Source organism: Bufo bufo, chromosome 1, assembly GCF_905171765.1.
Source record: "Bufo bufo chromosome 1, aBufBuf1.1, whole genome shotgun sequence".
NCBI classification, from domain to species: Eukaryota; Metazoa; Chordata; class Amphibia; order Anura; family Bufonidae; genus Bufo; species Bufo bufo.
In genome coordinates, this window is record NC_053389.1 from 115,623,784 (window position 1) to 115,767,962 (window position 144,179).

Genomic DNA, 144,179 nt, shown 5'->3' on the forward strand with positions numbered 1-144,179 from the left:
CCATATAAGGCAAGCTTAAGCCCGGCGCTGCACCTGTTTATATTAAACAATACCCCCTTTCCCTAGAAAAAGAAAAGGGGATTGAGTCTATGTTGATGGAATTCCTAGAGGCAGGGGTTATTGAGGAAATTATTTCCCCATATAATACACCTATCAACCTAGTGAGAAAGGCTTATAATACCTTTAGGTTTGTCCAGGATCTTAGAGCGGTAAATGCACAGATCATACCCATAGCCCCTGTGGTTCCAGACGTACCATCTCTCCTATCGGCTATTTCTGCCCATGCAGAGTTTTTCTCTGTTATAGATTTAAAGAACGCATTTTTTTCTGTCCCAGTTGACAAGGAGACACGGCCACTCTTTGCCTTCACATTAAAATTTCGCCAATATATTTGGTGTAGAATGCCTCAGGGTTATGTAGACTCCCCAGTAGTCTACTCCATTGTCCTCCAAGTTACACTGCGCCCTTGGACTGCCCCTCATGATTCTGTCCTTCTACAATATGTGGACGATCTCCTCATATGTAGTTCTACTCGGGAGGCCTGCCAGGCAGACTGTGTTAGTTTATTACTGTGGTTATGTGAATGTCACAAAGTTTCTGGGAAGAAATTACAATGGTGTATGGAAAGTGTTGAGTATTTGGGCTTTGTTCTCAGTAAAGGTGAGAGGAAAATCAGCCATGCCAGAATTACCGCCGTACTGGGTCTGCCCCGCCCACAAACCAAGAAAGACATGTTTCACCTTTCTTGGCATGATTGGTTACTGCCGCCAATGGATTGTTGATTGTTCCTACTATGATAATATTCTGAGACAAGCCACTAATACTGATATGCCTGACTTCATTAAATGGTCTGATGACATGTTACAAGCTTTTAGTCATTTGAAATGTGCAATGGTTTAAAGTCCTGGTTTGGGCCTACCCGACTATGGCGTGATGTTTCACTTATTTGCCAGGGAAAATTGTAAAACCATGGCTGGAGCCCTGTTGCAAGATCATGGAGGCAAATTCCGCCCTGTTGCTTTTTTCTAAAAAGTGGTTCCCGTACAGGTTCAGGGCATGCCTGCGTGTCTCAGGAGTTTGGCAGCCTGTGCTATGGTCTCTGAGATGGCCACGCCTATCACCCTAGGTCAGTGGTCGGCAAGCCGCGGCTCGCGAGCCACATGCGGCTCTTTTGATCCTTCACTGCGGCTCTTTGGTTCGGGCTGGCGGCCGCGCAGCCATATCGCGCCGCTCAAGCTGCTTGTAAATTGTCCGTCATGCGCCTGCTGCCCCATCTCTCTGCTCCTTCCACTTTATGAAGCAGGCAGGCGGGGCAGGAGGCGCATGACGGAGGGAGAGATGTCACGCTGCGCACAGCAGCAGAAGGGCGGGCAGCGCGGCTCTAGTTCGGCTGCCCACTGTGAGGAGGGGTGGAGTGGTGAAGAGGCCGCTGCTCAGGAGGAACGAAATGTCCTGCAGCAGAAAGGTAGGAGCTGCCCCCGGTGTGTGCACTGCACCGGCCCTGCGCAAGTGTCCCTGCCCCCTTCCTTCCCCCCACTAATACATTACTTACTGGAAGGCACTTATGGGGGATATCTGTGGATGGCTCACTTATGGGGGATATCTGTGGAGGGCACTTATGGGGGATATCTGTGGAGGGCACTTATGGGGGATATCTGTTGAGGGCATTTATGGGGGATATTTGTGGAGGGCACTTATGGGGGATATCTGTGGATGACACATATATAGCATCTTATGCTATATATGTGTCATCCCCAGATATCCCCCATAAGTGCGTCATCCCCAGATATCCCCCATAAGTGCGTCATCCCCAGATATCCCCCATAAGTGCGTCATCCACAGATATCGCCCATAAGTGCGTCATCCACAGATATCCCCCATAAGTGCGGCATCCACAGATATCCCCCATAAGTGCGTCATCCACAGATATCCCCCATAAGTGCGTCATCCACAGATATCCCCCATAAGTGCGTCATCCACAGATATCCCCCATAAGTGCGTCATCCACAGATATCCCCCATAAGTGCGTCATCCACAGATATCCCCCATAAGTGCGTCATCCACAGATATCCCCCATAAGTGCGTCATCCACAGATATCCCCCATAAGTGCGTCATCCACAGATATCCCCCATAAGTGCGTCATCCACAGATATCCCCCATAAGTGCGTCATCCACATTACATCCACATCTGCAGACAAGTTTAAGAAAAGTAAAAAATGATAAAGATAAAATGAAATAATAATCAAGATCCAAATAAAAGAAAGTACATATAAAAGTATTCAAAAACACACTCTGGGCTCATGCCCACGAATGTAAGGGCGCCGTGCCTGTGCTGCGGACCGCAAATAGCGGTCCGCAATGCACGGACACAGACCATGGGGCAGCTGCATGAGGATCGTGGACCCATTCACTTGAATGGGGTTCGTGATCCGCATCCGACTGCCCGCACCGCAAAAAAGTAGCACATGCTGAAGTGAATGGGTCCATGATGCGGGCTGCACACGGCCCGTATCATGGACCTATTCACTTCAATGGGTCCAGGATCCGGGATATGAGTGCTACAGTGTGCTTCCGTGGTGCTTCTGGCTGTGCCTCCGCACCGCAAAAAAGTAGTGCATGCGCCCGGATCCTGGACCCATTGAAGTGAATGGGTCCTTGATGCGGACTGCACACGGCCGTGTGCAGCACGCATCATGGACCCATTCACTTCAGCATGCGCTACTTTTTTGCGGGCACACGGTCGTGTGCATGAGCCTAATAGTCCTCACTGGTACTGTTGATGCAATATTTTAGGTTTTAAAAATGTGGCTCTCAAAAGAAATTCCAATCGTGGTTTTGGCGATATTTGGCTCAGTTGACAAAAAAGGTTGCCCACCACTGCCCTAGGTCATCCCACCACTCTGCATACCTCACACAATGTTCAGGTCCTATTGAAGAACATACATACACAACATATGTCAGCAGAAAGACTGAGTGGATATGAAGTTTTGTTGCTATCTAATCCTCAACTTCATATCAAATACTCAGCACCCACATTTGGTCCAATGACTATACTGAATGCCCTACTTGGCTACAAGGGAGAGCAGGATGATTTGCCTCCTCCCCATGCATGTACTGAACTTATACATGAACATACCTCACCTAGGCCTGACTTACAGTCCACACCCATTGAAGGAGCACCTGATATTTTTGTGGATGGATCATGTTCCCGCCCTGACAACACTTATCATGTAGGATACGCTGTGGTTCAACTCCCTGATGTTATTCTAGAATCGAATCCTATACCTTTTCAGTCAGCCCAAGCAGCTGAACTGATTGCCCTCACTAGACCTTGTTGTCTTTTTGAGGGGACAGATGTAAATGTATACACCGATTCCAAATATGCCTTTGGGGTTGTACATGATCATGGGGTAATCTGGCAGAGGAGAGGCTTCATAGCTGCAGATGGGAGGCAAATCTCACATTCCACCCTAGTACATGATCTCCTGGCTGCCATCCAATTACCAAGCAAAGTTTCTATTATCCATTGTAAGGCACATACTGGTCTAAAGGGAATGCCCTAGCTGATCAGGCAGCAAAAGAGGCTGCTATTAGAATGGCAGCAACAGTTCAAATGCCCTCCCTAGTTCCAGACATTACCCTTACTGACACTCTATTGCTAAGCCTCCAGGATTTGGCTACCAGTAGTGACAAAATATAATGGCAGTCGGTTGGTGCAGTACAAGACCCTGATACGGGTCTTGTCTGCAAAGAGGGGAAACCATGTATTCCAGTTACAAGCGCCCCGATTTTAATTGCACAATATCATGGTCTTGGCCATAGGGAAGCACAGGCAACCACTGACCTCATTCGGAGAGATTTTTTTATACCAAGTCTTAGATCAAAGGTACAATCTTATGTTTCACGGTGTATTATATGTCTCAGAAACAACCCAAATAATTCAAAGAAGGTCCAACACCAGCATCTGAATTACCCGACTTCGCCATTCACTCACTTACAAATTGAATTCACCCATATCCCAAATACAGGGAGAAAGCAGGAGTATGCCCTTGTAATTGTGGATATGTTCTCTAGATGGCCGGAGGTTTTTCCTACTACCAATGAAACCACACAAATTGTGGTAAAAATTTTGTTACAAGAGATCATCCCCAGATGGGGGTGTCCTGTTCAAATTGACTCAGATAATGGCCCAGCTTTTGCGTCCACGGTATGTAAGGAGCTTTCCAAAGCCCTTAGGATTGACTGGAAGTTCCACCTCCCTTATCACCCACAGAGTTCCGGGGTAGTAGAAAGCATGAATAGAACAATTAAAGTAAAAATAAGGAAAATTACTGGAGGCACGTTCACTAATTGGAAAAAGTTCTTGCCTATAGCCCTAGAAGAAATTAGGATGCAGCCTAATAAGAATACTGGTTACTCACCATTTGAGGTCCCAATGGGAAGACTCTTCCCCACCCCTTGGGGTCCAAAGGCCCCCGTGATAGAAAAAGGGGATCTAGAAGTAGTACAGGCAGAATATGTGAGGAAACTTGTAGAAACTTTAGATCAAATTGAACGAGATGTTGCTCGTGCCTCTCCTTTCTCTCCACAGAAACCTACGCATCCTTTCCAAACAGGAAACGTGGTGATAGTCCAGCGCCTGGCAAAAGGCGAAAACAGACTGAGTTCCAGTTTGGACCACCCACCCGAGTGGTAGCAGTCACCAGAACAGCGATTCTCCCAGAAGAGGCTCCAATCTGGATTCACGCTAGCAGAGTGAAAAGGGTCCCTGAGGCTTCTTCTCCGGTGACGGACAAAGACAAAGAGGGTGAAGCAGGTGTGAAATCCCTGAACAAAGAGGGGAGCTCAGAAGAAGTTTCCCTGAAAAGTGCCTTGCCACAGGCTGAAGATGATGACCCCACAATATTCTGGGAGATTTGTTTGTCTGCTGATAATTATTAATCTTTGTGTTTTCTTGACAGTCTGGCTTTATACTACATGTATTTATCCCCCGGAGGAGATGAGTTTCTTCTGCGGTGTACCAAATAATCAGCCAGTATATAAAAGAGCTCAGGAGCAAGATCCCTTTGCTCCCGTCCCCTTTTATTCTGAACAGAATAGTATAGTCAGGATGGCAAATGCCCTAAATATTAGTTCATTGTGCCTTAAAGACTTACAGAGCCCACGGGATCTTATACAAACATGTGTTATTGCTGTGCCTACACCCGATGAATCCCTCCTTGAAGTCTGGTCGAGGGCTAACAATACACAATCTTTTATTCCCTTGTATGACTTCTGTGAGTGTCAGAAATTAGGAAATAGCAGGGATAATATTAGAATAATTACTATTAATGTGACTACAGCAGAGACTTGTTTTACCTTTTCCCAGGATATGACTTTATATTGTGATAGTAGAGACATAAAAAGTGGATAACCTAAGAATAGTGTATAAGATTATATTGACGACACCTGTAAAAAGTATAGTAGGCTTGCTAGCTCCCTGAATAATTCCATGAGTTGTAATAAGACCATTGTGACTCCCAGTTTTATCTATAATATAATGCTTCCTAAGGGATGGTTTCTGTCTTGTGGTAACAGCACTTACAATTACATTCCTGCTAATGTTATTGGAGGTCCCTGCGCGTTATCCAGGCTGACTTTGGCCCTTCCCAGTCAAACCCCTATCAGGAGAGCTTACAGATCTGTTACCAAGACTTTATCAGAAAACTGTGACTCTACTTTACCCCTTCTCAGTCGTACAGAATATACAAGTTTGGGCGCCTCTACTGTATATTAGGAGTGCCTGGACTGGCTATATATAATACTCGTACTATAAATTCTATTGCATGTGACTTGGCTAAATCTCTGAATCATACCTCTATCGCCTTATCAGACATGCTTTTAGATATACAAGGCGTAAGAGGAGCAGTGCTAGAAACTAGATTTGCTGTGGATTATCTGTTACCAAAACATAATATAGGATGTCAAGATTTTAAAGGAATGTGTTGCTTTAATTTATCTGACCATTCCAGATCAATCCAGTCCCATATTCAAGCGTTACATGAAATTGCCAATAATATCAAGAAGGATGTTGATTCATCCTCTTGGTGGGACTGGTTATTGAGCTGGCTGCCGGATTTGAGTTGGTTAAGAACATTATTTATCAGTATTATAATTATAATTGCTTCCTTGATTATCATATGTCGTTGTATCCAATGTATCCCTTCCCTCATACAGATTTTTTGTGTAATGTGTCCAAAACCCACAGATCCTGGACAATCATATGCTACTTACCTCTCTATGAGAGAAAGAAGATAAGTCATAATTATGACTTAAGAGTTGATTGAAGGGTTAAATAGAATAAGCTATATGATCTGTATGAATGACAGGATGTTGGGTGACATCATACTAGAGGGTTAATGTATTTTGTTCCTTTAAGTAAACTCCCTAGTGCCAAGACTTTGGATTACTTGTTTATCAATCACATTGTTCGGTATCATGGAATTCCTGAGAATATTGTCTCTGACAGGGGTGTCCAATTTGTTTCCAGATTCTGGAAAGCCTTTTGCCAGAGATACGAAATTTCATTGTCATTTTTGTCGGCCTTTCCTCTCGAGACCAATGGGCAGATGGAACGCTTGAATCAGGTTGTCGAACAGTTCTTTAGGTGCTATATCTCTGACAACCAGCGTCTGTGGGTGAAGTACCTTCCATTGGCGGAGTTTGCCATTAACAACCGGGTGAACTCATCCACGGGGGTATCTCCGCGTTACTGCAATTTAGGGTTTCATTCTCATTTTGGTTCTTGTTCTTCCATGGCTTCGCCTAACCCTGAGGCGGATGTAGTTACTTCAGAACTGTGCACAGTTTGGGCCCAGGTTCAGTCGAACCTGGAGAGAGCCCAGGAGGTTCAGAAAAAGCAAGCTAACAGGAAATGCACTAAGGGAGCTAATTTTGAGGTCGGTGAGAAGGTGTGGCTATCCACCAAAAATCTGTCTTTAAAATGGGTGTCTAGGAAATTTGCTCCACGCTTTATAGGACCATATAAAATACTTGACATTGTTAACCCGGTATCTTTTAAGCTGAAACTACCAGACACGTTTCGAATTCATGATGTGTTCCATAAATCTTTGCTCAAAAAGTAAGTTTCACCTGTTGTTCCTCCACAGGAATCTCCATCTCCGGTGGAGGTTAACGGTCAAGATGAGTTTGTTGTTTGTAGGATCATTGATGTCAGGAACGTCCGAAACTCACTGCAATACCTGGTTCATTGGAAGGGTTTTGGACCTGAAGAAAGGTCCTGGGTACCTGCTCATAGAATACACGCTGATAGGTTGATTAAGAGGTTCCATCTCGAAAACCCAGGGAAGCCGTCTCCACTGTCCTTGGGTCCTATGGCCCCTTGTAAAGGGAGCAGGCAACGCGATCTCTCTGTGCTGCGCCGCTGGCATCCTGCCTCTCTCCCTGAGCGGCGTGGCGTCCCCGTCTCCCAGGTAACAGGGGGTGGTGCTGTCACGAGGGTGTCGAGGACCACGCCTGACTCCGTTATACCCGGGGTCAGGAAGTCGCAGCGGTTGGCTGCACGCTCTATTTAAGATAGGGCTGTTTTCCTTATGGTAGCTTTCTGGGTTTGCTTTGCAAACCCTTTTGGCTCACTCAGGGATCCGTAGCTCCTTCTCCTCAGCTGTTCCTTGTCCAGCACTCCCAGACCTCCTTATATTTCTCTCTCACACTTCTCTGGTTGCCAGAGATAGAGCTTCCTGCCTGGACATCTATTCTGACCTTCTGGAGCTGTGTTGCTGCGTTCGCTGGTAGTTGGTCCAGTACGCTACCCTCCAGATCCCTGTTGGACCTTTTTGGTTTATTGTGGTCGCCCACCTGGGTGTATGTGTTTGTATGTTTTGTCTGTCCTCTCCCTGGTGTTTCCCTCTTAGTGATAGTGGTGTGGACTAGCGATCCCACCGGCCTGTTCACTATCCAGGGCTCATATTAGGGAAAGCCAGGGTTTAGGCACGCGATCGCCGCACGGGTGAGGAACCCGTCTAGGGACGTCAGGGCAGTCAGGTGCCAGCCGCAAGGTGAGTTAGGGGTCACCACCTTTCCCTCTCCCTTGGGCAGGGCTTTCCCTGTTTTCCTCCCTGTGCGTGTCGTCGGTCATTACATTATCTCTGGCCATTATTTTGTGTAGGTAAAAAAAATAAAAAATAAAAAAATAAATTTTTTTACCTACTTAGAATCCAGTATGGATCAAATTGCTGCTCTGTCCAAACAATTTCATGGCCTGTCTTTGGAGGTGGTAGGATTGAAGGCGTCGGTCCTCCAGCAACAGCAGCAATTACAACTGACTGCAAGCCCAGCGGTTGCTACTGGTAACCAGGTTGTTGCGGAACCCAAGGTCCCTCTCCCTGACAGATTTTCTGGGGGAAGGGACAAGTTTTTGACATTCCGTGAGGCCTGTAAGTTATATTTTAAACTGCGCCCTTACTCCTCTGGTAATGAAGATCAGCGGGTGGGGGTTGTTATTTCCCTGCTGCAGGGGGATCCGCAGTCCTGGGCGTTCTCTTTACCTACTGATTCCCAGGCTCTTCGGTCAGTGGATGAGTTTTTTGGGGCCTTGGGTCTCATATATGATGACCCTGACCGAGTCGCCCTGGCTGAATCAAGATTACGGAGACTCTTACAAGGAGAGCGGCCGGTAGAGGAGTATTGCTCTGAATTCCGTAGGTGGGCTACGGATACCCAATGGAACGACCCGGCTCTCAGGAGTCAGTTCTGCTCTGGGTTATCCGAAAGGGTTAAGGATGCGCTTGCATTATATGAGACCCCCTTTTCCCTTGATGCGGTTATGTCCCTTTCTATCCGAATAGATAGACGCCTTAGGGTCAGGTTGAAAAAACCGGAGCAATTGGTAACCCCTCCCAAGCAGCAGTTAGTCTGTACGGACTTAGACGAGCCTATGCAGCTAGGAGGAACTACTCGTCAGGTCCGTCCTCCTGAGGCTCGCCGTAGGCGTGGGGTTTGTTTTTTTTGTGGGGAGAGGGGTCATTTCATTAATGTCTGTCCTTCTTTCCTCAGAAACAAAAGACCGTCGGAAAAACTACTAACCCCAGGCTGTGTGGAGGATGTCAGCCGGGGGGTATACGTTTCCTCCATACGTACATCGCAATTTGTGTTGCCAGCGGTTATTATTTTTGGTGATAAGACGGAGACTATTTCTTTCTTTCTAGACAGTGGAGCAGGGGTAAATTTGATAGATGCCCATTTTGCCCGCACTTTGGGTTTGTCTCTCTGTACTTTACAGAGACCCATTCCCATATTCGCTATTGATTCTGCTCCCCTGTCTCAGAGAAACCTCACGCACATGGTTCATAATTTACACCTTCGGGTAGGGGACCACCATAACGAGATGCTTTCAGGTTATGTTCTGGAGGGGCTTCCCACTCCGGTAGTGCTGGGTCTTCCCTGGTTGGTAGCGCACAATCCAGTGGTGGATTGGCAGGCCAGGGAGATATTGGAGTGGAGTGAGCAGTGCAGAGAAAATTGCTTAAATAGCAATTGCTTAGTCGCCTCCATAACTACCCTACCTACATTTATTTCGGACTTTGAGGATGTTTTTTCTGAAAAGGGTTGTCAGAAGTTACCACCTCATCGTCCTTATGATTGCCCGGTTAACCTTATTCCCGGCGCAAAATTACCCAAGACCAGGTTATATAATCTTTCGGGTCCAGAGAGACAAGCCATGAAAGATTATATCTCCGAGAGCTTGGCTAAGGGACACATCAGACCCTCTTCTTCACCCGTGGCTGCAGGGTTTTTCTTCGTTAAAAAGAAAGATGGGGGCCTGCGTCCTTGCTTAGATTTTCGCGAATTAAATCAGATAACCATCCGAGACCCATACCCTCTTCCTCTCATTCCTGACCTGTTTAATCAGATTGCGGGTGCTAGGTGGTTCTCCAAACTTGATCTTAGGGGTGCCTACAATCTGATTCGTATTAAGGAGGGGGATGAGTGGAAGACAGCGTTTAACACCCCTGAGGGGCATTATGAAAATCTAGTTATGCCTTTCGGTCTGACCAATGCTCCTGCCGTCTTTCAACATTTCGTTAATGACATTTTTAGTCATCTAATCGGCAGGTTTGTGGTAATATACCTAGATGATATTTTAATTTATTCGTCCGATCTGAAAACACATGAGGTGCATGTCAGACAAGTACTGCAGGTCCTACGGACGAATGAATTATATGCTAAAATTGAAAAATGTGTCTTCGCCGTTCAGGAGATACAATTCCTGGGTTATTTTTTATCTGCGTCAGGTTTCCGTATGGATCCTAGGAAGGTCCAGGCAATTTTAGATTGGGATCTTCCTGAGAACCTCAAAGCACTACAACGGTTCTTGGGCTTCGCGAATTTCTATAGGAAATTCATTAAAAATTATTCACTTATTGTAAAACCGCTTACTGACATGACTAGGAAGGGGACTGATTTTTCTAAATGGTCTGACGCCGCTAAAGTTGCTTTTTCCTCTCTAAAAGAGAGGTTTACCTCAGCACCTGTACTGGTCCAACCTGATGTCTCTCAGCCTTTTATTGTTGAAGTCGATGCGTCAGAGGTGGGAGTGGGGGCGGTGCTGTCTCAGGGTCCGTCTCCTGGCAAATGGCGTCCTTGTGCTTTCTTTTCTAAAAAACTATCTGCAGCAGAAAAGAACTACGATATTGGCAATAGGGAACTATTAGCTATTAAACTTGCGTTTGAGGAGTGGTGTCATTTCTTAGAGGGGGCAGTCCACCCCGTCACTGTAATTACGGACCACAAAAATCTTCTGTACCTCGAATCAGCTAAGCGTCTCACCCCTAGACAGGCTAGGTGGTCGCTATTTTTTACCAGGTTTAACTTTGTGATTACCTATCGTCCTGGGGCAAAGAACACCAAGGCTGATGCACTATCTCGTTGTTTCCCTGGAGGGGGTAATGTGAGTGATCCGGTACCCATTCTTCAAAGAGGAGTGGTTGTTTCTGCGGTACACTCTGTTTTGGAGGGGAAGGTGTTAGAGGCCCAGGGGGACGCCCCGGTCTCTTGCCCCTCAGAGAAATTGTTTGTACCGTTGAACTTACGTTTCGAATTATTAAAGGAACATCATAATTCGGCACTTGCTGGGCACCCGGGTAGTAAAGCAACCTTGGAACTATTGTCTCGTCGTTTTTGGTGGCCAAGGTTGCGTCAGGATGTATTGGATTTTGTGTCTTCTTGTTCTACCTGTGCGCGCGCAAAAGTTTCACATACACGTCCTGCAGGGTCTCTATTACCACTCGTCATTCCCAATAGACCGTGGACACATCTGTCAATGGATTTTATCACTGACTTACCTTTGTCTGCGGGTAAAACAGTTATTTTGGTAGTAGTGGACAGGTTTAGCAAAATGGTACACTTCATTGCGTTACCCGCACTACCTAATGCTAAGACTCTTGCTCAGGTATTCGTCAGTGAAATCGTGAAGCTTCACGGGGTCCCCTCCGATGTTGTTTCGGATCGGGGTACCCAGTTTATTTCTAAATTTTGGAAAGCTTTTTGTTCTCGTTTGGGGGTACACTTGTCCTTTTCCTCTGCTTTCCATCCTCAGTCGAATGGACAGACTGAGCGTACCAACCAAAACCTTGAGACATATCTAAGATGTTTTGTGTCTGAAAACCAAGAGTTGTGGTCATCATATTTACCGTTAGCTGAGTTTGCCATAAATAATCGTCGTCAGGAATCCACTGGCAAGTCACCATTTCTTGGTGCATATGGTTTTCATCCCCAATTCTGTACTTTCAAAGAGGGGGGGTCTTCTGGGGTTCCCGAAGAGGAACGGTTTTCGTCATCTCTTTCATCGGTATGGCAGAAGGTGCAAGCTAACTTGAAAAATATGGGAGGTAAATACAAATGCATGGCTGATAAGAGACGGTCGCCAGGTCCGGACCTAGGAGTGAATGACTATGTGTGGTTGTCTACTAGGAATATTAAATTGAAGGTTCCCTCTTGGAAACTGGGTCCTAGGTTTATTGGCCCTTACAAAATTGTAGCCATCATCAACCCCGTGGCTTTTCGCCTGGAGTTACCTCAGACTTTTAAAATTCATAATGTTTTTCATAAGTCGTTACTCAAAAAATATGTTCCACCTCTAGAACCATCACCGCTGCCACCCCCTCCTGTTGTCGTGGATGGTAACCTAGAATTTCAGATATCCAAAATTGTTAATTCTCGTCGGGTCCGCCGCTCTCTTCAATATCTGGTGCATTGGAGAGGTTACGGTCCCGAGGAAAGAATGTGGGTTCCTGCGTCTGAGGTAAACGCCGACAGGTTAGTTCGAGTTTTTCATGCCTCTCATCCTGGGAGACCTGGTCCTGAGTGTCCGGAGGCCCCTCGTAGAGAGGGGGGTACTGTCACGAGGGTGTCGAGGACCACGCCTGACTCCGTTATACCCGGGGTCAGGAAGTCGCAGCGGTTGGCTGCACGCTCTATTTAAGATAGGGCTGTTTTCCTTATGGTAGCTTTCTGGGTTTGCTTTGCAAACCCTTTTGGCTCACTCAGGGATCCGTAGCTCCTTCTCCTCAGCTGTTCCTTGTCCAGCACTCCCAGACCTCCTTATATTTCTCTCTCACACTTCTCTGGTTGCCAGAGATAGAGCTTCCTGCCTGGACATCTATTCTGACCTTCTGGAGCTGTGTTGCTGCGTTCGCTGGTAGTTGGTCCAGTACGCTACCCTCCAGATCCCTGTTGGACCTTTTTGGTTTATTGTGGTCGCCCACCTGGGTGTATGTGTTTGTATGTTTTGTCTGTCCTCTCCCTGGTGTTTCCCTCTTAGTGATAGTGGTGTGGACTAGCGATCCCACCGGCCTGTTCACTATCCAGGGCTCATATTAGGGAAAGCCAGGGTTTAGGCACGCGATCGCCGCACGGGTGAGGAACCCGTCTAGGGACGTCAGGGCAGTCAGGTGCCAGCCGCAAGGTGAGTTAGGGGTCACCACCTTTCCCTCTCCCTTGGGCAGGGCTTTCCCTGTTTTCCTCCCTGTGCGTGTCGTCGGTCATTACAGGTGCGGACCCAACCACGCTCCTGCTGTCTGTGCGGTCAGCGTCCTCCGTTCCCCTGGCAACAGTATCAGGCTCAGCACCGAGCTGGCCACTCGGTGCTCGGCTTCTGTGTCTGAGCAGGTCATGTGACGCTGGCCACGTCACATGACCTTGGCCTTTCACTATTTAGGCTACTTTCACACTTGCGTTTGGAGCGGATCCGTCAGGTGTCTGTACAGACGGATCCGCTCCTATAATGCAAACGCTTGCATCCGTTCAGAACGCATCCGTTTGCAGAACTGTTTTTTTCAGATCTGATTTTTCACTTTGTGAAAACTCAGATCCGACAGTATATTCTAACACAGAGGCGTTCCCATGGTGATGGGGACGCTTCAAGTTAGAATATACTAAAAGAACTGTGTACATGACTGCCCCCTGCTGCCTGGCAGGTGCTGCCAGGCAGCAGGGGGCAGACCCCCCCTCCCTCCCCTGTATTTAACTCATTGGTGGCCAGTGCGGCCCCCCTCCCCCCTGTTTTTAACTCATTGGTGGCCAGTGCGGCCGACCCCCCTCCCTCCCCCCTGTTTTTAACTCATTGGTGGCCAGTGCGGCCGCCCCCCCTCCCCCCCTGTTTTTAACTCATTGGTGGCCAAGGTCTGTGCTATAAGCAATGCGCCGCACATTCACTTACCAGTAGGAGGAGCGCCGGGCCGGTCACAGACAACGCAGGTAAGTATAATGCTTCAAAAATTGCTAAGTAACCATGGCAGCCAGGAATGCAGTAGCGTCCTGGTTGCCATGGTTACCGATCGGAGTCCCAGCGATTAAACTGGGACTCCGATCGGAACTCTCCGCTGCCACCAATGATGGGGGGTCGGTCATTTTAATTAGGGGAGGGGGGGCCGGCCGCACTGGCCACCAATGAGTTAAAAACAGGGGGGGGAGGGAGGGGGGGGGCGGCCGCACTGGCCACCAATGAGTTAAAAACAGGGGGGGAGGGAGGGGGGGCGGCCGCACTGGCCACCAATGAGTTAAAAACAGGAGGGGGAGGGAGGGGGGGCCGGCCGCACTGGCCACCAATGAGTTAAAAACAGGGGGGGGGAGGGAGGGGGGGTCTGCCCCCTGCTGGCAGGCAGCAGGGGCAGTCATGTACACAGTTCTTTTAGTATATTCTAACTTGAAGCGTCCCCATCACCATGGGAACGCCTCTGTGTTAGAATATACTGTCGGATCTGAGTTTCACGATCTTACTCAAATCCGATGGTATATTCTAACATAGAGGCGTTCCCATGGTTATGGGGACGCTTCAAGTTAAAATATACCATCGGATTGGAGAAAACTCTGATCTGATGGTATATTAATAGGGACTCCTGACTTTACATTGAAAGTCAATGGGGGACGGATCCATTTGAAATTGCACCATATTGTGTCAACGTCAAACGGATACGTCCCCATTGGATCCGCATCCACTCAGAATGCATTGGGGCAGTACGGATCCGTTCGGGGCCGCTTGTGAGAGCCTTCAAACGGAACTCACAAGCGGAACTCCGAACGCAAGTGTGAAAGTAGCCTTATACAGGCAGCCTGCTGGCCACAGGTTACCTGCGATTTTGATCAAGTGCCTAACTGCTACTACTCAGTGCTTCTGCTTCTCTGGATTTTGACCCTTGGCTTTTGTTCCTGACCCGACCTCGCCTGCCCTTGTGTACTGACGTGACATCCTGGTTTGACCATAGGCATGTTTGTTTACCGTCCTTGTTACCCCTATTCGCCTACGTTAGTGTTTATCTCTGGCATTTCAGTATTGCTCCAGACACTTTATGTGACTTCGGATCCATCTGCAGGGTTCCCTCCTACTGCCTCTGCCTGGTTATATTCTGTCTCTGTCCGCTCTGCCTCTCTGCACTTATAGAGGTCAGGGGACGTCACCCAGTTACGCCCCGTCACCTAGGACGGGTAGTGTAAGTAGGCAGGGACAGAGGCGTGGGCGGCAGCTAGTGGGTGCACTTCCTCTTCCCCACTCCCTAGTTCGTGACAGTCACTTTCTGTGGTATCCACTAAGATGTTACCCCAGTTTCTTTCTGATTTTTCTGACGTATTTTCTGAGGGTGGAGATCAGGAGTTACCCCCTCACCGAGAGTATGATTGTCTGGTCAACCTTATTCCCGGAGCTAAATTGCCAAAGTCTCGGTTGTATAATGTTTCCAACCCGAAAGAGTAGCTATGCGAGAGTATATTACCGAGAGTTTGGCAAACGGACATATTAGACCATCTAAGTCACCGGTGGCTGCTGGCTTCTTTTTTGTAAAAAAAAAAGATGGGACCCTTAGACCGTGTTTAGACCTCCGGGAGCTAAATCGTATTACTGTCCGTGATCCTTATCCCCGTCCCTTGATCCCAGATTTATTCGATCAGATTGTCGGAGCCAAGGTGTTTTCCAAGTTGGATTTAAGAGGGACTTATAATCTGATAAGAATTATGGAAGGGGACGAATGGAAGATGGCCTTTTAATACTCCTGAGGGCCACTTCGAGAACTTGGTCTTTCAGCACTTTATCAATGACATTTTTCATCATTTTGTGGGGAGGTTTGTTGTTATTTTCCTCGATGACATACTAATTTACTCGCCCGATATGGAAACTCATCAGGATCATTTAAGACAAGTATTACTGATCCTCCGGGAGAATAAGTTATATGCTAAGTTAGAAAAATGTGTGTTTGCTGTTCAGGAGCTGCAGTTCCTGGGTTACCTGCTTTCTTCCTCAGGTTTTCGTATGGTCTGTGCAGTATTGGACTGGGATAAACCTGAGAATCATAAAGCGCTGATGCGGTTTTTGGGGTTTTACTCATTACTACAGAAAATGTATCCTGAATTATTCTACTGTTGTCAAGCCTTTGACCGATATGACCAAGAAAGGTGTGGATTTCTCAGTCTGGTCTGAAGAGGCATTAAATGCTTTTTCTGCAATAAAGAAATGTTTCGCTTCTGCTCCCATTCTGGTCCAACCTGATGTGTCTCAGCCTTTCATTGTGGAGGTTGACGCGTCAGAAGTGGGAGTCGGAGCAGTTTTGTCGCATGGTCCTTCTCCTGGCAAATGGCGTCCTTGTGCTTTTTTTCAAAAAAACTCTCTTCTGCCAGAAGAAATTATGAGTTGCTGGCATTAAATTGGCCTTTGAAGAATGGCGTCATTGGTTAGAAAGAGCTATTCATCCCATTACGGTAATTACTGATCATAAGAATCTGTCTTACCTGCAATCAGCGAAGCATCTGAACCCAAGGCAGGCCAGATGGTCATTGTTTTTTACCAGATTTAATTTTGCGGTCAATTATCATCCTGAGGTCAAAAACGTCAAGGCGGATGCTTTGTCGCGTAGCTTTACTGGGGGGGGGGGGGGGGGGGGGGATTCGGTGGATCCTGCTCCGATTTTGGCTGATGGGGTGGTTGTTTCCGCCCTGTATCCTGAACTTGAGGCAGAGGTGTTGGAAGCTCAAGGTGAGGCACCTAATTCCTGTCCTCCAGGGAGTTTGTTCCTTCTGGGCTTCGGCATAAGGTGTTCAAAGAACATCATGATACTGTCCTTGCGGGACACCCTGGGAGCAGATCCATTGTGGATCTTATTTCCCGGAGATTCTGGTGGCCAGGTTTACATAAAGGTGTGGAAGGTTATGTGGCAACCTGTGAGACCTGTGCACGTGCCAAGGTGACTCATACACGGCCTTCAGGATCTTTTCTTCCTTTGTCCATCCCATCCTGTCCCATATAAACTTATGGCTGACAAGAGACGTATTACTGGTCCGGACCTGTGTGTGGGTGATTTGGTGTGGTTATCCACTAAAAACATTAAGTGGATAATGTCTTGGTAGATGGTAATCTGCATTTTAAGATCTCCAGAAAAATTTACTCGCGTATTCTTCGTGGTTCCCTTCAGTACCTCGTACATTGCAAGGGTTACGGTCTAGAAGAAAGAATGTGGGTTCTGGCGACCGATGTCAGTGCTAGTCGCCTTCTGAAGACTTTTCACAGGGCACACCCGGATAAGGTCTGTCCTGGGTGCCCGGAGGTCACCCATAGAAGGGGGTTACTGTAACTGCCTGCCCTGTGAGAGATCGGATAGACTTGCAGCACATGAGTCTGACAGGTCTTTCTGTGTTTCCCTTCTGTTGTTGTGGGCAGGATCCCACCCTCTCCACAAGTTATGCTCATTAGCTGTTTAAGAGTCTCTATTTAAGTCCGCCTGTTACTGCTGACTTTGCAGTTGATATTTTCCTTCTGGAGTTCTATACAGGTTGTTTGTGGATCCTCTACTTCCCGCTTGTGGATCCTCTACTTCAGTACCTTCACGGTGGATGGTACTGGCTGTCTCATTCCCCACTGCCTAAGTTAGGGTTTGCTTCAGTGTCAGCAGGGCTTAGGTTCCAGCGTATGAGTTTGTTCACCATCAGGACTTGCTCATACTGTCAGCAGTCAGGGAGAGGCTCAGGGATTGTTAGGAGGTTACCATGCCCTCCTCCCTAGCTTTGGGGCCTAGTCTGTTTACCTGTGGCTGTTTGTTTACTTGGTGTTCCTCTTATCCCCACTTGCTGTGACATTTTCAACCACCCCTACTGTCATTATTTCCCTTGCTTTGTGCAGATATGGACACTGTTAATGCACTGGTGGATCGCATGCAGGGATTATCTTTGGAGGTAGCTGACCTCCGTAATTCAGTTGCACAGTTTCAGAATTCTCAGGCATCTGGTTCCGTTAGTGGGAACCAGGGCAGCTTTGAACCTAATGTCGCCCTCCCAAATTTTTCATTAGGCCTATTTCACATTTCCCTTTATCTTTGTGCTGCCTTCATTTTCCATGTTGATTTGAATGTGCCTGTTCACACATCAGTATTTTTTTACTGTCCATAAAGACATGCATTACTTTGGTCCGTGATGCTGACCAAACATGTCCATTGAAGTCTATGGGTCTGTGAAAAACAAGGATGGCATCTGTGTTGCGTCCGTTTTTCACTGACCACTGCTAGGAGACGCTCTGGAAATTTCTATACAGCTGTGCAGTGTCCGTTGATTACAGGTGACACACGGAAGGTTAAAAACAGACACACAGACCAAACACAGATGCTTCACGGACATCTTCACAGATGAAACGCAAACTGATTTTTCACGGACGTGAAACGGACACGGAAATGTGAACGAGGTCTTACACTGTGTGTCGTGTCCCTTGCAGTGGCAGCACAGTGTAATTAGAAGTACTCTCTTAATTCAGGTGAATGGAGCGAGTACTTACGCTTGCTTCTAAGACAACGGGCAGTGTAATGAAGATGAATTTCCGAGCTCTGCCTCCTATTCAAACAGCTGAGCGGCGGGGGTGCTGGGTTTTGGGCCCCTGCTAATCAGATATTGTTGACAAATCCTGAGGATAGGACATCAATATAACACCCCTGCACAACACCTTTAATATGGTAAAAATTGTATCTCAGAGAGATAGCAAGATATGTAATAAGCAAAGGATCACCATGGTGAATCACTAATAATCATGTTCCTGGCCATAAAGAGAAACCAAACAAAAGCAATGCATAATGCTCAACAAAACCTCCTTCAGATTACCTATTGCAAGTGGGTAAGGCTACTGACCTTAATTCTAGCCTAATTGGATTTCACAGAGGGAGACTTTTAATGTAGTAAGCTCAAGGTCAATGTGCAGAAAAACAGCTACCAATTTTGTAATACAGTGATAGGATCTATCTGAATTTATAAGGAGAATAATTTCCGTTCCATGTCACACGATGGAACGATGGAATACTACTGTCACTGAATTTATTCTTGTGGGATTCCCCACACTCTATGGATATGGACCATTGCTCTTCGCATGTCTACTTCTCGTTTACATTCTTACCGGTAATGTAATTATATTGATTTGTCAGAACTTTTGAATATAAATAATTAATTTTATATATATATATATATATATATATATATATATATATAAACTTTGATATTATGGTATATGTGATGTATAGAATCCATCTTGTCTGGTTTTAACAGGGCATAGAGAGTTCAGTCTTCTTTGGACTGGCACTCAATAGCCAAGAGATTAAGGATTTGTTTTTGTGAGAAGAGGTTTAGACAGATACTCAGATGAGAAAAATAGAGCAAATCTAAAATTATCATATGTTGTAAGGTTTACATTAATAAACATGTAAAGTGATTTTGATTTTTCTATCATCAGTTTAATTGGTGTGTTTTTTAAAAAAATATAACTAGAAGGGTGTTAATTACATTTTATATACACTGCTCAAAAAAATAAAGGGAACACTTAATCAACACTATGTAACTCCAAGTCAATCACACTTCTGTGAAATCAAACTGTCCACTTAGGAAGCAACACTGAGTGACAATCAATTTCACATGCTGTTGTGCAAATGGGATAGACAACAGGTGGAAATTATAGGCAATTAGCAAGACACCCCCAATAAAGAAGTAGTTCTGCAGGTGGTGACCACAGATCACTTCTCAGTTCCTATGCTTCCTGGCTGATGTTTTGGTCACTTTTGAATGCTGGCGGTGCTTTCACTCTAGTGGTAGAATGAGACGGAGTCTACAACCCACACAAGTGGCTCAGGTAGTGCAGCTTATCCAGGATGGCACATCAATGCGAGCTGTGGCAAGAAGGTTTGCTGTGTCTGTCAGCGTAGTGTCCAGAGCATGGAGGCGCTACCAGGAGACAGGCCAGTACATCAGGAGACGTGGAGGAGGTCGTAGGAGGGCAACAACCCAGCAGCAGGACCGCTACCTCCACCTTTGTGCAAGGAGGAACAGGAGGAGCACTGCCAGAGCCCTGCAAAATGACCTCCAGCAGGCCACAAATGTGCATGTGTCTGCTCAAACGGTCAGAAACAGACTCCATGAGGGTGATATGAGGGCCCGACGTCCACAGGTGGGGGTTGTCCTTACAGCCCAACACCGTGCAGGACGTTTGGCATTTGCCAGAGAATACCAAGATTGGCAAATTCGCCATTGGCGCCCTGTGCTCTTCACAGATGAAAGCAGGTTCACACTGAGCACATGTGACAGACGTGACAGAGTCTTGAGACGCCGTGGAGAACGTTCTGCTGCCTGCAACATCCTCCAGCATGACCGGTTTGGCATTGGGTCAGTAATGGTGTGGGGTGGCATTTCTTTGGAGGGCTGCACAGCCCTCCATGTGCTCGCCAGAGGTAGCCTGACTGTCATTAGGTACCGAGATGAGATCCTCAGACCCCTTGTGAGACCATATGCTGGTGCGGTTGGACCTGGGTTCCTCCTAATGCAAGACAATGCTAGACCTCATGTGGCTGGAGTGTGCCAGCAGTTGCTGCAAGACAAAGGCATTGATGCTATAGACTGGCCCGCCCGTTCGCCAGACCTGAATCCAATTGAACACATCTGGGACATCATGTCTCGCTCTATCCACCAACGTCACGTTGCACCACAGACTGTCCAGGAGTTGGCAGATGCTTTAGTCCAGGTCTGGGAGGAGATCCCTCAGGAGACCGTCCGCCACCTCATCAGGAGCATGCACAGGCGTTGTAGGGAGGTCATACAGGCACGTGGAGGCCACACACACTACTGAGCCTCATTTTGACTTGTTTTAAGGACATTACATCAAAGTTGGATCAGCCTGTAGTGTGTTTTTCCACTTTAATTTTGAGTGTGACTCCAAATCCAGACCTCCATGGGTTGAAAAATGTGATTTCCATGTAATGACCGACGTCACGCACAGAGAGGAAAACAGGGAAAGTCCTGCCCAAGGGAGAGGGAAAGGTGGTGACCCCTAACTCACCTTGCGGCTGGCACCTGACTGCCCTGACGTCCCTAGACGGGTTCCTCACCCGTGCTGCGATCACGTGCCTAAACCCTGGCTTTCCCTAATATGAGCCCTAGATAGTGAACGGGCCGGTGGGATCGCTAGTCCGCACCACTATCACTAAGAGGGAAACACCAGGGAGAGGACAGACAAATACAGACAAACACATACACCCAGGTGGGCGACCACAGCATTCCACAAAGGTCCAACAGGGATCCGGAGGGTAGCGTTCTGGACCAACTACCAGAGAACGCAGCAACACAGCTCCAGAAGGTCAGAATAGATGTCCAGGCAGGAAGCTCTATCTCTGGCAACCAGAGAAGTGTGAGAGAGGAATATAAGGAGGTCTGGGAGTGCTGGACAAGGAACAGCTGAGGGGAAGGAGCTACGGATCCCTGAGTGAGCCAAAAGGGTTTGCAAAGCAAACCCAGAAAGCTACCATAAGGAAAACAGCCCTATCTTAAATAGAGCGTGCAGCCAACCGCTGCGACTTCCTGACCCCGGGTATAACGGAGTCAGGCGTGGTTCTCGATACCCTCGTGACAGTACCCCCCTCTCTACGAGGGGCCTCCGGACACTCAGGACCAGGTCTCTCAGGATGAGAGGCATGAAAAACCCGAACTAACCTGTCGGCGTTTACCTCAGACGCAGGAACCCACATTCTTTCCTCGGGACCGTAACCTCTCCAATGCACCAGATATTGAAGAGAGCGGCGGACCCGACGAGAATTAACAATTTTGGATATCTGAAATTCTAGATTACCATCCACGACAACAGGAGGGGGTGTGTCATGCCCCACTCTGACGATGTGCGGAGGTCAGCCAGGATTGCAGCACAAGTCTAGTATTTGTTTTGATGCTGTGCTGGATCCGCCTCGCATCAGGTGCACTGGGTGGAGTCATTAGTTTAAATAGTCTCCAGCTAAGGTGCTCTGAGCGGATTATACTCTTCATTGTGGTCTTGGAAGCTAGAAAGGAAGGTTGGCTGTTTGTTCCTGCTCTCAGCAGATAAGTGTCTTTGGTTGTTTATGTCATCTATCCCATCCAGGTTCTGTGCGAGCTGGCAGCTCCTTTCTCCCCACTTCACCATCTCAGGGAGTTCAGGGTTCTGTTAGCATAGGCTGGTGGACACAGCAAATCTACCATCAAGATTTGATCTGTGGGCTGAGCATTGTAGGGAAAGAGGTCAGGGATTAATTAGGAGGTGACCCTTCCCCCGTCTCTCGTCCAGAGCCTGGTTGGTGTGTTATCTGTTTAACTGTGCACGTCCGCCGTGACATTATAATCCGCCATACTGTGACCGCCATTTCTCAGTGTTTATGGGATGGCGTCAATTGAAGCACTGGTTGACCGCATGCAGGGTTTGTCCCTGGAGGTTGCGGATCTACGTAGTACGGTCACACAGTGTCAGAGGGTGTTGGCTTCAGGTACAGGTCAAATTGTTGGGGAGCCTAAAGTCGCTCTTCCGGAGAAATTTGCAGGGGGTACTGATGATTTTTTCCATTTCAAGGAATCATGTAAATTGTACTTTCGTTTGTGCCCATTTTCATCAGGTAATGAGGATCAGAGGGTGGGTATCGTCATGTCTTTGCTGAAAGGGGACGCGCAATCCTGGGCTTTTTCCCTGCCGCCCGGTTCTCTGGCTCTCCGGTCGCTGGAGGAATTTTTTAAAGCCCTGGGATTGATTTACGATGACCCAGATCGAGTTTCAATGGCAGAGTCAAAATTACGTAACTTACTACAGGGTAAACATACTGCTGAGGTTTACTGCACAGAGTTTAGGAGGTGGGCTACTGAGTCGGGGTGGAACGACCCCGCGTTACGTAGCCAGTTTTGTCAGGGGTTATCTGAAAGGTTGAAGGATGCTCTGGCTTTTCATGAATACCCAGATACTTTGGAAAATGCAATGTCTTTGGCGATACGTTTGGATAGACGTATCAGAGAGAGGGGTAAGGGTCCCTCTGTGCAGGGGATTCCTCCCGCGTGTAGTTTTGTTCCACCAGCTGCCCAGGGAGATATTGCTTGTTATTCTGGCCTAGGAGAGGAACCCATGCAGTTAGGTCAGATATCTTTCCATTCGGATAGTAGAGACTTTCGTAAAGCACACAATTTATGTTTCTTTTGTGGAAAGAGGGGTCATTTTGTTTTTTCTTGTCCGTATGTTGAACCACAGGGGAGAGTGATAAAGAAAAAAGAAAAAGAAAAAAAAACCTCCCTCACACTTGGTGGTATGAATGGTGTGGTGGAGCAGACTGGTGTGCAAGTTCCCTGCAGTTCCCGTTTTCTCCTTTCAGCTATGGTGGCGCTAGAGTCTCGAAATGTGTTTGTTGATGTTTTTCTTGATTGTGGTGCTGGGGTAAATTTAATTGACTTTCTGTTTCTTCAGGGTTTGGGACTAAGTATTTGCACGTTAGAGAACGAGATTCGTGTTTTTGCCATTGATTCTTCCCCTCTTTCTCAAGGGAGCCTTACTCACGTTGTTCATGATATTCATTTAAGGGTGGGTGATTCACATACTGAGATTATTTCCTGTTTCGTCATGAAGGATTTGCCAGCTCCAATAGTTTTGGGGTTGCCATGGTTGTCTAGACATAACCCAACTATAGACTGGCAGGCGAGACAAATCATTGGTTGGAGCAAGTTTTGTTCGGATAATTGTCTTGTCACATCTATTTCTGAAGTGTCCGTTACGGCCTTGCCTCAGTATCTCTCAGATTTTTCGGACGTGTTTGCGGAGGGTGGGGCTCAGGAATTGCCCCCTCATCGTGACTATGATTGTCCTGTGAATCTCATTCCGGGGGCTAAGTTGCCTAAGTCTCGGCTCTACAACCTCTCTCAACCCGAGAGAGAGGTCATGCGAAAGTATGTCGCCGAGAGTTTGGCAAAGGGTCATATTAGACCATCTAAGTCTCCAGTGGCTGTAGGTTTGTTCTTCGTGAAGAAGAAAGATGGATCACTGAGACCGTGTTTGGATTTCCGGGAGCTGAATCGTATTACAGTCCGGGATCCGTATCCCCTGCCTTTGATCTCTGATCTTTTTGATCAGATTGTTGGAGCCAAGGTGTTCTCCAAGTTGGATTTGAGAGGAGCATACAATCTGATCAGGATCAAGGAGGGGGATGAGTGGAAAACGGCCTTCAATACGCACGAGGGTCATTTTGAGAACCTGGTAATGCCTTTTGGGTTGACGAATGCGCCAGCGGTATTTCAGCGATTCGTCAATGATATTTTTCATCATTTGGTGGGGAGGTTCGTAGTAGTCTACCTTGATGACATTTTAATTTATTCTCCTGTTCTGAAGACCCATCAGGATCATGTGAGACAGGTTTTGACGATCCTGCGGGAGAATAAGTTATACGCCAAATTGGAGAAATGTTTGTTTGCGGTGCAAGAGCTTCCATTTTTGGGATACATGCTTTCTGATTGTGGTTTTCGTATGGACCCCGAAAAGGTCCGGGCGGTTCTGGAGTGGGACCGACCGGAGAATCAGAAAGCTTTGATGCGATTTTTGGGGTTTACGAATTATTGGACATCCTGGTGGTAAGTCCACCTGTGATCTGGTGTCCCGGAGGTTCTGGTGGCCAGGTTTGCGTAAGAGTATTGAGAATTACGTGGCAGCTTGTGAAACCTGCGCTCGGTCTAAGGTTGCTCATACTCGACCGCCTGGTTCACTTCTTCCATTGTCTATTCCATCTCGTCCTTGGACACATTTGTCCATGGACTTTATTACGGACCTACCGAGTTCCTCCGGGAGAACAGTGATTTTGGTGGTAGTCGATCGTTTCAGTAAAATGGCTCACTTTATACCACTAACAAGTCTGCCTAACGCTAAGACTCTTGCGCAGATTTTTGTGGATAATATCGTTAAATTGCACGGTATTCCTTCGGATATTGTCTCTGATAGGGACACGCAGTTTGTCTCCAGGTTTTGGAGGGCGTTCTGCTCTCGACTTGGCATTCTACTTTCTTTCTCGTCGGCTTTTCATCCACAGTCGAATGGTCAGACGGAGCGTACTAATCAAAACCTGGAGACCTACTTGAGGTGCTTTGTGGCTGATAATCAGGAGGACTGGTCCTCATTCTTGCCCTTAGCAGAATTTGCGTTGAATAACCGTAGGCAGGAGTCCACGGGTAAGTCGCCATTTTTTGGCGCATACGGTTTCCATCCTCAGTTTGGTACCTTTTCTGGGTCTGGTTCCTCCGGGATGCCAGAGGTGGAGAGATTCTCTTCTGCCTTATCCTCTATCTGGCGGGGGATTCAAGTGAATTTGGAGAGGATGGGTGAGAGGTATAAACGAATGGCTGACAGGAGACGTGTGACTGGTCCGGACCTGTGTGTGGGTGATTTGGTGTGGTTGTCCACTAGGAATATCAAGTTGAGAATGCCATCTTGGAAACTGGGTCCAAGATTTGTTGGTCCATATAAGATTTCTGCTGTGATCAATCCTGTGGCATTTCGACTTGATCTGCCGCAGACTTGGAGGATCCACGATGTCTTCCACAAGTCTTTACTAAAAAAATATGGGATTAATTAGGAGGTGACCCTTCCCCCGTCTCTCGTCCAGAGCCTGGTTGGTGTGTTATCTGTTTAACTGTGCACGTCCGCCGTGACAGGCTGGCAGCGGTGATGGTTCTAGAGGTGGAACATATTTTTTGAGTAACGACTTATGAAAGACATTATGAATTTTAAAAGTCTGAGGTAACTCCAGGCGAAAAGCCACGGGGTTGATGATGGCTACAATTTTGTAAGGGCCAATAAACCTAGGACCCAGTTTCCAAGAGGGAACCTTCAATTTAATATTCCTAGTAGACAACCACACATAGTCATTCACTCCTAGGTCCGGACCTGGCGACCGTCTCTTATCAGCCATGCATTTGTATTTACCTCCCATATTTTTCAAGTTAGCTTGCACCTTCTGCCATACCGATGAAAGAGATGACGAAAACCGTTCCTCTTCGGGAACCCCAGAAGACCCCCCCTCTTTGAAAGTACAGAATTGGGGATGAAAACCATATGCACCAAGAAATGGTGACTTGCCAGTGGATTCCTGACGACGATTATTTATGGCAAACTCAGCTAACGGTAAATATGATGACCACAACTCTTGGTTTTCAGACACAAAACATCTTAGATATGTCTCAAGGTTTTGGTTGGTACGCTCAGTCTGTCCATTCAACTGAGGATGGAAAGCTGAGGAAAAGGACAAGTGTACCCCCAAACGGGAACAAAAAGCTTTCCAAAATTTAGAAATAAACTGGGTACCCCGATCCGAAACCACATCGGAGGGGACCCCGTGAAGCTTCACGATTTCACTGACGAATACCTGAGCAAGAGTCTTAGCATTAGGTAGTGCGGGTAACGCAATGAAGTGTACCATTTTGCTAAACCTGTCCACTACTACCAAAATAACTGTTTTACCCGCAGACAAAGGTAAGTCAGTGATAAAATCCATTGACAGATGTGTCCACGGTCTATTGGGAATGACGAGTGGTAATAGAGACCCTGCAGGACGTGTATGTGAAACTTTTGCGCGCGCACAGGTAGAACAGGAAGACACAAAATCCAATACATCCTGACGCAACCTTGGCCACCAAAAACGACGAGACAATAGCTCCAAGGTTGCTTTACTACCCGGGTGCCCAGCAAGTGCCGAATTATGATGTTCCTTTAATAATTCGAAACGTAAGTTCAACGGTACAAACAATTTCTCTGAGGGGCAAGAGACCGGGGCGTCCCCCTGGGCCTCTAACACCTTCCCCTCCAAAACAGAGTGTACCGCAGAAACAACCACTCCTCTTTGAAGAATGGGCACCGGATCACTCACATTACCCCCTCCAGGGAAACAACGAGATAGTGCATCAGCCTTGGTGTTCTTTGCCCCAGGACGATAGGTAATCACAAAGTTAAACCTGGTAAAAAATAGCGACCACCTAGCTTGTCTAGGGGTGAGACGCTTAGCTGATTCGAGGTACAGAAGATTTTTGTGGTCCGTAATCACAGTGACGGGGTGGACTGCCCCCTCTAAGAAGTGACGCCACTCCTCAAACGCAAGTTTAATAGCTAATAGTTCCCTATTGCCAATATCGTAGTTCTTTTCTGCTGCAGATAGTTTTTTAGAAAAGAAAGCACAAGGATGCCATTTGCCAGGAGACGGACCCTGAGACAGCACCGCCCCCACTCCCACCTCTGACGCATCGACCTCAACAATAAAAGGCTGAGAGACATCAGGTTGGACTAGTACAGGTGCTGAGGTAAACCTCTCTTTTAGAGAGGAAAAAGCAACTTTAGCGGCGTCAGACCATTTAGAAAAATCAGTCCCCTTCCTAGTCATGTCAGTAAGCGGTTTTACAATAAGTGAATAATTTTTAATGAATTTCCTATAGAAATTTGCGAAGCCCAAGAACCGTTGTAGTGCTTTGAGGTTCTCAGGAAGATCCCAATCTAAAATTGCCTGGACCTTCCTAGGATCCATACGGAAACCTGAAGCAGATAAAAAATAACCCAGGAATTGTATCTCCTGAACGGCGAAGACACATTTTTCAATTTTAGCATATAATTCATTCGTCCGTAGGACCTGCAGTACCTGTCTGACATGCACCTCATGTGTTTTCAGATCAGACGAATAAATTAAAATATCATCTAGGTATATTACCACAAACCTGCCGATTAGATGACTAAAAATGTCATTAACGAAATGTTGAAAGACGGCAGGAGCATTGGTCAGACCGAAAGGCATAACTAGATTTTCATAATGCCCCTCAGGGGTGTTAAACGCTGTCTTCCACTCATCCCCCTCCTTAATACGAATCAGATTGTAGGCCCCCCTAAGATCAAGTTTGGAGAACCACCTAGCACCCGCAATCTGATTAAACAGGTCAGGAATGAGATGAAGAGGGTATGGGTCTCGGATGGTTATCCGATTTAATTCGCGAAAATCTAGGCAAGGACGCAGGCCCCCATCTTTCTTTTTAACGAAGAAAAACCCTGCAGCCACGGGTGAAGAAGAGGGTCTGATGTGTCCCTTAGCCAAGCTCTCGGAGATATAATCTTTCATGGCATGTCTCTCTGGACCCGAAGATTATATAACCTGGTTTTGGGTAATTTTGCGCCGGGAATAAGGTTAACCGGGCAATCATAAGGACGATGAGGTGGTAACTTCTGACAACTCTTTTCAGAAAAAACATCCTCAAAATCCCAAATAAATGTAGGTAGGGTAGTTATGGAGGCGACTAAGCAATTGCTATTTAAGCAATTTTCTCTGCACTGCTCACTCCACTCCAATATCTCCCTGGCCTGCCAATCCACTACTGGATTGTGCGCTACCAACCAGGGAAGACCCAGCACTACCGGAGTGGGAAGCCCCTCCAGAACATAACCTGAAAGCATCTCGTTATGGTGGTCCCCTACCCGAAGGTGTAAATTATGAACCATGTGGGTGAGGTTTCTCTGAGACAGGGGAGCAGCATCAATAGCGAATATGGGAATGGGTCTCTGTAAAGTACAGAGAGACAAACCCAAAGTGCGGGCAAAATGGGCATCTATCAAATTTACCCCTGCTCCACTGTCTAGAAAGAAAGAAATAGTCTCCGTCTTATCACCAAAAATAATAACCGCTGGCAACACAAATTGCGATGTACGTATGGAGGAAACGTATACCCCCCGGCTGACATCCTACACACAGCCTGGGGTTAGTAGTTTTTCCGACTGTCTTTTGTTTCGGAGGAAAGAAGGACAGACATTAATGAAATGACCCCTCTCCCCACAAAAAAAACAAACCCCACGCCTACGGCGAGCCTCAGGAGGACGGACCTGACGAGTAGTTCCTCCTAGCTGCAAAGGCTCGTCTAAGTCCGTACAGACTAACTGCTGCTTGGGAGGGGTTACCAATTGCTCCGGTTTTTTCAACCTGTCCCTAAGGCGTCTCTCTATACGGATAGAAAGGGACATAACCGCATCAAGGGAAAAGGGGGTCTCATATAATGCAAGCGCATCCTTAACCCTTTCGGATAACCCAGAGCAGAACTGACTCCTGAGAGCCGGGTCGTTCTATTGGGTATCCGTAGCCCACCTATGGAATTCAGAGCAATACTCCTCTACCGGCCGCTCTCCTTGTAAGAGTCTCCGTAATCTTGATTCAGCCAGTGCGACTCGGTCAGGGTCGTCATATATGAGACCCAAGGCCCCGAAAAACTCATCCACTGACCGAAGAGCCTGGGAATCAGTAGGTAAAGAGAACGCCCAGGACTGCGGATCCCCCTGCAGCAGGGAAATAACAACCCCCACCCGCTGATCTTCATTACCAGAGGAGTAAGGGCGCAGTTTAAAATATAACTTACAGGCCTCACGGAATGTCAAAAACTTGTCCCTTCCCCCAGAAAATCTGTCAGGGAGAGGGACCTTGGGTTCCGCAACAACCTGGTTACCAGTAGCAACCGCTGGGCTTGCAGTCAGTTGCAATCGCTGCTGTTGCTGGAGGACCGACGCCTTCAATCCTACCACCTCCAAAGACAGGCCATGAAATTGTTTGGACAGAGCAGCAATTTGATCCATACTGGATTCTAAGTAGGTAAAAAAAAAAAAAGATTTTATAATTTTTTTTTTTTTTTTTACCTACACAAAATAAGGGCCAGAGATAATGTAATGACCGACGTCACGCACAGGGAGGAAAACAGGGAAAGCCCTGCCCAAGGGAGAGGGAAAGGTGGTGACCCCTAACTCACCTTGCGGCTGGCACCTGACTGCTCTGACGTCCCTAGACGGGTTCCTCACCCGTGCGGCGATCACGTGCCTAAACCCTGGCTTTCCCTAATATGAGCCCTAGATAGTGAACGGGCCGGTGGGATCACTAGTCCGCACCACTATCACTAAGAGGGAAACACCAGGGAGAGGACAGACAAATACAGACAAACACATACACCCAGGTGGGCGACCACAGCATTCCACAAAGGTCCAACAGGGATCCGGAGGGTAGCGTTCTGGACCAACTACCAGAGAACGCAGCAACACAGCTCCAGAAGGTCAGAATAGATGTCCAGGCAGGAAGTTCTATCTCTGGCAACCAGAGAAGTGTGAGAGAGGAATATAAGGAGGTCTGGGAGTGCTGGACAAGGAACAGCTGAGGGGAAGGAGCTACGGATCCCTGAGTGAGCCAAAAGGGTTTGCAAAGCAAACCCAGAAAGCTACCATAAGGAAAGCAGCCCTATCTTAAATAGAGCGTGCAGCCAACCGCTGCGTAGTTCTCGATACCCTCGTGACATTCCATTTTTTAATTTTTGTGTGATTTTGTTGTCAGCACATTCAACTATGTAAAGAACAAAGTATTTTAGAAGAATATTTAATTAATTCAGATCTAGGATGTGTTATTTTTGTGTTCCCTTTATTTTTTTGAGCAGTGTATATATACAGTCGTGGCCAAAAGTTTTGAGAATGACAAAAATATTAGTTTTCACAAAGTTTGCTGCTAAACTGCTTTTAGATCTTTGTTTCAGTTGTTTCTGTGATGTAGTGAAATATAATTACACGCACTTCATACGTTTCAAAGGCTTTTATCGACATTTACATGACATTTATGCAAAGAGTCAGTATTTGCAGTGTTGGCCCTTCTTTTTCAGGACCTCTGCAATTCGACTGGGCATGCTCTCAATCAACTTCTGGGCCAATTCCTGACTGATAGCAACCCATTCTTTCATAATCACTTCTTGGAGTTTGTCAGAATTAGTGGGTTTTTGTTTGTCCACCCGCCTCTTGAGGATTGACCACAAGTTCTCAATGGGATTAAGATCTGGGGAGTTTCCAGGCCATGGACCCAAAATGTCAACGTTTTGGTCCCCGAGCCACTTAGTTATCACTTTTGCCTTATGGCACGGTGATCCATCGTGCTGGAAAATGCATTGTTCTTCACCAAACTGTTGTTGGATTGTTGGAAGAAGTTGCTGTTGGAGGGTGTTTTGGTACCATTCTTTATTCATGGCTGTGTTTTTGGGCAAAATTGTGAGTGAACCCACTTCCTTGGATGAGAAGCAACCCCACACATGAATGGTCTCAGGATGCTTTACTGTTGGCATGACACAGGACTGATGGTAGTGCTCACCTTTTCTTCTCCGGACAAGCCTTTTTCCAGATGCCCCAAGCAATCGGAAAGAGGCTTCATCGGAGAATATGACTTTGCCCCAGTCCTCAGCAGTCCATTCACCATACTTTCTGGAGAAGATCAATCTGTCCCTGATGTTTTTTTGGAGAGAAGTGGCTTCTTTGCTGCCCTTCTTGACACCAGGCCATCTTCCAAAAGTCTTCGCCTCACTGTGCGTGCAAGCTCTGCACTGGTGGCACTCCGATCCCGCAGCTGAATCCTCTTTAGGAGACGATCCTGGCGCTTGCTGGACTTTCTTGGACGCCCTGAAGCCTTCTTAACAAGAATTGAACCTCTTTCCTTGAAGTTCTTGATGATCCTATAAATTGTTGATTGAGGTGCAATCTTAGTAGCCACAATATCCTTGCCTGTGAAGCCATTTTTATGCAACGCAATGATGGCTACACACGTTTCTTTGCAGGTCACCATGGTTAACAATGGAAGAACAATGATTTCAAGCATTACCCTCCTTTTAACATGTCAAGTCTGCCATTTTAACCCAATCAGCCTGACATAATGATCTCCAGCCTTGTGCTCGTCAACATTCTCACCTGAGTTAACAAGACGATTACTGAAATGATCTCAGCAGGTCCTTTAATGACAGCAATGAAATGCAGTGGAAAGGTTTTTTTGGGATTAAGTTAATTTTCATGGCAAAGAAGGACTATGCAATTCATCTGATCACTCTTCATAACATTCTGAAGTATATGCAAATTGCTATTATAAAAACTTAAGCAGCAACTTTTCCAATTTCCAATATTTATGTAATTCTCAAAACTTTTGGCCACGACTGTATATATATATATATATATATATATATTATCCAAAGAACGAGGCAGCACTCCAGGTACATAGAAAAAAGTGGATCCTTTATTCCCCTCTGTGCACAGAGGGGAATAAAGGATCCACTTTTTTCTATTTACCTGGAGTGCTGCCTCGTTCTTTGGATACTATACTCGTCGGTGGCCGTTTGAGCCTGCGGCTGGGAGGATTTGCACCCGTGGTCTCTGGACTTGTGCTGCTGTGACTTTTTTTTTTTTTATATATATATATATATATATATATATATATGGTATATTCATAGGATCTATTATAAGAATTAGGTGAATTTCTTCTAGAATCTCAATGTATACGTAAAAGAATGACTTCAGTCTCAGGAAACCTTTTCTTGGGATTGTAGACACAGGTGATAATAAGCAAACACTGTGTCTTCACCAAGACAATAGCTCAAAGTGTTATAGTATGTATCTTAATTAAATAGGATAATGCCATTTACAGAGTATGACTAAGGTATGTGTGACTAGACTGGAAGTCAACAGAAGTGTACATATAATTGTTTGGTAAGAAACAACATTCTATTGTATCCCTTTGGACCAGTCAATGTCCTGACTGGTAAATTAGTTGAGGAGTAAAAATACAAATTAATTCCAAAATTTACTCATAGACCTCCAGTGCCATTTAATGGTAGAGTAAAGTAAGATATGAATTGTGAAATAGGTGGGAGGGGGTCACAAATTATTGATTAACCTGACCAAGCCCCTTTCTAAGGGGGATAAAAAGGCAGCATAAGCTGATAGAGGATATCATCACTTCATAAGATCATCCCTTGATCACTCAATCAATCCATCCAAGGAACAACCACCACAGCAAGGAGACTAAGAGAAGAGGGAATAGGACCTGACCATACTACATTTCTTCCAGGCCGATTCTTGGTATAGTATAAAATTTCCTTCTGGATATTAGGAAATTAATTAATTATATATATATACACTGCGTGCAGAATTATTAGGCAAATGAGTATTTTGACCACATCATCCTCTTTATGCATGTTGTCTTACTCCAAGCTGTATAGGCTCGAAAGCCTACTACCAATTAAGCATATTAGGTGATGAGCATCTCTGTAATGAGAAGGGGTGTGGTCTAATGACATCAACACCCTATATTAGGTGTGCATAATTATTAGGCAACTTTCTTTCCTTTGGCAAAATGGGTCAAAAGAAGGACTTGACAGGCTCAGAAAAGTCAAAAATAGTGAGATATCTTGCAGAGGGATGCAGCACTCTTAAAATTGCAAAGCTTCTGAAGCGTGATCATCGAACAATCAAGCGTTTCATTCAAAATAGTCAACAGGGTCGCAAGAAGCGTGTGGAAAAACCAAGGCGCAAAATAACTGCCCATGAACTGAGAAAAGTCAAGCGTGCAGCTGCCAAGATGCCACTTGCCACCAGTTTGGCCATATTTCAGAGCTGCAACATCACTGGAGTGCCCAAAAGCACAAGGTGTGCAATACTCAGAGACATGGCCAAGGTAAGAAAGGCTGAAAGACGACCACCACTGAACAAGACACACAAGCTGAAACGTCAAGACTGGGCCAAGAAATATCTCAAGACTGATTTTTCTAAGGTTTTATGGACTGATGAAATGAGAGTGAGTCTTGATGGGCCAGATGGATGGGCCCGTGGCTGGATTGGTAAAGGGCAGAGAGCTCCAGTCCGACTCAGACGCCAGCAAGGTGGAGGTGGAGTACTGGTTTGGGCTGGTATCATCAAATATGAGCTTGTGGGGCCTTTTCGGGTTGAGGATGGAGTCAAGCTCAACTCCCAGTCCTACTGCCAGTTTCTGGAAGACACCTTCTTCAAGCAGTGGTACAAGAAGAAGTCTGCATCCTTCAAGAAAAACATGATTTTCATGCAGGACAATGCTCCATCACACGCGTCCAAGTACTCCACAGCGTGGCTGGCAAGAAAGGGTATAAAAGAAGAAAATCTAATGACATGGCCTCCTTGTTCACCTGATCTGAACCCCATTGAGAACCTGTGGTCCATCATCAAATGTGAGATTTACAAGGAGGGAAAACAGTACACCTCTCTGAACAGTGTCTGGGAGGCTGTGGTTGCTGCTGCACGCAATGTTCATGGTGAACAGATCAAAACACTGACAGAATCCATGGATGGCAGGCTTTTGAGTGTCCTTGCAAAGAAAGGTGGCTATATTGGTCACTGATTTGTTTTTGTTTTGTTTTTGAATGTCAGAAATGTATATTTGTGAATGTTGGTTTCACTGGTAAAAATAAATAATTGAAATGGGTATATATTTGTTTTTTGTTAAGTTGCCTAATAATTATGCACAGTAATAGTCACCTGCACACACAGATATCCCCCTAAAATAGCTAAAACTAAAAACAAACTAAAAACTACTTCCAAAAATATTCAGCTTTGATATTAATGAGTTTTTTGGGTTCATTGAGAACATGGTTGTTGTTCAATAATAAAATTAATCCTCAAAAATACAACTTGTCTAATAATTCTGCACTCCCTGTATATACAGTACAGACCAAAAGTTTGGACACACCTCATTCAAAGAGTTTTCTTTATTTTCATGACTATGAAGGCATCAAAACTATGAATTAACACATGTGGAATTATATACATAACAAACAAGTGTGAAACAACTGAAAATATGTCATATTCTAGGTTCTTCAAAGTAGCCACCTTTTGCTTTGATTACTGCTTTGCACACTCTTGGCATTCTCTTGATGAGCTTCAAGAGGTAGTCCCCTGAAATGGTCTTCCAACAGTCTTGAAGGAGTTCCCAGAGATGCTTAGCACTTGTTGGCCCTTTTGCCTTCACTCTGCGGTCCAGCTCACCACAAACCATCTCGATTGGGTTCAGGTCCGGTGACTGTGGAGGCCAGGTCATCTGGCACAGCACCCCATCACTCTCCTTCATGGTCAAATAGCCCTTACTTTGAAAGTTTTCCCAATTTTTCGGCTGACTGACCGACCTATATATATATACACATCAATCATATCCTGTGTGTAGGATCTAGATTCATTTGGGAACATTGTACCTGCAGCCTCAATGGTGCCATTTTGATCTAGGGAGATAAATAGACACATTTTACGTATATATCTTTGTATAATCTCCAAAGAGAACTGATTTTAGTTCTAGTCATATATGATTGAATCTATATATATATATATATATATATATATATATACATATATATATATAGTATAATAATCACAGGTCGGCACTGCTGTTTGAAGTCGCGGTGCACGAGTCTATGGGATGGCGTTCCAATGTAGAATTTGCAGAAAAGACCGGCACTCGCTGTAGATAAATCTTGTATTTATTCAGTCACATATACAGGCAATAAGTTATTGCCTGTATATGTGACTGAATAAATACAAGATTTATCTACAGCGAGTGCCGGTCTTTTCTGCAAATTATATATATATATATATATATATATATATATACTGAAGAAAAATGGCGGCACCAGCAAAATTAAAACAAGTGAGGGTGCACGTTCACAAGGAAAGAGACTTCTTACCCTAATAATAGATCAGAAAATGAACGGCACTCCTATAGATGATAAAAAATGTCTCCCGTGCGGTGCAACGTTTCGGCTCAGCACTAGAGCCTTTTTCAAGCAAAGAACAAATACATATGGTGGATATACACTCACCTAAAGAATTATTAGGAACACCATACTAATACGGTGTTGGACCCCCTTTTGCCTTCAGAACTGCCTTAATTCTACGTGGCATTGATTCAACAAGGTGCTGATAGCATTCTTTAGAAATGTTGGCCCATATTGATAGGATAGCATCTTGCAGTTGATGGAGATTTGAGGGATGCACATCCAGGGCACGAAGCTCCCGTTCCACCACATCCCAAAGATGCTCTATTGGGTTGAGATCTTGTGACTGTGGGGGTCATTTTAGTACAGTGAACTCATTGTCATGTTCAAGAAACCAATTTGAAATGATTCGAGCTTTGTGACATGGTGCATTATCCTGCTGGAAGTAGCCATCAGAGGATGGATACATGTTCTCATTCTTTTTACGCCAAATTCGGACTCTACCATTTGAATGTCTCAACAGAAATCGAGACTCATCAGACCAGGCAACATTTTTCCAGTCTTCAACAGTCCAATTTTGGTGAGCTCTTGCAAATTGTAGCCTCTTTTTCCTATTTGTAGTGGAGATGAGTGGTACCCAGTGGGGCCTTCTGCTGTTGTAGCCCATCCGCCTCAAGGTTGTGCATGTTGTGGCTTCACAAATGCTTTGCTGCATACCTCGGTTGTAACGAGTGGTTATTTCAGTCAACGTTGCTTGAATCAGTCGGCCCATTCTCCTCTGACCTCTAGCATCCACAAGGCATTTTTGCCCACAGGACTGCCGCATACCGGATGTTTTTCCTTTTTCACACCATTCTTTGTAAACCCTAGAAATGGTTGTGCGTGAAAATCCCAGTAACTGAGCAGATTGTGAAATACTCAGACCGGCCCGCCTGGCACCAACAACCATCCCACGCTCAAAATTGCTTAAATCACCTTTCTTTCTCATTCTGACATTCATTTTGGAGTTCAGGAGATTGTCTTGACCAGGACCACCCCCCTAAATGCATTAAAGCAACTGCCATGTGATTGGTTGACTAGATAATTGCATTAATGAGAAATAGAACAGGTGTTCCTAATAATTCTTTAGGTGAGTGTATATAGGCAATACGACACAATTTCAGGTCATGTGATCCAATTAAACAAGTGGGTGTTGATGTGATAAGCATACAAAATAAAACAGTGCAAAAGTTACAATACAAATTGCAAGATCAAAGAACTCGGTCATATACAATAATCGTGACATCTATTTCGACATAATATTCATATAATAAACCTATGAGTTCATGATGATCAACATCATCTATCAATACTGACCAAGTTACATGTAAAACCAAAACAAGTGTAAGGGGAGGGATCAAAGGGCAAGTGATGCCGACATACCCATCGGGTGAGGCACATTATAAATCCACCATTACGGCGTTGTGTATCTTCTAAAGCGCCTGCTCAGAGGAGTGCCAATCAGGGGTTACACAGGCATCCGAATGCGTTATGCGTCAGAGAACAACTCCCGGCGCATGCGCATTGCCACTCCGCCGTGTCATTCCTAGTCATGGTGAGTGCGATGTTCAGCGCATGCACAGTTTTCTCCAAGTATGCACGCGCCATCTTGATTGTTGGCAAAATGCCCAAGCTCAACATGTTAATATTACTGTCATCAGAAAACCAGCTCCATAGTCGAGTATGAGACCGCAAGGTAGCAGGGACCGTCCCCATCACAGGGCAGTAATCCCGCCATTTAGGGCCGCAACCCACGGACCACCACAGATCCCGTGGCTGTCGATGGGGGGCTCACTAAAAATTATGCGGACCTCTATATACCCGAGAGGGATCTCCTCCGGCCGGTGAACACATACACATACACCTAAAGAATTATTAGGAACACCTGTTCTATTTCTCATTAATGCAATTATCTAGTCAACCTATCACATGGCAGTTGCTTCAATGCATTTAGGGGGGTGGTCCTGGTCAAGACAATCTCCTGAACTCCAAACTGAATGTCAGAATGGGAAAGAAAGGTGATTTAAAGAGGACCTTTCACCTGTAAAAACTATGTTAACTGAGTATGCTACCATATAGAGCGGCGCCCGGGGATCTCACTGCACTTACTATTATCCCCGGGCGCCGCTCCGTTCTCCCGTTATAGGCTCCGGTACCTTTGCTTCTTAAGTTATAGTAGGCGGGTCTTCTCTTGTCCTGTGGGCGTCTCCTTCTCCTAGGCTGCAGCGCTGGCCAATCGCAGCGCACAGCTCACAGCCTGGGAGGTTTTTTTCTCCCAGGCTGTGAGCTGTGCGCTGCGATTGGCCAGCGCTGGAAAAATGTTGCCTGGTCTGATGAGTCTCGATTTCTGTTGAGACATTCAAATGGTAGAGTCCAAATTTGGCGTAAACAGAATGAGAACATGTATCCATCCTCTGATGGCTACTTCCAGCAGGATAATGCACCATGTCACAAAGCTCGAATCATTTCAAATTTCAAACATTTCTAAAGAATGCTATCAGCACCTTGTTGAATCAATGCCACGTAGAATTAGGGCAATTCTGAAGGCAAAAGGGGGTCCAACACCGTATTAGTATGGTGTTCCTAATAATTCTTTAGATGAGTGTATATATAACTACACGCAGGGCAGTAAAAAGTATGCAAATCGAACCACCAGGACCTTTTGACTATTCGCCCTGTGGCACTCCACAGAAAAGATAATATATATTTTGCAAAGCACAACATTAATTGTGCCGAATTCCCAACGGGCATGTCCGCAGCTACTCGACCCAATTGTCCATCCCATCATTCTTCATGTCGTGTAAGTGATATAAAAAAAAAAAGAAAAAGATTTTTAGAAACAATGTTCCAAAGTTGTTACAGTTCTCTAAATCCACACCACTGGGGACACATTTCACACCCCAGGTCAGAGAAGGCAAACAACCCTTTACATAACACCCCCAAGGTTGTATTCCACATTCATTCCATTGGGCTTCAGACTGCCCAATCTATGTATCCATAGTAACTCCCTACGTTTTAACAACTTAGATCTATCACCACCACGTCTAGGTAGTGGTATATGATCCAAGATCCAACACTTCAAATCATTCTCCTTATGACCTGCCTCTGTGAAATGTTTAGACACAGGCAGGTCTAAACGTTTTTTTTTCTGATGCTGTATCGGTGATTGTTGAGATGCGTTTTCAACTCTGTGGAGGTCTCACCCACGTACAATAAATTGCATGGGCAGGACAACACATATATGAGAAAACTAGAGTCACACGTTAAGTGAAACATAATGTCATAGGATATGCCTGTACCGGGGTGTATAAAATTCTTCCCTTTACGTATATACCTACAGTTAACACAGCCAAGGCAGGGAAAACAACCCAGCCCAGGCTGTGTCAACGTAGTCTGCCTCCCAACCCTCTTTGAACCAATGTCCGCCCTGACCAACTGGTCACGTAGGTTCCTGGACCGTCGGTATGAGAACAATGGGGGATGTTTAAACTCGGGAATATCACTGCATGTACTCAATATACCCCAATGCTTCCTGATAATCCTATTGATGGAGGGACTCAATTCATTGTACACAGAAACAAACGGAATTCTATCTGTTTTCTGTGTCCTGCTGCGATTGGACAAAATGTCATTCCTATCAAGGCTGCTTACCCTATCCCTAAGTTGAGCCAATAACTGACGGGGATAACCCCTATCACGAAATCTGCCTGTCATGGAGTCTAGGGCAACTTCAAGTTTACTTTGCTCCGTCACTATACGCTTCACCCTTAGAAATTGTCAAAAGGGAAGCGACTGAATCATCTTCCTGGGGTGGGAACTGTTGTAACACAAAAACGTATTGGTGTCTGTTGGCTTCGTATAAAGTTCCGTGTGTAGTGTACCTTCACGGTATATGACCCTGGTGTCTAGAAACTGGATCTCCGTACTAGAATACACAAGTGTGGGGGCGTGGGCTGGTCGGGCATGTGAGCGGACGTGCTTGAGGGGAGCTCCTGACCTGCCCTCTGCAATCCTAAGCGCCGCTGCTCTGAATTTCACTGGGGGCACCGGAGTGTGTGCAGATCCTATACAGAGCATCATGACCCGCACAGGCAAGAAGGAGAGGGAGCTAAGAGGGCTGGCACATCCACGCCGGTCAAACAAGATGGCGCCGCATCGGAGGTGCGGGCCGCAGACCTGGCGGCCCTAGGGTTGCCACCTTTTCTTCAAGCCAAACCCGAACACTTTAGCACCTCGCGGCAATTTTTTGGTATGTATATTTTTTTGTAAGTATACACTATGCACATATTTTGTAATGAAATAATATTGTAGGTAATCACAAGATATCACAGTACATATGGAGTTAATCACAACTTTCCAAATTTTGTACTTAAAAAATACAATATTTGTGTTTTGACGGACTCTTTAAATAGGAAATGTTATTACCTATACAAAAAGGAAATATATTGTATGTAATGAGTAATGAGTAAAAAGTAAACTTTTTCTCCTTATAAGGCAAGAATTTGGCTACATACAACTGTATCTTTTAGAGTTTTATAAAATAGAAACAGAAGGCAATCAAACAAATTAGTAACAGATTTGTTTTATTTCTGAACCTTGAAATGCAACAATAAATTATACATTTTAAATAAAAGAGTAACCCAGGTTATATACGGAAAAAAAATAGTTTAAAAGTTTTAAATAGTTTTAAAACTTTTTAAAATTTTAAGAAACAAAGTGTACCTGGTATATAACAATCCTCATTACAAAAATACTACATCCAGTAGTAATAAATTCCAAATAAACAAATGACAACCCATCCCGGGTTGATAGATAAAACCTTGGTTTTCAAAATCTTAACCAAATAACACATTGCCTTAAAAAATATACATTTTTTTAGTTTAAGTAAAAAATAAAGTGCCCATTAAACAATTCAAACAATAGACATGTAACAGATTAATGCAGCAAGAGAAGTCCTGGTTGTCCTCAGTCTTAGTGTTTCCACTCCTGGATCCCTAAGTAAATTGAAAATAAATATAAATAAATGTCTTATTATCCCCCAAAAAAAGGATATGACGAAATTATACATATGCTCTAGTAAAATAAAACTCTACACATCAAAATATAATTAAAATAAAACACTTACACTTTATTTCTTCTTCCATATGTACTTTAAATTGGACTTTGCAGCTTTCAGAAGTTGTTTGTTATTCACAACAAAGTCATACATTTCCATGCAAGACATGTCAAAGTTGAATTTTATGCAGATTTCAGCTTTGACCAAATCAGAGGACATCCGGTTTCGTTCATCACTCCAAAGGTTTTGCATAACACTGAAGACACGCTCCACAAATGCATTGCTTACCGGAATCGCCAAAACACATTCCACTATTTTTTGAAGATTGGGTGCAGAGTATTTCTCAAAGAATTTTACCCATCTTTGGTCAACAGAATGTTCTTCATCAGGATCCAATAAGTGCACAATTTTTTAAAGAATGGTGAACTCACTGAAGAGTTCATCACCATCAACATCTATGTTAAACATCTTCTGAATTTCACATACACTGTTGAATGTAAAAGTCTCTTTAGGTTTTAGACTAATAATGACGATTTTTTAAAAATAGGAATCTGATCCAAAATTAAATTGCTTCTCCAGATATAGTATACTTGAGTTGTAAACTTCAAAAGCATTTTTTTTAATGCCTCCTGTGAACTTGGTGGAAGATTCTTCAGTGCCTGGTTTACTCTGAAGCCAAAAAAATTCTCTGCTATCCGCGACTTGAGATTGTTAAGAACTTCATCAAGAATATGAAAGATTTCAGTCGACTGCATAGTATCACTCTCCAGTTTTAAAATGGCAGGTTGAAATAAATTCATAAAATTGTGAACAAAAAAAAGGAAACATTCATGGATTGTGAGTTCCGATTCTGGATTAAGACCATGTTCCTGAGACTTGATAAAATCCCAAATGAGACGTGGACAGTTCTCTTCTCCCTTTTTAATAAAGTACATTTTCACAGCTGGCCAATTCTTCAACAACCGATCCAAAGCCGTAAATAACGATAGCCCTCGTGTTGGTACATGGCGTAAAAGTTTTTGATATCCCATATCAAGAAATTCAAAGCATGACTTTAGTTCTTTGACATGCTTAGCACTGCAGGAGAACTCATTGTAAAACTTAATTATGAAGGCTTCCACATCTGGCGTCAACCTTTTGCATCCATGTTTTGCAGTATTATGCAACAGATGGCAGTTGCATCTTGCAGCCAAAAGGTAAGAATTTTCTGACCTTAGGTTGGTATACACGGAGTGATGGATACCATAGTTCACAGAAGCATTGTCTGCACCATAAGAAATAACTTGTTTGAGATCAAGCTGAAATGAGCTCAGAACCTGACTTATATGAGCAGACATTGCATCAGATGTTTCATCGGCATCCTCATAAAAATCCAGCACTCTTTTCTGAACTCCCTTATCCACTGTGAAATAGGTCACTGAAAGTGGAAAATATTTGGTGTTGCCTTTGTTTGAAGCATCAAGCCAAATGAAAAGGTTTTCCACCTTGAATCTGCTTTACTACGGATTTAACTGAAGAAGAGGCTAAAACATTTTGGTCAATTGCTTCGCATTTTGTTCTTCCACAATGCATTTTCCTGGCAATCTGAGAGTCTGGAAAAACTTTCGAATAAAGTTTATTCCCACAGTCCTAAAAAACTAGTAAAACAATATATAGTAATAAAAAGGCAATTACTACTACTAGGAAAAGGTTGAATTATAGCAATCATAAAATAACTCACCTGAGACAAATAGCTATGATGATGTGTAACCCCGTGATAGATTAGGCTGATTTCAGCAGCAAGGACTTTGTCTTCTTCCCCTGTGTTGACTTTGACAAAAAACTTTTGCAGAGTATCTGATGTTTTCTGAGCATGGATAGCTTGCTTGTGACGGTCTGAATTTTGGTGAGCTTTAACAGCTTTAAGTCCATCATATGTCACCTTGAATGTAATGCGACACACACGGCATCTTCCCAATGTATTATCACCTTGTTCTTTTACAAGCCATGTTTTAAAGTCAGTATGTTCAAGCCACTCATCCCGAAACTTGCAAAGCCGCCTAGCTTTTTTACTAGTACAGGGCTGTTGCTCATCCTCTGAAGACATTATATAATTACTGTTGATAAAATACATGACTTTTTAAATGTTGTATTATAACTTGGAGTGTATGTCTGAACCATTTACAATCTGCCAGATTTGTAGAATCCACTTGAGCCAGCGTCTCCAAGTGGGATGCGGGTTTATTATTATTAGAATATATATATATATACATATATATACACATACACTATATTACCAAAAGTATTGGGACGCCGGACTTTACATGCACATGAACTTTAATGACATCCCAGTCTTACTCCGCAGGGTTCAGTATTGGGTTGGCTCCACCCTTTGCCGCTATAACAGCTTCAAATGACGGTACCATGATTGTGGGATTGGAACACCTGAGGCAGAGGCAGCTGTCAGTCACGACTCACGCAGCTGGGCGTTTCCAGACATAATTGTCGGGATCCACTTCAGCTGCGGTGTCTCAGTAAACCGTAGGCTGTAGCTCGTGGTATAATGAGACTAGGGTGATGGGAGGACACTAGTTTGTGTCCTCCCGTTACCCTAAGGAGAACTATGCAAAAATACCTTAACCCCATAGTTCTCCTTTAGCTGTCGGCATTAAGCAAAAAAAATTCCCATTATTGGCAGATGTTTTGGCTGACGATATATCTGTGCATTGTAGCCGATACCATTTTTTTGGTATAGAATACGAGTACCGGTATTTTTTTTTCGGGTACTCGGTGAGTACTGGTATTTTTTTTTCGGGTACTCGCTGATACCGAGTACCGATACTGGTGCTTTTGTACCATAACTATCAGGACGGCGGGTGGCGGATCAAAACCCATCGCCTGGCTTCCTGATTTCCCGTGAAGACGGCGTTCAAGTGAAAGAACACCAGCTTCAGAGGCAACCTAGCTTCCTGACCAAGCAAGAAGAGGGGCAGCGAGTCATGATTTCAATCCGCTTCGTGGTGGGCTAGGAAGCCGGATTCACTTTTTTGTAGGCAACGTAGCTTCCTGACCAATCAGGAGGCCGGGACGCGAGTCATGACATACTGCCCAGCTTGCTGATTGTTTGGGAAGCAAGGCTGCCTAACAACAAGTGAAGCAGACTTCCTAGCCAATCAGGAAGCCAGGAGGCGGATGATAACCTACCTTCTGGCTTCCTGATTGGAAAGGAAGTCGGCTGTATGCTCCCTTGGCTCTGCCAGTCAGAGGGACATCTCCCTCCAACCAGAAGTTCCAATATCGGTGAAGGTATCGCCCAAATACTCTGTATCGGCAGCAATATCGGTACATCTATAGTGCAAATCCATTTTATTGATAGTTGTCATTGAAACGACAAGCGCATTTCTGGGCCTGATGAAGGGGACCCTGCAAGGCCCTAAAAGCACTTGTCGATTGGACGACAACTATCAATAAAATGGATTTCGCACTAACATGAAATTTGGATGTCTGTATTGGACGATATGTATTATTGCACATATAAGATGCCCCCCACAAAACATGTCACTGGTTACCTGTGCCATTTTTTTATGGGGGCATATTTTATGTGCAATACTAACAAGTGCCTTGCTCGGGGCAGGCAAGGCACTTGTTAGTATTGCACCTAAAATATGCCCCCATAAAAAAATGCCACAGGTAACCAGTGACATGTTTTGTGGGGGGCATCTTATATGTGCAATAATACATATCGTCCAATACAGACATCCAAATTTCATGTTAGTGCAAAATCCATTTTATTGATAGTTGTCGTCCAATCAATTAATATTTTTTATTAAAGGGTTTCTGTCATCAGAAAAAACGTTATGTTATGTAGCTGACTGACATTAGCGATGGGCTAATGTCAGCAGTACATAACAGTGTGCTTTGTAACTCCCTGCCTGCCGCTGCCGCCGTTCTATTAAAATAAAGACTTATAATATGCTAATGAGCCTCTAGGTGCTATGAGGGCGTTGCTGCAGCACCTAGAGGCTCCGTCTATTCACCCTTTGGCAGTGGCACGCCCATCTCCGGACTCCAGTTGATTGACGTCCGAGTTCTCCTCTTCGTCCCGTAAATCCCACGCCTGCTTGCCCCAGAGAATAGCTTATTGGGACTAGTGAATGATCTGATCCAGACTAAGCATGCTAGGATACTGTATAGACTCTTGATGTTCTACGCCAGGAAGGTCATTTTACTGAATTGGAAACCTCTGTCGGTCCCGTCGGTACAAAAGTGGATCCAAATTATAGATGCGGTTTTGCCGATGTATAAACTAACATTTCTGGCGAGAGGCAATGCAGAGAAATTTGAAAAAATTTGGGGACTCTGGCTACAAGCGAGGCCAGTGCCTGAGATAGCATGAGTGAATATATTACCTACAGGAAAGAAGAAAGTGGAGTGCAGTGGGCTTATTATTATTAATATGAACAGAGGAGTGCAGTCTTATGTTATAAGGATGAGTCCCCTCCGTACTCTTACATAGGGGGTGATGCATATGAGTGGTTCGTCCGACAAATCTTTCTTTCCCTGGGGGGAAGCTGCAGTGCTGTGGTGGGTGTGATTGTGAGTGTGAAAGTGGTCTTAACTCTGGAGCTTCGGATGCGAAACAGTATAATGTGGGGTAATGTACTCTGATATTCTTCGCTGTCATGAAGTAAACTCCTGTAACTAGGGATGAGCGAACCCGAACTGTATAGTTCGGGTTCGTACCGAATTTTGGGGTGTCCGTGACACGGACCCGAACCCGAACATTTTCGTAAAAGTCCGGGTTCGGGTTCGGTGTTCGGCGCTTTCTTGGCGCTTTTTGAAAGGCTGCAAAGCAGCCAATCAACAAGCGTCATACTACTTGCCCCAAGAGGCCATCACAGCCATGCCTACTATTGGCATGGCTGTGATTGGCTAGTGCAGCATGTGACCCAGCCTCTATATAAGCTTGGGTCACGTAGCGCTGCACGTCACTCTGCTGTTACAAGTGTAGGGAGAGGTTGCAGCTGCGACGTTAAGGCGAGATTAGGCAGTGATTAACTCCTCCAAAACACTTAAGACAGTGATCGATCTACAGCTGTGGATCATTGAACTGCTGCTATTCAATTGCTCACTGTTTTTAGGCTGCCCAGAGCATTTTTTAGTCACTTTTTTCTGAGGTGATCGGCGGCCATTTTGTGGCTTGTGGTGCGCCAGCACAAGCTGCACCAAGTCCATTTAACCATCAATAGTGTGGTTATTTTTTGGCTATATCCTACATCAGGGGCAAGCTGCCACCAAGTCCATTTAACCATCAATAGTGTGGTTATTTTTTGGCTATATCCTACATCAGGGGCAAGCTGCCACCAAGTCCATTTAACCATCAATAGTGTGGTTATTTTTTTGCTATATCCTACATCAGGGGCAAGCTGCCACCAAGTCCATTTAACCATCAATAGTGTGGTTATTTAAATCTATCCCTAAAAGGGTATATTAGATTCAAGGTGCTGATAGGGTCATTCTCAATAACTTCACACACACGCTACTGTGCAATTCCAAGTCTAATTCTGTCCGTAAACGTATACCTGTCACCCAGCGCCTAAAAAATAGGCCTCAAATTTATATTCATCCAAATCTGTCATTATTGCTTTAGCTGGTCAAGTTATTTAGTGTCCGTCAAAGCACAGTTTTTGTTCTGGGTTGAAATACAATTCCCAATTTAGCAATTCTCTAAATTAGTGGTTTCTGCTGTATCAGGCCTACTTTAAATCTATCCCTAAAAGGGTATATAAGATTCAAGGTGCAGATAGGGTTATTCTCAATAACTTCACACACACGCTACTGTGCAATTCCAAGTCTAATTCTGTCCGTAAACGTATACCTGTCACCCAGCGCCTAAAAAATAGGCCTCAAATTTATATTCATCCAAATCTGTCATTATTGTTTTAGCTGGTCAAGTTATTTAGTGTCCGTCAAAGCACAGTTTTTGTTCTGGGTTGAAATACAATTCCCAATTTAGCAATTCTCTAAATTAGTGGTTTCTGCTGTATCAGGCCTACTTTAAATCTATCCCTAAAAGGGTATATAAGATTCAAGGTGCAGATAGGGTTATTCTCAATAACTTCACACACACGCTACTGTGCAATTCCAAGTCTAATTCTGTGTGTAAACGTATACCTGTCACCCAGCGCCTAAAAAATAGGCCTCAAATTTATATTCATCCAAATCTGTCATTATTGCTTTAGCTGGTCAAGTTATTTAGTGTCCGTCAAAGCACAGTTTTTGTTCTGGGTTGAAATACAATTCCCAATTTTGCAATTCTCTAAATTAGTGGTTTCTGCTGTATCAGGCCTACTTTAAATCTATCCCTAAAAGGGTATATAAGATTCAAGGTGCAGATAGGGTTATTCTCAATAACTTCACACACACGCTACTGTGCAATTCCAAGTCTAATTCTGTGTGTAAACGTATACCTGTCACCCAGCGCCTAAAAAATAGGCCTCAAATTTATATTCATCCAAATCTGTCATTATTGCTGTAGCTGGTCAAGTTATTTAGTGTCCGTCAAAGCACAATTTTTGTTCTGGGTTGAAATACAATTCCCAATTTTGCAATTCTCTAAATTAGTGGTTTCTGCTGTATCAGGCCTACTTTAAATCTATCCCTAAAAGGGTATATAAGATTCAAGGTGCAGATAGGGTTATTCTCAATAACTTCACACACACGCTACTTTGCAATTCCAAGTCTAATTCTGTGTGTAAACGTATACCTGTCACCCAGCGCCTAAAAAATAGGCCTCAAATTTATATTTATCCAAATCTGTCATTATTGCTTTAGCTGGTCAAGTTATTTAGTGTCCGTCAAAGCACAGTTTTTGTTCTGGGTTGAATCACAATTCCCAATTTTGCAATTCTCTAAATTAGTGGTTTCTGCTGTATCAGGCCTACTTTAAATCTATCCCTAAAAGGGTATATAAGATTCAAGGTGCAGATAGGGTTATTCTCAATAACTTCACACACACGCTACTGTGCAATTCCAAGTCTAATTCTGTCCGTAAACATATACCTGTCATCCAGCGCCTAAATACTAGGCCTCAAATTTATATTCAGCTAAATCTGTCGTTACTGCTGTGCCTTTATTAGTGTAATACGGTACCTAAATAGATAGCCAGATAGTGTTAGGTGTCTGTAAAAAAAAGGCCTGAATTTGAATTCAATACATTGGGCCAAATAATATTTTTCTTATTGTGGTGAACAGTAACAATGAGGAAAACATCTAGTAAGGGACGCGGACATGGTCGTGGTGGTGTTAGTGGACCTTCTGGTGCTGGGAGAGGACGTGGCCGTTCTGCCACAGCCACACGTCCTAGTGTACCAACTACCTCAGGTCCCAGTAGCCGCCAGAATTTACAGGGATATTTGGTGGGGCCCAATGCCGTTCTAAGGATGGTAAGGCCTGAGCAGGTACAGGCATTAGTCAATTGGGTGGCCGACAGTGGATCCAGCACGTTCACATTATCTCCCACCCAGTCTTCTGCAGAAAGCGCACAGATGGCGCATGAAAACCAAGTCCATCAGTGTGTCACATCACCACAATGCATATCAGGGAAACTGTCTGAGCCTCAAGTTATGCAGCAGTCTCTTATGCTGTTTGAAGACTCTGCTGGCAGGGTTTCCCAAGGGCATCTACCTAGCCCTTCCCCAGCGGTGGCAGACATAGAATGCACTAACGCACAACCACTTATGTTTCCTGATGATGAGGACATGGGAATACACCTCAGCACGTCTCTGATGATGACGAAACACAGGTTCCAACTGCTGCGTCTTTCTGCAGTGTGCAGACTGAACAGGAGGTCAGGGATGAAGACGATGCAGGGGACGATGAGGTCCTAGACCCCACATGGAATGAAGGTCGTGCCACTGACTTTCACAGTTCGGAGGAAGAGGCAGTGGTGAGACCGAGCCAACAGCGTAGTAAAAGACAAAGAGGGAGCAGTGGGCAAAAGCAGAACACCCGCCGCCAAGAGACTCTGCCTGCTACTGACCGCCGCCATCTGGGACCGAGCACCCCAAAGGCAGCTTCAAGGAGTTCCATGGCATGGCACTTCTTCAAACAATGTGCTGACGACAAGACCCGAGTGGTTTGCACGCTGTGCCATCAGAGCCTGAAGCGAGGCATTAACGTTCTGAACCTTAGCACAACCTGCATGACCAGGCACCTGCATGCAAAGCATGAACTGCACTGGAGTAAACACCTTAAAAACAAGGAAGTCACTCAGGCTTCCCCTGCTACCTCTTCTGCTGCTGCCTCGGCCTCTTCTGCTGCTGCCGCCGCCTCGGCCTCTTCCTCCGCCTCTGGAGGGATGTTGGCACTTGCCGCCCAGCAAACATGGGATGTGCCACCAACACCACCACCTGCGTCACCAAGCATCTCAACCATGTCACACGGCAGCGTTCAGCTCTCAATCTCACAAACATTTGAGAGAAAGCGTAAATTCCCACCTAGCCACCCTCGATCCCTGGCCCTGAATGCCAGCATTTCTAAACTACTGGCCTATGAAATACTGTCATTTAGGCTGGTGGACACAGCCGTGCCTTCCCTGCACAACCAAGTATCCGATAAAATCAAGTGTGCACTGCGCAACGCCATCTGTGGCAAGGTCCACCTAACCACAGATACGTGGACCAGTAAGCACGGCCAGGGACGCTATATCTCCCTAACTGCACACTGGGTAAATGTAGTGGCGGCTGGGCCCCAGGCGGAGAGCTGTTTGGCACACGTCCTTCCGCCGCCAAGGATCGCAGGGCAACATTCTTTGCCTCCTGTCTCCTCCTCCTCCTACTCAGCTTCCTCCTCCTCTTCTTCCACCTGCTCATCCAGTCAGCCACACACCTTCACCACCAACTTCAGCACAGCCCGGGGTAAACGTCAGCAGGCCATTCTGAAACTCATATGTTTGGGGGACAGGCCCCACACCGCACAAGAGTTGTGGCGGGGTATAGAACAACAGACCGACGAGTGGTTGCTGCCGGTGAGCCTCAAGCCCGGCCTGGTGGTGTGCGATAATGGGCGAAATCTCGTTGCAGCTCTGGGACTAGCCGATTTGACGCACATCCCTTGCCTGGCGCATGTGCTGAATTTGGTGGTGCAGAAGTTCATTCGCAACTACCCCGACATGTCAGAGCTGCTGCATAAAGTGCGGGCCGTCTGTTCGCGCTTCCGGCGTTCACATCCTGCCGCTGTTCGCCTGTCTGCGCTACAGCGTAACTTCGGCCTTCCTGCTCACCGTCTCATATGCGACGTGCCCACCAGGTGGAACTCCACCTTGCACATGCTGGGCAGACTGTGCGAGCAGCAGCAGGCCATAGTGGAGATTCAGCTGCAGCACGCACGGGTCAGTTGCACTGCGGAACAGCACCACTTCCCCACCAATGACTGGGCCTCCATGCGAGACCTGTGTGCCCTGTTGCGCTGTTTCGAGTACTCCACCAACATGGCCAGTGGCGATGATGCCGTTATCAGCGTTACAATACCACTTCTATGTCTCCTTGAGAAAACACTTAGGGCGATGATGGAAGAGGAGGTGGCCCAGGAGGAGGAGGAAGAGGGGGTCATTTTTAGCACTTTCAGGCCAGTCTCTTCGAAGTGACTCAGAGGGAGGTTTTTTGCAACAGCAGAGGCCAGGTACAAATGTGGCCAGACAGGGCCCACTACTGGAGGACGAAGGAGGACGAGGATGAGGAGGAGGTGAAGGAGGATGAGGATGAAGCATGTTCACAGCGGGGTGGCACCCAACGCAGCTCGGGCCCATCACTGGTGCGTGGCTGGGGGGAAACGCAGGACGATGACGATACGCCTCCCACAGAGGACAGCTTGTCCTTACCTCTGGGCAGCCTGGCACACATGAGCGACTACATGCTGCAGTGCCTGCGCAACGACAGCAGAGTTGCCCACATTTTAACGTGTGCGGAGTACTGGGTTGCCACCCTTCTGGATCCATGGTACAAAGACAATGTGCCCACCTTACTTCCTGCACTGGAGCGTGATTGTAAGATGCGCGAGTACAAGCGCACGTTGGTAGACACGCTACTGAGAGCATTCCCAAATGTCACAGGGGAACAAGTGGAAGCCCAAGGCGAAGGCAGAGGAGGAGCAAGAGGTCGCCAACGCAGCTGTGTCACGGCCAGCTCCTCTGAGGGCAGGGTTAGCATGGCAGAGATGTGGAAAAGTTTTGTCACCACGCCACAGCTAACTGTACCACCACCTGATACGGAACGTGTTAGCAGGAGGCAACATTTCAATAACATGGTGGAACAGTACCTGTGCACACCCCTCCACGTACTGACTGATGGTTCGGCCCCATTCAACTTCTGGGTCTCCAAATTGTCCACGTGGCCAGAGCTAGCCTTTTATGCCTTGGAGGTGCTGGCCTGCCCGGCGGCCAGCGTTTTGTCTGAACGTGTATTCAGCACGGCAGGGGCGTCATTACAGACAAACGCAGCCGCCTGTCTACAGCCAATGTGGACAAGCTGACGTTCATAAAAATGAACCAGGCATGGATCCTACAGGACCTGTCCATCCCTTGTGCAGATTAGACATTAACTACCTCCCCTTAACCATATATTATTGTACTCCAGGGCACTTCCTCATTCAATCCTATTTTTATTTTCATTTTACCATTATATTGCGGGGCAACCCAAAGTTGAATGAACCTCTCCTCTGTCTGGGTGCCGGGGCCTAAAAATATCTGACAGTGGCCTGTTCCAGTGGTGGGTGACGTGAAGCCTGATTCTCTGCTATGACATGAAGACTGATTCTCTGCTGACATGAAGCCTGAATCTCTGTTATGGGACCTCTCTCCTCTGTCTGGGTTTCGGGGTCTAAAAATATCTGACAGTGGCCTGTTCCAGTGGTGGGTGACATGAAGCCTGATTCTCTGCTATGACATGAAGACTGATTCTCTGCTGACATGAAGCCTGATTCTCTGCTATGGAACCTCTCTCCTCTGCCTGGGTGCCTGGGCCTAAATATGTGACAATGGACTGTTCCAGTGGTGGGTGACGTGAAGCCTGATTCTCTGCTATGACATGAAGACTGATTCTCTGCTGACATGAAGCCTGAATCTCTGTTATGGGACCTCTCTCCTCTGTCTGGGTGCCGGGGCCTAAAAATATCTGACAGTGGCCTGTTCCAGTGGTGGGTGACATGAAGCCTGATTCTCTGCTATGACATGAGACTGATTCTCTGCTGACATGAAGCCAGATTCTCTGTAATAAAACCGTTTTTGTCGTGTAATACTGCCAAAATAAAAAATATATTTGCCGTTCAGCGGTGCAGTTATATGTTCTAAAGCCTTTTGTGGCGTGTATAAGTGGAAGAAGAAAAATATATTTGCCGTTCAGCGGTGCAGTTATATGTTCTAAAGCCTTTTATGGCATGTATTAGTGGAAAAAGAAAAATATATTTGCCGTTCAGCGGTGCAGTTATATGTAATAAAGCCTTTTGTGGCATGTATTAGTGGAAAACTAAAAATATATTTGCCGTTCAGAGTTGCAGTTATATGTTTTAAAGCCTTTTGTGGCGTTTATTAGTGGCAAAAGAAAAATATATTTGGCGTTCAGCGGTGCAGTTATATGTTCTAAAGCCTTTTGTGGCATGTATAAGTGGAAAAAGAAAAATATATTTCCGATTAAGCAGTGCAGTTACATGTTCTAAAGCCTTTTGTGGCATGTATTAGTGGCAAAAGAAAAATATATTTGCCGTTCAGTGGTGAAGTTATATATTCTAAAGCCTTTTATGACGTGTATAAGTGGAAAAAGAAAAATATATTTGCCGTTCAGTGGTGCAGTTATATGTTCTAAAGCCTTTTGTGGCGTGTATAATTGGAAAAAGAAAAATATATTTGTCGTTCAGCAGTGCAGTTATATGTAATAAAACACTTTTTGTCGTGTAATACTGGCAAAATAAAAATATATTTGCTGTTCAGCAGTGCAGTTATATGTAATAAAGCCTTTTGTGGCGTGTATAAGTGGAAAAAGAAAAATATATTTGCCCTTCAGGGGTACAGTTATATGTAATAAAGCCCTTTTTGTTGTGTAATACTGGCAAAATAAAAATATATTTGCCGTTCAAGGGTGCAGTTATATGTTCTAAAGCCTTTTGTGGCATGTATTAGTGGCAAAAGAAAAATATATTTGCCGTTCGGCGGTGCAGTTATATGTTCTAAAGCTTTTTATGGCATTTATTAGTGGCAAAAGAAAAATATATTCGCCGTTCAGCGGTGCAGTTACATGTTCTAAAGCCTTTTGTGGCATGTATTAGTGGCAAAAGAAAAATATATTTGACGTTCAGCAGTGCAGTTATATGTTCAAAAGCCTTTTGTGGTGTGTATAAGTGGAAAAAGAAAAATATATTTGCCGTTCAGCGGTGGTTTTGTGGTGTGTATAAGTGGAAAAAGAAAAATATATTTGCCGTTCAAGGGTGCAGTTATATGTTTCTAAAGCCTTTTGTGGCATGTATTAGTGGCAAAAGAAAATATATTTGCCGTTCGGCGGTGCAGTTATATGTTCTAAAGCTTTTTATGGCATTTATTAGTGGCAAAAGAAAAATATATCGCCGTTCAGCGGTGCAGTACATGTTCTAAAGCCTTTTGTGGCATGTATTAGTGCAAAAGAAAAATATATTTGACGTTCAGCAGTGCAGTTATATGTTCAAAAGCCTTTTGTGGTGTGTATAAGTGGAAAAAGAAAAATATATTTGCCGTTCAGCGGTGCACTTATATGTTCTAAAGCCTTTTGTGGCATGTATTAGTGGAAAACTGAAAATATATTTGCCGTTCAGAGTTGCAGTTATATGTTCTAAAGCCTTTTGTGGCGTTTATTAGTGGCAAAAGAAAAATATATTTGCCGTTAAGCAGTGCAGTTACATGTTCAAAAGCCTTTTGTGGCATGTATTAGTGGCAAAAGAAAAATATATTTGCCGTTCAGCGGTGAAGTTATATGTTCTAAAGCCTTTTGTGGTGTGGATAAGTGGAAAAAGAAAAATATATTTGCCGTTCAGGAGTGCAGTTATATGTTCTAAAGCCTTTTGTGGCGTGTATAAGTGGAAAAAGAAAAATATATTTGCCGTTCAGGGGTGCAGTTATATGTAATAAAGCCCTTTTGGCGTGTAATACTGGCAAAATAAAAATATATTTGCCGTTCAGCGGTGCAGTTATATGTTCTAACGCCTTTTGTGGTGTGTATAAGTGGAAAAAGAAATATATATTTGCCATTCAAGGGTGCAGTTATATGTTCTAAAGCCTTTTGTGGCACGCATTAGTGGCAAAAGAAAAATATGTTGCCGTCAGCGGTGCAGTTATATGTTCTAAAGCCTTTTGTGGTGTTTATAGTGGCAAAAGAAAAATATATTTGGCGTTCAGCGGTGCAGTTATATGTTCTAAAGCCTTTTGTGGCGTTGTATAAGTGGAAAAAAATATATATTGCCGTTCAGCGGTGCACTATATGTTCTAAAGCCTTTGTGGCATGTATTAGTGAAAACTGAAAATATATTTGCCGTTCAGAGTTGCAGTTAAATGTTCTAAAGCCTTTTGTGGCGTGTATAATTGGAAAAAGAAAAATATATTTGTCGTTCAGCAGTGCAGTTATATGTAATAAAGCCCTTTTTGTCGTGTAATACTGGCAAAATAAAAATATTTGCTGTTGAGCAGTGCAGTTATATGTAATAAAGCCTTTTGTGGCGTGTATAAGTGGAAAAAGACAAATATATTTGCCCTTCAGGGGTACAGTTATATGTAATAAAGCCCTTTTTGTTGTGTAATACTGGCAAAATAAAAATATATTTGCCGTTCAAGGGTGCAGTTATATGTTCTAAAGCCTTTTGTGGTGTGTATAAGTGGAAAAATAAAAATATATTTGCCGTTCAAGGGTGCAGTTATATGTTCTAAAGCCTTTTGTGGCATGTATTAGTGGCAAAGAAAAATATATTCGCCGTTTCAGCGGTGCAGTTACATGTTCTAAAGCCTTTTGTGGCATGTATTAGTGGCAAAAGAAAAATATATTTGACGTTCAGCGGTGCAGTTATATGTTCAAAAGCCTTTTGTTGGCGTTTATTAGTGGCAAAAGAAAAATATATTTTGGCGCTCAGCGGTGCAGTTATATATTCTGAAGCCTTTTGTGGCGTGTATAAGTGGCAAAAGAAATATATTTGCGTTCAGCGGTGCACTTATATGTTCTAAAGCCTTTTGTGGCATGTATTAGTGGAAAACTGAAAATATATTTGCCGTTCAGAGTTGCAGTTATATGTTCTAAAGCCTTTTGTGGCGTTTATTAGTGGCAAAAGAAAAATATATTTGCCGTTAAGCAGTGCAGTTACATGTTCAAAAGCCTTTTGTGGCATGTATTAGTGGCAAAAGAAAAAATATATTTGCCGTTCAGCGGTGAAGTTATATGTTCTAAAGCCTTTTGTGGCGTGTATAAGTGGAAAAAGAAAAATATATTTGCCGTTCAGGAGTGCAGTTATATGTTCTAAAGCCTTTTGTGGCGTGTATAAGTGGAAAAAGAAAAATATATTTGCCGTTCAGGGGTGCAGTTATATGTAATAAAGCCCTTTTTGTCGTGTAATACTGGCAAAATAAAAATATATTTGCTGTTCAGCAGTGCAGTATATGTTCTAACGCCTTTTGTGGTGTGTATAAGTGGAAAAAGAAATATATATTTGCCATTCAAGGGTGCAGTTATATGTCTAAGGCCTTTTGTGGCGTGTATAAAGTGGAAAAAGAAAAATATATTTGCGTTCAGGGGTGCAGTATATGTAATAAAGCCTTTTTTGTCGTGTAATACTAGCAAAATAAAAATATATTTGCCGATCAGCGGAGCAGTTAATTGTTCGAAGCCTTTTGTGGTGTGTATATGTGGAAAAAGAAAATTATATTTGCCGTTCAAGGGTGCAGTTATATGTTTCTAAGCCTTTTGTGGCATGTATTAGTGGCAAAAGAAAAATATATTTGCCGTTAAGCGGTGGCAGTTAATGTTCTAAAGCCTTTTGTGGCGTTTATTAGTGGCAAAAAGAAAAATATATTTGGCGCTCAGCGGTGCAGTTATATATTCTGAAGCTTTTGTGGCGTTGTATAAGTGGAAAAAGAAAAATATATTTGCCGTTCAGCGGTGCACTTATATGTTCTAAAGCCTTTAGTGACATGTATTAGTGAAAAACTGAAATAGATTTGCCATTCAGAGTTGCAGTTATATGTCTAAAGCCTTTTGTGGCGTTTATTAGTGGCAAAATAAAAATTATTTGCCGTTCAGCGGTGCAGTTATATGTTCTAAGCCTTTTGTGGCGTGTATAAGTGGAAAAAGAAATATATATTTGCCATTCAAGGGTGCAGTTATATGTTCTAAAGCTTTTGTGGCACGTATTAGTGGCAAAAAAAAAATATGTTTGCCGTTCAGCGGTGCAGTTATATGTTCTAAAGCCCTTTTGTGGTGTTTATTAGTGGCAAAAGAAAAATATATTTGGCGTTCAGCGGTGCAGTTATATGTTCTCAAGCCTTTTGTGGCGTGTATAATTGGAAAAAAAATATATATTTGCTGTTCAGCGGTGCACTTATATGTTCTAAAGCCTTTAGTGACATGTATTAGTGAAAAACTGAAAATAATTTGCCATTCAGAGTTGCAGTTATATGTTTCTAAAGCCTTTTGTGGCGTTTATTAGTGGCAAAATAAAATATATTTGCCGTTCAGCGGTGCAGTTATATGTTCTAAAGCCTTTTGTGGCATGTATTAGTGGAAACTGAAAATATATTGCCGTTCAGAGTTGCAGTTAAATGTTCTAAAGCCTTTTGTGGCGTTTATTAGTGGCAAAAGAAAAATATATTTGCCGTTCAGCGGTGCAGTTATATGTTCTAAAGCCTTTTGTGGCGTGTATAATTGGAAAAAGAAAAATATATTTGTCGTTCAGCAGTGCAGTTATATGTAATAAAGGCCCTTTTTGTCGTGTAATAGTGGCAAATAAAATATATTTGCCGTTCACGCGTGCAGTTGTATGTTCTAAATCCTTTGGTGTCATGTGATAGAGGCAAAATAAAAATATACAGTACTTGCCGATCAGCGGTGCAGTTATATGTTCTAAAGCCTTTTGTGGCATGTATTAAGGGTTTCTACCACTTAGTTTTCACATAATTAGCTTTCAGACACTAGCGATCCGCTGTGTCTGGCTCTACCAAACAATCCTAATATAATAGCTTTTTGTGCAGCCGTTTCGCTAAAAAACGAACTTATATTGATATGCTAATGAGCCTCTAGGTGCTATGAGGGCGTCATTAGCACCTAGAGGCTCGGTCTACCTTCACAAAATGCTGCCGCCCAGCGCGTCCCTCCAGCCCGCCCATCTCCTCCAGAATGAGATCCTCCCTGTGAGCCAGCGGACGAATTCTCGCGCATGCGCCGTGTGCGTCTGTATTCGGCGCATGCGCAGTGAATGTCTGACCGCTCCCTGCTCAGACATCTCCACTGCGCCTGCGCCGATGACGTCATAGTGAATGGGAAAAGAAAAATATATTTGCCGTTCAGCGGTGCAGTTATATGTAATAAAGCCTTTTGTGGCATGTATAAGTGGAAAAAGAAAAATATATTTGCCATTCTGCGGTGGTTTTGTGGCGTGTATTAATGGAAAAAGAAAAATATATTTGCCGTTCAGCGGTGCAGTTATATGTTCTAAAGCCTTTTGTGTCGTGTGATAGTGGCAAAATAAAAATATAGAGTATTTGCCGTTCAGCGGTGCAGTTATATGTTCTAAAGCATTTTGTGGCATGTGTAAGGGGAAAAAAATATATTCAACGTTCAGCGGTGCAGTTATATGTAATAAAGCCCTTTTTGTCATGTAATAGTGGCAAAATAAAAATATATTTGACACTCAGCGGTGCAGTTATATGTTCTAAAGCCTTTTGTGGCGTGTATAAGTGGAAAAAGAAAAATATATTTGCTGTTCAGCGGTGCAGTTATATGTTCTAAAGTCTTTTGTGGCGTGTATTAATGGAAATAGAAAAATATACTTGCTGCTCAGCTGTGCAGTTATATGTAATAAAGCCTTTTGTGGCGTGTATTAATGGCAAAAGAAAAATATATTTGCCGTTAAGTGATGCAGTTTTGTCGTGTAATAGAATAGTGGCAAAACAATATATATTTGCCTTTCAGCGGTGAAGGTATATGTTCTAAAGCCTTTGTGTCGTGTAATAGTGGCAAAATAAAAATATATTTGCCGTTCAGCTGTGCAGTTATATGTACTAATGCCTTTTGTGTCGTGTATTAGTGGCAAAATAAAAATATATTTTCCGTTCAGCGGTGCAGTTGTATGTTCTAAAGCCTTTTGTGGTGTATATAATAATAATAATCTTTATTTATATAGCGCCAACATATTCCGCAGCGCCTTGCAATTCAGGGGTTCATGTACAAACAGTCATAAATAACATAGTAACAGACAAGTCGATTATTACAACAAGAGGAATGAGGGCCCTGCTCGCAAGAGCTTGCAATCCATGAGGGGATAGCGGTGACACAAATTGTAGAAGTGGTTGTTATGTACGATAGTCCAGCCATCGGGAGAATAGGGGAGAAGATATAAGGCCACATGAGCCGGTCAGCGGCCAATATACGAAGTGCTTCTGGGTGCAGTAGAGGCTCAGATTCAGGGAATGATAAAGGGTCTATATTAGTGGCAAAAAATATATATTTGCCGTTCAGCGGTGCGGCAGTTATATGTTCTAAAGCCCTTTTTTGTGTGTATTAGTGGGAAATAAAAGGGCTTATTAGCTGTTGTGTGGTGAAGTGAGAAAATTACAGACTTTTTTGGGGTGTTTTAATTTCCTTTCTTTTTATTTATTTTATCTAACAGTATGTCAGACAGAGAAAGTGCCAGGCCCTGCATAGGGGAGTGTCAGAGGCCTAAATGTTTCTGGTGCAGGCAGAGGTCACAAGCAGAGTAAGGGTCCGTGGCAGCTGGGGTCACTTCGAGAGGTCTGAGCTCCCAGTGTCCAGCTAGCGGTCGTGTCTGACCAGGAACCCAGCGGTTCTTGAATGGTTGTCTCGATCTTCGACTTCGTTGCATCAGACACCCCAGCCAATGGTCAGTGGGTTGGCCCGGGAGCAGCCATGTGCCCTCACCTGTCCTCAACCTGCCTTTGTCCTTTTCTGTTCCCTCAGGCCACAGCAGTATTGTATGCTGTGGGCTCAGCTCCACTATATAGTGAGGACGAGCTACTAGAAGACAGTCAGCAGCTACTGGCAAGCCAAGATGTGGAGGAGACATCCGCCGCTTCCTCCACTAGGTGGGCAAGTAGTGATGAGGAGAGTGGTGTGGGAGCTGGTGTTGCGAGCCGTCAGGCTCCTGACCCAGAGACGGTTGAGGAGGACATCAGTGACATGCAGACAGTTCTCGATGATGATGATGATGATGTAGCTGATCGCACTTGGGAGCCGGGTGACGAAGGGGTTTCATCATCATTGGGAGAAGAGGGTGGCAGCTTGCATGTGAGGCAGCGGCAGAGCCAGCAAGTCGCTAGCGTGGTTGGGAGTCAGCAGGGGGGCAGCAGTGGGAGGTCGGAAGCCAAACGTGCCTGGGGTAGACCACCCGCTTTGCAGGAGCCTACCTGCCCGGGAAGTAGCGGTGCTCCAGTTCATGGAGGCAGCGGCGGTAGCAGTCAGTCAGTGCGTAGTGTTGGGGGTAAAATCACCTACTCAGAAAGTGTGGCAGGTTTTTTTAAGCCACCGGAGGAGGTGAACATGGCCATATATAGAATCTGTGGGCAGAAGGTGTAGTGTGGCCAGGGTGCCAATGTTGGCACCACGGCCGGTGCGTCAACATATGCAGCATCACCATAAAGTGGCCTGGGAGAACAGTGGCTCCGATGTGGTGGTCCAGCCTGCCTTAGCAACCGCTGCATCCCCTAGTCGCACACAGTCGATTTCAGGCAGTCAAGGCTCCACCACCACAGCTGAAGTGAGCTGTCTGTCCTTCCCATCATCTGCTGGTCCTGATGCTCCTGCTCTTCGCCCTCCTACTCCTCATCAGTCATTCTGTCAGCAATCGATCACCAAAGCGATTGCCAAGAGACAACAGTTTGCATGCACTCATCCAACAGCGCAGAAGCTGAATGTGTTCCTAGCCAAGTTGCTGGTGCTGAAGTCCCTCCCTTTCCAAGTGGTGGACTCTGCAACTTTCAGAGAACTGATGGCTTGTGCCGAGCCGAGGTGGAGAGTCCCAAGCCTTCATTTCTTTGCCAAAAAGGCAGTACCAGGCCTGCACACACATGTAGAAAAGAAGGTGGGCCAGTCCTTGAGCCTGTCGGTGTCTGCCATAGTGCACAGCAGCGCCGACGTGTGGAGCTGTAACTACGGTCAGGGACAATACATGTCCTTTACGGCCCACTGGGTGAATGTGGTTCCTGCACAGTCACACCAGCAACTTGGCCAGGTGACACCACTTCCGCCTCCACTTTCTTACGCCATTGGTCCTGCGACAATGTCCGCCTTTGCCTCCTCATTCTCCACCGTGTCCTCAGCCTCCACTGCAGGGACAATTCACAGTGCCCCTCCAGCATACCACATGTGCAGGGAAAGGTGGTGTCACGCTGTTCGGCACCTTGTTTGCCTGGGCGAACGGAGTCACACAGGGGAGGAACTGCTCCATGTCCTTCATCAAGAAATCGAATCCTGGCTTTCTCCGCGACCACTCAAAATCGGAACATGGTGAGCGACAATGGGAAGAACATGGTGACACTGCATCAAGGTGGGCTGAGCCATACGCACTACATGGTACATGTGTTCAATCTGGTTGTCAAGTGCGGTTCCTGGAGTCTTCCACCCATCTTGAAGACATCCTAAAAATGGCCAGGAAGTGGGTGTGGCCTAACTGTAATGGAGGAGGATGGCTCGGCACTACGGCTCTTCTAACATCCTGCGTGTATCCTGGCCTTCCGGCGACCATTCTCGCGCAAGACCGCTGTGATGAATCCTGAGGAGTGACTGCATCGGGGTGATCCCGTTTGGGCTCTGTTCTGCCCTCCACTCTGGTTCTGCTGGTCAGGTGCAGATCTTTACCTTGGCTCTGTGCCGGTGACACGCGGCGCCTCCATTGCTGCCTGCCGCCTGAGGTTGTCGGCTCTCAGCACTCTGCGGCTGCTGTCGGAGGGCTGCGGGGAGGCTCACTGGAGTCAGCTGCCTCTTGGAGAAACCGGGACAGTCACGCGACTCTGCCGTATTGGACCCACGGTGGGATGAGTCGGAGGGGTGCTGCGATATCAGGGCAGCCCTACGTTTGCATACTGTGACTGGAGGAAGGGGCCGCACCGCTTGTGAGCTGCTGCTCCACCTTGGAGACCATTGGAGCTGCGGTACTACAGGGGAAAGCTGTTGGGAGGGTCCCTCTGAATTGCTCTCTCCCTAACATTCAATACTGGGGACAGAGCTGGGCACATGGCCGCCGCCATCTTGAACCCCCTGTTAGAGGAAGGGGAGTTACGCACTGCTGCATATGGTGGATGTCTGGAACTGTCACTGAAAAAAAGGGTGAGAGATACCCTTGAGATCTACTGTAATTTAAAGGCAAAATGAAAGGGAGTGGACCCCCCTACAACTTAATATCACAGACATCAAATACATGGGCCGCAAGACAGGCACTTCCACTACTTCTACTACCCCTAAGTTGCTGGTGGATGTCAGGAGACAAACAGAAGAGGTAGAGGAGGGTAGTTCTCCTGACCAAGTGGAGATAGATCTGAGTAAAATAATGTCGGCCATTACGAATTGCCAGTCCGTGCTTACAGCTAAAATAGATCACCTTCAAGCAGATCCAACCTGCCTCCGCCATGATATTGATAAGATACGAGACAGAACAGCAGAGGTGGAGAGGCGACTGGGAGAGGTGGAAGATGTGGCGCACGTAGGAGAAAACCATGTAAGGGTCCTCCAACAGCAGGTGAAAACATTGCAGACGAAGGTGGAAGATGCAGAAAACCGAAATAGGTGTAATAACATATGCATTTTGGGCCTTCTGGAAAGAACTGAGGGTCAATCACCTAAGGACTTTGCGGAGCAACTCATTAAACAAAGTCTGGCCCCTATCCACCTGTCCCCCAATTTTGTTGTGGAGCGGGCACACAGAATACCCACCAGACCCTTACCATCAGGGGCTCCTGCACGCCTGTTTATTCTGACGGTTCTGAATTATCGAGGCACTATACTAGCAGCAGCTTGCCAGCTGAAAGAGATAGAGTTTGAAAACACTAGAATCTCATTCTACACAGATTTTTCATCAGAGGTCCAAAGGCAGAGACGACAGTTTACGGTGGTGAGATCACATCTACGAGAGAAGGGCCTCAAGTATGCTATGTTATATCCTTTGCATCTCAGAGTTCAGGATGGGGAGTCTGCAAAATTATTTTCTACCCCTGAAGAGGCATCCGACTGGCTGGACGGGAGAGGCTGATTATCTGCGGGTTCCCAAGTACCTGTGACCCTACGCACCCTATGGATGGCCAATTTGTGGGTGAGGAGTTTCAGATGCACTGGACACCTTCGTTGACCCTTGGATTCATTCAACAATACTGAGGACTTAGTGACTGTCCATGTTATATGTGTCTCCCTGTGTTTCTAAGGGAAGGTTAGCCTATACACGGTTTGGGATGCTAGGCTCAGATACGTTGGGGGGGTCTGGGCAGGGTGGGGGGTTATTACTAATACTGATATGGGTTAAATCTGTTATGTTCATCTATGTCCTGTGTTTTGTGGTGCGAATGTGGTATGACTGGCTCTGAGGTACTCTCATGTCGCTTCATAGGGTTCTTCTTTTGGAATGTTCCACCTGTAGGTTTGTATCCTGGAATGTCCGGGGGCTTAATGACAAAGTGAAAAAGATCCCTGGTCTTCAACTATCTGAAAGGATACGAACCTAGATGTGGTAATCTTGCAGGAGACTCACCTGAGAGGGCAGAAAATATTAGCTCTAAAACGACCATGGGGTGGGGTCTTCCAACCAAGCAGTATAAAGCAATTATGCTAGAGGAGTCTCAGTGATTATAGCTAAAGTGCTCCTTTTTCAGTTATACTCAGTGCAGTTAGATATCTCTGCCTATACGTCATTGTTCATGCCGCGGTGCGGGGAATAGATTATGTATATGTGGGCTACCCCATCCCTACCCCATTTCAGCGAAGCGTATTAGACAGACATAATGGGAAAAGTGGCGATCCTACCGACTGCCCCCCTAATTATGTTGGGTGATTATAACGCTGTCTTAGATCCGATTGCAGATAGACTCCGCCCCCAGGCTACCGATAATAGATCGCTCAATAGCTGGGCAGAGGTCCATGGTTTAACGGAGGGATGGAGACACCTACATCCTAGGGATCACCAATATTCATGTTACTCCGCATCATTTATTACACTATCTCGTATAGACCTTGTCTTTGTTAGTAGAGACCTCTTGCCAATGATGACTAAGGTGGAATACCTGCCAAGGGGTATCTCGAATCATGCCCCCCTACTTGTGATGCCGACCCAACCGATTGCACCCTCAAATAGACAGTGGTGCCTTAACTCTAAGTGGTTGGAGGTATTGCCTGTGGCTAGTGCAGCACAACAGGGTGTGTCTGACTACTGGGCTTGTAATGAGGGATCCTCAGACCCGATTGTTGAATGGAACGCTTTCAAGGCTGTTTTGCGGGGCACGCTTATACACGCTGGATTGGTTTAATGTATTGCCTGTAACCTTTTTATGCTTGTGAGTATAATAAATCCATTTTATACTGTTTTTAAAGCGGTGCTTCACTATTGGGAGCGATTAAATATTTATATCATCTACACTGGATAGAAGAGAAGAACGGAAGGAAAGTGAAGCCTCGGATTTGTTTGATGTGCCTGCATGTTCATTTGTACTCGTGAGTATGATCATATGAGTGTCTGTAGCATTGGATTACAGTGCTTCCTATCAGTGCATTTTCTGATATCCCACAGGAATATCTGGTGGAAAATAATATTGGTGGGACCTGATGTTTTGCCTATGTGTATGAAATTGGATGATCTGAGCTTGAAGAGGCTTTCTTCTGATTGGATAGGGACTCGCGGTTCCCATATAATGCATTGACTGAACTGTGAATTGTTCCCACTTCACCTTCGGAATCGCTGCGGTAAATCCTGGTAACAATCGAACTGGAATATTAAAGCTTTGTTTTATGAATGAGCATTCAGATGACAACTATTGAAAGTGTATGATTGGCTGAGGCAAATCCCTCCTGCTCAGCCCACTAAAACATCAGATTATCCTATATTTACAATAGAGAAAAAGAATTCTAATTGCCAATTACACGTTTCCCATAGAGAACAAATTCCCAGGTCATCTGGATCTATTTAAATAGGTATAGAAAAACAGGTCACGTAATCCATGAGCGATCAGGCTACAATATTTTGCAGGGTAAACAGAAGTTTACTCACAAAAATGAGCCATGTGCAGTAAAACTGCAGGCTGTGTGGTGATAGGTGAAGTGAATGAGATTACATTGTTACAATGGCAGCTGTCAAGGACTGGATATATTAGGCAGCAAGTGAAGAGCCAGTTCTTGAAGCTGATGTCTTGGAAGTAGAAAAAATGGGCAAGAGTAAGGATCTTATTGAATCTGACCAAATTGTGATGGCCATAGTGAGAGCATCTACAAAATGATAGGTCTTGTGGGAAGTTCCCACTATACAGTGATTAGTACCTGCCAAAGTTGTCCAAGGATGGACAACTGGTGAATTGGCTGCAGGGCTATGGGTGCACCAAGGCTCAATTGATGTGCATGTGGTGAAGTCTAGTCTATTTGGTCCTATCCCACAGAAGAGTCACTGTAGCACAAATTGCTAAAATAGTTACTGCTGACAGTATGTGTAGCATAATATCCCCACAGTAAATGTTACTGCAATATATTGTATCTCATCTTTAAAGTGGTATTTCCATCTTTTAATGATTGGTCGGATCTGACCTCTGTGACCTCCACCATCCTGACATTAGGGTCTCTTTAGCTTTTTTCCCTGGACAGCAGGGTTCATGGCCACTATCAGTAGGTTATCGGCAACATAGATCTATTCAAATACATTTAATTAGAACAAATGCAACTTTTCTTAGTTCCCTTGAAATAAATTGGGTTGTCTATGTTATGCATGGACAGTCCTCCAGAATGAAGGATACTCACATGATTCAGATGATTTCTCTCTCTGAAATTTGTTTTTATTAGCCAGATAACCAAATAAAACTTGTGTTTCACATTGTTACAAATACATAGAAAGGGATAATTCAATGAATCCCGTTAATTTTGCATGTCATAGGGTACCAACTGATTCAAAATTATTAGGTTTGTATCAGTTCATTTAGACCATTAGTGTTAAAGTCCAGTAGAATCCCTTTAAGATGCCGCAGGAAAGACTTTGCCGGGTTTACTACACAGGGTTTCTTTGACTGTTACCATGGAGACACATAGGACTGCTAAGGTGTAACATAGCAGGTGATGACCCACTGTGTCACTGAACAGAATTGACTTATGGCTTACTCCTAAGGGTTTTATTGAAGTAGCCCCCAGGTTTTCACCCTTTCACCCTTGGTATAAGGATCTGGTCTTCACTGCTGGGGAACCATCAGGCTGCTACCTCTTTGAATAGCCTTCCATTCAGTGACAGCTAAACCATGCAAGTCAAGAGATACCAGTGTATGGTACCAAAGGAATAGGCAGAATTGTGGTCAGTGGACAAGCCAAGGTCAGGCCTGGCAGAGTTTGTTCAATATGGTAAACAGGTAATAGGTCAGGGCAGGTGGCAGGGGGTCAATACAATGGACAGGCAAAGGTCAGGACGGGCAGAACAATAACAGTACATTAAACTGGCAAAGTTCAAACATGGGATTTCAGAAGACACAAAACAACTTTGCAGGGACCAGAATAGCTAAGGGAAAGCTCCTTATATATACCCGAGAAGACAGCCATTGGCTGGGGACCGATTAGGCTTCATGTGCATTTGTCCTTTAAGAGCCTGGGAGAGTGGGCACACCATAGGGCAGTGATGGCGAACCTTTTAGAGACCGAGTGCCCAAACCGCAACCCCAAAACACCCTTATTTATCGCAAAATGCCAACGCGGCAAGTTAACCAGAATCCTACAGTCCAATATAGTATATCTTTCATGTACTTTGTCATGTAGCAGCTATAATAGCCTGTCTACATTCAGTGCGCTGCCTGTTCATGGTGCTTATATCCTAAGGCATATTGGTATATTTTTCCAGGGTGTGGGTGCCCACAGAGAGGGCTCTGAGGTGCCGCCTCTGGCACCCGTGCCAGAGGTTCGCCACCACTGCATAGGGGAAACATACACCAGGAACAGGAGGTAGGGCAGTCACAGAATGGTCAGAAAGCATGGAGCAGCAAAGGTAGTTGCACTCTGGTGGTTTTGCCTGCAGGGAGAGGAGAGATGCCAGCGGGCACAGACTGCTGGCATTACAATAGGTAACTAGGTACACAGGTGGAAGGAATTGTTTAATCAAAAATAATTGCAAGGTTCCTCCATTTTCTGCAGAATCTGTATTAACATTGGGAGATTTACATGGACTTACATATATTTGGAATGTCATCCCATACATCCTTTTTACAGATGAAAAAGAGATGGAAAGAATCTCCAATAGTAGCAGAGTTAATGAAATTGTGTTACATGGATTTCCAAACCTTCAGCGCTTTCCATGTTCTTCTTTTTTCCCTCCTTCTTATCATCTATTTGTTCATTATTTCTGGCAATGCCATAATACTGCTCGTGATCTGCAGAGAGTCCGCCCTACACTCCCCCATGTACTTCTTTATTGCGGCTTTATCTTGTTTGGAAATTTGCTATACAGCCGTCACAATTCCAAAAATGTTGGCTGATCTCTTGGAAGACGAGAAGAAGATCTCTTTCCATGGATGCCTTGTGCAGGCCTATTTCCTTCATGCTCTTGGAACAGCAGAGTGCTTTATTCTTACAGTCATGGCGTATGACCGATATTTGGCCATTTGTAAGCCATTAAGATACTCATCTATTATGACTACTGATCTATATGTCAAATTAGTTGCCACCTGTTTCATTGGAGGGATTCTAAGACCCGTCATTGAAACCGTCTTAATTTCTCTCCTTACATTTTGTGGTTTAAACCTTATTGAGAATGTATTCTGTGACTTCCCCCCATTAATCTCTTTAGCATGCACCCGATACTCGTTTATATATAATGGTCGAATTCTTCATCAGCATCTTTGGGATCCTCCTGACTTCTGCTTTTATTCTTTTCTCTTACATCAGGATATATACATTATCTTAAAGGTTTAAGTCCAAAGATGGACGGCAGAAAGCCTTCTCTACCTGCGGAGCACCATCTTATTGTTGTTACTATGTTTTACAGCAGCATTGGTTTTATGTATATACGTGTTACAAAAGTTTACTCTGTAGAGTAGGACAGGGCTGTGGGTCTCACCTATGCGGTCTTTACACCACTAGCTAACCCCATCATCTATGGGCTGAGAAATCAGGAAATTAAAAAATTCCTTCATAAATATTTAGTGACGGAACATTTTTTATGTTTCTTGCACAATGTCTGCAGGTGAATAGTTGTAAAATACAAAAATTATAAGAAATGCAAAATCAGATATGGGTTGTGTTTTACTGAAGCTACAGTCCTGCAGCTGCTACTGCAACTTAGATTGGATTCTATGTCATCTCAGAATCACAAAGTGTGCAACTCAATGCAGCCCTATGGATAAATCCATATTTGCAGAACTAAAAACACTGGCAGTAAAGTAGGCCAATTACTAATTTTATAGACAGACACATACAGAATGTATACAGGCTCTGAGATTTTTGTTAACTGATGCAAAGAAAAAGCTATGTCCTGCATTTGTAAAGTCCATGTTTTTCTCTTTATAAGACATACTTTTTAACCCCAAAAGTGTGTGTGTGTGTGTGGGGGGGGGGGGGGGGGGATGTCAGGTGAATCTTATAAAGTGAAGACTAATACTTCCATTATGTAACGCTCACTAGCATGCAGTAGATGCGGGGAGTGGAAGCGCTACTGGCGCTGTCTGCATTCGCCACTCCCTGGTCTTCTGCGTACAGTGTTAGGATCATAGCACCTGCATTATGAACCTGATGCTGTACACAGTGAGATCACAGTGCAGCGTGGGCCAGAGAAGACCAGGGAGCGTGACTGCAGGAGAGACCGCCAGCCCTGCAGAGTACTGACGGAGCAGGAGAGGTAAGATACATTTATTACTTTAAGGCAGGGGCGTACATAGAAATCACTGGGCCCCATAGTAAAAATCTAAATGGGGCCCCCTAACCCTGCCCACTAATCACCCCTGGCCCATCCCACCTCCTGTCCTGGCTCCTCCCATGCCACACCCCATTTGCACACTCAGCATCAGCAGCAAGGAGTTAAAGGGGTTATCCAACCCCTAATGTGAGGGTGAGGAGTAGGAGGAAAGCACACTGTCCTCTACGTGCCTCTATGAGCCAAACCCCCCCATCCTCCCGAGTCCTCTATGAGCCCCCCTGAGTAGAGTTGAGCGAACCCGAACTGTAAAGTTCGGGTTCGTACCGAACTTTAGGTTTTTCGGCACCCGGACCCGAACCCGAACATTCACGTAAAAGTTTGGGTTCGGGTTCGGTGTTCAGCGCTTTCTTGGCGCTTTTTAAAAGGCTGCACAGAAGCCAATAAACAAGCGTCATATTACTTGCCCCAAAAGGCCATCACAGCCATGCCTACTATTGGCATGGCTGTGATTGGCCAACTACAGCATGTGACCCAGCCTCTACTTAAGCTGGAGTCACGTAGCGCCGCCCGTCACTCTGCTCGGATTAGTGTAGGAAGAGGCTGCAGCTGCTGTGAGGGAGAGATCAGGGAGAAATCTTATCAAGAACTGGTTTATGTACTCAGCGATCTACAGAAAAGGTGTTTTGTGGGTGCAGTGCACAATTTTTTTAAGCCTGCCCTGAGCCAACTACTGCTGAAAACGAACTTTTTTTTACTTCAGTTTGTCAATATCAATACATAATTGGCAGCCATTTTATGCAACGATAGTGCACCAGCACAGGATATCTGCATGTCTGCAAGTCCAGAAATACAGCTTTTTGCTTACTGGGGTTAAAAAAAAAACGTTTTTTCATATAGTGCACATCTAGGATTAGACATGCATAAGTGAATGTCACATTTAGGCCAGAAATACAGCTTTTTGCTTACTGGGGTGAAAAAAACCCCATCTGTTTCATATAGTGCACATCTGGGATTAGACGTGCATAAGTAAGTGTCACATTTAGGCCAGAAATACAGCTTTTTGCTTACTGGGGTGAAAAAAAAACATCTGTTTCATATAGTGCACATCTAGGATTAGACGTGCATAAGTGAGTGTCACATTTAGGCTAGAAATATAGCTTTTTGCTTACTGGGGTGAAAAAACCCTCTGATATACTGCACATCTGGGATAAGACGTGCATAAGTGACTGTGAAATTTAGGCCACAAATACGGCTTTCTCATACTGGGGCATACTGGGGTGAAAAAAAAAACATCTGTTTCATATAGTGCACATCTAGGATTAGACGTGCATAAGTGACTGTGAAATTTAGGCCACAAATACGGCTTTCTCACACTGGGGTGAAAAAAACCCATCTGTTTCATTTAGTGCACATCTGGGATTAGACCTGCATAAGTGACTGTGAAATTTAGGCCACAAATACGGCTTTCTCATACTGGGGTGAAAAAAAAACATCTGTTTCATTTAGTGCACATCTGGGATTAGACCTGCATAAGTGAGTGTCACATTTAGGCCAGAAATACAGCTTTTTGCTTACTGGGGTGAAAAAAAACCATCTGTTTCATTTAGGGCACATCTGGGATTAGACATGCATAAGTGACTGTGAAATTTTGGCCACAAATACGGCTTTTTGCTTACTGGGGTTAAAAAAACCCTCTGATATACTGCACATCTGGGATTAGACGTGCATAAGTGAGTGTCACATTTATGCCAGAAATACGGCTTTGTGCTTACTGGGGTGAAAAAACCCTCTGATATACTGCACATTTGAGATTAGACGTGCATAAGTGAGTGTCACATTTAGGCCAGAAATACGGCTTTGTGCTTACTGGGGTGAAAAAACCCTCTGATATACTGCACATCTGGGATTAGACGTGCATAAGTGAGTGTCACATTTAGGCCAGAAATACGGCTTTGTGCTTACTGGGGTTATAAAAACCCTCTGATATAGTGCACATCTGGGATTAGACGTGCATAAATTACTGTGAAATTTAGGCCACAAATACCGCTGTCATATAGAGTTAAAAAAAATAAAAATTTGTGCAATACCCTACATCATTATTTTTAACAGACTTAACCACTTTTTACTTTGCTTTGTGAACGCTAACTATGAGGCAAACATCTAATAAGGGACCCGGTCATGGTCGTGGTGGTGGTGTTGGTGGAACCTCTGGTGCAGGGAGAGGACGTGGCCGTTCTGCCACAGCTACACGTTCTACTGAACCTACTACCTCAGGTCCCAGTAGCCGCCAGAATCTACAGCGATATTTGGTCGGGCCTAATGCCGTTCTAAGGATCTTAAGGCCTGAGCAAGTACAGGCGCTGGTCAATTGGGTGGCCGACAGTGGATCCAGCACGTTCACATTATCTCCCACCCAGTCTTCTGCAGAAAGTGCACAGGTGGCGCCTGAAACCCATGCCCATCAGTCTGTCACATCACCCCCGTGCATATCAGGGAACCTGTCTGAGCATCAAGTCATGCAGCAGTCTCTTATGCTGTTTGAAGACTTTGCTGGCAGGGTTTCCCAAGGGCATCCACCTAGCCCTTCCCCAGGGGTGGAAGACATAGAATGCACTGACGCACAACCACTTATGTTTCCTGATGATGACATGGGAATACCACCTCAGCACGTCTCTGATGATGACGAAACACAGGTGCCAACTGCTGCGTCTTTCTGCAGTGTGCAGACCGAGAAGGAGGTCAGGGAGGAAGACTGGGTGGAAGACAATGCAGGGGACGATTAGGTCCTAGACCCCACATGGAATGAAGGTCGTGCCACTGACTTTCAGAGTTCGGAGGAAGAGGCAGTGGTGAGACCGAGCCAACAGCGTAGCAAATGCGGGAGCAGGGTGCAAAAGCAGAGCAGCCGTCACCAAAACAGTTCGCCTGCTACTGGCCACCGTCACCAGGGACCGAGCACACCAAAGGCAGCTTCAATGAGTTCCCTGGCATGGCACTTCTTCACACAATGTGCTGACGACAAGACCCGAGTGGTTTGCACGCTGTGCCATCAGAGCCTGAAGCGAGGCATTAACGTTCTGAACCTTAGCACAACCTGCATGACCAGGCATCTACATGCGAGACACGGGCTGCAGTGGAGTAAGCACCTTCAAAACCAAGACTCAGGCCCCTCCTGCTCCCGCTTCTGCTGCTGCCTCGGCCTCTTCCTCCGCCTCTGGAGGAACATTGGCACCTGCCGCCCAGCAAACAGAGGATGTGCCACCAACAACACCACCTCCGTCACCAAGCATCTCCACCATGTCACACGGAAGCGTTAAGCTCTCCATCTCACAAACCTTTGATAGAAAGCGTAAATTCCCACCTAGCCACCCTCGATCCCTGGCCCTGAATGCCAGCATTTCTAAACTACTGGCCTTTGAAATGCTGTCATTCAGGCTGGTGGAGATGGACAGCTTCAAACAGCTCATGTCGCTTGCTGTCCCACAGTATGTCGTTCCCAGCCACCACTACTTCTCCAGGAGAGCCGTGCCCTCCCTGCACAACCAAGTATCGGATAAAATCAAGTGTGCACTGCGCAACGCCATCTGTGGCAAGGTCCACCTAACCACAGATACGTGGACCAGTAAGCACGGCCAGGGACGCTATATCTCCCTAACTGCACACTGGGTAAATGTAGTGGCGGCTGGGCCCCAGGCGGAGAGCTGTTTGGCGCACGTCCTTCCCCCGCCAAGGATCGCAGGGCATCATTCTTTGCCTCCTGTTGCCTCCTCTTCCTACTCGGCTTCCTCCTCCTCTTCTACCACCTCCTCATCCGGTCAGCGACAGACCTTCACCACCAACTTCAGCACAGCCAGGGGTAAACGTCAGCAGGCCGTTCTGAAACTGATGTGTTTGAGGGACAGGCCCCACACCGTGCAGGAGTTGTGGCGGGGTATAGAACAACAGACCGACAAGTGGTTGCTGCCAGTGAGCCTCAAGCCCGGCCTGGTTGTGTGCGATAATGGGCGAAATCTCGTTGCAGCTCTGGGACTAGCCGGTTTGACGCACATCGCTTGCCTGGCGCATGTGCTGAATTTGGTGGTGCAGAAATTCATTCACAAGTACCCCGACATGTCAGAGCTGCTGCATAAAGTGCGGACCGTCTGTGCGCGCTTCCGGCGCTCTCATCCTGCCGCCGCTCGGCTGTCTGCTCTACAGCGTAACTTCAGCCCTCCCGCTCACCGCCTCATATGCGACGTGCCACCAGGTGGAACTCCACCTTGCACATGCTGGAGAGACTGTGCGAGCAGCAGCAGGCCATAGTGGAGTTTCAGCTGCAGCACGCACGGGTGGGTCGCACTGCGGAACAGCACCACTTCACCACCAATGACTAGGCCTCCATGCGAGACCTGTGTGACATGTTGCGCTGTTTCGAGTACTCCACCAACATGGCCAGTGGCGATGACGCCATTATCAGCGTTACAATACCACTTCTATGTCTCCTTGAGAAAACACTTAGGGCGATGATGGAAGAGGGAGGTGGCCCAGGGACGAGGAGGAGGAAGAGGGGTCAATCTCTAACACTTTCAGGCCAGTCTTTTAGAAGTGGCTCAGAAAGAGGATTTTTGCAACAGCAGAGGCCAGTACAAATTTGGCCAGCCAGGCCCACTACTGAGGACGACGAAGAGCAGGAGGATGAGCGAGGAGGATGGGGATAAAGCATGTTCACAGAGCGGCAGGTGGCATCCAACGCAGCTCGGGCCCATCACTTGTGCGTGGATGCGGGGGATACGGAGGACGCAGACGATATGCCTCCCACACAGGACAGCATGTCCTTACCTCTGGGCAGCCTGGCACACATGAGCGACTACATGCGGCAGTGCCTGCGCAACGACAGCAGAGTTGCCCACATTTTAACGTGTGCTGACTACTGGGTGGCCACCCATGCTGGTCCCGTTACAAAGACAATGTGCCGTCCTTAATTCCCTCACTGGAGCGTGATCGGAAGATGCGCGACTACAGGCACACGCTGGTAGACGTGCTTCTGAGAGCATTCCCGACTGACGCCGGGGGTCAAGTGGAAGCACAAGGCGAAGGCAGGGGAGGAGGAAGAGGTCGCCAACGCAGCTGTGTCAGCGCCAGCACCTCAGAAGGCAGGGTTAGCATGGCCGACATGTGGAAAAGCTTTGTCACCTCACCGCAACAACCGGCCCCAACTGCTGATATGGAGCGTGTTAGCAGGAGGCAGCATTTGAACAACATGGTGGAACAGTACCTGTGCACACGCCTACACGTACTGACTGATGGTTCTGCCCCATTCAACTTCTGGGTCTCCAAATTGTCCACATGGCCAGAGCTTGCCCTGTATGCCTTGGAGGTGCTGGCCTGCCCTGCAGCCAGTGTACTCTGTGAACGTGTATTTAGCACGGCAGGAGGCGTCATTACAGACAGACGCAGCCACCTGTCCACAGCCAATGTGGACAAGCTGACGTTCATTAAAATGAACCAGGCTTGGATCCCTCAGGACTTGTCTGTACCTTGTGCAGAATAGACAGTTCTAACAGCCTCAACCATCCATCCTTGTACTCAAGTGCACTTATTCCTTATTTTATTTTTTTATATGTCCCAATATTTTGGGGGATACCCCTATGTAAAAATGCAAAATAACACACATCTGTGTTGGCTACCTATTCCTCCTTCACCCCGGCTTCCACCTAGACCGCCACGTAAGCCTACACGGCCACATCCACCCATTCACCGCCTCCTCAACCTCTTCCTCCTACATCATTCCTAATTTTTATTTTTTTAAGGTCTTTTATGTTTTTTTAATTCATTTCCCTATCAACTTGTAGGATGACAGGCCGAAATTGGATGGACAAATGTCTTTTTTCGGCCTTATGTACTATGTTACTATGTTACTATGTTACATTTGTTTGCAGCCCTCTAGCTCTTTCCATGACATTTTTACAGCCATTTTAGTGCTCAAAAGTTCGGGTCCCCATTGACTTCAATGGGGTTCGGGGTCAAGTTCAGGTCAAGTTTGGGTCCCGAACCCGATTTTTTTTTTTCAAGTTCGGCCGAACCCGAACATCCAGGTGTCCGCTCAACTCTACCCCTGAGTCCTCTATGAGCCTCTATTATCCCCGCCGACCCCCCACCCGGAGTCCTCTATGAGCCCCCTGGAGTCCTCTATGAGCCTCTATGAGCCCCCCGCACCCCTGAGCCTTTATGAGTCCCCCCCGGGCCTCTATGAGCCCTCCCAATTCCTCTATGAGCTCCCTGAGTCCTCTATGAGCCCCCCGGCCCCCTGAGCCTCTATGAGTCCCCCCCCCCCCGGGCCTCTATGAGCCCCCCGTGAGTCCTCTATGAGTCCCCCCTGAGTCCTCTATAATCTTCTATGAGCCCCCCTGAGTCCTCTATGAGTCTCTATGAGCCCCCACACTGTCCTCTATGAGCCTCTATGAGCCCAACCCCCCTGAGTCCTCTATGAGCCCCCGATTCCTCTATGAGCCTCTATTAGCCCCCTTTGAGTCCTCTATGAGCCCCCCTGGCCCCCAGAGTCCTCTGAGCACCCCGGCCCTTCCTGAGTCCTCTATGAGGCCCCCCCTCCACCCGAAAGCCTACTGCTTGGCTGGGCTGCTGCCCTTAGTATACCCATATTATATCCAAAAACTAACCACCATAGACTGGTCCGGGGGGGGGGGGCTGCACTCATCTGCCACGGCCCGGGCTGATGACTTGAAGGCGGCGCGACAGTCTGCAGACGTGAGCGCAGAGAGTCAGACTCAGAGACAGTCACAGATGCTACACGGGTGCATGCACACAGGTACTTGAGCGACGCCTGCTCCTGCCAGCGATACACTGGCCAATCAGCAGCATCCGGATCTTTGCACTGGAAAATGCTGATTGGCCAGTGTGAAATACAGCACGCCTGCAGCCCGGATCTTTAGGTTAGACTGTCTGGGAGCGGTTCGCCTTCAAGCCGGGCGGGGGGAGGGAGTCCGACAAGTGCCGCAAGCCCGCTTACCCACATATTAAAGTGTGATTCTCATTTCTCAGAAACTCTCTGTGTTGAGTAGACGGAGGAGACGGGGCCTTCCGTGCGCGCTCGGGCCCCCAATTGCCGCGGGCCCCCTAGCAACAGCGTGGTTCTGCCTATATTGGCGGTACGCCACTGCTTTAAGGTCTGATTTAAGTCTGATATGGTTGTCTGACATGGATGTCTGATGGGGGTCTGATTGAGGGTCTGATACAGGGGTCTGACATGTATGTCTAATATAGGATCTGATCTGAGGTCCTGATATGGGGGTCTGATCTGAGGATCTGATATAGGGGTCTGATCTGGGATCTGATATAGGGGTCTGATCTGAGGATCTGATATAGGGGTCTGATCTGAGGTTCTAAGAGGGGGGATCTGATCTCAGGATCTGATATATGCTGGGTCTGATCTGAGGATCTGATATGGGGGTCTGATCTGAAGGTCTGAGGAAAATAGTTTTTATTTTATTTTTCCTTCTCTAAAACCTGACTGCTTTAAGGTCTGATTTAAGGTCTGATATGGTTGTCTGACATGGATGTCTGATGGGGGTCTGATCTGAGGTCTGATAACAGGGTCTGACATGTATGCTCTAATATAGGATCTGATCTGAGGTCCTGATATGGGGGTCTGAACTGAGGATCTGATAGGGGGTCTGATCTGAGGATCTGATATAGGGGTCTGATCTGAGGATCTGATATAGGGGTCCTGATCTGAGGATCTGATTTAGGGGTTTGATCGGAGGTTCTAAGATGGGGGATCTGATCTCAGGATCTGATATGCTGGGTCTGATCTGAGGATCTGATATGGGGGTCTGATCTGAAGTCTGAGGAAAATAGTTCTTTATTTTATTTTCCTCTCTAAAACCTGAGTGTGTCTAATTATAAGGTGCGTCTTATAAAGCGAAAATACAATACTTTTTCAACGATATATTTCCAGAGATATTATATATATATATATTTTTTAATTGTATTTTTTGGGGGGGGGGGGGGATCATTAGACCTAGAAGAATCAATAACATTTTAACATTTTCCCATTTACTTGAACCAATTTTTTCCATATTTCACATATACAAGATTTTTTAAAAGACTATTGAAGCAGGAAGCAGTGCTCACATGGAGTGCTGCCTCTTCTTCAAATAGCTGATCGGCATGGGTGCCTGGTGTCGGAGCCCCACTGATCAGATTTTGGTGAACTACCCTGACAATAGGTCATCAATATAAATGGCAGGACAACCCCTTTAAGGGCAGATGGAAGCGAATTAAATTGCAGGCCTTGAATGCACTGACCTACTTGTAGTTTATTTGTAGTCTGTTGCCATGTAAACACATATATATTTATTTAAATCTATTTGCAGAGTTGTTCATTTCAGATGGATTAGAGCAATAAAAACTTAATTTGGACTACAAGACAGGCATAGCCAGATCCTGGCATGTCTGTTTTAATAAATAATTGTTGCCTTATTCTTGCAGCCCCCTCCCTCTTTCTTGCCAGTAGTAGCCAATGTATGTTATATCTGCACTGGTGTTTTCATGTGCTGCTTAACTCTGCCAAATTATCATCTTTTCACCTACTGTTTTGGTGCATAACTACAAGATTTCAGCTTGGAATAAATTCATCTGGATTCTTCACACATGCCTGAGCAGTTGAGTTGATCGCTGTCTGACGAGAGCCATGGACCACAAAACTTATTGTCAGGATATTGAGTCAGAACAAGCGTTGTGCCGTTACACCACATTCTTATCAGTTTGGCAAATTTATCTATAATGAGTGTTTATGAATAGTGATGTTGGGGCTGAAAAATGGCTGTAAAAAAGTCGTAGAAAGGGCTAGAGGGCTGCAAAAAGATCCAAAATGGGGGGTAAGAACAGTACAATTGCTCTGCAAACAAATAGGAAAATGATCTAAAATAACATAAAATCATAAGAATAAAAAATAACCATCTTGAACCAGGAGGTGGAGTTGCAAGTGCAGTTAAAGGGAACCTGTCATCGACTTTATGCTGCCCATATTAACGGCAGAATAAAGTAGAGACAGGTGAGGTGATTTCAGCAGTCTGTCATTTATAAGTTTAAAGTAAGTGGTTGCCGAGAATCAACATCACAATCATTGTAGACTAGGCCTGGAAAAGAGTCATGGCCACCTGAGAAGAGTCATGGTTATTCATGAATTCTTACTCTCCCTGCCCACCTGCTGATGATTGACATGCTTCTACCTAGCTTTCTCCCTTTCTCTATAGGAGAGAACTGCCAGTTATCAGCAGATGGGTGGGAGTGCAGGAGATTATGAATAACCATGTCTCCTCTCAGGTAGATTTGACTCTTTTCAAGCCCTGTGATGCTCATGAGTGACACCCCGCTGAAATCAGCATTTCGGTTGCTAATTTATGCTGCCCTCATTTAAGTCTGCATAAAGTTGATGACAGGTTCCCTTTAAAAAGGCTGTGGACGTGGAGGTGTAGGTGGAAGAGGTGGAGGAGGTGGATGAAGTCAACACAGTTTTTTTTTTTTTTAACTGTTTCTGTCAATTCTGTGTGTGACCTTTAGCCATTTTTTGGGGTGCGGCCGGTATACTTCTCTACTCTGCCAATCTAAGACATAATAATCTTGAGCTAGGAGGTGGAGGTCCGAGTGGAGGAGGAAGGGGACGTGGAGGTTGTGGTAATGTGTATGGTAAAGTCATGGAGGGTGTGTATATCTCACCCAGATAAATGAAACCCAGTATAGTTTGCTGGAACACTTTTGTTTAAGTTTGTATGGGCTGGATTTTATTTGGACTGAGAGGTAGGTTTTGCAATGAGACCTGCCAGTCCACACCCTTCCACTGCAGATATCCATTGTAGTCCATCAGATTCCATGTGTAGTGTTCTGGGAACATCACTGGGGAATAAAGCAGATCTCAGAAGGTCAATCTGGAAAGAGGAATTGAGTCTGAAGAAATATGACTGGAGAAGCTGACTGGATGGTTGGAGCTTGGTATACTGGCTGACCTTGAAGCTGTGTGAAGCCTGAACTTCCCTGCTGATAGGACGGGTAGGTGAGAGAGGAATTGCCTCTGTATTAGTTAGAGCCCAGACATGCAGGTGTTTACTTGGCTTTCTATGTTTCTTGTGCTAGTGCTGGAACCTCACCTCACCCCAGTGATGCTATAACTAGGTGATCGTCTGTATTGCTGAAGTGACCATTTGGACTTTGAAACCTGCTGTTTAATGAAGAGTCTGTCATTGCTGCCCTCCTTGAGTGAGCCATCCTTACAATTGGTGGAGGATGCGGGCAACATGTTGCTAGGGTGCTTGTATGTACTGGGTAAAAACTGCAGCTGCTATGCAAGTTCATTGAGTGCAATGTGAGGGACCTATTAAGCAGCTGGTGCAGACCAATGGCGGGCAACAACAGGCCAATGTACAACAACAACAGGCCATGGAACAGCACCAGAGATTACAGGCAGATGATAAAAAGAGACATGAAGAAGTTTTATGTGTCCCTAACAACAGACCATGGCGCAGCAACAACAGGCCATGGGCAACAACAGCAGGCTTAGATGGTGGCCCAGGATAACGTGGGCCCAAGAAGGGGCTTTAATGAGGATCAGACACCACGTAGAGGATTAGATGAAGACTGTAGTTTGTGGATAAGTGGTGAAGATGATAGAGATTCTAGGAGAGGTGGGGATCATAGACAGAGGTCATAGTCGTGGCGATGATGATGATGGAGGAAAAAATGCATGGAAACCCTATGGGTCGAATCACCCAGGGGGATGGTAAGTGAACGTGAGAAAGCTCAGGAAGACAGCTGGGGGCCCTTCTCGGGAATCCAAGCCTCCTGAAGATCGTGAATGGTCCAGAAATGAACTGTCCATTGAAACCAATGGTTCAAATGAAATGCATGGTGAAAGTGTGGTGTTATGTGAAATGCATGATGAGGATGCATTTTTCCTTCCTTTTTGCAGCCCTCTAGCCCGTGGTGCCACAGTAAGAGGTAGCCAACATTTCTTTATATTTATTTTTCTTTTTCTTACTATTTTTATTTAATTTTTGCTTTTTGGTTTGTGGAGGCCCTAAAATATTGAGAAACAGCAAAGAGTATGCACAAGGTGCGCTGGAGTATAACAATGGCTGGGTGCGGCTGGTATATCTCTACTCTGCCCAAGGGAGGTTAAGTTCTGTGGGCTACATGTCTGGTTCATTTTAATGAAAGTGAGCTTGTCCACGTTGGCTGTGGACAGGCGGCTGCGCTTGTCTGTGATCACCCCGCCTGCCGTGCTAAACAAAAGTTCGGACAATACACTTGCTGCAGGGCAGGCTAGCACCTCCAAGGAGTAAAGGCAAGCTCAAGCCATGTGCCCAATTTGGAGACCCAGAAGTTGAATGGGGCAGGACCCATCAGTCAGTACGTGCCAGACGGTGTACACAGATACTGTTCCATGTTGCTGAAACGCTCCTGCTAAGACAGTTCGTATCAGATGGGGGTGCTGGATATTGTGTCATGCTGGAAAAGCTTTTCCACATTTCAGCCATGCTAACCCTCCCTTCTGAGGTGCTGGCGGTGCCCCAGCTGCCGTTGGCGACTTCCTCCTCCTCCGCATTCGCCTTGTGCATCCACTGAACCCCCACTGTATGGTGGGACTGCCATCAGTAGCGCATATACCAGAGTGCGCTTTCACTCGCACATATTCCGATCACACTCCAGTGACAAAAGTAAGGACAGTACGTTGTCCATGTAGCGGGGTGGTTCCAGCAGTTTGGCCACCCAGTAATCAGCACTGGATAGAATGTGGGCAATTCAGCAGTCGTTGAGCAGGCACTGCATCATATAGTCGCTCATGTGTGCCAGGCTGTTCAGAGGCAACAACAAGCTGTCCTCGGTGGGAGGTGTATCGTCTGTGTCCTCTGTATCCCCCCAGCTGCACTCCAGTGATGCCAGTGCAGCGTCCCACTGCTTAAAGTACTTTTTCATCTCAACAATTGCATTGTACCGTAATGTATAACTTTGCATTTATGTATCTGCAAAATCCTGTTAACGGGCCTATTAGGTGCAATTTATACATCCCGCCACTAGATGGGGATAAAGTTCAGATCCTATATATACCCAGGTCAGGCCTAGTGAGACAGGTCAGTTCAGAGTAGTTACAGGTTCAGTTGAGACCACAGGTCAGTGTGAAGATCAGTGTGGATATTGACACTGAGAGAGTGAAAAGGTGCTGATCCAGCACTTCAGCTCTAAAGAGAAGTTTTTAGTCCAGAAAGGGACAAGAGAAAAGGAAAGATTCAAATTCATCCAAAGGATAAAAGCCGTAAACCAGGCATAAAGGACCTTTGGGATATCTTAGGTGAAGGATACCATAGCCTCCGGCAACCTCACTAGAAGTTCCACTGACATTGAAGTAACCCACTGCTCCAAAAACCAAGAAACCTGACAAGCCTAAGACAGTGGATTTGCAGAATTAACTCTGTACCATCTAGAGACTGCATAATTGTACTGCTGCAACCAAGAGACATCCAAAGTAAAAGTTGTGAGTTGCATCTTACCACTGTCTACCTCATTATTACTACCTATGGTTGTACCACCATTAACGGTACTGGCGTCACGACAAAAACACCATCAAGGGACTCAGCCGCAACAAGCACCCTAAGCACCCCCTAACTTCAAGGGCACCTCAACCACCATCTTGGCTGATGCTTCCTATCACAGAGTGTGCCCCGGAGGATTTCGTGCTGTCCACCTCAACACTGTGCTGCCAGCCCAGGGAGGCTATCTGCTAACCGTGAGTAAACTGATCAACTGTGTGTTATACTATTTGCCGCTCATCGGTCCACCGTGAACCTCACGTGTTCCCCCCTGCGACTGGGCTGGCTGCACCCGTGAGCTGATTTGGGTGCCACCCTGCTGTGAACGAGGATTCTTTTCCTCCTCTCCTCATCCTCCAAAACTATACCCTGGCTGGACAGTTGGGTACCTGGCTGCTTTGGTACAGGAACCCACCCTATGAGCCATCTGTGTGGGGTATTTCCCCCAAACAGATGAGGTTCACTCGCATGACCTGGATGCCATGTGAGGTCTAGGAGCTCATCATCCTCCACATCACCTTCCAACCACTCCTCACCCCTGCCCTCTTTGCCGGTCTGCACACTGTAGAAAGCCGCAGCAGTTGACACCTGTGTTTTGTCATCGTCATCAGAGATGTGCGGCGATGGTCCTCCCATATTCTCATCCTCAAACACAAGTAATTGGGCATCAGTGCACTCAATCTCTTTCACTTCTGGGGCAGGGTTAGGTGAATAGCCCACGGAAACTCCGCCAGCAGAGACATAAAAAAGAATAAGTGACTGCTGCATGACTGGAGGCTCAGACTGCTTGGATGATGAGCAAGGGGTTGAGATGAAAGACCGGAGGCCAGTGTTCCGCTGGTGCCACCGCTTTCAGCAGTGAACCGGGTGCAAGACAATGTGAAGGAACTGGAGGCGCTGTCAGCCATACAATATGCTACTGCCTCTATTTCTTCTGGCCTCACCATTTGTACAGTGGTATTCGGGCCTACAAAAATGATGCAGAACGTCCTGTCTCCTGCGTGCACCAGAGGAAGGGCTCGTAGCTGGCATAGATTGACAATGTCCTCTCCCTATAGCAGGAGCTCCAACACCATTAAACCAGCAGCACCATGTCCACGACCACATCCCTTATTTGATGCTCTTCTCATTTTTTTACGGTCACCAACCAAATTGCCTGAAAGACGAACAACTGTATTTCCGTGTCAAAATAAGTGTTTTGCACCCCAAAAAATGGCTATAGGTCACCGACACAGTGAACAGATGAAATTTACTTTCCTACTACAGTTAGACGAATGAAAATGCAGTGTTCTCAATAAAAAATTTGCTTAGTGTCACCGACAGAATAGAAACTATTGTATTTTAATGTAACAGGGGCAATTTTGATTGACAGAGCTGTAGGAAAATTTTACTCTCTTGCCTAACGTGTGTCCCTGACACATGATTTCAGTGATCAGCTTGAATTAAGCCTTATCCGGTACCGGGAGAATGAATTAGATTGACCACATGAACACATGTCTATTTCCAATCCATTCTGGTTTATTCACAGCTGGCAAACAGTTATAATAGAGGGGGTTGAGCTTCCTTGACATCCAATCATATGTTAGCATTAGTATTTGACCAATAGTATGGTCACACATAAGCTCTGCATTAACATAATAGATGACTCCTAGTAACAGCATTTGACCAATCAGGTATATACACATGGGCTGGCATACAGTTGAGCCAGATGGCCTTATATGGTAGGAAGGCTGTTCAAACTTACAACCTAAGGAATGTATGGATTTCTTGAAACAGCCCAGGATGTGTCACACATTCCTTAAGGGGGAAGAGACATTTTGTAGTGCACTAACCAAATGTAATACACATGGCTGAATAAGACAAAATGGAGTCACATATACCCCATCAAATCCCCTCTTAGAACCTTATATATATATATATATATATATATATATATATATATATATATACTATATGGTTCTTTCTCTGCTCTTCCTTAGTTTGCTTGTAAACCTTTAGGTATTCCCTATACCCTTCAGGAGTATAATCCTCAGGCTTTGTTGAGGTTGGGTTTACCTCAAGAAGGGAGGGCACACACTGTAGACAACAGCAGAGACACACTGTTGCAGCGACCACGGCGAGTACCACTCCTAAAACATATCTTATTTGACCAAAGTCAGGTATCCAGCCAAAAAGCCAGTCCCACCAACCTTGGTCAACATCTTGTTTTATATGTTTTATCATCTCTTCTAATTGGCCTATTTTATCTTTATTCCACGGGAGTGATCTAATTAAATTGAAACAACACATCCCTGGAACGCTGAGCATCCTACACCATGTTGGAGCAATAAATAGTCAATAGTTGCCCTATTCTGCAAGATAGCCTTTTTATATGATTGTATATCCAGCAGCATATCTTGCAGAACTGTACTAGTGACATTTATCTATTTTACCATAAAACAGGCAAGTTTTGATATTGTCCTGTGGTTATATATGGCCCACCCTGGTACCCCCACCATAGATACCCCTTAACTCATGTATTCTGCTCTAGAGAGGAGATTCACATTATAATCACAATTTTCTGGTAACTGTAGGGAAGTGTCTCTCGTGTGTCGTATCTGCATTGCTGGAAATAGTGGTATTATTGCTAATGTCAGCCTGGCTATTGTACAGGGTCCCTCTGTAATATTGGCCGGTATGTATGTGTGACTAGTATTTCCACAGGCCAATACCCATACTGTTGGTAGAGGTACATGTTTGTCTAGGGATGGTACTGTTTTTGTAATATTACATATTTTTTTTTGATACTATTTTTTTACAACTACCTAAATCTCTATCACAAATATTTGGTTTAGTCTTGTTCTGCATTTTTGCTTGTATGCAGGGAGGCAATAGTGTCTCATCACAGGTGAAGTTATAACATATTCCTGCTGCTGTGACAAGACCTGTAATTACTTCTATCATATTACTTTGCAGAGTCTCATATGTAGGACAGTCATAACAAGCATGATAAGGATTTACATATCCATATTTAACATCATGATCCTCCATATCTGCGTCATTCCATTGGGAACGTAGGAGCTCCGTCCATACATCTACTGGGGTGGGGACCGCTACCAGACATGTCTCCAAAATGTTAGATGCTGATAAAGTGGTTCGGAGACAAAAGTCAGTTAAGTTCAGAGTTTTGGCCAGGAACAGCCATAAGTTCTCCTTTGTCTTGCATAGACTGTCTTCCCCTCTGCATTCTGTTTTCAAGTATATCTGTCTGTCCCACAGCCATGGGACAGTAAGTAGGAGACACAAAATTGCAATTATTAAGGCACTACATCTCAGCCATCTCGAGGAATTTCCCGACTGCGTCATCTCGTTGGGGGTCAAGGCTGTCTGCCTCCGTTAGTACCCCTTCTGTATCTTCTTCGAGGTCAAGGCTGTCTGCCTCCGTTAGTACCTCTGGGCCTCGTTGAAGGTCAGGGCTATCTGCCCCCGTTAGTACCTCTCTTTTCTTCACCAACTTAATCCTTGTGGCGTAGATCCACGTGGGCGACTGTTCAGTGAGGACTGCTGTTCTTGTGATCACGACTACCTCGGTGGGTTGTCCGTAGGTGAAGCTTCCTGGTTCCTTTCCCTTCTTTAAGATCTTGATCATCACCTGGTCGCCTATCCGGAATGGACGGGTTGATTCCTGTGAAAGAGAAAGAGACTTACAAGCAACTTATTCTTCAGTTTCACTGAGGACTTTGATCAGATTATTACTCCTCTCTGATCAGGTCCAAGTCCCCTTCCTGCACTACCAGGGGGCTTCTTGACCATGGTGTAGGGAAAGGCCTCCACATGAGTATCTCAATGCTGTTTATGTCCCACTCTGTGGAAATGTGCTATTTAAGATGGAAGCACTGTGTTGGGGAATACATAACTTCCCCTCTTCGCAGACTAATCCTATCTCAGGATTTTTCTGCAATACTGAATAACACCAGTCTTGCTGTTCCTGTTCAGTGGCATACCACTGAAGATCAGTAAGCATTTGCAACATCTCAAGGGTGGGAGGTGCCAAACATGGCATCTCCCAATGGTTATACAAACCTGTGAGGTTGCTTTTGGCCACTCATTTCGCCATCTTAACTGCCAGCGCATTGCCCTGTGAGACATGATCCTTACCATCTGCTGCCGTGAATCCTCTCCTCTGCCAGATCATACCATGGTCCCACACTACCCCATGTGTGTACCTACTATCAGTATAGATGGTGACAGGTCTATCAGTATGTAGAATACATGTCCTAGTGAGTGCAATGAGCTCTGCTGCCTGCTGTGTTGAGTGCGGATGTCCTTGAGTAGGCCTACAACATCATGAGTGGTGTGCAAAATGGTGTAATGTCACATTGTGAAAGAAGTTGCCAACTTTACCATCATAGCACAGGCTGCAAGAGAACACAGACATGCCGGCTTCCCCTGGACAGAGGTGGGCATTACCTTTGAGAAAAACACACAAGGACGCAACTTGCCTCCGTTTTCTTGTGTCAGTACACCCGCCATGGTTTTACAATTTTGGCGTGCAAACATGTGGAAGGGCATATTATAGTCAGGGACTCGACATGAGCGAACATTTCAGATAATCAAATGCATTGTACATTTCAGAAGACCATTTAATCAAATCTGGATTTTCTTCCAGAGTGGCTTGCCTCAAAACATTGTCAATAGTGGGAGCAATCAGGAATCCATTGTCTACAGTAATTTAATAATGCCAAGGAAAGATAACATTTCTTTCTTGGTGTGCGGGGCGACCAAACCCGCAATAGACTGGACTCTTTCTGCGCTGATTCTCCTTTCACCTTTTGTGAGGACAAAGCCCAAGTATTCAACCTGCATTTTACACCATTGCATTTTCTTAAGTGTCACTTTGTGACCACATCCTGACAACCATTGTAAACCATCCTGAATGCTGGCCTCCGCTGACATGCTACACAGTAATAAATCATCGACATATTGCAGCAGCACAGAACCTTAGGGGGGTGTACCATGGTTCTAACATCGCTTGGAGGACTATGCTGTACACTACAGGTGAATCAGCATATCCCTGGGGCATTTCTGCACCAGGTCAGTTTGACGTCTGTCAAAGGAAAAAACAAAAAGTAGTCTGGTTATCTTATCAACTGGGATAGAAAAGAATGCATTTTTCAGATCTATCACACTGAACCAAACAGCGTCTGCTGGAATGGCAGATAATAATTAAGTGACATCAGGTACAACAGGGGCTATAGGCACAATGATGTTGTTGATGGCCCTTAAATCCTGTACAAAGCGGGTAGTGCCATCTGCCTTTGTCACTGGATTAACGGGCGTGCTGTAGGGTGAAATCACCTCTTCCAGGATTCCCTTTTGTAGGAATTCCTTTATCATTGGCCTAAGTCCGTCAAGTTTCTCTTTTGACAACGGGTATTGTTTCTGGAACACTGAGATGACACCTGGTTTCACAGTAGCTTTGTAAGGTGTGCAATCTATGAATCCTGTGTCATATTCATTTGAGGACCATAATGCAGGGTTAATGTTATTAAGTTCTGGGTGGTCCTGTATGTTTGCAAGAATCAGTGGCACTGGTGTAGAGACTGGAATGAGATCTGAGTGTACTCTTATGCCCTGAGTCTTTGCTGATACCTGCAAGTCAAGCTTAATGAACAAATCTCTCCCTAATAGGCTGACTGGGCAATCTAGTATAATGCTGAAGACATGATCTGTGATGTATTTGTGATGTATTCCCTGTCCATGGTCTCGAGTAGTCCATGAGTCAGTTTGTAAAGTTTTTTTTTTTTTTTTTTTCAAAACCCCATTAATTCACATAGAAGGCTCACATTTCCTTCCTCCCACTCTGACACTCTGACACTCTGAGTCATCTAAGTCCACCCCTTTTAGTGGACGCTTTGGTCCGTCCTCTGTTCTGCCATTAGTATCTTAGCTGTCCATACGAGCAGAGCTCTGATGTTAAGCACAACACTTAACATGTAACATGTAACTGCAAACATTGAAACAAACAGATCTGACAATACAGACATGAACACACAAAGGGCCCATAAAAACTTTTCATTGACTTCAATAAATAAAAATGTACAGCTTGATCAATGCTGTTGGTACCAATAAAAAAACAAAAACTTCCAAGAAAATAAAATAAAATTCTTAATGCGCATATTATATGAAAACAAATACCATACTCCATACGCATTCATATACATTTTCATGTACTCATCTTCACAAAACAGCTCATAACCACGCCCTTACACATAAAAACTGAATTACACACACAGCTCTGCTATAAGCATCCATTAGGGCTCTTTCACACTTTCAACTCCACTACAACTCAGAGCCACACCCATTCACATTCCACTGAATCATTTGTCTTCCATCCCAATCACACAATTGTTTTTGTTTCATCCCAAAACTTGCAGCACAGACAAACACAGCTTTCCGGGAAACATATATTCACACCACACACAGAATTGCTGATGGTCTGTCACTGTAAGACAATATACATGTTAATCATACAGTCATTTTGTTAAAATTAACAAATCATCTTATATGCCATGTAGTTTTTTTAATTTAGTGTTACACACATCGCCACTTATTCTATATATAACTACACCTTCTCCCATTTCCTTTTGCCTTGCGTCTCTTATTTCAGGAGTGTTCAAACAGGGGAAGTAAAGCAATACATCAGGACGTTCAGCTGTCCTAAATGTTCCTCAAACTTTTACTCATATCTGAATAAGGACTTAGAATGGGTGCAACCTTAGATTGATAGGAGTGGACACTTCCAATTAGCATCATCACTGCAGGCACATTTTAAACCATTGGAACATACAATTGGGAAAGATCTAATCCAATACTGGAGCCCTGTCTGGAATATCTTATAGATAACACAGGTTAGCATCTTCACATTCTGCTTATGCATTACCAATTAGCAGCCCCCCTCCCCCCCTCAACCCCCATATGAAATTCCTGAGCAGAGGAGGGGGGTATAAGATGGGAGGGAGTTCTCTCTGAAAACACATCTCAGACAGAACAGGAAGAAGTTCTTGTGGGACTACAAGTGACATTTTGGAAAGTGGTGGGGGAAGGGATGCCTCATGGCAACTTTGTTCTCTCTATAGGATTCAAAATCCTCCATCTTGAAATAAGAAATGCTGCTCATTTCATTTCTCTAACTTCAATTATCAATACACTTATGCATTAACTATCTATCTTTTAGTGCTGTAATCTCTAATCCTAGGACTATAAAACGTCACTATTTAAACACACACAGATCATTAGGGCAACAAAACTTAACCAGTTCATTTCTGAACGTTTAACACAAGCCCTTTCTAATTGCAAACACTGAAACACTTTTTCCCTTGCCATGAATTAACTTCCTGACTCTGCTGTGTCTTCTCACTCACCCTAGCCCAATTGTCTATCCATGTGTTAACTAGGAAGTAATTTGTGGGACTAGACCGTGCAACAAAGTTTACATGTTGGCAGTGATAGAAACAGAATGATTTCAAAGCGGGATGCGACCGTAAACTTACCACCCGGCGCATATCTCACACAGACAGATAATCTTAATACTTCTAAAATACTTATACTATATATACATAAGAGTTAATTCAAGCTTGTATCCTTCTGTTCCCGGAACAGATATCCTTAGTGCACTATCTAACGATATGGACTCAATGAGCCTCTTAAAATCAACAATCAACAAGCTCCCTGAGCTTTTGCGCGTGTCCCAGACATCGCAATCCACTGAAATCATAAATAGATGGTTCGACTTACTTGAATGGGATTTTGGTCATTGCTCCAGGTCCAAGAGGAGGACAAAAATTGATGTCTTTCACTGTAGACCTGAAGAGTTGACCCTCCCAATCTCGGACCGAGCCCCCAGCTGTTAGGAAAATTTTACTCTCTTGCCTAACGTGTGTCCCTGACACATGATTTCAGTGATCAGCTTGAATTAAGCCTTATCCGGTACCGGGAGAATAAATTAGATTGACCACATGAACACATGTCTATTTCCAATCCATTCTGGTTTATTCACAGCTGGCAAACAGTTATAATAGAGGGGGTTGAGCTTCCTTGACATCCAATCATATGTTAGCATTAGTATTTGACCAATAGTATGGTCACACATAAGCTCTGCATTAACATAATAGATGACTCCTAGTAACAGCATTTGACCAATCAGGTATATACACATGGGCTAGCATACAGTTGAGCCAGATGGCCTTATATGGTAGGAAGGCTGTTCAAACTTACAACCTAAGGAATGTATGGATTTCTTGAAACAGCCCAGGATGTGTCACACATTCCTTAAGGGGGAAGAGACATTTTGTAAGTACACTAACCAAATGTAATACACATGGCTGAATAAGACAAAATGGAGTCACATATACCCCATCAAGAGCCAGCGTTCGTCTTCTCCTGCCGGCCCTATGCGCTGGATAAATCTTGTGCCTGTGTAGTCCCAGCACTCAGGGCTGGCAGGAGGAGACGAACACTGCCTGGCCCTGTCAATCAAGGGCGGCAGGGTGTGACTTGAGGTGGGAGAACGCATAAGCATACAAATAGTACAGTTAGGGTCTGCTAACATTAGCACATCGTTAATGTCAGCCAGTTTAATAGGGTTAATTCTGGTGACAGAAACCCTTTACCAAATTGTATTTCCGTGTCACTGGTTCAATGGAGTAGTATTGCAGCGACCAAAAATTACTACAGGTAACCCAAAGTCTGAAATGCACGATTAAGTATGGTATTTCTGTCACTGATGCAAAGGTGTTGTATTGCACCAACCAAAAATGCTTACAGGTCACCAACAGACTTATTAAACAAAATAAAAGCGTCCTGTCCCTACACTAGTCAGAGCATACTAGACATGGCTGTGATGGCTTCCAAGTGCCCACAGCTTAAATGCTTGTTGATTGGCTGTGCTGGAGTCTTTTAACAAGCGTTATTTTAACTCCGAACAACGAACACAGGTACCCAGACACAGTAATCTTCAATACGAATCCGAACAGGGCGGTCCGGGTTCGCTCATCACTATTTATGAACCCAGAGATAAGGGCTGCAGAGCAAGACATCATCTGACAGGACTCAGCGTAAAACAGAAAGTGACAGTGTGCAAACACACTGAAACTTAAACCTGACATTGTTTAAAAAAAATACCAATTGAAAAATGAATTGGGCTGGTTTTTAGACTCCTGTAATGCAGATGCATATTAGTACCTGTATTATGGCCACCATACAAACATAGAACATTATAATGTTCATAGGGAACCTAAGTTCACTTCTGTAGACTCGCAGGAGGTCTGATAATTGCAGTGATAACATGGGAACTAAAATGGACCCAGACTATGGCTCTCTCAAAGAGGCCTTCCACGAAGCTCAATGTTGCTGATGTTTTCAGTATTCACCCCTTTCAGCTAAAGGACATACTGTAAATGTACTCCCAGTTTGTGAATGACTTCAGCAGCTAGACTTATAATTACATGAAGTCACATACAGCTGACACATTGCTTCAAAGGCCAGGATTAGAGCTAGCTCTGAACCCAGCAGTTTATCTATCACATCTGGTATGGCAGGTACCAGACGTGCGGCGCAGAGGCAAGGGAAACCGGGTGCCCTAACACAAGGGAGAGGGAGGAGTGGTGACCCCTAAATCACCCAGCACTGGCACCTGGCTACCCTGACGTCCCTAGACGGGTTGCTTTCCCGTGCGCCGATCACGTGCCTCGTCCCTGATTTACCCTGGAAGAAGCCCTAGGTAGTGAGTAGGGTGGTGGGAGCACTAGTCCTCACCACTGACACCTAGGGTAACAACAGGGAGTGGACAAACAACACAAACACCACATATAACCCCGAAGGGAGACAACAAACAGTATACAACAAACTGAAGAGGACCGGAGATCCAACTGCACTGGTTCCAACTGCTCCAGCAACTCCACAGCAACACCACCTGAGGTCAGAATAGATAAACTGAAAGGAAGGTCTGTATCTGGCAACAAGGGAAGTAGCAAGAGAGACTAAATAATGGCTGGGAGTGGCAGACCCAGAACAGCTGAAAGGAAAACTACCGATATCTAGATAGGACAAAAAGGATAATAAACCAAAACAGAAAAACCTGGACCGGAATCCATTGCCACAACTAGGTCATGGAGCGATCCCTTGAAATCGGGCGAGTAGCCACCCGCTGCGACCTTCTGACCCCAGGCACCACAGGGTCAGCGATAGGTCGTGACACCCTCATGACATTATCCCCTTAGATGCTAAAGGTCAATAGCAACTGTGACATCTAAGGGGTTGACAGAGGGAGAAGCTCCCTTTGTATCCCATCGGTCCCTGCAAGGATATCGATGAGAACTTTGGTACTGCCAGCTGAGGGAATCGAATAGACCTTGCCAGAAGCAGGGTCTAATAGGCTGTCAGGGCAAAACTGAATGATGTAATAAACTGGGTTGACACATGGGGGAGATTTATCAAAACTGGTGTACAGGAAAGCTGGTTTAGTTGCTTATAGCAACCAATCAGATTATATCTTTCATTTTGGAGAGCTCCTTGGTAAAATGAAAGGTGAATTCTGATTGGTTGCAATGGGCATTTAAGCCAATTTTCCTTTACACCAGTTTTGATAAATCTCCCCCACAGGTTTTTGTGGCAGTTTTTTGAACCAAAGCCAGAAGTTAGTAAAAGCAAAAGTGAACAATGTTTTTGAAAAATAAAAAATAAACATTTCAAGTTAAAATAAAAGGACACATTTTTTCTCTCTCATCAAGTCCTTTATTATTGGAAAAAATTTAAAGATAAATTCTGTTCTCTTTATGTGCAAGCGAAGTATAAATTCACAGACAGCTAAACTCCCTCCTAAGAATTTATTCACACTGGAGTAAGATCCTGAACTTGATTTTTTATTGTAAGAATAGATGTGAATCTGAGAACAGAATGAAAGGAATGTACTCACTATAATGAATGAGCACATGGCAGTATACTATGACACATTGCAGTACAACATGAGCTTGAAATACAGGATACATAATACATATCATATCAATGCATATGAATATACTGTACATTCTATAATGCCAAGCTAACACTGTGAAACTGACCAGCAATGCCACGTTAAGTCCGGATGAGGAGGATGGCAATGGATGCTGTTGTGGGCTGAGATGATGATGTCAGCAAGGTCATAGGTAGCAGCTATGGTGGCTAACAGAAGAAGCTTCTTGTACTACATGCTAACTAACGAAAAACTATTTGCAGGGCGACCACTAGATGGAGTCAAAGCAACATTGACAACTAATAGTTAATAGATGCCTGTTGAAGGTATCTATAAAATAACCAAGGCTGCTTTCCCATCCGTGCTATGTATTTCCGTTCATCTGCTTCGTTATAGGATCAGCAGAATGAAAATAATGGAAGTGTTGGATTCATGGAAATGGAACAAAAATGTAATTCCACCACAGTTTATGGGTTTCGTTTTTACGGCATTCCCTAAGCAGTAAAACTGACCTGTGTTCTTCATTCTCTGGGTCAGTACGATTACAACATTTCTGTATTTTATTGTGTTTTAATTCTTAAAAAGAAAACATGCAAACTTTTTTATAGCTATGTCTAGAGATGAGCGAAGTTTACAAAACTTCGATTAGGTTGGTTGGCCGAATTTCATAAAGAAATTGGCTTCATGACGAATTACTTTGTCATGAAGTGCATCTCTTTGTAAGTAGCGGGCGCAATGATGGGGAACAGCGATTGCACCGCATCCCATCATTAAACCCCTCAGATGCTGCGTTCAGCGCTGATCGTGGCATCTGAGATAAAGAATTAGGGCTTTCAGGTGTTAATCGGTTTAAATATATATATGAAGAGGAACTCTAAAACAAAATAACAAATCTTTATTAGTGAGATACTAGAATAAAATAGAAGGGTATATACCCACACGACCGCTACCAGCTGGGTAGAGAAGGTAAATATCACTAAATTGTGGGACCTAACCTACTGAAGATACTAATAGCGTCACTCTATGAAAGGTGTGTATGACAGTAGTGTGAAAGGTGGGTCCCACAAACTAAAGCCACCAGCACTAAGGGGCTAAACCCACATGGTCATATGACTAGCCGAAGTGGGGTTAATTAAAGCAGGATAACCTAGCACAAAGATGCTGTAGTGCTAGGATTACCAACAGTTGCAGTGGATGGCAGCGCGCATTGCCACCACTGCACTGAATAAATTAAGGTGCTGGACTGAGGCCCATTCCTCAATGAAAAACTGCTCCAGCTCCATCCAATTGGATCGTTTGCGCTTGTGAACAGCAATCTTTAAGTCTGACCACAGATTTTCTATTGGATTGAGATCTGGGCTTTGACTGGGCCTTCATTTCTGACCACTCTGCCATAGAGCCCAACTCTATGGAGCGTACGGCTTATTCAGTGGCGTACACACAATCCATGGGGCCCCGGTGCGAAACTGATCTATGGGGCCCCCTCCCTGTCTCCCCCCCAACCTGCCTCCAACCCCCCCTACTACCTCCCCTACCAGTGGTGTAACTATAGTGTTATGGGCCACAGTGCAAACATTTTTACAAAGAAGCGGCAGATTTTCTTACTAAGGGCTCTTTCCGTGCGGCTAATCCGCTGCGTGAATGAGTGCCAAGCCCCATTCTGGACAGCAGAGACACGGAGCAGTAACATGATTGACTGTGATCTTTTTACTACAAAATCACGGTGACAACTTGTAGTAAAAATATCACAGAGAGGCACGGAGCATTATCAATCATGTTAATGCTCCGTGTCTCTGCTGTCCGGAACGGGGCTTGGCTGTCTTTCACGCAGCGGATTACCCGCACAGGATCCGCTCGTGATAAAGAGCTCTAAGCCCAATGCATGGCTACACTCACCCAGTCCTAATAAAGTCTGGTCCTACCTCATCCAGGGTGTCGCTGGCATCGGCGTGATGTCCGCTGGATCCAGAACAAGGTCCCTGTGGTGAGAAAAAAAGAATAATCACATAAGGAAGGGATGGTGACTGACCCTGTGAAATCACCAGCAGGGGGCGCGGTGCTGGCCTGTAACACTGAGCCATGCCAATGTATAGCATGGTAATCTAGGACATTTCCCCTAAGTGCAACCATGCAGTACTAATGCCCACCTTGTGGCCCCTCACAGTAGTTATGCCCACCTTTGTTCCTGTCACAGTAGTAGTTATGCCCAGATATGTGCCCCCTCATAGTAGTTATGCCAAAGATGTGTCCCCTTACAGTAGTTATGCCCAGATATGTGCCCCCTCAGAGTAGTTATGCCAGATTATGTGTCCCCTCACAGTAGTAATTAGGGTTGTCCCGATACCGATACTAGTATCGGTATCGGGACCGATTCCGAGTTTTCTCGGCGGTACTCAGCCGCCGATACCCCGCCCCGATACATAAATAGAATACTTTTTTGAACTAACGCTGCCCTCTCCCATGTTCCCATGTTCCCCTGTATCCCCATAGCACTTACTTAAGCTTCCATAGCAGGCAGAGCAGACGGCAGCAGTAACGTCACTCACTGACGTAGAGCGCCTGCTCCGCCCACTTTATGAATGAAGCAGGCGGAGCAGACGCGCGACGTCAGTGAGTGACGTTACTGGTGCCGTCCACTCTGCCTGCTATGGAAGCTTAAGTAAGTGCTGTGGGGATACAGGGGGATACAGGGGAACATGGGAGAGGGCAGCGTTAGTTCAACTTAATAACAGGATAAGGATTCACGTTTATAAATACTTCGGTGAGCGGCGGGGCCCGGTGTATTGGGGGACACTGTTATGAGGGGGATCTGTGGATGACATATAGCAGTGTCATCCACAGATCCTCCCCATAACAGTTCCATCCACAGATCCCCTATAACAGCACCATCCACAGATCCCCCACCAAATAACAATGCCATCCTCAGATCCCCCCACCCCATAACAATGCCATCCACAGATATCCCACCCCATAGCAGTACCATCCACAGATCCCCATAACAGTGCCATCCACAGATCCCCCATAACAGTGCCATCCACAGATCCCCATAACAGTGCCATCCACAGATCCCCATAACAGCACCATACACAGATCCCCATAACAGTGCCATCCACAGATCCCCCATAACAGTGCCATCCACAGATCCCCCATAACAGTGCCATCCACAGATCCCCCATAACAGTGCCATCCACAGATCCCCCATAACAGTGCCATCCACAGATCCCCATAACAGTGCCATCCACAGATCCCCCATAACAGTGCCATCCACAGATCCCCCATAACAGCGCCATCCACAGATCCCCCATAACAGTGCCATCCACAGGTCCCCCATAACAGTGCCATCCACAGATCCCCCACATGACAGTGCGTCATCCACAGATCCACAGATCCCCCAAAACGGTCACATGACATTTAAAAAAAGTATCGGTATTCGGTATCGGTGACTACTTGAAAAAAAGTATCGGTACTTGTACTCGGTCCTAAAAAAGTGGTATCGGGACAACCCTAGTAGTAATGCCAGATTCTGTGTCCCCTCATAGTAGTAATGCCTGATTATGTGTCCCCTCACACTAGTAATGCCAGATTATGTGCCCCTCACAGTAGTAATGTCAGATTATGTGCCCCTCACCTAGTAACGCCAGATTATGTGCCCCTCACAGTAGTAATGCCAGATTATGTGCCCCTCACAGTAGTTATGGCAGATTATGTGCCCCTTCACAGTATTTATGCCCAGTGATGTGTCCCCTCAAATCAGATATGCCCAGATATGTGCCCCCTCAGAGTGGTTATGCCAGATTATGTGTCCCCTCACAGTAGTAATGCCAGATTATGTGCCCCTTCACAGTATTTATGCCCAGTGATGTGTCCCCTCAAATCAGATATGCCCAGATATGTGCCCCCTCAGAGTGGTTATGCCAGATTATGTGTCCCCTCACAGTAGTAATGCCAGATTATGTGCTCCTTCACAGTATTTATGCCCGGTTATTTGCCCCCTCAAAGTAAATATGCCCAGATATGTGCCGCCTTTAGAGTGGTTATGCCAGATTATGTGTCCCCTCACAGTAGTAATGCCAGATTATGTGCCCCTTCACAGTATTTATGCCTGGTTATGTGCCCCCTCAAAGTAAATATGCCCAGATATGTGCCCCCTTTAGAGTGGTTATGCCAGATTATGTGCCCCTCACATTAGATATGCCTACATATGTGCCCCTCACAGTGGTTATGCCAGATTACGTACCCCCTCACAATAGTTATGGCAGATTAGGTGCCCCCTCAAATTAGTTATGGCAGATTAGGTCCCCCTCAGTAGAAATACCAACTTTTGTGCCCCCTCACTCTAGCTGTGCCGATCAAACACCCCCCCTGCCCCCAGTCTGCATCGTTAGAAAAAAACAACAACACATACTTACCTTCTTCCCTGATGACAGGAGGCAGATTCCCGGGCTTTCAGCTCTCCTCCCACAGCCAGCAGCAGCGGATTGTGGGGCCAGCAGGGGAAGCTCCTGAGCTCTGAAGATCAGTGAAGCAGGGAGCAGAGAGGTTTCCCTGCGTCACTATGGAAAAGGAACTGCCTGGCCGGGTGTGAGTGAGTGCGCGCTCCCCCCCACCCCCTCTTCCTTGACCCTTCGGACCCCAGGCGGGCCCCATCAGAGCGCTCCATTACATGTGAGTGCAGTGGGGCCCCTGCCAGTGGCCTGTGGGGGGGTTCACAGGCGGCCGGGCCCCCTGGAGGGACGGGCCCGGTCGCAACTGCGACCCCTGCGACCCCTGTATGTACGCCACTGGGCTTATTGTCGTCCTATGTACAGATACTCCAGTCTCTGCTGTGGAACTCTGCAGCTCCTCCAGGGTTACCTTAGGTCTCTGTGCTGCCTCTCTGATTAATGCGCTCCTTGCCCAGTCCGTGAGTTTTGGTGGGCGGCTGTCTCTTGGCAGGTTTGCTATTATGCCATGTTCTTTCCATTTGGTTATGATAGATTTGATGGTGCTCCTGGGGATCATCAACGATTTGGATATTTTTTTATAACCTAACCCTGACTTGTACTTCTCAACAACATTGTCCCTTACTTGTTTGGAGAGTTACTTGGTCTTCATGGCAGTGTTTGGTTAGTGATGCCTCTTGCTTAGGTGTTGCAGCATTTGGGGCCTTTCAAAAAAGGTGTGTATATGCAATGACAGATCATGTGAGACTTAGATTGCACACAGATGGACATCATTTCCCTAATTATGTGACTTATGAAGGTAATTGGTTGCACCAGAGCTTTTTATGGGCTTCCTAACAAAGGGGGTGAATACATACGCACATGCCAATTTTCTGTTTTCTATTTCTAAACAATAGTTTTATTTATATATTTTTCTCATTTCACTTCACTAACTAAGGCTACTTTGACACTAGCATTCAGGGCTCCACTTGTGAGTTCCGTTTGAAGGCTCTCACAAGCGGCCCCGAACGGATCCGTCCAGCCCTAATGCATTCTGAGTGGATGCGGATCCGCTCAGAATGCATCAGTTTGGCACCGTTTGTCCTCCGCTCCGCTCAGCAGGCGGACCCCTGAACGCAGCTTGCAGCGTTCGGGTGTCCGCCTGGCCGTGTGGAGGCAAACGGATCCGTCCAGACTTACAATGTAAGTCAATGGGGACGGATCCGTTTGAAGTTGATACAATATGGCTCAATTTTCAAACGGATCCGTCCTTCATTGACTTTCAATGTAAAGTCAAAACGGATCCGTTTGCATTATCATGAACAAAAAAAAAAAATAATAATATATATTTTTTTTTTGTTCATGGTAATGCAAACGGATCCGTTCTGAACGGATCTAAGCATTTGCATTATAGGTGCGGATCCGTCTGTGCAGATACCAGACGGATCCGCACCTAACGCAGGTGTGAAAGTAGCCTTAGACTATTGTGTACTGATCCATCACATAAAATTCAGATTGACAAAACATTAAACTTAAGGCTGTAATGTAAAAAAAAATACAAAAAAAGTCAAGGGGGGTGAATACTTTTGCAAGGCACTGTACTTGAAGGAGATGAACAGCCAAGATACCCCGTTACCAACTAATACTCAGTACAGGAAAGCAATAGAGAAATTGCTGTATCTTACCACTGCTACAAGGCCCGACATTGCAGCAACTATTGGAATCCTATGCAGAAAGGTTTCAATGCCAAGTCAGATGGACTGGAATGCTGTAAAGCGAATCATTTGCTACCTTAAAAGGGACTTTGCACTACAAGCTAAAGTTACCAGCGAGTGATGAAAGCACCCTAAGAGGATATGTGGATGCTGACTTGGCCGGAGACACCAGCGACAGAAAATCTACCAGTGGTTACTTATTTCTTTTGTCACGAGGTGCTATCAGTGGGACTAGCAGAAAGCAGTTCTCTGTTACACTATCTTCTACTGAAGCAGAGTACGTTGTAGCAGCACAGGCAAGCCAAGAAGTTATATGGCTGAGACAACTGTTAACAGACCTGGTCAACCACAGTTGGGACCAACAAAAATCTTTGAGGACAATCAAGGATGCCTTGCACTTGCGCAGATGGAAAGAGTTAACTCGAGAACCAAGCACATTGATGTGATGTTCCACTTTCTTAGGGATCTTCAAGGACAGGGACTTCTTGAGTTACTTTATTGCCCGACTGAGGATAAGACAGCAGATATCCTTACAAAGCCCCTGACCGCTGAAAGACACACAAGGCTTACAAAGAAGATGGGTTTAACGGACTAAGCTTTAGCTGTTGAGAAGGAGGTGTTGGAGATACAACATCTTACAGCTTAGTCTATTGCTAGATTGACTGCAGTTCATAGTTATGACACTAGATGTCGCTGTTATTAATGCTTACTTGTGGGCTCTTTCTATGATTTTCTATTAGGTGTTGTATTTCCTGTACATTGATGTGAACTCACTGATTTCTTTTTCCGGTCTGTGTTATTGCATGCATGTTCCAATAAAGTCAGTTCCTGTTACTCCACAACGTCTGATCTGAATTGACTCCGCTGCACCCAGCAATCCTACTCTGCAACAGAAACAGCCCTCATTGTCTGAACATTGTATTTGTTTAAATGAAGTTAAATTATCTGAACTAACGTTTTGCTGTTTGGCCACAAGATGCTGCTGTTTCCTAGGCACAGCTGACTGACTCCATATACAGTCAGGTCCATAAATATTGGGACATCAACACAATTTTAACATTTTTGGCTCTATACGCCACCACAATGGATTTGAAATGAAATGAACAAGATTTGCTTTAACTGCAGACTGTCAGCTTTAATTTGAGGGTATTTACATCCAAATCAGGTGAACGGTGTAGGAATTAAAACAGTTTGAATATGTGCCTCCCACTTGTTAAGGAACCAAAAGTAATGGGACAATTGGCTTCTCAGCTGTTCCATGGCCAGGTGTGTGTTATTCCCTCATTATCCCAATTACAATGAGCAGATAAAAGGTTCAGAGTTCATTTCAAGTGTGCTATTTGCATTTGGAATCTGCTGCTGTCAACTCTCAAGATGAGATCCAAAGAGCTGTCACTATCAGTGAAGCAAGCCATCATTAGGCTGAAAAAAAAAAAAAAAAACCCATCAGAGAGATAGCAAAAACATTAGGCATGGGCAAAACAACCGTTTGGAACATTCTTAAAAAGAAGGAACGCACCGGTGAGCTCAGCAACACCAAAAGACCCGGAAGACCACGGAAAACCACTGTGGTGGATGACCGAAGAATTCTTTCCCTGGTGAAGAAAAACACCCTTCACAACAGTTGGCCAGATCAAGAACGCTCTCCAGGAGGTAGGTGTATGTGTGTCAAAGTCAACAATCAAGAGAAGACTTCACCAGAGTGAATACAGAGGGTTCACCACAAGATGTAAACCATTGGTGAGCCTCAAAAACAGGAAAGCCAGATTAGAGTTTGCCAAACGACATCTAAAAAAGCCTTCACAGTTCTGGAACAACATCCTATGGACAGATGAGACCAAGATCAACTTGCACCACAGTGATGGGAAGAGAGGAGTATGGAGAAGCAAAGGAACTGCTCATGATCCTAAGCATACCACCTCATCAGTGAAGCATGGTGGTGGTAGTGTCATGGCGTGGGCATGTATGGCTGCCAATGGAACTGGTTCTCTTGTATTTATTGATGATGTGACTGCTGACAAAAACAGCAGGATGAATTCTGAAGTGTTTCGGGCAATATTATCTGCTCATATTCAGCCAAATGCTTCAGAACTCATTGGATGGCGCTTCACAGTGCAGATGGACAATGACCCAAAGCATACTGCAAACGCAACCAAAGAGTTTTTTAAGGGAAAGAAGAGGAATGTTATGCAATGGCCAAGTCAATCACCTGACCTGAATCCGATTGAGCATGCATTTCACTTGCTGAAGACAAAACTGAAGGGAAAATGCCCCAAGAACAAGCAAGAACTGAAGACAGTTGCAGTAGAGGCCTGGCAGAGCATCACCAGTGATGAAACCCAGCGTCTGGTGATGTCTATGCGTACCAGACTTCAGGCTGTAATTGACTGCAAAGGATTTGCAACAAAGTATTAAAAAGTGAAAGTTTGGTTTATGATTATTATTCTGTCCCATTACTTTTGGTTCATTAACAAGTGGAAGGCACATATGCAAACTGCTGTAATTCCTACATCGTTCACCTGATTTGGATGTAAATACCCTCAAATTAAAGCTGACAGTCTGCAGTTAAAGAACATCTTGTTCGTTTCATTTCAAATCCATTGTGGTGGTGTATAGAGCCAAAAATGTTATAATTGTGTCGATGTCCCAATATTTATGGACCTGACTCTATATTTACATATTCATGAGAGGTGTGGTTCTAGGAAGAAGGATCTGCAGCCATCTTAGGAGCGAGCTGAGAGCTAAGGAGCGGTGTGTGAGCAGAAAAACTAATGGATCCAGGAGTGAGAGGACCTCCTCTGTGACCACAGCTGCAGCTAAGTGGAGCTGATTGTTGTCCAAGACCCAGATCCTGTCCAGGGAAAGGAGGATTGTTTCCAGGAAGGCTGACAAGAGCTAAGGAACAAGCTGCATACCCTGTGGGACCTCGTGTTTACTGGAGAGACTGTTTTTTCTGTTCAGAGACATCAGTGGATAAAGAGTAGACCCGGGTCGGTAAGATTGTGCACGCATCACACTGCAGTGTTGGTGCCTAGAGACTTAGACCAGGCCTGTAGTTAAATAGTTAGGTTCTCTGCTTTGTGTCAGGCCTAAGGTGTAACTACTGTACTACAAGGACTCCATTACTAAAAGGGACATTGCATATTTGAGAGCTGATAAATACCCCCACGAACTCTATCCAGTTCAGCTTTTTGCTCAGGAGAAATAATCAGGCACGTTCTACCAGACTAGTTATGGGAGGGGGAATAATATAGAGCACAACAAGATTGGGAACTGCTGTGTTGCACCGCAGGCCAGCCCGTACTAAGCACCCAACCAATTGTTCGTGTTTGTTTCAGGGTAATAATAAGTACGGCGAGGCAGTTTTAGTTGTGCCCTCCAGTAGGTAAATTACCGTGAAATTTCCGCTGGCATCTATAAGGGTGCGCTGTGCTGTGCAACACAGGGGTCTCAGCCTTTAGGCTGGGTGTATGTAAACTTATTTTATGTTCTCAGCATTTGTGGTACATGGCTTACACAGACGCCTGTGAGGGAGACATCTCATCTGGCTTACCTGCCAGTTCACACACTCCTTTCACCTGATCAGGTTTTGCGCTCATTTTCTGAAACAAAGGCAGGTTAGAAATAGTATGCAACATCACATTATTGCTTCCACATAACTGTTGTGTCTTTTTTCCATCAGACACCTTTTCATTTAACCCGTTGTTGTCCATGAGTCCATTAGACTTTTTAAGTCTATGTTGCACAGTCTCAACAGAAACCAGCATGGTCCCACCACGCTTAGGACTCTTTCTTAGCAACTTCTCTGGTTGCACTTTTGTCTGGTCACAATTCAGACTTTCCAATAGTGAGACTTCACCTGCCATCACTTCATGGACCTTTGGCTGAGAGTCCTCTGGCTTTTCCCTTTCAGGTAGCTGAGCAGCAGACTCTGCAGCCTGATCTGGGACCTTGTCTCCCTCCCACAACTGCGAGAAATATGGGAAGTCTCTGCCCAGTATGAACTCCGCTCCACTCAGCACACTTTAACAGTTCATGTTGTACAGTTCCATAATCAGTCACAAAAGTAAGAAATACAGTCTTACCAGTCTCTGGACCCGTCTTAAGGAACAACAGTACCTCTGGAAGTACCCGTGACACTCTTTGGCGACAATCCAGATCAACCAATAGTGGGATTTCACCCACCAACAACTTGCATGTCTTCTTCTGCAATTCCTCTGGCCTTCTGACCAAAGGACAATCCGGTGCACACTTTTCCACTTGATGGTATCTCCAGCAGCACTCTTTCTGGTGCTGGACAGCTGCATGCTGTGTGGTTGGTTGCTCCTAGCAACGTCATTATGACACCTCCGCACATCCTCTCTAGGACTCGGTGCACATTGGCAGGGAACATATGAACTCATGAGAGGCGAACCTCTCTCCATCTCACTTTGCTTCCTTTGGTTGCTTTTAGCAATGGCACACATAGCCTTTTCCTCTGGAACTCCAGGTACATCACCGAAACCATGGACCTTTACAAAGTGTCCACTAAGTGTTAAAGACTTTCTCTCCAGGGCCAACTGCAGTTGCGCCTCAAAAGCCTCCCGCTCTGCATCTAACTGCACCATTTCACCTTGGGTACATCCCATCTGTTTGGCCAGGTTTTCCTGCCCTTTTATCTGCCACAACATCTGACATATTCTTCCATGAGACCCATGGCAACAGACCCTTTAAGCTTCAACACAGCAATTCCTTGCAAATATAGCTTTTCCACAATAGGCTTCTGGCCCTTTAAGCTCTGCAGCACCCATTTTCACGCACGCATCCTCCACCATATGTGACCACTCGGGATCACTTAGCTCTCCAGAATCGTCGTCATCTCCGCTTTGGCACACGGTTGGCACACCTCAAGAAACCACTCCAACACTGCAGATTTGGGTGCAAACTGGCCACAACCAGCTTTATTGTCACTTTTACAGCAGTCCAAACAAATCATAAACATAAATCCTAGGCCATCTGGCCAGTGGCCACTGACTACACAGTATTTCTCCCTCTCTATCGGGATCTGGGTCTACCACCCATCTCCCCAAAACACAACATGGTGCTTACCCTACATAGGGTTAGAAGGTCCCGGCTCCCACAGGCCTTGGCACAGCCGGGTCCTTCCCCAAACTGGGATCCCTGATTGAGGAGCTCAGCCAACCTTTACCTGAGCTCCTCAGCTGGCTGCTAATTATCTTAATTACCAGCCTAGCTGAAACCTATTTTCCCAGCCTTTCTTGTTCTCACCCAGCTTCCTCTGGGAGAGATACGCCATTTTAATGGCCCTCATATGGCCCTCTGGCAGCTCCACTGCCACACCATGCAGAGAAATTCGTAATTGTCCAACAGTTTTTTTTTTTTTTCAAAAAAGAATTGCTGAAAGTCAACTTTATGTTCCTTGTCTTTAACAAAATTGTTTTTAAAATTGTCTTGTGTTCAAGAAAAATCCATGTCTTCTAGAGCGCTTTCTCCTACCAAACCATTGGCATCTGCAAGCTCTGTGTTTTAGGCCTCTTGCACACGACCGTATGGCTTTTTCAGTATTTTGCGGTCCGCAAAAAATGGATCCGCAAAAAATACGGAGGAAATCCGTGTGCATTCCTTTTTTTGCGGAACGGAACAGCTGGCCCCTGATAGAACAGTACTATTCTTGTCTGTTATGCGGACAATAATAGGTCATGTTCTATCTTTAAACTGAACGGAAAAATGGAAATTACAGAAACGGAAGGCATACGGAGTACCTTCCGTTTTTTGGGATCCATTGAAGTTAATGGTTCCGTATACGGTCTGTACAGAACGCAAAAAAAGTAAACGAAAAAAAAAACGTTTGTGTGCAAGAGACCTTATTTTGTAAAGAAAATTGCTGAAATTGTATTTAAGTTCTTTGCCCACCGAAATTGTTTGCAAGTTCTACTTTGTCAAATGGCCGTATATACTCGAGTATAAGACGAGTTTTTTTGGCACATATTTTTGTGCTCAAAAAGCCTCCTCGTCTTATACACGAGTCTAGTCTAGCTCCGGTAATACAGGCAGTGCGGGGGGCGGCGCTCACTCACTAACGTCACGCGCATGCGCCGCCTAGTGGGAGAAGTGAGCGCCGCTCCCCGCACTGCCTGTATTACCGGAGCAAAGACAAAGTAAGAATACTGCTGTGAGCGTCGGGGAGGGGGATCTGTGTATGGCACTGTAGGGGGATCTGTGTATGGCACTGTAGGGGGATCTGTGGGGGGATCTGTGGATGGCACTTTAGGGGGATCTGTGGATGGCACTGTAGGGAGATCTGTGGATGGCACTGTAGGGGGATCTGTGGATGGCACTGTAGGGGGATCTGTGGATGGCACCTTAGGGGGATCTGTGGATGGCACTGTAGGGGGATCTGTGGATGGCACTGTAGGGAGATCTGTGGATGGCACTGTAGGGGGATCTGTGGATGGCACAGTTTAGGGGGGAGATCTGTGGATGGCTCCCTGTATTTAATGCAGAGTGTGTGTATATATAATGCACACACTCTGCATTAAATACAGGGAGTCACCCTCTTGCAGATGTGTGTATATAATGTAGAGTGTGTGCATTATATACACATACACTCTGCATTATAGCTGCATTTCCCACCCTAGTCTTATACTTGAGTCAATAATTTTTCCCATTTTTTTGGGGTAAAATTAGGGGCTCGGCTTATACTCGGGTCGGCTTATACTCGAGTATATACGGTAATTTTTTTTTATTTTTTTTTTATTGTCTTAAATTGAATTTTTTTAATCAGAGTCATGTACTTGAAATCACATAAATTGTATTGGACTTTCTTTTTCCAAAAAAATTGCTGAACGTTGTCTGCTTGCCTACAAAAAACATTGTTGAAAATTGGCTTGTCTTTCATTATTAAAAAAAAATAATCTATGCCTTGTACTCTGAAGGTCAGAGAAAGTGGGATTTTCCTTGCAATTTTTCCCGTACAGCAAAGTGCACACAGTGGATCAATAGCTAATCTGCATTAAGCAAATTTTCTGCTGGATGTCTCTCCGCCAAATACAACAGTTTTCATCCGCATGTCTGACCAGGAAGCGCCTCTTCCTCCCCCCACTAAGTCACCGACTTTCTACTATCTCTGCTGGTGCTGCCATAGAGTAGTAAAAGTTATAGAAAGAACACTAACACGAGGAACAGTTTTTCTAGTGCAGCGCCAGCCTGTGGATACGCGCTGCATTTACAATCTGGTTCAATCATATCTGGTCTGTGTCCTTTTCTGTGTGCATACCCTGAGCACTGCAAAAAATGCACCAAAATGATACGCAACTGACAATACTAGCTAATTCCTCAAGCCGATGTTAAAAGCTGAGAACTTTGCCAATATCTTCCAGTCAGGAACATATCGGAGCCCCTTATGCACCACGTCACGGTGTCTCAGCACGCATGGGGTCCTACCACTCACCTGCCCGTGGTGTGTGAACATGGTCTGAATCAGTGCTAGAAATCAACTCACAGCCAGGCTCTCACATGCCTCCATAGTGGCATCACCAATGCACTGTGAGGTAGGATAAAGCTGTGAGCCGCACCCACAACAGACCATGTGACACAGAAGCTACTAGGTGCAAAAGAATGTTACCAACAAAATAAAGTGGCACATTCCATACACATAAAGACAAAAACTCACTGAAAAAAATATTTTTTCATCTGCACAATGTATCATTTTGTGTAAGATGTCTTTGTGGTGCATGTGGTCCGCCTGGCATCCTCCATTGTACGCAATTTTTGCTGGGGATTGCCGCATGCAGAGAAATTGCTCCTCCGGTTATAGAGACGCTACAGTGTCTGGGTTTGGAGTATTTCCACCCGTTTTTGTACATACCCTGAGCCCTGACCCCATGGACTTTTGGGAGGCGGATTGGAACAGTGGCTGCAAAGGCTCAGTTTGCTATCAGTCTACTATCTTGCCCAGTCAGAGAGTGTGTTTGGCATGGCAGGTGGCATTGTCAAACTAAGGTGCACAAAATTGTCCAACGTGAGTGTTCAGAACTAGGGATGAGCAAATCGACTTCACATCGTCGTCACCCCATCGAATAACACATAACACAATCAGTACATTTATGAATTTATTTTTTTCTGTAAGAGGTTAATTTGTAGTTTACACAATAACAATGCTTGGAGGATTGAACAAAGACACCAAGTGCATCAGGTCCCATGTTAATTCTTAAGCCTAGTGCATTTATACCCTTCGCTTTTAGACAATTCCCCAGTACATAAGATATGTTCTATAACACAAACCATCTACAGTGATTGATAATTGAGGTAAGACATGGAGAAGCCAAATATTTTTTTATATATATACAGTACAGACCAAAAGTTTGGACACACCTTCTCATTCAAAGAGTTTTCTTTATTTTCATGACTATGAAGGCATCAAAACTATGAATTAACACATGTGGAATTATATACATAACAAACAAGTGTGAAACAACTGAAAATATGTCATATTCTAGGTTCTTCAAAGTAGCCACCTTTTGCTTTGATTACTGCTTTGCACACTCTTGGCGTTCTCTTGATGAGCTTCAAGAGGTAGTCCCCTGAAATGGTCTTCCAACAGTCTTGAAGGAGTTCCCAGAGATGCTTAGCACTTGTTGGCCCTTTTGCCTTCACTCTGCGGTCCAGCTCACCCCAAACCATCTCGATTGGGTTCAGGTCCGGTGACTGTGGAGGCCAGGTCATCTGGCGCAGCACCCCATCACTCTCCTTCATGGTCAAATAGCCCTTACTTTCAAAGTTTTCCCAATTTTTTCGGCTGACTGACTGACCTTCATTTCTTAAAGTAATGATGGCCACTCGTCTTTCTTGAATTAGCTGCTTTTTTCTTGCCATAATACAAATTCTAACAGTCTATTCAGTAGGACTATCAGCTGTGTATCCACCTGACTTCTCCTCAACGCAACTGATGGTCCCAACCCAATTTATAAGGCAAGAAATCCCACTTATTAAACCTGACAGGGCACACCTGTGAAGTGAAAACCATTTCAGGGGACTACCTCTTGAAGCTCATCAAGAGAACGTCAAGAGTGTGCAAAGCAGTAACCAAAGCAAAAGGTGGCTACTTTGAAGAACCTAGAATATGACATATTTTCAGTTGTTTCACACTTGTTTGTTATGTATATAATTCCACATGTGTTAATTCATAGTTTTGATGCCTTCCTCGTCATGAAAATAAAGAAAACTCTTTGAATGAGAAGGTGTGTCCTAACTTTTGGTCTGTACTATATATATATATATATATATATATATATATATATAATACATCATGGATAAAAGGCCATTACAATGTTACATATTAGTTTTCCTATAATGAAGTCTACATGGTCAAAAGTGTGTGGAGTCATATTAGGTTCAGTCTTTCCAAGTCCATACATTTCTAGGAAATTCAGAGTCAAGTCTGCAATCTCCATTGCTGCATTGATGTATATTGGCACAGAGACTTGGCACAGAGACTTTAAATGCGGCACCATCACTCTAGATGAAATGTCTGCCCTCCCCAAGCTGCTTAAATGTTGGTACTGTCATTTGCAAGTGAAGATGTCTAGATACATCTCAGAATGAATATATTCTGTCATCCACACTTTACATCGGCTCCACATCTCTCTGGAAGCAACTTCAATACAGGAACTGTTCCTTTATGAATTAGCAAAAAAACGAAATTAGTCCCGCACCTCCAAACAATATGAAGTACCGTACATGTACAGGTACATGCTACCATGGATCACATCAAACAAGCTCTATATGTGCTAAGACATATGAAACATTATATGTATGGATCATTCTGAATTACATTACTGCTATATTTACTGTACGTAGAAGTCTGAGACGCTTTGCACAGAATTTGATCAAATTGTGTGCAAAGAACTTCAAATTTCTGTGTAAGTACAGTAAATATAGCAGTAATGAAATTCAGAATAATTTATGATTACTGTAGGTGCCCAAGTAGCAATGGAGAAGCCTGAGATCATCAAGTACAATCGAAGTTACCATCCAGCCAGTAAACCAAGGCCCTCCGGAGTCCGATGTCGGCGAAAGTTTTTTTAACGGCAATGTCAATTGCAAGTATTTTCCCACAACACCTACTTCAACTGCATCCTCTGGACTTGAATACAGTTGAAATGAAAACAACGTGCTCCCTGCTCTGCCATTCATCCTGCAACTTCTGGTTTAGCACAAGCAGGTGCAATGCATTGACATCATCGAGCCTACACAGACCAGGGCAGATCTGCTCCAGTCTGGCAGCTAGCGCAGCAGACGTGATGGTATCAATGCTTCGCACCTGCGTGTGCTAAATCAGTCGCAGGGTGAATGGTGGAGCAAGAAGCTAACTGCACTCTGCTCCACCATTGTATTCGTTGTGCGAACATGAGCTAGGTAAGCATTCACTTTGGGAGCTCATAATGGGGCATTATACTTTGTGAGGGCACACAATGGGGTATTATACTGTGTGGGCATAGGTAGGTTTAGAGTAGGACCTGCCTGAGACCACCTTGGCACAGGTAGGCGGCCACAGATGTATTTTGATCAAAATATATTGACTGAGAGTCTCAGATGATATTTATGATATAAGAGTGAGGGCTTAGCCATGTCTTTGTATCGTGCATTATTTTCCATGATTTCTTTATACTGTGTGGGGACATATAAGGGAGCATTATACTATGGGGGGCCACTATATTGTGTGGCGCACATAAGGGAGAATTGTACTTATACTGTGTTGAGTCATATTAAGGGGCATTATACTGTGATGGGGCACATAATGGGACATTGTACTATATTAGAGCATTATACTCTGTGTAGGCACATAAGGGAGCTTTTATTTTACACTGTGTAGGAGCAGCTAAGATGCATTATACTGTGTAGAAAGTATCGTGCACTCCAAGTACAAAAGAAATCAGCTGTACCAAATACATCCATCCCAACTACCAATACAACATGGGCAAACGCCCCCAGATCTGTAGAGACAGGGGGTGTGGGACAGGCGATGGGGGGTGTAAGCATGCCCCTTATACCTATCAACACTTCATTGGCAACATCCTCATTGGTCTCATTGCCCTTTGTGTCGGGCATAGGAGCCAGTTCCACCAGCAGTACAGTGACAGTTACTCCCTCTCCCTCTTCTTTATTAGGTCAGGATGTTCAATTGAGGGACAGGGACAAATGGGCCTACAATGTTCGGACGTAGCTATAGTGGACAGTTCCCAAATTATTAATCTCTCTAGCTTTGTTTTAGAAGACAAACATTACAAGTTATTGAGAAGAGGTCTGTCTTTTACTCCCACACCAGGTTATGACTGCTTTTCCTGGGTAAAGGATGTAAATCTATTTGCAAGGAAACTAGCTTTACATAAAATGAATAAACAAAAGGAGAGGGATTTTCGAGTACAAAAAGAAAAAGAAGATGCTGCTCTGGTCATTCTGGAGTCCCTTGATTGTGAGAATCAGGGTAATCCTGAATGCATTGAACCTTCACTGTTGTCACTCAAACCTAGATCTCAGTTTACACCTCCTTTCTCACAGTATGGCAATATTGAGACCTTTGTCAATTTGGTGACAAAGGATCTCAAGGCCATTAAGACATCTAGGACTGCGGCCAATAACAATCTTGACTCAGATGAACTATCAGCCCTTTCAGAATTGAGGGACAATCAGGAACTGATAATAAAACCATCTGATAAGGGAGGTAACATAGTTATCATGGAGAGATAGATGTATGAGGATATGGTCCTGACCCTTTTGGGGGATACACAGACATACAAAAAATTGGATATCAATCCCACATCATGTGCATTATCTTGCACTTATCAACATTAAAATTCAGTTGCCAGATTTTTGACCATTCCTCTAGTTTCCCTAAATCCTTTTCCATTTGGTGTATCCCTCCAGGAACATCAACCCTGTTACAAATCTTTGTGTCATCAGCAAAAAGACACACCTTACCATCGGGGCCTTCTGCAATTTCGCTGATAAAGATATTAAACAATATGGGTCCCAGAACAGATCCTTGAGGTACCCCACTGGTAACAAGACCATGGTCTGAATATACTCCATTGACTACAACCCTCTGTTGTCTGTCCCTCAGCCACTGCCTAATCCATTCAACAATATGGTAGTCCACACACAAAGACTGCAATTTATTGATAAGCCTTCTATGTGGGACAGTATCAAAAGCCTTACTAAAGTCCAGATAAGCGATGTCTACTGCACCTCCGCCATCTATTATTTTAGTCACCCAATCAAAAAAATCAATAAGATTAGTTTGACATGATCTCCCTGAAGTAAACCCATGCTGTTTTTCATCTTTCAATCCATGGGATTTTAGATGTTCCACAATCCTCTCCTTAAGTATGGTTTCCATTAATTTCCCCACTATTGATGTCAGGCTCACTGGCCTATAGTTCCCTGATTCCTCCCTACTACCTTTCTTGTGAATGGGCACAACATTTGCTAATTTCCAATCTTCTGGGACAACTCCTGTTGCCAGTGATTGGTTAAATAAATCTGTTAATGGATTTGCTAGTTCGCCGCTGAGCTCTTTTAATAGCTTTGGGTGTATCCCATCAGGCCCCATGTTAAACACAATTATTCTTGTAATTTTCCAGGTTGACCAGCAGGTGGCAGCAATGCATTGGTAAGGAACTAGTTCTAGTTTAGTATATCTAGGCTGGAATGGATTATTCCAGCTTAGCTCTCCCTCTGTTGAGGTGTGGACTGTTCCCACATCCTGCAGCATGGGTGGAGAAGGAAGTTAGGGTCAGTGTGTCAGCCACCCCTGTTGGGGAAGGCTGTGTGATAGCCTTCAGGAGTCCCCCTGCATAGGGAAGAAAGCAAGGATCTTGTCTCGGCTGAGACATTGATCACCTCCCCAGTCTGAGAATCTTCAGCCTCAGCTGGATGCAGAAAGCAGACACTCTCCAGAGTTCCAGGAAGAAAGCATTCCCTGAGAAACCATCTGAGAGTAAGTGGAGAGACCTATGAGAAGCCATATCCTCATCAGCTAGTCTGTCCCCACAAAGCAGAGATATAGAGAAGTGCAGAAGATTAATCCCTGCCACAGTTACAGAGCTACCAAGCAGACGTCCTATCCTGCAAGCTCCCCAACTTTAGAGCAGAGGCATTTATTCCTGCCAATGATTGCCAAAACCTGCTGGGACCCAAGACCAAAGCTGTATAGTCAGTAAACAAACGTTTGAACTTCACCTAAAGGTCTGGACATAATTTCTGCTGCAAAATTCCTCTATTACTCCTACTATTGCTACACTCAAATTTATTGCAAGTGAGCCAGGAGCCAGGAGTCCAGCCGTACCCAGGTAGGAGACACCATTGACGCAATTATCACCACCCTAGAGAGAGATTATAGGCTATTACACCACTCGGGCATTCCTAATCTGGGACGTGAGTTACAACACCTTGGAAGGGCCCTGTTATAGTACCCTGCGCATGCTGCAATTGGCGTCACGAACATATATAGAACTTTAAATACCCGTATCCTGACCCACTGCATAAGTGGCGTCAGTGTACCCCGTTCCTGGTCACTGCAGTATGCCTATTGCAGAAGTGACCCCTAGATGTTTTTTAATGTAGGAGCTTTGACCTTGGAGGGAGTTATGTAATGTGTAAAGTCCTACAGGCTTTATCGGGGAGAAGGATATTGGGGTCAGTAGAATGGTGTATTTCACCCAGAAAAAGCTGAGTGAGAGCAAGAAAATCTGGGAAAATAGGTTCTTTCCTCTCTGCACATCAGCTAGGTTGCTAGTGAGTCATAATTAGCAGCCAGCTGAGGAGCTCAATTACATTTGGGCTGAACCCTTTCAGCAGGGTTCCCAGTCTGGGGAAGAAGCTGGCAGTGCCAAGGCTTGTGAGTACCAGGACCCTGCGATGACATGTGTGGTATGCACTGTAAACAATGTTTTGGGGAACTGGGTGGTAGACCCAGGTCCTGCTAGTGAGAAAAACTACTGTATAGTTAGTGGCCAGACGGCCAAGAATTTTGTTTGTTATCCTGTGTTTGAAAGTACACTGACTGCTGAAAAAGTGATAATAAAGCTGGTTATAGCCAGTTTGCACCTAAATTTATGACGTTAGAGTGGCTTCTTGAAGCGTGCCAACCATCTAAGCTGAGAAGATGGCAATCCCAGAGAGCTAAGTGACCTGGAGTTGTTACAAGACTTATTATACTGTGTGGGGGCACATAAAGGGTATTATACTGTGTGAAGGGAACATAAGGGGACATTATAGTGTGTAAGGCACATAAGATGGCATAATATTGTGTGGTGGCACATAAGAGGGCACTATACTATGTGGGGACACATAAGGGGACATTATACTGCGTGGAGGACACATAAGGTTCATTTTATTGTGTGGCAGCACATAAGGTGGCGTTCTACTGTATTGGTGCACATAAGAGGGCACTATACTATATGGGGACACATAAGGGGGCATCATACTGTGTGGTGGCACATAAGAGGGCACTATACTATGTGGGGAAAAAATGGGGCATTATACTGTGTGGAGGACACATAAGGGGGAATTATACTGTGTTGGGGCACATAAGGTGGCATTATACTGTGTGGGGGCACATAAGGAGGAATTATACTATGGGAGGGCATTATACTGTGTTGGGACACATAAGAGGGCATCGCTAATGCCATCACTTGTCCCCATACTGAATCATTGTTTGCTGGCAGCAAATCGTGATTACACGGCACGGCCACATCTCCTTTTTACCATGTAAACTTGGTCGGTATTTTTAGCTGGTAAGGTTGGCAACCCTTAGTACAATGGCAGGCTCCCCTGCACAATGGAAACAGGGCGGTTCCGTTATGCAGCCCATAGACTTCTATTATGACTGAATGAATAACAGAATGCCTCTAAAGGCATTCCGTTATGCATTCCGTCATGGAATTGCGTTATGGTCCGTGGTAACGGAAATCATAATGGAATTCAGTAAATAACACAACACGAAGCGAAAACGAATTTCTAAATTTGAAATTCGCTCATCTCTAATAATGAGTAAACCGCATGTATTCAATATACTGTATAACGTTTTTTCAATTGGTGTTACCATCAGTTTACTGTAAATTCATTGAACCACCTCATATATTTCTAATTTACAGGGAATTTGCACAGTATAGTATGTACAAAAATGACAGCCAAATTCAAGAAATCATTTTATCTGGATTTCCAGACCAACAACATCTCCAAGGCTTATCCTTCATGGTGGTACTTCTCATCTACTTATTTATAGTTTTTGGCAATATGCTGATATTACTCTTGATCTTACTGGAGCCCAGTCTCCAATTACCTATGTACTTCTTCATAGGGACTTTATCCTGTATAGAAATCTGTTATACAGCCGTTACTATCCCTAAAATGTTGGCCCATCTTTTGGCCCAGAAGAAAAGGACATCTTTCACTGATTGCCTCTTACAAGCTTATTTCCTGCATGTGCTGGGAGTTGCTGAATGTTACGTGCTCACACTAATGGCCTATGACCGCTATCTGGCCATCTGCAAGCCATTACGATACTCTACCATTATGACCTTTGGCTTCTTTATAAAATTAGTTATTGTATGTCTTCTGTGGTCATTATATTCTCCAGTTGTGGAGACAATTTTTATCTCACATCTTACTTTCTGTGGTCCAAATCAAATAGAGAATGTTTTCTGTGATTTTCCTCCTATCATTGATTTAGCATGTTCAGACACCAGATTACTTAAAATGGTGGAGTCTGCCCTCAGCTCTTTGATCATGCTAAATTTTTTGTGTGTTCTCCTTTCTTATGTGAAGATTGTATTCAATATTCTGAAGATTAAGTCTAAGGGTGGTCGCCAGAAGGCCTTCTCTACATGTGGAGCTCATCTTACTTTTGTTGTGTTATTTTTTGGCAGCATTGGTTTCATGTATATACGTATAGCTAAGTCCTATTCCCCAGCCTACAACCGGTCTGTAGGTGTCACCTTTGCTATCATTGTACCTTTAGCTAACCCTGTCATATATGGCTTGAGAAACCAGGAAATAAAAAAAGCTTTTAAAAAACGTTTGATTTGCTTGAAATACAGTTGAGGTCTAAGTTTGACCAGAATAAAAATCCTACCTGTTAATTCACCCTGTATTACATTTATTATGTGTATGAACTTTTTGCTATTATCACAAGGTCTCCTGTGATGGCTTCCAAGAGGAAACATTTGGGCAATATTATGGTCCTGGTTAGTGATAAACGAACATCTGCTGGGACAGTTCGCGAATGGGATCGCGCGAACCGCAAGTTCCCAGCGGGTCCCATTCATTTTAATGGCAGGCGAACCTGAAAAACCTTCAGCTCATATTTGCAGCCAAGAAATAATTACTAGAAGTGCACAAATAGTCCCACAACGTGGACAGTGACATACCAGATGTATTATTCGAATTTGCGATCTCCATTCATAATTTTTTTCAATGCAAAATATCGGCAATATAATTTTCACTTATGCGCATGCGCAAATGCACTATAAAGTACCCAAATGCACTATAAAGAAAGTATATTGGTATATAACACCCCGCTTCAATCAGTTTTTTTGTGGGGCGACTGGTATATCACACCAGTAGAAATTATTTGTTCCAATAACGCTTGTCCCTCTATATACCTGCAGTATCGCAGCAGAACCGCACACAACTGCTGCACAATAAAAATGCACTATAATATACTTTCTAACATAGAAAGTATATTATAACATTGTACAAGGAAGGCAATCTATTAGAATATACATGAAGATGAAACATAACCTTTAATAATGTTACTATGAGGGTCCATTCACATGTCCGTAAGTGTTTTGCGTATCCGCGAAACATGGACATCGGCAATGTGCATTCCGCAATTTGCGAACCGCACATCGCCGGCACTATAATAGAAAATGCCTAAGAATAGGACATGTTCTATTTTTTTGCGGAAACAGAAGCACGGATGCGGAAGTGCGGATCCGCAAATGCGACTGCGGACAGCACATTCCGGCCCCATTGAAAATGAATGGGTCTGCACCCGTTTCGAAAAAATGCGGAACGGATGCAGACCCATTTTGCGGACATGGAAAAGATATCCCTCAAAATTAAAATATATAAAATTATTAAAGTTAAGCAAAAAGCATAGATGTGATAGGCAATAACAAGTGCTCGGCGGCACTAAATCAGAAACCATATGTCCTACCACAATCCGGGGGGGGGGGGGGGGTTCCAGTGCACATCCATGAATCCCTGGGCTAGATGATGATGTGGTATTGAAGGAAAAGGTGGGCAAAGAACTGTCCCTGATATTGCCCTACAGGGGGGGTGCTATTCTGGTCCTGATAGCCTAACCACAGACCACCCGCCCTGATAAGAGCGACCACGTCCGGAACCTTACCCTATATAAAAATGGCCCTAGTAAGCCCCTAGGCCCCTGACTTCCATGTGATCACTATATAGATCTATGTGTTTTTGACTCATTATAAAAGTATATTATAAGTATATCGCACCCCTCTGTGTATCACACATATAGATAGCACACCTATACCAGTCCTTAAAATGACTTTTGCGGCCCTATTAGCTAGCGTTTGGTGTCCCTAACAGCCTGTCCCTGCTCCACACAGCAACCTCTCCCTACACTGGCAAAAGACTGAATGTAAAATGGCGGCCAGATCAGGTTTATTTATAAGGTAGGGGGTATGTCCATGTGCTGAAACGTCTCAATTGGCTGTCCTGTACCACCTGATGGATGTGTCATGGGTCAAAGTTCTTCACAATGTAAAAGAATATGGCGGGAAACGACCGCCGGGCGAACCGCAAGGCCATCTCTAGTCCTGGTACAACTGCAATTTTATTAAGTGTCGCAAATCATGCAGGTTTTATTAGAGGAGGCAATAACCCATTAAAGAAACCACCAGCAAAAAAGTGCCCATGAGCTGTTATGCAGTTTTTCTCTGAACCCAGATGATTTGTCCTGTCTTTGGTTTCTGACACTGGAAGTAGTTGTCATCCATCCATAGTCCATAAAAAGAAGCCCTGGAGAGACTTTACACTTTAAGTTATAGACTTCAATGTAGTTTTTTTTCATAAAGGAAAACAAAGAATGGAAAGTAAAAGTAAATGAAAACACTTAATACTTATGGTCTAATTTCTAAGTGTTAACTATAGGCAAAAACAATCAAACTAAACTAATGATACACAAACAACTGTATTGTTCATGTCTTTAACTCAGCGCAAACACCCACAGGGCAAGAAGAAAAAGTAAGCGAACCATTGAATTTAATAACCTGAAGATCTCTCAATCACCTCTACTAAATGTCTCTTACAGCTGTAAATAAGATTTTCACAGTGCTAAGGAGGAATTTTGGACCATTCCTCCATCTAATTGTGTTTCTGTTTGACAGTTTTTCTGGGATGTTTTGCATGCACAGTACTCTTCAGGTGCCACAATATCTCAATAGTGTTAAGGCCAGGACTCTGACTTGGTCATTTCAAAAAACAAATCACATTTTTAACCATTCTTTAGTGGATTTACTTGTGCATTTTGGGTCATTATCTTGTTGCATCAGCCTGAGATCATGGACTGCTGCCTTTTGTTTTCGTTAACTTGAATTCCATTCGTTGTAAATAGTGATGGACGAACATCGGCCGGGACAGTTCGCGAACGCGATCAAATGTTCGCGAACCGCAAGCTCACAACGGGCCCCATTCACTTTAATGGCAGGGAAAACTGAAAAACCTTCAGCTCAAATTTTCAGCCACCAAATAATTACAAGAAGTGTACAAATCATCACACAACATGGAGAGTGACATACCAGAGGGGGGTCAATGGCAAAAATTCCCACAAAAAATATGTATTTTAATCAGGGGCCATTTTTATGCATCTTAAATTGAAACTCTCAAAAATGTGGCATGCTGGAGCCTTGAAAATTTTTATTTTTTTATAAACATCAAGTGATTATGTGGCTGTAGGTATATATTAGACGGTCTTTAGATATCAATTTTACTCCACTGGCCCCAAAAATTATTCATTCAATGTACAGAAAAGAACAAGCTTTGTCTTCTTCTCATTGTCTGTTGCTAGTTGAGGCCTAAGCATGGCAGGCAGGTTCCCCCAGCAGTATCTTGCTGGATGAGCAGCCAATACCGCACTTGCATCAATCTTGACAGGATTCAGCTCCAGGTGTAGAGCAATTGTTTTTTTGGAATGCTTTCTCCATCGCAACACCCTCCACGTCGTTGAATAAACTGAAGACTGGCTGATTCTCTCCTAAGAAAAAAATAAAAAGTTATTATAATTTTTTTTTAAACATTTTATTATGAAATTTATTCCATATATATTATAAAATTCGGTGTCTCCGTGATCAATCTGCAGCGTGGGGGTCCCACATAGGTTCTACACACTTCAAAAATAAAGTAGGGCGACGGATGTTCTTCCCAGGAGCTGCTTTTGGGAGCCGCGGTTCATTTCTGAGACATCTGTGTGGGAATCTGAAGACCATCTCCATCTCCATGAACCACAGGATGTCCTCCTCCTCCTGTGTTAGGAAAATTTTTATTTTTATTAGAAAACATTTTATTATTACATTTATTAAATATAATAAGGATGTCTTCCTTTCCATTCCATGATGACTGGGAACCCCTGATGAAGAGACTGGGCCCTGGTTGGTTTGAATCTTGATTAAATTTGCAACTCTTCCGGGCTCCAAGCAGTCTTGAAGCTTTGTCTTCTTCTCATTGTCTGGCGCTAGTAGAGGCCTAAGCCTGGCAGGCAGGTGCCCCCAGCAGTATCTTGCTGGATGAGCAGCCAATACTGCACTTGCATCAATCTTGACAGGACTCGGCTCCAGGTGGAGAGTAATTTTTTTGTTGGAATGCTTTCTCCATCACAACACCACGTCGTTGAATAAGACTGGCCGATTCTCTCCTGTCTTACGCAACATTTAATTTTTATTATTACATTTATTAAATATTTTAACATTAATTTTATTAAACCAAAACTTGAATAAAATTCTAAGAAAGTATACTTAAATTTGACAAACCTGGCCTTATAACTCAAGTATGAACTGTGCCTTATAGGTCAATGTTAGTGTCAAGAAGAAGTGCACTCCTTTTACACCCTTGTCAGCTGATTCCACATAGATGTCTACAGAACCTGTTCTATTACACGCTTATACAAGTAGAGCCCCCCAGACAGAGTGGAGAGGATGTCAGCAGTAAGTTTGTGTTGACGTCACCAAGGGTGTATCTATCACGAGGCAAACAAGGCATTTGCCTAGGGCGGCACTTGCCAAAGGCGCGGCAAAATGCTAAGAGATATCTTTGACCTAGTTAAAATCCTCCTTTTTCCAAACAACCTAAAGTGAACAGTGCACATCACTTCTTTTAAACAGGACAACCTCCCCCATCACCCCCCTGCACACAGAGGATCTCCCCGCTACTACTGTCCCCGCAGCCTAGTCGGAATGCGGACGGAACGCGATACCGCAGCTGGACTCAGACAGCAAGCTCCTCCCACTTCCCGTCTGTTAACGTGACCTTCCTCCCTCTGTTCCCTAGCCTATGAGAGCAGACGCTTTGCTTACGCTCCTCCTTCTCACCCCTGGGGATGATGTACGGGGGGGCAGTGATGTGGAGCTTTTCCGTAGTGACAGGAGCAGCGGCCACCACCTCCAGCCCTATGATTTGTGACTATGAGCAGGTACCTGGTGGTAACAGGGCTGCTGTCATGCCCTGCTCAGACTATGTACGGAGGTCTGCCAGATTAGCAGCACGTGTCTAGTCATTTGTTTTGTTTTGGAGTCGTGCTAGATACGCCTCCCTTCAGGTGCACTGGGTGGGGTCGTTGGTTTAAATTACTCCCCTCCCAGTATTCCGTGCGGGTTATAGCTTCTGTCAGGCTGTGGAAGCAAGGAGTGAAGGATTGGCTTTTCCTGCTCAGATAAGATAAGTTGGTTTCTGATTTCTTTGGTTTGCTGTCTAGGCTGTTTGAGTGTCGTCTGTCCCCTCCTGGTTCTGAGGGAGCAGGCTGCCCCTTTCACCATCTCAGGGATTCTAGGGTATTCTCAGCCCAGGCACGAGGACACATTATTCCCACCTTTAGGGTCTGAATGTGGGCAAAGCAGAATAGGGAGAGCTGTTAGGGATTTGCTAGGAGGTGACCTTATCCCCAGCTTCTCGCCTAGAAAACTTGTTTGTTTAGTTATCTGTGTATCTTATATCCTGTCCACCGTGACAGCTGCCCCTCTGCCTTTCTTATTCAGAACCGCTGAGCAGATAACCGTCTGGTGTAAATGCCGACATTCATTCACTTATTGGGGCACATAAAGACATCCCTCCCTGGCATTATCCCTGTCACTTTTCTGAATTGTAAGGCAGTGTGATTTCCAAGCTTTGCCCATTTTCAGTGTAACCAGGTCACAGATGTGACATCACTATGTGGATAATTTGATTGCCTCTAACGATTTTTTTCTTGCCCCGCCGCTTGGAATCCATTAAGCCGTCCACTGTCTGTACTCTGTACTGCTAACCTCTGACAGTTCGCGGGACAGCGGGGCTACAGTTGTAGGATGAGTCCAAGTGTCAAAGTTAAAGAAGTTTTTAGATAAGTTTTATTTATAATAAAGAGTTCCTCTACTTGCTAGTCTACTGTCTTTAAATTTTTCGTCAAATTTAAAGGGGTTGTCCAGTTTTCCTCTTCAGTTAATTGCTTAAAGTGCTTCTGCAGTTTGTTTAAACTGATGATCTATCCTCTGGATAGATCATCTGCATCTGATCGGCGGGGGTCGGACCATTGCCGATCAGATGCTGATGTAATGGGAAGGCCCTGTCCAAGGGAGAGGGAACGGTGGTGACCCCTGACTCACCTTGCGGCTGGCACCTGACTGCCCTGACGTCCCTAGATGGGTTCCTCACCCGTACGCCGATCACGTGCCTAAATCCTGGCTTTCCCTAAGATGAGCCCTATGTAGTGAACAGGGCGGTAGGATCACTAGTCCGCACCACTGACACTAAGAGGAAAACACCAAGGAGAGGACAGACAATACAGACAAACATATAATCGCAGGTGGGCGACAACAGCAGACCACAAAGGCCCAACAGGGATCCGGAGGGTAATGTTCTGGAACAACAACCAGGGAACACAGCTACACAGCTCCAGTGGGTCAGTATAGATGTCCAGGCAGGAAGCTCTATATCTTGCAACCAGGGAAGTGGGAGAGGGGAATATAAGGAGGTTGGGAGTTTGGGAGTGCTGGACAAGAAACAGCTGAGGAGAAAGAGCTACGGATCCCTGATTGAGCCAAAAAGGGTTGCAAGGCAAACCCAGAAAGCTACCATAAAGAAACAGCACTATCTTTCTACATAGAGCGCGCAGCCACCCGCTGCGACTTACTGACCCCGGGTATAACGGAGTCAGGCGTGGCTCTTGACACCCTCGTGACAGTACCCCCCTCTCTACGAGGGGCCTCCGGACACTCAGGACTAGGTCTCTCAGGATGAGAGGCATGAAAAGCCCGAACTAACCTGTCGGCGTTTACCTCAGATGCTGGAACCCACATTCTTTCCTCGGGACCGTAACCCCTCCAATGCACCAGATATTGAAGAGAGCGGCGGACCCGACGAGAATCAACAATTTTGGATATTTGAAACTCTAGATTACCATCCACAACAACAGGAGGGGGTGGCAGCGGTGACGGTTCTAGAGGTGGAACATATTTCTTGAGTAACGACTTATGGAAGACGTTATGGATTTTAAAAGTCTGAGGTAGCTCCAGGCGAAAAGCCACAGGGTTAATGACGGCTACTATTTTGTAAGGGCCAATGAACCTAGGACCCAGTTTCCAAGAGGGAACCTTTAATTTAATATTCCTAGTAGACAACCACACATAGTGTCACGGCCATGGCTATGACCGTGACTCCTCTACCGCATGCGGTTGCCTGCGGTTTGGTTCTGGTGTTCAACCACAGGTGAGGGCTGCTTGTGTGCTGCCTCACTTGTGGTTGCCGCGGGCAACACGTTGTAGTTTTGGTATTGCCGCTGTAGAGCAGCCTGAGCTGGTGCTAGGCAGCTGGCGGCAATCTTCATGCGGTTACACCTTGCAACCTCTATGTTAGGTGCGTGTGTGTATGTTATGCACGTTGTATGTCTGTGTGCACTTTGTTTATGTTTGGTGTGCACTGACATTTTCCCTGCACTGTGGCTGTCCGTGGCAACGTTTGGTGGTATTATGTACATGTGGTGGCAGTGTCCCGGCCTTCGGGCTGATTCCCAGGACACGCTTGCCACCCATGTCGTTGCCCGCGGCAACAGCCACAGTGTGTTTGTTGTTTGGACACTTCCCCTTTAAGTTATGTTTTCCCTTCTGTAGTTTTGGAAGGGTTAACTCCCTTTCAGTGTGTGTGAGTCACGGGGTGTGTCTGATTGTTGGGTGTGGCCTCTTGGCCCTATAAAGCCTCAGTTGTAGGCAGTAGCCAGAGAGGGTGTTTCAGCCATGCTGGCTGTAGACATCCTCCTGGATACTTACCAACTGCCAGTGGGGGCCAACCTTCTGGTCATAAGCTTATATATGTCCTTTGGTGTCTGGAAGATGTGTTTGGTTTTATGTTTCTTTATTGCACCTGTGGTCCTGGGTTCCCGTGTGTTGTGTGTTTGTGTGCTGAGTCCTGCTGTCTGTGGGCAGTACATCCACACAGGTTCCAGGCTTGGTTGTCTGTGGTAGGTCTCTGCTATGTTTTTGGCAAGTACCTGCCATTGCCATAGGTTGCATTTGTTTCCCCTTGCTTGCAGCTTGGCCAGTGAGACTCCTGTTCCTCCGGATCCAGAAGGAACAGGATGTCTTACTCTGACTCCTAGCCTAGGGACCGGCGGAGGGCGAGTAGGGATCCGAGGTTCCTGCGCATGGGTCCTCCTACCTTCAAGGTCGGCCCATGCAGGTAGGAGTTAGGGTCAGGTTAGGGACGCTGTAGGAGGTGACCTGCTCCCTAATCCTGTTTGTCCTGGTCAAGCAGCGAACATCATCCTTCGGCACATGGCTGAGGGTTACCCCCATCCTCAGCCGTGACAGTATGACCAGAAGGGCTCCTCACCTGGTCCTTCCCTCGAAAGAGGGTGAAGCATGTACCGCCGTTTGCGTAAGGGGTACATACGCGCTCTTCGGAGGGAGAGCGTTCTGGGGGTTTCGCCTCTGACGGCCCGGTGAGTGGCGTTTCCCCGCCATCCCTTCACCGTTGCCTCGTTTTGGCGTCCCCCTGATTTTATTGCACAGTGGTGTTTCTTTGGTATGCGGTATGCATACCTTCGAAAGAGGGTGCAGCATGCAGTGCCATCCCCTTGTGGCCTGCATGCGCGTTCTCCGGAGGGAGAGCGTTCCTGGGGGATCTCCGTTAACGGCACGGTTGGTGGCTTATTCCCCGCCACCTTACCTTCCGTGTCCGTGTTGGGGATCCCTCGTCCCTCTCCATGTTCTCATCCCTGGTCGTCTGCTGGCAGCACTCCGTAAGTGGTCCGGCTGCGTGCTGGTTAGGAGTGTCTGCTGGCAGCTACTGGAGTGGGGACGTGAGTGGAGAGTCCCCTCGTCCACTCTCAGTGGTTCCATTTTTGTGTCGCTGGTGCGGGCTGCAGGTCTCGTCGGACTGGCTGTGTTGTGTGCTGGGAGAGGATGCAGCTGACAGCGACTTTCTGGGAACCATGTCCTGAGAGTGGACGTTCCTTTCTCCTATCCCCTTGTGTTAGTCTCTCACCAGTTTCCTTTTTTTCGGTGGGGGGGCTTTGAGGGGTGGGAGTGTCACGGCCATGGCTATGACCGTGACTCCTCTACCGCATGCGGTTGCCTGCGGTTTGGTTCTGGTGTTCATCCACAGGTGAGGGCCGCTTGTGTGCTGCCTCACTTGTGGTTGCCGCGGGCAACACGTTGTAGTTTTGGTATTGCCGCTGTAGAGCAGCCTGAGCTGGTGCTAGGCAGCTGGCGGCAATCTTCATGCGGTTACATCTTGCAACCTCTATGTTAGGTGTGTGTGTGTGTATGTTATGCACGTTGTATGTCTGTGTGCACTTTGTTTATGTTTGGTGTGCACTGACATTTTCCCTGCACTGTGGCTGTCCAGGGCAACGTTTGGTGGTATTATGTACATGTGGTGGCAGTGTCCCGGCCTTCGGGCTGATTCCCAGGACACGCTTGCCACCCATGTCGTTGCCCGCGGCAACAGCCACAGTGTGTTTGTTGTTTGGACACTTCCCCTTTAAGTTATGTTTTCCCTTCTGTGGTTTTGGAAGGGTTAACTCCCTTTCAGTGTGTGTGAGTCACGGGGTGTGTCTGATTGTTGGGTGTGGCCTCTTGGCCCTATAAAGCCTCAGTTGTAGGCAGTAGCCAGAGAGGGTGTTTCAGCCATGCTGGCTGTAGACATCCTCCTGGTTACTTACCAACTGCCAGTGGGGGGCCAACCTTCTGGTCATAAGCTAAATATATGTCCTTTGGTGTTTGGGAGATGTGTTTGGTTTTATGTTTCTTTATTGCACCTGTGGTCCTGGGTTCCCGTGTGTTGTGTGTTTGTGTGCTGAGTCCTGCTGTCTGTGGGCAGTACATCCACACGGGTTCCAGGCTTGGTTGTCTGTGGTAGGTCTCTGCTATGTTTGTGGCAAGTACCTGCCATTGCCATAGGTTGCATTTGTTTCCCCTTGCTTGCAGCTTGGCCAGTGAGACTCCTGTTCCTCCGGATCCAGAAGGAACAGGATGTCTTACTCTGACTCCTAGCCTAGGGACCGGCGGAGGGCGAGTAGGGATCTGAGGTTCCTGCGCATGGGTCCTCCTACCTTCAAGGTCGGCCCATGCAGGTAGGAGTTAGGGTCAGGTTAGGGACGCTGTAGGAGGTGACCTGCTCCCTAATCCTGTTTGTCCTGGTCAAGCAGCGACCATCATCCTTCGGCACACGGCTGAGGGTTTCCCCCATCCTCAGCCGTGACACATAGTCATTCACTCCTAGGTCCGGACCTGGCGACCGTCTCTTATCAGCCATGCATTTATATTTACCTCCCATATTTTTCAAGTTACTGGATGTAGAGTGCTATCACATTTGTATTTTTCGTTTGTATATGTATTTCGCCATAGTGATGTGCACCACATACAGGTTGTGCTGACCCAATTCCCCACATTTTTTCTTTGCAGTATATATTGGAGGCGTGGCGATCTCCTTGGAGTCATTGCACACCTGACCAGTCAATCTGTCCTGGAGGCTGGTTTTAAAGTCAGTATAAAACTGAGTCTGCTTATATAGAACCTGCCAGTAGCCATTTGGCTCCAGGAGAAGTATATGGTGGGCTCAGCGTGCATGTTGGTACTTGCATCCCTGGATCCGATGAAAGCTGTAATTGCACCGGACGGGGTTAAAAGCAGAGTGTGCTTGGCGTGCACGCTGACCTGCATTCCCTGGATTTTGTGTGGCTGTCATGGCCCATGAACAGGTAGGAACTAGAGTTAGGGACCACTCAAATAGAGGCGACCTTGACGTGGTGAGTGGCTTACTACGCTTTGGCCAAAATGTACACCAATGCCTCATCCAGCATGAGGCAAATTGCTGGATGTAGAGTGCTATCACATTTGTATTTTTCGTTTGTATATGTATTTCGCCATAGTGATGTGCACCACATACAGGTTGTGCTGACCCAATTCCCCACAATTTTTCAAGTTAGCTTGCACCTTCTGCCATACCGATGAAAGAGATGACGAAAACCGTTCCTCTTCGGGAACCCCAGAAGACCCCCCTTCTTTGAAAGTACAGAATTGGGGATGAAAACCATATGCACCAAGAAATGGTGACTTACCAGTGGATTCCTGACGGCGATTATTTATGGCAAACTCGGCTAACGGTAAATATGATGACCACACCTCTTGGTTTTCAGACACAAAACATCTTAGATATGTCTCAAGGTTTTGGTTGGTACGCTCAGTCTGTCCATTCGACTGAGGATGGAAAGTTGAGGAAAAGGACAAGTGTACCCCCAAACGGGAACAAAAAGCTTTCCAAAATTTAGAAATAAACTGGGTTCCCCGATCCGAAACAACATCGGAAGGGACCCCGTGAAGCTTCACGATTTCACTGATGAATACCTGAGCAAGAGTCTTAGCATTAGGTAGTGCGGGTAACGCAATGAAGTGTACCATTTTACTAAACCTGTCCACTACTACCAAAATAACTGTTTTACCTGCAGACAAAGGTAAGTCAGTGATAAAATCCATTGACAGATGTGTCCATGGCCTATTGGGAATGACAAGTGGCAATAAAGACCCTGCAGGACGTGTATGAGAGACTTTCGCGCGCGCACAAGTAGAACAAGAAGACACAAAATCCATTACATCCTGATGCAACCTTGGCCACCAAAAACTACGAGACAATAGCTCCAAGGTTGCTTTACTACCCGGGTGCCCAGCAAGTGCCGAATTATGATGTTCCTTTAATAATTTGAGACGTAGGTTCAACGATACAAACAATTTCTCTGAGGGGCAAGAGACCGGGGCGTCCCCCTGGGCCTCTAACACCTTCCCCTCCAGAACAGAGTGTACCGCAGAGACAACCACTCCTCTTTGTAGAATGGGTAACGGATCACTCACATTACCCCCTCCAGGGAAACAACGAGATAATGCATCTGCCTTGGTATTTTTTGCCCCAGGACGATAGGTAATAACAAAATTAAACCTGGTAAAAAATAGTGACCACCTAGCTTGTCTAGGGGTGAGACGCTTCGCTGATTCGAGGTACAGAAGGTTTTTGTGGTCCGTAATCACAGTGACGGGGTGGATTGCCCCCTCTAAAAAGTGACGCCATTCTTCAAACGCTAGTTTAATAGCTAATAGTTCCCTGTTGCCAATATCATAGTTCATTTCTGCTGCAGATAGTTTTTTAGAAAAGAAAGCACAAGGACGCCATTTGCCAGGAGACGGACCCTGAGACAGCACAGCCCCCACTCCCACCTCTGACGCATCGACTTCAACAATAAAAGGCTGGGAGACATCAGGTTGGATTAGTACAGGTGCCGAGGTAAACCTCTCTTTTAGAGAGGAAAAAGCTATTTTAGCGGCGTCAGACCATTTAGAAAAATCAGTCCCCTTCCTAGTCATGTCAGTAAGGGGTTTTACAATCACCGAATAATTTTTAATGAATTTTCTATAGAAATTTGCGAAGCCCAAGAACCGTTGCAGTGCTTTGAGGTTCTCAGGAAGATCCCAATCTAAAATTGCCTGGACCTTCCTAGGATCCATACGGAAACCTGAAGCAGATAAAAAATAACCTAGGAACTGTATTTCCTGAACGGCGAAGACACACTTTTCAATTTTAGCATATAATTTATTCGTCCGTAGGACCTGCAGTACCTGTCTGACATGCACCTCATGTGTTTTCAGATCAGACGAATAAATTAAAATATCATCTAGGTATATCACCACAAACCTGCCGATAAGATGACTAAAAATGTCATTAACTAAATGTTGGAAGACAGCAGGAGCATTGGTCAGACCGAAAGGCATGACTAGATTTTCATAATGCCCCTCAGGGGTGTTAAAAGCTGTCTTCCACTCATCCCCTTCCTTGATACGAATCAGATTGTAGGCCCCCCTAAGATCAAGTTTGGAGAACCACCTAGCACCCGCAATCTGATTAAATAGGTCAGGAATGAGCGGAAGAGGGTATGGGTCTCAGATGGTTATCCGGTTTAATTCGCGAAAATCTAGGCAAGGACGCAGGCCCCCATCTTTCTTTTTAACGAAGAAAAACCCTGCAGCCACGGGTGAAGAAGAGGGTCTGATGTGTCCCTTAGCCAAGCTCTCGGAGATATAATCTTTCATGGCTTGTCTCTCCGGACCCGAAAGATTATATAACCTGGTCTTGGGTAATTTTGCACCGGGAATCAGGTTAACCGGGCAATCATAAGGACGGTGAGGTGGTAACTTCTGACAACCCTTTTCAGAAAAAACGTCCTCAAAGTCCGAAACAAATGTAGGTAGGGTAGCTATGGAGGCAACTAAGCAATTGCTATTTAAGCAATTTTCTCTGCACTGCTCACTCCACTCCAATATCTACCTGGCCTGCCAATCCACCACTGGATTGTGCACTACCAACCAGGGAAGACCCAACACCACCGGAGTGGGAAGCCCCTCCAGAACATAACATGAAAGCAACTCGTTATGGTGGTCCCCTACCCGAAGGTGTAAGTTATGGACAATGTGAGTGAGGTTTCTCTGAGACAGAGGAGCAGAATCAATAGCGAATATGGGAATAGGCCTCTGTAGCGTACAGAGAGACAAACCCATAGTGTGGGCAAAATGGGCATCTATCAAATTTACTCCTGCTCCACTGTCTAGAAAAAAAGAAATAGTCTCCGTCTTAACACCAAAAACAACAACCGCTGGCAACACAAATTGCCATGTTCGTATGGAGGAAACATATACCCCCCGGCTGACATCCTCCACACAGCCTGGGGTTAGTAGTTTTCCGATGGTCTTTTGTTTTTGAGGAAGGAAGGACAGACATTAATAAAATGACCCCTCCCCCCATAGAAAAAACAAACCCCACGCCTACGGCGAGCCTCAGGAGGACGGACCTGACGAGTAGTTCCTCCTAGCTGCATAGGCTCGTCTAAGTCCGTACAGACTAACTTCTGCTTGGGAGGGGTTACCAATTGCTCCGGATTTTTCAATCTGTCCCTAAGACGTCTATCTATTCGGATAGAAAGGGACATAACCGCATCAAGGGAAAAGGGAGTCTCATATAGCGCAAGCGCATCCTTAATCCTTTCGGATAACCCAGAGCAGAACTGACTCCTGAGAGCCGGGTCGTTCCACTGGGTATCCGTAGCCCACCTACGGAACTCTGAGCAATACTCCTCTACTGGCCGCTTTCCCTGTAGGAGTCTCAGGCAGTGCGACTCGGTCAGGGTCGTCATATATGAGACCCAAGGCTCCAAAAAATTCATCCACTGACCGGAGAGCCTGGGAATCAGTGGGTAAAGAGAACGCCCAGGACTGCGGGTCCCCCTGCAGCAGGGAAATAACAACCCCCACCCGCTGTTCTTCATTACCAGAGGAGTAAGGGCGCAGCTTAAAATATAATTTACAGGCCTCACGAAATGTCACAAATTTGTCCCTTCCCCCAGAAAATCTGTCAGGAAGAGCAACCTTGGGTTCTGCAACAACCTGGTTACCTGTAGCAACCGTTGGGCTTGCGGTCTGTTGCAATTGCTGCTTTCGCTGGAGGACCGACGCCTTCAATCCTGCCACCTCCAAAGACAGGCCTTGAAGTTGCTTTGACAAAGCAGCAATTGGATCCATACTGGATTCTAAGTAGGTAGAAAGAAAATGTTTTTTTTTTTTTTTTTTACCTACACAAAATAAGGGCCAGATATAATGTAATGACCGGCGTCACGCAAAGGGAGGGAAATGGGAAGGCCCTGTCCAAGGGAGAGGGAAAGGTGGTGACCCCTGACTCACCTTGCGGCTGGCACCTGACTGCCCTGACGTCCCTAGACGGGTTCCTCATCCGTACGCTGATCACGTGCCTAAACCCTGGCTTTCCCTAAGATGAGCCCTATGTAGTGAACGGGGCGGTGGGATCACTAGTCCGCACCACTGACACTAAAAGGAAAACACCAAGGAGAGGACAGACAATACAGACAAACATATAATCCCAGGTGGGCGACAACAGCAGACCACCAAGGCCCAACAGGGATCCGGAGGGTAACGTACTGGAACAACAACCAGGGAACACAACTACACAGCTCCAGTGGGTCAGTATAGAAGTCCAGGCAGGAAGCTCTATATCTGGCAACCAGAGAAATGGGAAAGGGGAATATAAGGAGGTTGGGAGTGCTGGACAAGAAACAGCTGAGGAGAAAGAGCTACGGATCCCTGATTGAGCCAAAAAGGGTTGCAAGGCAAACCCAGAAAGCTACCATAAAGAAACAGCACTATCTTTCTACATAGAGCGCGCAGCCAACCGCTGCGACTTCCTGACCCCGGGTATAACGGAGTCAGGCGTGGCTCTTGACACCCTCGTGACAGCTGATGATCTATCCAGAGGATAGATCATCAGTTTAAACAAACTGCAGAACCCCCTTTAAGTATAATATGCGCTATAATACACGTGAGGTGTCTGCCACTCTGCTTCTATGAAAAACCACATTGATGTTCCATAATGATCAGGAGAACGGAAGGAAGGGTGGCAATCAGATTGCTGTTTACAGCCCCCGACTTTCCTGGACGTGTGACTGGCAAAGCTAAAGAATGAAATCTTGTCTCCCTCACTTCCATATCATTACAGAAGTAGCCACTATACTGTACAGGCCTTTAGTAGGAACCTGAGCGATAACCCCTGTGTTGGCTGAAACTATTGTCAGCTCTCCTAGAAAGCAAAAAAGAGCAATTTGAATTGCCCATACTCCGTAGATCGCTTTAGACTTGGGAGTTCAATGAGCCAGCAGCTATTCCTCCAGTCTCCACCTGTACACATGCACACTCAGCTTGGCCACGTATGCTTGTGTTTTTAATGGGGAGTGCGAAATTAGCTGCCATATCCTTCTAGCAGTGGCTTGGAGCAAATGATCAGGCATGTTGAAATCTAGTGTGCCTGATCCTTTCTCCTTGGTGTCTGTGGAGAGTTCTGACTTCTGCTGAAATTGATGGGTTTCAGAAACTATCATCTGGCAGCATTAAGGTAGGTCCGCAGGGATGAGAAATGCTGCTGAATACAGTGGCAGGTAGGTGGATCTGATTTACAGATCTCATCCACCTGTAACATTTTCCACATGGAAGTAATCCTGCTGATTTTAAATCTTCACCCTAAAGGGCCTTTAACACGGGCAGAGAATCCCAAAGATAATCACTAATGAGCGTTCATAGGAACGCTCATTAGCGATGATCTGGTGGTGTAAATATACTGCCGATTACCTAATGAATCCGATCGTCTGTCGTTTACCGTCAGCAGATCGTGCTGTGTAAACAACAAGTCAGTATGGGGAAGAGCGATGGCATTAGTGATCGCTCCTCCCTATACTGTGGAGGAGATGGCTGTATATAATAGCAGTGGTCTTCTCCGCTGACGAGCAGGCAATGGCCAGGAAGTAACGCTTCCCTCCCGACAAGCTGCTCATCTGTCGTCCCAATGTAAAGGGACCTTATAGGAGCTTTAATCAGAGAAGAAGGACTGATATGCATTGGTGATCCTTTGTTAGGGGAGTATGCATTGATAATATTTGGCCAGCATGTCGAGGGTTAACACACTTTGGCAGCTACAGTGGCATTGTCTTGTATGAATGACACAAATTGTGTATGCATGTACAGTAACAGCTGTTGAAGCCTTGGTGCTGTTACTGCTCATGTGGACTGACCACGTACTAATTCAAACAATTTGAGTATCTGTGATCAATATAGTATAGTTAGTTGACTGGATGATTGATCTTTGTAAAGTGGTTGAATTTACACTTTATATTATCATATGTAAAGATTCTCTTAAAATAATAGATGCAACATTTGGTACAGAAAACACAAAATATTGGCCTTCGTTATTCACTTTTAACTACAGAAAGGAAGATGTGAAGCTCTAACAGGAAAGGGTGGAGCTTAAATAGGAAGGGGTGGGGTTTACAGAGGAAGGGGTGGGTCAAATTTATATTAGGGGGGTGCCCAAGTTTAGTCTCGCCTAGGGCAGCACAAAACCAAGATACACCACTGGACGTCACTGATTAATTTGCCATTCCTCTGATCCGTCAGAACAATAACCCACAAAAAACGGATCCTGTCTTTGGAGCATACGCCTTCACTCGGTCAGCATTTGCTCAGTATTGCTAATGCCAATAAAAACAAGAGTGGATCTAAAACAGAGATGACACGTGAATAGAATATTTGCATGTCTTCTGTGCCAACTCCTGATTTTGTCTACCAAATCATAAGCCAATTCTGATGGGACCATACAGGCCTTACAGCTGCTACACAGACAGGATCTGATGTGCGTCTCATTTTTCCTTGCTTCTGACAGATCAGAAGAAAGGTCAAATAAATGATGATGTCAGCCAGGCCGAAAGCCAAAATAGTGGCCCAGTCATGAAGTGGGGAGGATGTGAACAGCATGTGAAGTCCACGGAGTGTCCTTATGACAGAGTGGTGAGGTGGAAGCAGCATAAGGAGACCACACAGTGGCCAAATGACAAAGTCTGGAGGTGGCGGCAGCATCAGAAGGCCACAGAGTGGCACAATGACAGTGTGGAGGTGGCAGCAGTATAAGGAGGCCAGCGAGTGGCCAGGTTACATAGTGTGGAGATGGCAGCAACAGCATGATACAACAGAGTGGCACTGTGACATAGTGTGGACATGGCAGCACCAGAAGGCCACAGAGTGGCAAGGTGACAGTGTGGAGGTGGGTGGCAATACTAATACTCGCTGAAGATGGTGGGTGAAAGAAGGAGCACTTGGCATCAGATGTTTGGCATCAGGCGGGTAACAGCATCAGAATAGTAGCTGAGGCAGGTAGTCAGACGAAAACGGTCTCTTTTGTCAAAATGTTGGTGTGGCACCATGGATGATCTAGTCTGATGCATCAGGCATAGGTGTGTTGAAATCCTGGCTGATCCACGCCTGATTCATCTTGATGCAGTGTCCCACCATGTGCTATATGTAGGCACTTTAAACTGTTGCTAAATGTCATATTAAATGTATTGTGGTATCATGCTGTAGTTCCCTTTAACAGGCAGGCAGTATCATTTACCTTTATTCGCTCCTAGGTGGTGCATTGTATTTCCACCAAAATAATTCACAAAAGATTTTACTGCATATAAGTGCAGCGCTTAACACTGAATACAAGTTGTTTTTTTAACAACCAAAATATTTCAAAAGAGATTTTAGCGCATATCAGTGCAGCGCTTAACGCTGAATACAAGACTCTTTGCCACCCAAATATTTCTAAAGAGATTTTAGCGCATATCAGTGCAGCTCTTAACGCAGAATACAAGATTTTTTCTGAAGTGAACGGGACGTAGCGGAGGAAGTAGGTCCGCGCTGGAAGAGCGAGAAGCGGACCTCGTGCGGTTTCTGTGCTGCAGAAAAGTCCCCGTAGTGTCCAGTAAGCAATATCGTAGATAGATGCGGGCTGGTGTGAATTATTTAGCATTTTTGTGCAGGGTTAGTGCATAGTGTATTCACCTGTATTGGTGTGCCGCTCTTATGGACGTCGTAACGTTAGTGCACAACGTAATTCAGTCCATATCGCAAAAAGGACTTTCCCACATATAACTGCAGCACTGAACGCTGAATATATCTTGATTTTTGTACAGAAATACGCCACTAAAGGCTTTACCTCATATAACTACAACAGTGAAAGCTGAATATATTTTTATTTTTCTACTGATATACGTCAATAAATGTTTTTTTAAAATATAAGTGCAGCAGCGAATGGCGAATGTGTATTTCTTTTTCTACTGCTATACGCCAGTAAAGGCTTTACCAGATATAACTGCAACAGTGAACTGAGAATATATTTTTCTTGTAGTACTGAAATACGCCCCTATACGCTTTCACCAGAAATAACTGCAGAAGTGATCTGAGAATATATAGTGGATATAAAAAGTCTCACCCCCCCCCCCCCCCCCTGTTTCTGTGATGTAAAAAAAATGAGACAAAGATCATTTTCCACCTTTAATGTGACCTATAAACTGTACCACTCAATTGAAAAACAAACTGAAATCTTTTAGGTAGAGGGAAGAAAAAATATTAAAATAAAATAATATGGTTGCATAAGTGTGCACACCCTTAAACTAATACTTTGTTGAAGCACCTTTTGATTTTATTACAGCACTCAGTCTTTTTGGGTATGAGTCTATCAGCATGGCACATTTTGACTTGGCAAGATTTGCCCACTCTTCTTTGCAAAAACACTCCAAATCTGTCAGATTGCTAGGGCATCTCCTGTGCACAGCCCTCTTCAGATCACCCCACAGATTTTCAATCAGATTCAGGTCTGGGCTCTGGCTGGGCATTCCAAAACTTTAATCTTCTTCTGGTGAAGCCATTCCTTTGTTGATTTGGATGTATGCTTTGGGTCGTTGTCATGCTGAAAGATGAAGTTCCTCTTCATGTTCAGCTTTCTAGCAGAAGCCTGAAGGTTTTTTGCCAATATTGACTGGTATTTGGAACTGTTAATAATTCCCTCTAGCTTAACTGAGGCCCCAGTTCCAGCTGAAGAAAAACAGCCCCTTGGCATGATGCTGCCACCACCATGCTTCACTGTGGGTATGGTGTTCTTTTGGTGATGTGCAGTGTTGTTTTTGCGCCAAACATAGCTTTTGGAATTATGGCCAAAAAGTTCAACCTTGGTTTCATCAGACCATAACACCTTTTCCCACATACTTTTGGGAGACTTCAGATGTGTTTTTGCAAAATGTAGCCTGTCTTGGATGTTTTTCTTCGTAAGAAAAGGCTTTCGTCTTGCCACTCTACCCCATAGCCCAGACATATGAAGAATACGGGAGATTGTTGTCACATGTACTACACAGCCAGTACTTGCCAGATATTCCTGCAGCTCCTTTAATGTTGCTGTAGGCCTCTTGGTAGCCTCCCAGACAGTTTTCTTCTCGTCTTTTCATCAATTTTGGAGGGACGTCCAGTTCTTGTTAATGTCACTGTTGTGCCATATTTTCTCCACTTGATGATGACAGTCTTCACTGTGTTCCATGGTATATCTAATGCCTTGGAAATTCTTTTGTACCCTTCTCCTGACTGATAGCTTTTAACAATGAGATCCCTCTGATGCTTTGGAAGCTCTCTGTGGACCATGGCGATTGCTGTGGGATGCGACTAAGAAAATTTCAGGAAAGACCAACTAGAGCAGCTGAACTTTATTTGGGGTTAATCAGAGGCACTTTAAATGATGCCAGGTGTATGTATGCTGACTCCTATTTAACAGGATTTTGAATGTGATTGCTTAATTCTGAACACAGCTACATCCAATGGCATTTGTCACTCTGTGTAGATGCGGTAATGCAGCAGAATCGCAAACTAATGCTGTACTAACCAAATGCACTATATAGAAAGTATATTACTGGTATATCATGGTATATCACACCCCTGCCTCAATCAGTTTTATGGGGGGGCAACTGGTAAATCACACTAGTAGAAATTATTTGTTCCAATAGCGTAGGTCCCTCTGTGTGGCTGCAGTATAGCAGCAGAACCGCACACAACTTCTGCACAATACAATTGCACTATAATATACTGTACTTTCTATGTTAGAAAGTATATTATAAGTATATTACACCCCTCAGTAAGTCACACCTATCAATAGCACACCTATACCAGTCCTTAAAAGGACTTTTGTGGCCCTATTAGCTAGCGTTTGGTGTCCCTAACAGCCTGTCCCTGCTCCACACAGCAACCTCTCCCTACACTGGCAAAAGACTGAATGTAAAATGGCAGCCAGATCAGGTTTATTTATAAGGTAGGGAGTATGTCCATGTGCTGAAACGTCTCAATTGGCTGTCCTGTACCACCTGATGGATGTGTCACGGGTCAAAGTTCTTCACAATGTAAAAGAATATGGCTGGCACGAATATTGGGTGAACCGCAAGGCCATCTCTAGTTGTAAACTTTATTTTTAAGGTTACATAACTACTGTATTTAAGGTCTATTTCGCAGGACAAGTCGTATTTACTTTTAGGAATCAGTTTTGGTTAATGATAGATTTTCATTTATATGAAATTTTTAGTATGGGGGCATTCAAAAGCATTTCTGCTTTGTCTTTTTCATTTTTTATGCTGTTCACTGTTAAAATAGAGGATATTATTACTGTATATTGTAATAGTAAAGACAAGTATGAGTTATATAATAAGTATATATTTTTATCACTTTAAATAAAATTGAATTATATTTATTTTTTTAAATGTTTTTATATTAGTTTGCATTGCAGCATGCATTTTTTATTATTTATACTTTTGAAACTTTTTAGTCCTTTTGACTATTTTTTAATGTACTGTCCTATGTCTATACAGTATGTAAGCACATTACTGCATCTAAAATGCTCAGGCTTTGGTTAGGGCACAATTAGAGGTTGAAAAAGCTGACGGCGAAACGTGCGTCGGGGCACAGTCTGAAGGTGGTGTGGTAGATACTTGGGTCAGTATGCTAGGTTTTATGCTGACTATATGATTTTGATGTATGGCAATGTGCGTTGTAATGTCCATGAGATCCAGGGTCGGAAGTCTGACTCTGTGACCTCCATACTTTGTGGACGGGACAGCACTTTCTGTATGCACTGCTCCTACTATCCCATATGTATTATTGCACTTGCACTTTTATATGTATGAATTGTAACTACCATACACCCAAAGTCTGAGAAGGATTTTAAATGTTCTTAATTTAAGTGAGGCCAGATTTTTGTAACTCCAGTAGTACCTAATAAAACTGATGATTATTTAAATACATTTGTTGGTGGAGCTATGATTTGTGATTAGTTTTGATCTATATATCTGAGTATTGTTCCCACAATTAGAGGTTGTCTCACTTCAGCAAATGGCATTTATTATGTAGAATATAATTTAGAAATATGTCGCACACGAGTGACGAGGAATCACTTAGAGGTGCTCCCACTGACAGGTAACACCCAATCTGACAGAGAGTAAAATGTATAAAAATAAAATATAGTGGGGCACTCTCTGTAGTACTGCAACCAGTAGAATTTAATAATAATACATAAAATAAATAGATAAAATCCAAGTGGTAGCTTATACAATATTATGACGACGACAACAATAATAATATATATTGGTTATTGTAAATCTCATACATAGTCCATCAAAAGAATCCAAAGAAAACTAGGTGGGATGATGGTCAACCAAACCTGCAGTGATATAAATGTTCACAATAAAAATCGTATCAGATTCGATAGATAATCGCCAATTGTCCTCTAAAATCCAAATCTCTATACCAGGCAGTCTCCAATCTTAAGCGCAATCAAGCGCTGACACTGAACAGAGCGGCGTCCCGCTCACTTGTATACAACATTTTTAAAGGAGTGGCAGCAACTGCACGCAGATTTCTCCTTGCAAATTCTTGACACAGTGTTACAGAGTGATATAAAAGAGTATGATGCAGTGAAAGAGGAACTCAGTAAAGCAAAAGCTGAGTTAGACTCAAGGCTATCTGACAGCCTTTTGGAGTCATTCGACAAGAAATTAAATAAAAAACTCACAATCGTACAAGCCGAAGTGAAGGAGAGAAAGAAAGATAAGTTCGTGAGGGACAAACAAGACTACAAGTCGGGCCATATCTTCGACTGGAATATAGGTAAAAAGTTCAGAAAACAAAAGAGAAGACCGATTCGGCACCAGAGCAATGATTACTGGACCACCAATTCTGACTCCAGCATATCAGATGAAACCAATCAAGCGACAAGTGGCATTGAAGGAGAGATGAGTGACTCTTTAGGAAAAAGATCAGACGGGGTCGCAGGAAGACCAAAAAGAAAAGGAGCCAGGGAGTCGGAGAGGGAGAAGAAATAGGTGTCTTGGAGGAAGTAATTATCTCCCCACCATCTGATGAGAACTTGGTGATCAATCTCACGGACTATGTGCTACCCCCAGGCTGTATAAAGGTCCTCAGTAAAGGACTGGGTTATAGTTTAACTGAGCAATTTGATGCTGTTACATTTGAATTAGACCTGTTTAAGGCCACTCGCAAACTTCATTTACACAAATTATTCAGGGATATACCACAGAAAGTTGTCCACACACAGGGAGAGATCCCCTTGGCCCCTGATCCACTAGGATTTCATATATCCACTAGATTTGACACAGAAGAAGTAGCCTGTCTCGAATTCCTCATGGGTAGTGATACTGTTAAGGAGTTAAATCCACTTTTTGCCCCCCTATGCCCGCCGGCAGTAGTATCGACATATTTCAACATCAAGTAATGAGAGATATTCGAGCTGTTATATATTCTACAGCACAACCTAATATCAGTCCTGAAGAGCAAAAAGCCCTCCAGTGGCTACGCTCTAGAAATTATGTGGTGGTAAAGCCGGCGGACAAGGGGGGCAATGTAGTCCTCATGTCCAGAGATTATTATATAGGGGAAGCCCTTAGACAATTAGGGGACTCCCGCATTTACGAGAGGATACGGGGGGACCCCATACCCAGTACCCAGCAACTGCTTAGGTCCCTTGTTACTAAATACGTGGAGGCGGATTTCCTCCCCAAAAACATGTTGGACAAGCTTGTCCCCTCGTCTCCAGCCAAACCGTCTTGGTAATTCCTCCCAAAGGTTCATAAGTCACTGAGCCACCCCCCGGGACGTCCCATTGTCGCGGTGATTGGCTCAGTGACGGAACCTCTATCTAAATATGTGGACTGGCTTTTAAGGCCGGCTTTGGTAAGTGCGCCTGCTTACCTTAGAGACACCAATGACTTCTTACTGGCCCTAAAGGAACTGCATTGGCAGGAAGGGTACCAGTTGGTATCCCTCGATGTGGAAAGCCTCTACACCCGCATCCCTCATGGTGCGTGTGTAGAGGCGGTCCTGGACATCGTAACCAATCTTGGAAAAAGCCAGATCTTTTGTGATTTCATTGGTGAGGCACTTGACTTTATTTTAACTAACAATGTGTTTCAGTTTGGAGGCGATTGGTACAGGCAACGGCTGGGTACGGCTATGGGGACCCCCGTATCCTGTACGTTCGCAAATATTTACCTTGTCAGGTTGGAGGATAAGTATATTTACTCCACTATGAATCCATTTTTACCCAGGTTAAAAGCGTATTTACGCTTTGTGGATGACGTATTCATAGTGTGGGAGGGTACAGAAACCCAGTGCGTTGATTTTGTGAAATATCTTAATACAAACGACATGGGAATGACATTCACCCTCAATTTTGGAGGTATGAGATTAGAATTCCTGGATGTGGCTGTCGTGGCTGAGGGTGACGAGTTGGTCACGGAGGGCTTTCGCAAGCCCACGGCGACCAACTCCTTGCTCCACTACGACAGCTTCCATCCATGGAACGTAAAAAAAGCCGTACCCTACGGCCAGTTTATTAGACTCAGGCGAATAAATAGTAGGGACAGTGGATACCACAAACATGCATCAGATCTGAAACACCGACTACTGGATAGAGGTTATCCAGAAGATCTGTTGAGCAGAGATATGAAGAGAGTAGAGGAGTCTTTTTCTCAGGAGGATTCACTAGTGTTGGTAAAAGAAAAAAACAGATCAGGGCTACCAGTGGGGATTCAAGATTTGCATTCTCTTTCAAATATAGCCCCATGGCAGAACGGATTCGTTCAGTGATACTTAAAAACTGGGACATTTTGAGGAGAGATGCAACCTTGAATGAACTCACAGAACAGAAGCCACTTATATCGTTTAGAAGAAGCCACACGATTAAGGACAGGCTCGTAAGAAGCAGGTTCCAGACCATCAAAGGCAATAATTGGCTCAGGAATAATATTCCAAAGGGAAATTTCCGTTGCGGTACATGTTCTCTATGTTCGCATAACTCCCAAAAGAAATATATCGAGTTTGCAGGCACCCAACACAGAATCAACAGTTTTATTAACTGCAGGAGCAAGTATGTAGTGTATTTACTACTCTGCAGTTGCGGGCGATTTTATGTTGGGAAAACAATTAGGTGTATGTTCGAAAGAGTGAGGGAACATTTCAACTCAATAAAAACAGGCAAAGTTTGCCCGAGATTTATAGAACACATTAGAAGCACACATGGAGGTAACACTGATTGTATCTCCTTCACGGGATTGAAGACTGTGCCCACCCCTCTGCAGGGGGGAGATAGACATAGTCTCCTCCTGCAGAGGGAAGCGAGGTGGATTCTGTGCACTCAAGCCCTGGGTGAGCTTGGTTTAAATGACAGGAACGACTTGAGTTCGTTCCTGTAGTCACATAATGCACATGCAATCGTGATATGTATTGTAGTGCTGTATTGCCGGGTATTTGTTGTTTTGTCTCTTTGTGTTGTATGTATTTATGTTTGTACTAACCTTTGATTAGGGCACAGCTGTGTTGTCAATCGCTATGACAACCGGCATTGCCGCTATTTAAAAGGGTGACGCGCATGATATGCGCCGACGCAGAGCCTGAGGAAGCGCTTGCTAGCGCGAAACGCCCGTCGCTCTCTACATGCGTGCATAAGATTTGTCTGCCCTCTGCAACATTCTATTTGGAATAAAAGAAACCTGTTTGTAATAACATATTCTTTCTTCTTCATTGCGATTTTGTCAATCTCTTCACTGTGAGTAGCTGCGCACCACCGCAAGTGTGTAGATCCTGAACAGCCCAGAACATTTGTTTCGCTGTCTGATGTGGATTGTTTATGCAACTGTGCCGCCCCGGTCTCTATTATTGTTACAATACATTAGTAAGTGGCTTGTATTAACTTTCTCTACATGATGAATTCCATTTGCTGAAATGAGACAACCTCTTTAATGTATGTCCTAACAGAGATCACCAATAGACAGCATTTTTTCAGTCATCCCTGATTATCGAGTTGCTGAAGCTGACATGAAAAGGGTACCTGGATCATGGTGTTTCATGGGTTAAAATACTAGGACTGGAATTTTCTCCGATCCCAGTCATTAGTGTAAGACGATGGCTGTCCATCACAGCCACGCTCCCACTTCTGAACCCACAGACACAGCTTTTGTTACCTGGGTTATCAGTGATGAGGTTCATGTATGGCATCCTACGGGAACCACATCCCGCTGATGATGTATATGAATTATGAGTTACTTTGCATTGAGTGTTGAGAATATGATTAATTAACCAAAGGGAATAGGCTAGGTTCACATTGTGTTTTTTTTCATACAGTTTTTTTTTTTACCATTTACAGTGAAAAGAAAGGATACGGTTATAGTAGGAGGCAACAAGATGCTTACACAGTTGAACACCATAGCCATTGACCAATATAAAAAAACAAAACAGTATGTGATACATCTGGATACTGTCATGTGACAGAGCAGAAATACAAACGATCTGTGTATTCGGTTCACATCTGCCTCAGAGGTTATGTCCATCATATTTAGTGCAAAATATAGCACAGCATGTATTGCCATGTTTCCTTTCAAAACCATGGACACCTCAGCTGAACCTGGCAGACCTCAGTGGTCGGGCTTCTGCGTCTTTGCTATCTGTTTTGCAATTGATCAATTATAAACAGCAGCCACAACATGGCAGGCTGAACTTTGCTGTTCTGACTTCTAAAGTATTTTTCTTTTACAATGGAAGTCATTAGCAACAGTTTGTACCTATATAGATAGAATTATGTATTACAATACACTTGCAGTAAAAGACATACGTTTGCCAACTGTATAGCAGGAACATGAGGTGAAACTTAAAGAGTCACTACAACTTTGCACAATTTTATTTAATAGAGAATGGTGTAACTAGAAAATTTCTAAATCTCTTCATTTAAAAAATCTGTCTGCATCTACCTGAAAAAATCTGGAAAGTCATGGTCACTAGGGGTCTCATTTCCAGAAGATGACAGAGAGCAAGTGGGAGCGTGTCAGAGCTAGCTGAGATTGTGAGCCTGATAAAACATCTGCTTCTACACTCCCCTATCTGTAAGTGTGATTTATCCCTCCTTATCTGTTCTGTGAGCTCTAGAGCTGAAAAAAAACATAGTGGTAAGTAAGAGAAAGCATGTTACAGCGCAGGGAGAAGGGAGATGCCCCCCTGCTTCTGAGTGAAATGCATCTAGCTGTGCTGCTAAAACGGAGAATAGTATGGCTGGAGAAAAAAAAAAAAAACATTAGGGGAGCCCAAGCATATCTATTCCTTCACAGACACACAGCCATCATACAAACTTTTTTTGAAAACTCATGTGAAAGTTACCATCTTCACTATTGCTATTGCCATTACCACAACCACTCTCCTCCCTCCTCCTGGGATCTGAATGTATCTGTGTTACTATAGAGGCTGAGATGGCTACAGAAGTAAGGGCCAAAAGATGTCTCTGCAGTTGTCAGGAGAAGTCGTCATGGAGGTTTGTGTCATATGGAGAAAAAAAGAGAATGTTTCCAATCAGAGGAGAGGTCACCGTAAATCACTGGATTTATAGTAGAGCTGTCGCTTCTCCTGAAATGTCTGTTGTAGTAAATAATTATATTCCACAAAAAGTCTACGTGTAACCTCTTCCTAACTGGGTGTTACCATTCCCCTTGTTAAGTTCTACTGTGAGGAGGTTGTTTGCATGGTATGTACATGCACCATGAGAAAGTCTGTTATAGGATGTGAAACAATGCTCCGACGAAACAATATGGGGATTTTTTTAAAGGTAAATAATGTAGAATAATTTTACCCACCCTCGACGGGGGTGCAGGGGGATTCGGACCCACATATGTGATAATGATGACCTATGTTGAAGTTGCTTTAATTAAAGCATTTAACATACAGTCTGGTGCTCCAAATCAAGGTACCCTCAAGGGGTTAATATCCACATGTGGAGAGACACACGCTGACACAAAGCTGGTCAAGGCAATCTCTCTTTTTATTACAATGAGTAAAGCCGTTTTACATCTTCAGAGGGGGGCGTCCCCCCTCTGAGGCTCATGCCTTCTTATTTCATTGGCTAAGAAGGAAAAAGAGATAAGAAGAAAGGAGATAACACTTGGAGTCTGCGCAGTTGGTATGTGAACTAATGTAAACACCTGTGGGTGAGTGCCATCTTACTAACATCAATACTACATACGTCATATGTGACACTTCAAGGAGGTGCTTTTCTATAGGCAGTGAATATGTGTATGTATCTAGCTAAGTAATAACATGAAAGAAAGATATTCACACATCTCTATCACCTATCCATTAGTGCAGTGATTCTCATACTTTTTCTACTCGTTAGCCAAACAATGGTAAACAGTGAACAACTACAGCTATTACACAAAGTATTTGCAATTTTTTTTACGCGTAAGGAGAATAATACATTTCCCCCTATATAAAGGCACTAACTGCGGACTAATTTGCATTTGAGATTTATGCCATACTTTAGAAATTAGAGGTGATTCCTATCTTGGATGGCAGAAGAAAGGCCAAGAATTAGAGGATCCGCAACTGAAAAGATGAAAAGAAGGGCACCATGTGAGCATTCTGTTAATTCCTCAGTTCATCTGAATTTTCTTGAACCAGGTTAATTTAAAGCAGGCATGCTCAACCTGCGGCCCTCCAGCTGTTGCAAAACTACAACTCTCATCATTCCCTGACAGCCTACAACTATCATCCTACAGAAGGGCATCGTGGGAGTTGTAGTTTTACAACAGCTGGAGGGCCGCAGGTTTAGTATCCCTGCTTTAAAGTATACTACTAGTTACAGTTGTTTTCAAAATAATTGCAGTCAGACATCACTAACCTGATCAATCACTGTTTTTGGTAGAAATGATATTTCTACATGGCAAATAATTTACTAGCAGCTGTAGTAGAGTAAAAGAAACCCAATAGACCCAACAGTTATGACATGCATGCTGCTGATTCTGTGTAATTGAATCACTAATTGAAAGGGGCATGTTCAAAATAATAGCAGTGTGGAGTTCAATGAGTGAGGTCATTCATTCTTTGAAAAACAGGTGGCAATTTTTGCCCTTATTTAAGGAAGGAAGGCATCAAATGTTGTACCTGCTGGTTACAGTGCATTTCTCTCTGAAGTTCTGAGGAAAAGGGTCGTTCCAGACATTGTTCAGAAGAACAGTGTACCTTGATTAAAATGTTGATTGGAGAGGGGAAAACATATAATGAAGTGCAGAAAATGATAGGCTGCTCAGCTAAAATGATCGTAAATGCTTTAAAATGGCAACCAAAACCTGAAAGACGTGCAAGAAAGCGAAAAACTACCATTCTAATGGATAGAAGAATAGCCAAAATGGCAAGGACTCAGCCAACAATCAGCTCCAGGAAGATCAAAGAAGGTCTAAAGTTACCTGTGAGTACTGTTACAATTAGAAGACACCTATCTGAAGCCAAGCTATCTGCAAGAAGTCCCCGCAAAGTCCCACTGTTGAAAAAAGACATGTGCTGAAGAGGTTACAATTTGCCAAAGAGCACATTGACTGGCCTAAAGAGACATTTTGTGCACTGATGAAAGTAAGATTGTTCTTTTTGGGTCTAGTGGCCGGAGACGACCCCCAAACACTGAATTCAAGCCACAGTACACTGTGAAGACAGTGAAGCATGGTGGTGCAAGCGTCATGATATGGGGAGGTTTCTCATACTACGGTGTTGGGCCTATTTATCGCATACCAGGGATCATGGATCAGTTTGAATACATCAGAATACTTGAAGAGGTTATGCTGCCTTATGCCGAAGAGGAAATGCCCTTGAAATGGGTGTCCCAACAAGACAATGACCCCAAACACACTAGTAAACCTGCAACATCTTGGATCCAGTCCAACAAGATTGACATTATGGAGTGGCCAGCCCAATCCCCGGATCTTAATCCAATAGAAAACTTGTGGGGTGACATAAAAAATGCAGTTTCTGAGGCAAAACCAAGAAATAGAGAAGAACTGTGGAATGTAGTCCAATCATCCTGGGCTGGAATACCTGTTCACAGGGCCCAGAAGTCGGTTGACTCCATGTAACACAGATGTACAGCCGTTTTTAGAAACAGCGGTTATACAACTAAATATTAGTTAAGTGATTCAAAGGAAAGCAAAATCTTCAAACATTTTTCAGTTTATATAGTGAATGTTTGAGTTTGTAAAGAAGAATACAAACACTGCTATTTTTTTGAACAATATTCACTTTTCGTCAATTTTTTTTTAGAGGAACAACACAAATTTTATATATTTTTCTTCATGTTTTGATTTGGAATAGAATGTGTAGTGTTCCCAATGCATTTGTGTGTATGGAAAAAAAAGCTAATAGAAGGATTTTGAGCTTTATTCACTTTTTTAAACACACTGCTATTATTTTGAACACAACTGTATATGAATACTGTATAGGAAACTAGATATACCTTGAAACATCTCTTGCAAACCTCCTGTTTGAGAACTCCATCCTAAATCTAGAGCAGAACATATAGTTAGCATGGACCACACCTCTATAAGACTACTTTTCTACGCGATTCTGGGGGGGTCTTTTCTAAGAGGTGTCATTGTATAATTTTGCCATCCTCCTTACAGCAGCTTATAGCCCCCTTCCCTTGCCTGTTCAGAAACTTCTTTCCAATCCTCAAGAAACCAGTTCATAGTAAGAGTACAGGGATCAGCAATCTCTGGCACTCCAGTTGTTTTGGAACTATGACTCCTAGCATGCACACTTGCTTGGCAGCTCTTAGAACTTCCATAGAAGTGAATGGGGTATGCCGGAAGTAGTTTTACAACAGCTGGAGTGCTGAAGGTGGTTGCTCCTGGGAGTAATGGTATGCAGATGCAGTTTCTGTCTCTCTCTCTTTGGGTGACTGTAGACTTTGAGAAGGGAGGAAGAGAAGACATGGGGAGACATTTAATCAATTTAAAATGCTTTGATTGGACCTGCAGATAGAATGTGTAGGCAGCTTAAAACTACACCAAGGTAAGAGCAGATGAAGAAGCGCGAATAGTGGTACTCTTTCCTGAATTTCAGACTTCTAGCTCCTACTGATCACAGCCAACACCCTTAACCCTCTTAGGACCCTGCCATTTTTCACCTTAAGGACTAGGCAATTTTTTGCAAATCTGACGTGTCACTTTATGTGGTGATAACTTTAAAACGCTT

At 44.8% G+C, this 144,179-nt stretch overlaps 1 protein-coding gene and 1 pseudogene across 1 annotated transcript; both read left to right on the top strand.

Moving 5' to 3' along the window:
- Window positions 1–18,804: 18,804 nt before the first annotated feature.
- LOC120993060 lies at window positions 18,805–67,068 on the top strand (annotated as a pseudogene).
- Window positions 67,069–112,614: 45,546 nt separating this feature from the next.
- On the top strand, window positions 112,615–113,544 carry LOC120993191 (olfactory receptor 6N1-like). The gene has a single exon (XM_040421775.1). It carries the CDS (start codon window positions 112,615–112,617, stop codon window positions 113,542–113,544), a length of 930 nt encoding a protein of 309 aa, XP_040277709.1.
- The last annotated feature ends 30,635 nt before the right edge of the window (window positions 113,545–144,179 follow it).

Excerpts from the sequence above, each read along its gene's own strand:
- LOC120993191 (XM_040421775.1), top strand. The coding sequence starts at position 112,615 with ATGTACAAAAATGACAGCCAAATTCAAGAAATCATTTTATCTGGATTT.